The sequence below is a fragment of the Ambystoma mexicanum genome, chromosome 11 (assembly GCF_040938575.1).
Source record: "Ambystoma mexicanum isolate Mex_15411 chromosome 11, UKY_AmexF1_1, whole genome shotgun sequence".
In the NCBI taxonomy this organism is placed as follows: Eukaryota; Metazoa; Chordata; class Amphibia; order Caudata; family Ambystomatidae; genus Ambystoma; species Ambystoma mexicanum.
In genome coordinates, this window is record NC_090934.1 from 283,930,314 (window position 1) to 284,074,492 (window position 144,179).

The following is a 144,179-nucleotide window of genomic DNA, read 5'->3' on the forward strand; positions in this document are numbered from 1 at the left end:
CCATTTCACGCTCTATTTACAAAGCTTGTCCTTATAGCATGGAAGGGTCTTACACAAGTGCTGTAGGGGCATGCCCCCCACAATACATTGTTTTTATACTTACTTGACCTCAAGTCAAGGCTTTCAACAATCAAAACTTTTAAGATGTAACTGTCATTTTAAAGCTAAGAACCTAAGCTTTCCAACAAACCCAATACGACATTCTAACTCCTTATATTTTTTCCGTAATCGCGATCAACGCACTCGGAAAAAGTGCCGAGAATTGCAAACTAGCTCAATTTCACCACTTGTAAAAATAGCTGCTTCTTGCTTTCCACTGCTGAAATTCGTTTTCATCCTGATAATCACTCCTGAATCATTGCTAGTGTTGACCTGAACTAATTTAAAGTAGCTGTCACCTACCCTAAATCTCCTATAGGGAATTAAAATCACTTTTAGCATATTTTTCACTTCATTGCAAATCACAATTAAAAGTATTTTTGCCTTTGTAAATCATCCCTGTTTTCTCTAAGCGTGCTGGGGGGAACTGGAACTGAACTGCTTCTGATTGTATTCCTGAAAACCTGTGTGCCCTTATTTCCATCTCATCATATTGCATAGGGGGGAGTGAGTTGTCACAAGGGAAAAAGTGATCATACTATCTCTTGTTGAAACCATATCGAGTGTTATTTCTGTGCTGCATTCTTTCTCATCTTTCATTTCCTTGAACCGTAAAAGTATTCTCTGCTACCTTATCCTTTCTAAACCAACTCCTAAGTAATTAAAGAATTGTGCTACTGTAATATTATCCGCTGTTGATCACTGTCATATTCATAAGCGTGCTATCAAATATTAATTTATTCATAAAAGTGTGACATATATATTGTTAAATTTTTCCAATAAATCTTTTAATTTGCAAAACAAACCTACTTCTTGGCTCAGTGAGGTCAGGGGGATTCAAAGAGAGGGGCGTTATATAAGGGTTCATCATCCAGATTTAAGAACTTGACATAACAATATATAAATAAGGGCTTCCATTGGGCATCCCAGACTAGGCATTGGCTTAGTTGGATTGCTGAATTGAAGTCACTTACAAAGTGGGGTCTCGGAGCCAGGGATTCTGGATTACAACTACCATTTGTGAAGCTTAATACAGTTTGCTAACTGACAGGATACATAAACCCTGTTAGATCACCATGCTGTGTTACGCTGTAAAAGCACTCCTCAAAGGAACGCTCTAAGGAAACGGTCTGTTTTGCAAAATAAAATACTAACTTCTGTAAGTCAGGAAGGAAATCAATTTCCAGAATGACAACACTGGTAGACATCAAAATAGCGAGAGAGCACCTTTACATAAGCTATATGTGAGAGGTGAGTGGACTCAGCAGGACCAGACGGTGTACTTGCAGGCAATCGCACCCCTGATCACTGCAACAGGGTCAGATATATGGAGAGATCAGGGTCCTTTACATGTGGCCCTGAGTGAACTATATATGCCTCCTAAAGCCAAAGATGAGCACAACAAGATTGCCAGGATAGCGGCATATTTATATTTATATATGTGAGCCATACAGGACAAATGTACTGAAGGCCAAGATCTGGCAAGTAGGCATCTGATGGCATTAGAGAAGGCCCAATCTGACCTGGACTCTTCTGAGCAGAGGCTGCACAGGAGCCAGGAGTCAGAAAATGATAGTAGACAGTATATCATTAAAATAAAAGAGGATATAGATATCCTGCAACATGAAAGGGCAGACCAGGATACCAGAATTCTGGCCTTGCAGAAGGAGCATCAAGAAGGTTTGGACTCCCTACTGCAGAGCCAGAAAAAGCTGGAGCAACAGATAGATTTCAACAGGGCATGCACAAAGCAGGTAGCCACCCTGCAAAGCCAATTGGATAGAGAAAAAGAGGAGAGCAATACATTGATTTTGAAAGACCTGGATACCCAGGCAGAGTTTGAGGAAGAGCGCCAGAAAGCTGGTGCCCTTTTAAGGCAGAGGGACGACCTGGCAGCACATATGCAGGCTCTTACTCAGGAAAGGGACACCTTAGGCCAGGAAGTCTGCCACTTAAAAAGGAAAATGCAAGAAAATCACCTGGCCCTCCAGGGACTGGGTGACCTCCAAAAAGAGCATCAGAACTTGTTAGAGCACACCAAGAGGGTGGAAGATACTCTGGCAAGAAAGGAGCAGGCCAGTAGGGACGGTACCCAGGAGGTAACCCTCCTGCAGCAAAGACTGACCCAATACTCCAGGACCAACCAGGAAGCACAGAGGGAAAATGAGGCTCTCTGTCAGCACAATGATAGGCTCCAGCAACAGATAGCCATGCAGGAGAGACTGATAGAGTCTAGGAAGGCCTTGATTGAGGAACTGAAAGCACAGGCTCTTGCATGGCAACAGGGAGCAGGGGCTGACAGAGATGAGGTTCGCTGGGAAAGGGAAACACCTGAGCATAACCTCAGGAGCCCTAGTACCAGAGGCCCTCATCTCTCCCAGTCCTTGCACTCTGCCACCCCCGTGTCCCACGGCGCACATGAGCCCAGGGCCACGGGGATGGCAGATTACTCTCCAGCCATAGGGGCTCATAGGCCAGTACCTCCCAGGAATGGATGGGCGGGCATCCGTGTATGGGCACCCAAGTACAGTGCAATTTAATGGGGAACCCCAAGAGAGTAGGCCCTCTAAGGGCATTCTGAAAACCTCTGCCCAGTTAGGTCAGTGGGGGGCGTACCCATCAAACCCTGTCAGCAAGGAGGAATCTGAAGACTCCTCTGAACATCGCAGGACACAGGAGACCAGTTCCCCACATTCTGCCAGCCATTCCCAGGCTCGCAGAATCCGGGAAAACCTGGAAGATCAGACGGTCACCTTTGGGAGCAGTGCTTCTGAGTCAGAGGATGAATGGACCAGGGTTACCCGAAACAAGAAGGCCAATAAGGCAAAAAGGGCCTTGCTTAAAAACCCCTTAAAACATATATTCAGGCAATCAGGAGTGTCATCACGCCTTATCACAGGAACGCCAAGTATTCTGTGTGGGAACACTTGGAGCTCTTTGAGCAAATGATGGAGAATTTCCATTTGAAAGACAGCAGTAGCTGCATGCAGTACGTCAAATGGACATTCTCCCCAGAATACTCCAGTTTCTTTGCAAATCATGCAAGATGGTCCACCTACAGGGCGGCCATCTTCAAGCACTTTTCTGTTCACAGAAATCCCCAAGAGGCTCACAAGGCAGCCTACAATTTGCAATGTGCGGAGGATCAGGCTCCACAAGAATTTGTGCAGGAATTGAAGTGTGCCTTTGCGCAGACTACCAAAAGGGTGCGCACGGACAGCAAATAATTTGTTAACACTTTTTTTCATGCCTTTCCCAAATACATCATGACCCAGATAGTGAGAGGTTGTCATGAGAAAAGGTCACTAGACTGGGTCATTGAACATGCCACCCGAATCTATGAGGTGCAGAAGCCCATAGGAAATAAAAGTAATGCACAGAAAAGCCCCAAACCGGCCAGCACCCCTGCTGCTGCCAAGGTGGAAGAGGAAAAGGTTGCCCCCATTTTAGATTTGGATATGGGGGGCCTAAAAACTTGCCTGCACAGAATAATTCCAAGCCAAGAAGGCCCTCGGGCCAGTCACAGACATGGAGTCAAGGAGGTAGTCCCACAAATGGGATCCCTCACTCCCCTGATTATGTAAGTCCCCGCTACAAGGGAAACCGACCCATCCTGGGTTATGTGTGGACTCCTCCAGCCCAAGCAGGGGATCCAGCCAAGCACCTAACCCAGGGAACTTCCCTCCTAACTTCCCACAGGAGGGCAGAAATTCCCCAAATCCTTGGCAGAACTTTTTCCCCAGGTATCCACTCAACTTCCAGCCCCAAAATCATCCATCCTTCTTTCCCCACTTCCCTGAGCCCAGACAACCTAATCCGGGAGAGGGGAGGCCAAGGGTGGAGGGGTACCCAAATCTTCCCAACCCGGGGTACTACCAGAGAAGGGATAGCTACCCTTCCCGGGATAGGCCCAGGGGAGAAAACAGAACCCTTTATCAGCCTGAGCGGGTTTCACAGTTAGAGCGCCAGGTCCAAAATATGGCACAGGATCTGGGTCACATGCTGAGGGCTCAGCAGAACCCCCCGATGAGCATGCTGGCGCAGAATGCCCCAAACTCTGGGCCTAGTGCTCCAGAACAATGACGGGGGCAGCACCTCAATAACCCACCGGTTCCCAGGGAGGAGGCACAATGGGAATGGGTGTGTAAAGCCTCGGAGGAAGCTTCCATCCCCACTTGTGAACAGCCCCTGGAAACCCAGGAACCGGAAACAAAATCTCCTACCCCTGAAAGTCTGCCACCCAAGGAGCAGAGAGGAGGAAGGAGAAACAAAGGACCCAAACAGACTCACTTTGAGGAGAAGGTACAGATCTTCCAATTTGAGGGAGAGGGATCCTCAGAGGATCCAGGGAAAAGGATCTTCTCTTTCAGAGATGGGGAAACTCCTCTCAAAGAAAAATGTGTCCCAAGGGATTCACAGACAGACTGGGTAGATGTGGGGACTGAGCTAGCACCGCCCATCATCTCATCCCAGAACCAATAGCATCAAAATCCCCTGGTTCAAACCCATTCTGGTGACTGCCTCCAAAAAGGGGGGGGCGGCCCAGAACCGGAACCAGGGGAACCCAAAATATCTCCCATTTCTAGTTGCCAACTTTTTCTTTCAGATTCCCAAGACTCTCCACAGAATTCTGACCAAATCTCTTCTCTTTGCATGTCCAAAACCAGAAAACTGGCCCACCAGTTGTCCAAAAATGTGCATTATCTGTGCCCCCATGAGGAGAAGGAGGGAAGATACTATGCCCCGGTATAAGTACAGGGACAGGGTACAATTTTGGCACTGGTGGACACTGGATCCCAAGCTACCCTTCTGTCCAAAAGAGCCTTTGACGGACTAAATGCAGGGAGGGGGGAGAATTACCAAATTCCTCTCACCTCGCTTCCTGGACAACTTCAGAACTTTGATGGGAAGGAAATTCCTGTCAAGGGGACTGCGGATTTGGACATTAAAATTGGGTGACACAAGGTGAAACACCCAGTCATAGTAGTGACTCCAGAGTGCACCCCTTGTTTACTAGGGAATGACATCCTGAGAAGGTTGTCACCCCAAATAGATTGCGTAAACAAGGTCCTCTGGACCCAGACTAGCCGACCAATAAAATTAAAACAGAGTGTCAACCATGTTAGTTTAAACGACACATGCCACATGGTTGAACAAAAATCTGACCAAGTAGAATTTCACTTCCAGAACAACCAAATTACAAACGTGACAGAAATAGCAGCAGGACAACAGACTGGTGATGGGGGGGTCCTCTCTATTTCTGAAAGTCAACCTTCCTTCCAGTTTAAGGTGGTATTCCACACTGGAAGGAAACACTCTGAAATTCTTTACTAATCCACAATCAGACATTCCCACTCCAATAGGCCAGAAAGATGTGAAATCAGCTCAGACCCTGGCTGATATTCAGCAAATTGGAGAGCAGTTGTTCATCCCTGTTCTGTTAAATGATGGGAAGGACTCTGTTCTCGCCCAAGTGTGTGTGAACAACGGTAAGAGCTTCATCAGCGAAGCCATGTTCCGCCAACTCCCAAAAGATCCAGCCATTCCCACATTCAAACTGATAGACAAATGGGAAATGGATCTGGAAACACCCAATTCCAAACATCTCCTGCCAAGCAGGTATATGCTCAAAATCTCCATTGGCAACAAGAGCATAGTCCATAATTGTTGGGTCGTGCGAGACGTCACTGTTGCCTTTTACTCAGGGAGTGACATTCTCAATCGCTTTGCCATTAGTTTGGACCTAATAAACTTCAAAGCTTGGTCCTGGTTAGCGGATAATCCCATGGGCTTTGATGATCCAGAAAAAGCATTAAGGTCAGCTCAATTGCTACCTTATGCAGTTGAAATTCCGATTAAAGAGGAAGTCACCATCCCAGAAAGGACCCGACAATTCTCCCTAGAAGTGAAAGTTAAAAGAGGACAAAAACCCTGATGCTTATATTCATCTAAATGCTTCTCTCCAACAGCAAGGGTTGGGGGTAAACACAACACCGTTAGTCAATCTAGAACATGACACCATTCCAATAGAGGTGGATAACAGCGACTTAAAGAGTATTACTCTACCCGCAGGCACCATTATTGGACTGGCGGTTGATGACCGACATTTTTCCATTGATTTAGGAAATGAACTCTTAGGACCAATCCCCAAGGACTGTTTTGACAGTGACAGTGATGACAATACAACACCAGACAGGATCGGTACCCGGCATGGGGGGAACTTCCTGGTGTACACTTCCTGCCCTTATGGTAAGGAAGATGTGACTTGTGACTTCAGGAGGGATGAGGTGATTTTCCAGGTCCATGAGGGCTGCCTTTCCCAATTGAAGCCTCCAGTCCAAATCAGGACTCTGACCAGGGACTTCTCCACCCAGTTGGAAGAGGCTGCTGAGATAGCAAAACCAGAAGTCTTTCCAGGCATCAGGCAGATGGTTGAAGAGAGAGTCAACCTAGCTGATGCTTATGTGACTCTGGAGCAGAAGCAAAAGTTGAAACAAGTTTTCTTGGATTTCCAAGATCTCTTTGCGGTAGACTCATATGACTGTGGTCCCACAGACATCCACACCACAACAATTCCCACGGACCCTGGCATGACTCCAGTGTTTGTGAAGCAATATCGCTTGCCTCTCGCATCCATGGAGTCCCTTACTGAAATAATTAAGAACCTTGAGTCCCGGGGGATAATCTGTCCAGTACACAGCACCTTCAATAATCCGGTGCTGGGAATATTGAAGCCAAACGGCCAGTGGAGACTCTGTGCCGACCTTAGGGAGCTCAACAAACGGGTCCATACTTCCTGATGGCCTCTGCCCTACATTGACCAAGGGCTGGCCCAGATCCAGGGGTCACAGGTATTCACTGCAATAGACCTGACCAATGGATACTGGACTGTGCCTGCCAGTAGGGAGGACCACTACAAACTGGCTTTTACCTTTGGGGGCTTGCAGTACACATGGACCCGGACTCCCTTCGGATATCTCAACTCCTGCAATGAATTCAACATTTTTCTACATAAGGCCATGCCCGACCTGGGTGCGAGGGGTAACCTGGCTTATGTAGATGTCCTCATCAAAAGCTCAACTGTGGAGGAACACATAGCAGAGATCATTATTATGTTCTGACCCAGTTGAGGGCCGCCGGAGCAAAACTTTCCTTTCAGAAAGCACAGTGGTGTAGAACCTGTGTTCATTTCTTGGGGCATGAGATTATTCCTCAGGGTCTCTGTCCCCAGGAAAAGAAAGTAGAAGCACTTCAGAAACTGAAAGACCCCACAACTCTGCAGGAACTAAGGAGCCTCCTTGGACTGACTAATTACAGTAGAAAGTTCATTGAGGGCTACACATAGATCACTAGATCCCTGATTCAACTCTTGAAGGGGGGGTCAAGTGGGAATGGGTTCCAGAACAATCCGAGGCAGTAAGACAGCTCAAAAGAAGCCTCTCACAAGCGCACTGCCTAGCTTACCCTGTCAGAAACAAGGAGTTTTTCTTGGAGACAGGGTTCTCTAATGCATGCTTGACTGCAGTATTATATCAAAAGCATGACAAGGTCAATAAAGTAATCTCCTACGCGAGTAAAACTTTATCCTCTGTGGAGGAAAAATTCAACGATTGTGAGAAGGCACTCCTGGCAAAGGTATGGGGATTGAAGAATTAATGCCTGTTTATCCAGGGGGAACACATCATAGTGGAGACTCCACACCAGTCTCTGCAATATCTCCAAAGTGACAAAATCCGGGCCGGAAATGTGAGTAATTCCCGAATTACTTCCTGGATTCTGTCAATGCAAGTCTTTCCTGTGGAGGTCAGATATGGCCAAAATAAGAAGAGTCCCCTCGCGCAAGGTCTGGCTGACTTGCATGATTGTGCCAGAGAAAACTGTCTCGAGGACGAAAGTCTAAAAATCAAGGACAACATGGAGGCATACATTAATTCCCCACACAAAGTATTTGAAGACGACAAGTGTGAGGGAATGCCCACTGTCTTTGTGGATGGATGCTCTTACCATGTTGACAACAACGGGGAATAAGAACTTGTGGCCGGCGTAGGGAATGCATGGGTTAATGAGTCCCCAGAACCCTCTGTTGGGTATAAAATTGGTCCCCGAAGTAGTCAGGTGGCAGATTTGATGGATGTGCATCAAGCCATCCTCAATGCTGTCCAACATCAACTCCACGAACTGCTCATAATCACAGATTCGGAGTATGTACGGAGCGGGTTCGTGGAGCACATGGTTAATAGGAAAACCAGAGGCATGTTATGTGCTAATAACAAACCCTTGAAACATGGGAAGTTAATCCCAAATATTGATGATCTGGTCACCTTGAATGGGGTGACCATCTACTGGAAAAAGAGCAAGGGTCATTCCAAATTAGAGGGAAAACACAAAACTGGAAATGGCTTAGCTGATCAGCTGGCCAAAACCGGGGCCACCCAAGGGAATCTAATAGAGATTGAGTCCCTGTTGGGGGAAATCCAGGTCACTGCTATCACTAGGTCCCAGACAAATGCTCACAATGATCTTTCAACTGCACAATGGAGTAAGGAGACCCCAGATGCTGATTTGATTACGGCTCAGAAGGGGGATTCAATAATTGGTAAGTTCTACCAACACATTGAGGACTCTGAGAACTTTCCCCTGACGGATACCGATTACATTGGTAAAGAGGACCTCAGAGTGTTGATGAAATGTCCAAAAATGTTCTGAATCCAAGACGGTTTGTTGGAAAGTAAATCCCAAGCTGGTCATGATCAGTGGTTGATTCCTACCTCATTCTGAAGCCTGATGTTAAGTCACACCAATGATGCGGCCACAGCCGTTCATAGGGGTTTTCAGACAACACTTGAGATCTTAAGAGAGGTTGCATACTGGCCACACATGGGGCAGGACCTCGACCAATACTTGAATGGGTGTCTTGTGTGTGCACAATTTCAGCCAACATCCCTCACACACGTGCGCCTCTACAAAAGAGGGGGATGACACTGCCATGGTCAGATTTGCAAGTCGACTACATAGGGCCCGTGATTCCCTCCTCTAGGGGAAATAAGTACATGTTGATTGTGACATGCTTATTTACTAAATGGGTGGAATGTCTCCAGCCCCAAACTGCAAGGCAGAAACAGCAGCTGCCCTGATGATCAACCACATCTATTCGCGTTTTGAACTACCCCAAAGGATTGAGTCAGACAGAGGTAGCCATTTCACCAGCGAAGTAATGACAAAGATGTGGGAGATACTGGGGGTTAAAAGGAAGCTGCACATTGCTTACCGGCCAGCCTCTTCTGGTGCAGTTGAACGTTACAACAAAACCATTGTGAGCATCTTAAAAAAGTTTGTGGCAGATTCTGGGCCAAGTTGAGATATCCGATTACCTCTTGTCCTAATGGATCTACCCCTTCATCTGCAACTAAAATGTCATTGTTTGAGCTGATGACTGGACGCAGGATGGTGCTTCCCCAGCATTTGCTTTACTGGACCCAAGAGCAAACATTGATCAATGCCTCCACAACTCATGAGTATGTTGAGAATTTAAGAAAACACCTTCAACATGCTTTTGCCTATGCTCAGCGAAATCTAGAAAGTTCCGCCGATATCATGAAGACCCACTATGACCTGAAGACCACCAGAAAGGAATACAATGTAGGAGACCGTGTTTATCTATACGATTTCCAAAGGGACCAGGCCAAACAGCGGAAAATTCTGCCTACCTGGAAGGGACCTTATGAAATTGTAGACAAGATCTCAACAGTCGCCTACAAGATCCGCATCCCCAAAGGCAGTGTGGCAGAAGGGGAAGACCAGTGGGTCCATATTAATCAGCTAAAGTGTTGCCATCACAGGCACACTCTGCGGCAACTGGAGGAGTACTCTGCAATCCCAGAGGGGGTCGCTCCAGATTAATACATTTCCAACCCTAAAATATCCTGCATATAGTCTATAAAATACATGATAAGAATGCAAATGTCTCCTGATCTAAAAAAATGTATATGTTCACCCCGCTACATTAATAGTGGTGGGGAAATGTCTACGAATATGTTTCTGCCGCTTTTTGCTTTGTTATCCTAGGAGAGATGAAACCATGGAGACTGACCAAGGAGGACGACCCGGGGACCGGGAGCAAAGATCCGAGAGGCCGGGGTACCGTCCAATACTCCCATTAGGACCGGCGAGGAGAACCGATCGATCCACCCCTGATGGAGGAGAAAATACTGAACTTTGCCATCTGCAGAATCAGAAGAAGAAGAGGTGAACATCCCAGTCTTGCAAGTTCCATCGATGAAAGTTCAGAATGGCCATCGCAAGAGGGGGGCTTGTGGGATGTTTCAACCCACACATCCACACATGACATGGGAAGCATCATAATGGCCTCCGGAAAGCATGCTGCTGGCCAGAAATCACCAGAAAGTGCACAGTGAGAACCTGACAGACAGGCTGCCATCTTCTTTGCCTCTGTCAGTGTTAATACAGGAGACCATTGCCAGCCCCATCCTTTGGCTGCCCACAGAACAAAAGCAGACAAAGGAATTGTCATGATCTCTGCTTCCAAAAGGTCAGGGTTTTCCCAACTCCCTTGGAAGCAGATCCATAACCCAGGTTCCGAGTGCCAACCAGTCCCAATTGGGACCTTTTGGACCCAGTCCTGGCGCCAGTGGCACCAGGCTCATAAATATGCCCAGTCCCAGCGCTGGAAGCGCCGGGCTCATAATGCTTGGGTGGACTTACCTGCAGCAGACCATGCTGCTTACTTGCCTGCCAGTTGAGCCTCTGATCCTCTTCTGTTTGGAACTACTTTTCCTGTTGGGTGGGGCAGGAGCCACTCCCTAGGTTCAGAACACTGGAACTCTTCTGGAAAGCAGGAACTCTTTTCTTACCTAGGCGTGGCTGTGGAAGGAGACACCTAAGCACTACAGGAGGCTATTTAAACCACACCCGATGGATGAATCTTGCTTTGCGTTATTCTGCATCCTCTGCAGCAGAACGCTCATCATGTCTTCTGCATCTGATCCTGGGCCTAAGGAAAAAGGCTTACCATCCTGAATCCAGTCTTCAGCAACACCTATAAAGACAAGAAAGAACAGGTTAGCATTACGGTCTTCAGTGACAGCTCTTCACTTACCTGGTCCATCGGCTGTCACCAACGCCTCGCGCTGCATTCCAGCATCTGAAAGACAAAGGCTTACCTACTCTTCGTGCGCTCCGGAGGTCTTCACACTGCATTCCGGCATCTGAAAGACAAAAGCTTACCAACTCTTTGCACGCTCCGGAGGCCTTCGGCGCTGCATCCCGCATCTGAAAGACAAAACAAGGTGCGTTTAAAGACATTGGGGAACTTTAATACTCACGTGCCATTACTCCTTTCCACATCTAACCCAGTGGGTATTCCGGCACCCTGCAGCCGCTCCGAACTTGCACCTGCAAAATAAAAAGACAGTTAGAGCGCATCGTGAAGCAGGCAACAAGCGCTTACTTACGTGCTTCCAGGCACTTCTATTCATCACACGGGCTCCATCTTCAACTCACTTCAGCCCGTCATCCGCCATCGCCGGAACCCTGCAAAACAAGAAACATCATTACTAAAGACTTTAAAGACATTAGAATTACTCGAAACTTACCGTTCGTGCAGTAAACGACGGACAGCAGTACTCTTTCAAGAGGCCTGCTCCCTTTATCCAGTGAAGAAGCTGGTTACAGCACCCTGCCCCGAGGCAGATGGAGAGCACGGCGTTCACTTTCCTAAGGTGAGAGCGTTAACCTTTGGGGTTCTACAGGAGAAGAGAAAGGGAAGAAGAGAGAGACATTCAATAACCCAGTTCCTTAATCCCATATTTTCTATCTGCAGACATCTTACCCTTCAAGTCAGACATACAGTGCACAGAGGTCCAGCCCAAAGAGCCAGCCGTGTGTTACACATCACCTTTGCAGATACGGTATACGCCCAGTCAAGACCGGCGCCTCTACGGGAATCAGGTGAGCGTTACAGGAATAGAGAGCTGTTCAACAATTCATTTTCTTGATTGTCAAAATTGCTAAAATCATGGGCATGAAACCACCAAAAAAATCCAACTTCTGGTTGGGTGTTCTACATTACTCTACTGCAGATTCCACTTCAATACAATGTTACCAAGGATCATATGCTATCAAGTAAAATCCCCTTTTTGAAATGTATTAATTTAAGGCAGCTGTCAAAAATGGGTGCAATAACAGTGCCCGCCACTGACCGGCGCTAGCAATCTAAATTCTAACAGGAGACTTGTATTTCAGGAGCTAAACAGTGAACCTGAGTTAGCTGGGACTTCAAAGTCTTGCTTGTCCATGACAAGTCTTCACACCTGGTCATCTCAGCAAGAAGGCAGGAAATCACAAGGTTCTGTTAATCAAATGGAGAGTGGCACCCTGGACTGGTGCCCTGCTAGCAGGAAAAACCAGACAAAGGATTCCTTCAGCTGAATGGGGTATGCTGATTTTGGGTGTGAACTGTCAACACTGCTCTGGGGGAAGGCAAGACATCTGATCTCTGAGTCAAGCCACGTTTCTAGGGGCGGGGACAAACCAATGGGTGCACTGCAGTGGGGGAAATGTATGTTTTATTAAATTGCTTATAAAATATTGTATCAAGTTGACAGAAATGTACAATTTGGGGATTCTTAATATGAAAAATTCACCCCCGATTTGAGACTAAGCTAGATGTTGTGGGATGTTCTGAGGCCAAATCCTGTAATTATTAATATTGTAATGTCTGTGTTTATGCTAGAGACCTCAAAACTTACTGTAATATGCCCAGAGAGGGTATGTACCTCCGTGTCAGATTTGATGAAAAACCAATATGGCAAAACCCACTAAAAGCACAAAATGTTGTCATTTCTGAACCCAAGCTCGTAGAAACATGTGAATTGAACCAAACTGTACCTTAAGCAATCTGTCATGCAATTTAGGTAATATTAACAAGTGGGGTATATTGTAATTATGTGTTTTATGAAAAAGAAGATATGTTGTACGGACACAAAGGGGAGTGTCCTTTCCTTGAGCCCTAAAGATGATACCTGATGACTCACAATTCCCTTCTCCAGTCAGGTCACAGTAAATCCTTTAACCTATCAGGATCCTCAGAGGGTTGGGCATAGAAAGTCAGCCTTCCCACCCACTTTCAAAAGACATAAAAAGAACCAATGAGACCCAGATAGGGACATTCATTTTCCACTCTTTAATGGATTTCTGCGCAGCACGCTGCCCGACCATATCCAGAACTTAGACTCCAGATAGACTCCAGAACTTGAAGCAGAGAGGCCTGAACCAAAAGTTGAATCCTTCTCAGCAGGCCTCAGAATCCAGCAACCTAACTCAACTATTCAAGTGAGTATCTAGAACTGTCCAGAACCCATCTCTTAGTTAAAAGTAATCTTATTCAAACCATTTCAACCTGTCCAGAACTGCATATGTAAAAATAGCTGCTTCTTTCTTTCCACTGCTGAAATTCGTTTTCAACCTGATAATCACTCCTGAATCATTGCTAGTGTTGACCTGAACTAATTCAAAGTAGCTGTCACCTACCCTAAATCTCCTACAGGGAATTAAAATAATGTTTAGCATATTTTTCACTTCATTGCAAAATACAATTATAAGTATTTTTGCCTGTGTAAATCATCCCTGTTTTCTCTAAGCGTGCTGGGGGAACTGGAACTGAACTGCTTCTGATTGTATTCCTGAAAACCTGTGTGCCCTCATTTCCATCTCTTCAAATTGCATAGGGGGGAGTGAGTTGTCACAAGATAAAAGTGATCATACTATCTCTTGTTGAAACCATATCGAGTGTTATTTCTGTGCTGCATTCCTTCTCATCTTGCATTTCCTTGAACCGTAAAGGTATTCTCTTCTACCTTATCCTTTCTATACCAACTCATAAGTAATTAAAGAATTGTGCTACTGTAATATTATCCACTGTTGATCACTGTCATATTCATAAGCGTGCTATCAAATATTAATTTATTCATAAAAGTGTGATATATATATATATTGTTTAATTTTCCAATAAATCTTTTAATTTGCAAAACAAACCTACTTCTTGGCTCAGTGAGGTCAGGGGGATTCAAAGAGAGGGGCGTTATATAAGGGTTCATCGTCCAGATTTAAGAACTTGACATACAAATATATAAATAAGGGCTTCCATTTGGTATCCCAGACTAGGCATTGGCTTAGTTGGATTGCTGAATTGAAGTCACTTACATACCACCCTTGCGCCCCCGTTACAAGGTCTGGTATGCCAGAGGCCTGGGGGGTTAATACAAGCACACCCATACAGCTCCCAATGGCCCAACAACCCTGTCCCCAGGAAAAGTGGAGGACTCAGCCAGGGCAAGTTAGAACTGTTGTTTATTACAAAAATTGACAGGGATCATACAGGACATTCAAAAATATTTGTAGTCACCATTCACAAAATTAAGTCAACCTTTTTTTATACAGAATTGCGTCACAATCTGGGCCCTCCCCAAAAACCTATCACATGTACTCATTGGTTGCTCGGAGTGGTATACACTATAGATTGCCCTTATGGATCTTACTATGGATCTTACTCAATTGGCCCTTCCATGTTTGGTGGCTGGCCTGCCCCTTCCCCATGAAACTATCTATCAAATTGTTGCAGGGTCACAGGATTACCATTGGCCCTTGCTCCCTGACATCCACCTCTGGATTACTGTTCCCTGATAGGTCGGAACTGGTTTTCTCAGGCATGGGGCCCAGTTTGGTTCTCAGCACTCTATGCACCTCTTCAAGGTCATGTGAAAAACTATGTGTGCCCAATGTATATGTTAGCCATACCACGTTTGCCTGTGAGAGTGTTCTCCATGTTGTAATGTTGTTAACTTGTTAATGTTTCACTTCATGTCTGCAGTGCTGAGAACTGCTTGTCTTCCCATCACGGGTAAGTAAGCATTGTCTAGCTCAGCCATACATGGTTGAGAACCACAACTTCAAGCTCTTCAGGGCTGCAATCATTAGGATTTATTCTGTTTTTCTGCAGATGGCCTTTTATCATCTTAGGTTTGAAATGTTTTCCTTGCCTCTGACCTTGAATATGATCCCTGGCCTCCCTGCTTGGTTCTGCTTTCCCCTCATCTTTTGTCCTGCAGCTTGAGGCCTTATGTGATTTTCATTATACTTATACGATAATTTCTACACACTTTATTGTGATAGATTTCCTATAGGTTAGTCATACTTGGTCCTGCCTGGCTCCTTATGTCATTTTGTATTTCCATAGGGTTAGTTGCCATAAGCATCTGAAAGCTTGCTTTGCATCTCTTTGTTGCCTTGCATTCAGTATTTCTGCATTTGGCTAATGAGAAAAGTAATAAAAGCTTTGACGGTATGTATATGTATCTGTCCTCTATCTACAGAACTGTGTAAGCATGTTCTTTGTGTACATTACTTCAATGTATTGCATCACCAGCAGTACATTTAATGTAACCATCAGTAAATTTCATATCAGCAACAAGTCAATTACAAAGAAAACATATCATTAAAAAAGACACACATTATATATCATCAGGTTTCCCAAGCGGACTACTCAAATATAAAATAGTGAGTTTAAAACAGTATAATAAACACAGGTGCAAAATCAATCACCAAGCAACCACCCTCTACTCCAGTATTTAATCTTCCAATTTCAGGGATTTAATAAAACCCATTACAGCAACTACTGTTGATGTTGTTTGTCCAGCAAGACAACAAGACTATGGTTGGTTATCTTTGTACCCTGTGTTAACATTTCTGAACTTTCTAAGATAGAGAGACCTCACATTAACCAATTCTTTACAGATAGACATATCCGGAACCCAAGAAACAATTGTCAAGGAAATTCAAATCAGAATTGATCCAGGGAGGGAAGCCAATCACTACCTTCTTGGAGTAATAACCAAGATGGTTACCCTCCACATTCCTCTAGGTTCCAGGATACGAGACCTCAGTACCAGCGTAAGCGGAGATTAAACAATACATACACTAATAATTCCCAGAAAAATCAAATCTACTCACTTAGAAAAGACAGTAACACTTAAAGAGAAGCACATATATAGGACTAGAGAAGACCATGTAGTCCGGAAATTGGAGAGGGATTCTCAGAATTGGAGCAACGGGTTAAGCAACTGACAGAGAGCATTGGTCAATTCATGAGATCCCAACAGGGAAATTCTGATTCTACATCTCATAGAAACGCCGGGCAGAATTAAGTGACAGGTCAGGGTGGATAATGACAAGAGGCAGTACTTTAAATTCAAAACCCTCAAGGAGACGAGGAAAGTGGGAAGGCAACGGGAAAGATATACCAACAAAAATACCCCTGAGTTTGCTGAAAATATGGCAAAGGCTAATAGTGAACCCTTTTTATTCCTTTAAATAAAACCAGAGAAAAAATAGAAAAATGAAATTCCATCAGGAGAAATATGCATTTATTACATTTGAAAAAGAAGAGAATTCTGACAGGGGGCGCTGTTGAGCAGCCTGAAAATGGCTGCCCAGTCTCTGAGCTCCGTGAGTTCGAAGACAACAATCCAGCCATATCAGCAGATTGCGTTAACATCACCACACCTAACTCGCCCAGATTGCTCCCGACACCCTGCTGCCTGCCCTATATTAATTTCAACTTGCTCTGGGCTGCGGAAGACCTGCTGTGCTTGCCGAACTTCTGGGCCCTGTGGCGTGGGCTGACCCCGGCGTTGCCTGGAACCTGGCTGGGGCTACCTCGGTTGCTGTGGCGGGAAGCCGTGCTTGCTCCTGGCAGCACGCTCGACCCGGCCTGCCCGCACTTTGCATCGGAGCCATGTGTGTGAGTATGGGTGAGACCCCTCCCCCCGAGTGCCGCGGCGTCCTTACCATCTCGCCGTGTTGCACCGGGGGCTGTGAGCCGTGTTTGGCGCACCATTGTCGGCCGCCCCTCCTGCTGCCTAGTGGCACCGCAGCCCGCCCTTTGCCTGCTTGACAGCATCCGCCCATGGATTGGGGGCAGCTCCTGGGGCCCACGCGCCTGGTGGCTCGTGGCGATGCTGGACCCCCACCCCCTGGATATCATCTACGTTTCATGGCGGAGGCTACTGGACCTGGCAACTCCACCGCGCGCTGGGATACGCGCCCGAAGGGCAGGTGAGGAGCTGGGGGGCACTGGCCGACGTGAGAGACGGACATATTGGATTTGCACACACGGGTGCTCTCTCACTGGTGCTGTCGGGGTGTGAAGGCAGCTGTACTGCCCAGAGGTGTGTGGGCTGCCCGGGGGGCCTTCCCATACTGTTGACTTCCCCCATACTACCCAGACTAGGTCTTGGGGACTGGCTGAAGCTGTTTTCATAGGCCTTGGCGGCACGTAAGACCTGACTGATCTTACAGGGCCTCGATCCCCATCTACCTCCTTTGATTGCTTGGGATACCACGAGGTTGCTTGCTCACTGGCACCAAACTGTTGGCCCGCGGACACCCTACCCTTGCCATCATACCTACCACTGCTCCAATGGTGTGACAACATAACTCATCATCACATCACTGCTTTGGCATCTTTACTACCGGGAAGTTGAGGGAGACATCGGCCCCATTGTGCCCTCACTGCAGCCATAACATTGTATTAGTTCCCCGTGAGGCAGCTGCTGCTACGGGCCGCCCCTCCTGTTGCCCCCCTGTTGAGACCTGGGCCTGCTGAGCACCACCAAGCCATGTTACCTCCTTGCTTGCTAAGCTATGCCAGGCCTGAACTGCTGGGAAACCCCGGCACCCCTACATCTGAAATGTCTAATAGAGCCAGAGGAACCAATAAGGTGGGTGCCATGGACAAGTTTGCGAAGTCGGCCCCACGTGCGGAGCTGAAGTCTACAACTTCTGCCCAGGCGGAACCTGAGCCTGAGCCCGAGCCCCAACCCGGTGCGCTGGCTCCCGACCTCATGGCAATGATGGAGTCAATGGCCAAGAACTTTGCCTCATTCCATGAGAAGTTGGACGATATCAATGCCAACGTTGCATCACTCAAATCACGGGTTGATCAGGCTGGGTCGAGGATCACTGAGGCAGAAAATAGAATTAGTGCAAATGAGGATGGGCTGCACACTCTGCAGGACACCGTAGCCCCTCTGACTCGAGACATGAAAACCGTGAAGGAGTCCCAGAGAATGCCCTGAAGGGGCGCGTGGAGCTGGCAGTCGAGAACCTACTTAAGGATCTACTGGGTAACCCTACCTTGTCCCCATACTTCACAGTTGATTGGGCTCACCGGGCCCTATCACCACGCCCCAAACCAGGAGATTTCCCCAGGCCTATCATCGCCAGAATTCTTAACTACAAAGATAGGGATCTTATCCTTCGCCTGTCACGCGAGAACGGTGACCTCCTCCTTGACTCACAAACCATCCGTAAATTCCCTGACTTCTCTGTTGGCGTGCAACAGGAGAGACGCCAGATCCTAGGAGTCAAAAAACTGCAAAGAGAACACAATGTCCCCTACGCAATTCTGTTCCCGGCCCGACTCAAGATCACCTTCAAGGAAAAACTGTACTTTTTTACCATCCCGGAGGAAGCGGTGAAGTTTATAGAGTCCCAGATACCACTTCATAATCCAACAGAAGACCCCATGGCCGATGATTGACCCTTACTCACCTAGTGGATATATAATTTGGTCACCACTGTTTGCTCCCTAATGTGCTGATGGTAACAACTGCTTACTGATTCAACTATGGATACGCATTTAACACTCGAGGTAGTCGCACCTGCGTGGCCCCCTACCGGAGGCCATTGGCTGCCCTCACTACATGTGGACCATTATCTGATACTGGCTAATATCTGCTTTTGGAGTTTAACCGATTGATCTCATTTTCCTGAGTGCAGACTGATTATAGTTGGGTTGATTAACTCCCTGAACAAATTGTCCTATTACATTCAATGGTGTTTTGAAAAATGCGATCATTATGCGTTCCGCTGTACGACGTACCGTTTGGTACTTCACGTTTTCTATATTGCTTAAGTGTCTGCCACAAGGCAACAGTGCACCCCGCTGCAATTGCAATGTTCACTCTTCTATGGTTTTTGTTGGGTTTTGGCCCCGGTTGGGCCAGGAATGTGGTGGGTCCATGTTGGGACTCGCCCGCTAGCCCCTGTTCCTCAGGGAGTTCTAGTTGTACGGGGGGCGGGAGGCTCGGAAAACTGCACACCAGGAAGGTGTTGTGGGGGAGAGGGGTGGGTATGGGTTGAGAAGTTCTTTTGGAAATGGCGGAGGCAGACTGGCAGATCGCACTACATCGGGGCACCCGCAGTGTACCGGGCCCTGTGATGAACATATTCCATGACAACGGAACTGAGATGTACCATAAACACTCAGAATACCTACTACGATGATGCCCTGGAACGTCCTAAGCTTGAGTAATTACACAAAGGCCCGCAAAATCATGGCTTATGCCCATAGACACAAGTGCAAAATATTATTTTTACAGGAAACACACTCTATAAGGCCTCTGACAAGAGGTATGGGACCATCATGGGGCCCCAATAGCTACTTTACCTCCTACTCCACTCGGGCCAGAGGTGTGCTGACAATGATTCACAAATCAGTCAAATGTGTACTCCATAAGAGCTAGATTGACCCTGAGGGTAGATACATTATATTGCATTGTGCAATTGCTAACAGAATATCTCTCAGTAAACACTTATGTTCCTAATGTCGACTCCCCGAATTTTGTGGACTCTGTGGCATCTATACTGCTGGGATATGTGGGAGTACAGATCATCTGGAGAGGGGATATGAACTTCATATTAGACACTGAGATGGATAGAACAGGAACGGCTCCCAGACTACTGTCTGGCGCAGCACGTAGGTTGCTGGCACATAGCGCAGCGCTTGACAACCGAGATGTATGGAGTACACTACATCCGCAAACACAAGAATATACCCACTACTCCTCTGTCCATGATAGTTCCTCCAGAATAGACTTATTCCTTTTGTCAAGCGGAATGCTGGGCAAGGTAGAGGGAGCACAGATACTCACTCGTACTCTATCAGACCATGCCCCAATCACTCTTTCCCTGGAACTGTGGGTGCCCGCCCCGACCATTAACACATGTCGATTTGTCGATTCAAGTCCTCCGCCTTGCGGGATGTTGTGTTTAGGGCAGACATCCTAGCGGACATCCAGTCCTACTTTGAGCATAATACACCCCAGTCCACTACCATAGGAGTCCCGTGGGATACCTTCAAAGTCTACATCAGGGAAATGTCCATATTCCGGGAGGTGGGAGTACTAAAGGCAATAAGAGCAGCCCCCGGTCGATTGAGTCCAGGTTGCATGAACTCGAGCGGGAACATCCCACATCAATGGATCTAGCTACCCTGCCCTAATCAGCAAGGAACTCCAACTATTCAATGAACACGCCACTAGGGAGGTCCAATATTTTAGCCGTCCACAAGCCGCACGGAAGTATGGAGAGGGTGATAGACCTGGCAGAACATTGGCAGCCCTGACTAGGGGAGAGTGGGGCCAGACCCAGATTACCTGTGTCAAAGATGGTTGTGGCGCTGTACAGTGGTCCGATCAATAGATATTGGAAGTCTTTGTGGACTTCTACACAGAGCTCTATTCCCAACCTCCTGAACACAGTGACCGACACATGAGGGATCTCCTCGAACAGATACCTACGACATGCATCTCTCCTGCAGCCAGAGACCAGCTAGATTCCCCAGTACTATTAGAGGCCATATCCAGTCTCCCCAAAGGCAAAGCGCCGGGCCCTGACGGGCTCACGGCAGAGTTCTACCAGGAACACATAGCCATATTGGCCCCTCAACTCTTTGAGGTATGGGATGAGTCACTCTGGTTTGCTACCCTCCCCCCAACACTATGTGAGGCCGTCATCACAGTGTTACTTAAACCTGGTAAACCCAGTGATGAGTGCGGCTCTTACTTTCCCCTCTCGCTAATGAACCTGGACACAAAAATTTTCACCAAAGTAATAGCAAACCGCTTCCTTCCAGTCATGACTTACATGGTCCACGAGGATCAGTCTAGATTTGTTCCCGGGAGATCCACCTCCCACAATATCAGGAGGTTGCTCAACGTCATGGTGCAGATCGACCAGGACACGAAGGCGATGGCGGTCACACTTGATGCTCAAAAAGCATTTGATATGGTATCCTGGAAGTATATGTGGCTGGTGTTGGAAACTATGGGCATTGGCCGTAACATGATTAGATACATTCAGCACTTCTATACCTCCCCAGTGGCTAGGGTCCGAGTTAATTCCCTGACCTCGACACTAATCCCACTCTTTAGAGGCACTCGGCAGGGATGTCCATTCTTCCCAATTCTATTTGCCCTGGCGATAGAGCCAATGGCCGATCATGTCAGAGCACATCCCTCAAACAAGGGGATACGGCTGCAAGAAACTCCTGAGATTATTTCCCTCTATGCGGCGGATGTGTTATTGTTCATTTGAGATTCCACCACCCACCTTGACCCAGCTTTACGCGACATCACCCGCATAGGCACCCACTCCGGATTCACTATCAATTACTTCAAGTCTGAAATCTTTCCCCTCACTAGTTCCACCCAACAGCCTACTACCGAATATCCACTCCGCTGGTCACCAGACGGGATTAAATACCTGGGGGTCCATGTCTCCCTGTCCAAGGACACACTGCTGGCGGACAACTACCTGGCAGTGGCACAGCAGGCTGAGGCCAAAATGATGCAATGGCGCTCCCTCCCACTGTCACTTGCCAGGAAGCTGTCACTTGTCAAAATGGTACTGCTCCCCAAGCTATTGTATATATTTAGTAATGTGCCCGTCTGGCCAGGGGGGGATACTTTACTAGACTGCACAAACTGTGTGCGCAGTTCCTATGGCACTCTGACGCTGTATGCAAAATCCCCAACGATAGAGGAGGCTTCACCGCCCCCGATTTGATGCTGTACTGGCTAGCGGCACAAGCTCAATTCGCCTCCTACAGGCACAAATGTAATGTCACTAATTCTCCACCAGCAGTATGTGCCAGATTCGGCCATCGACCCAGTCGGAACTACTTTGCATGCCTGGGATCGAATTTTTGGGGTCAGGGTGGAACAGCATCCCTACTACAAATGGCTCCCGAGCTGGAGATTCCCCGGGTTGGAACCCACGAATGATATAGCCCTGGCACGACACTGGTAAATCTTGGGGTACCTCGCACTAACGGACTTCTATCCTGATGAGCAGTTCATAACTCCACAGACATGGAGGCCGGGCCATTGAGAGTCGGCATTGGAATATTTGCAATTCTACAGGCTCTGCGCGGCCTTCCAGACTGCATGGCAATGCTTCCCTAACGAACCCCAGACTCCCCAGGGATTGCATACATTGCTAACTCGCGTGGCGCTCGCGGGGTGGTCTCTTCATTATATAGGCTATTGCTGATGGGTGCCCCGCCTCGACCCTCCAGGGCCCGCGATGAAGGGGCAAACTAGCTGGGCGTGGAGCTCTCTGACCAATTATGGGGGAAAATGTGTTCACATACTGACAGGGTCTCCCTCAACTTTCGCTATCGCGCCATACAATACTAACTGCTGAACAGCTGTACTATACCCCGCTAAGGATTTATAGGTTTGCTCAAACCACGCCACAGTCCTGCCCTCGCTGTGGAGCAGAGGACGGTGATCACTTACATATGTTCTGGTAATGCTCAAGACTGGTGGAGTTCTGGGGTAAGATCCTAGAAACACTATCTGAAATAAGTGACATTGGTATTGACCCGGACCCGATGGGAGTTCTGTTTGGGGTGTGGCAGGCTGAGGGGGGCAGGCACATGGCCAAATTCGTGAATGTGGCCTGTATAGTGGCCAAGAAGTGCGTCCTTCTGAGCTGGAAGAACCCCTCTCCTCCCACGGTCCAGAAACGGCTAAATCTACTCATCCCAGCTCGATCTCGCCCCAAAAACATTTGGACTGCTTTTAGCAGCTACCTACACAGTCTCGAGGAGAGCTCCTCTGAGAGTGGTGCCTCCCAGGCCTCTGGTAGGCATGCTGTCGCCCCATAATGCATCGTGATGTATTGTTCCCCACCTAATGTTAAATTGTTGTCCTTTATTTTTGAACTACTGTACTCATTTATGCATGTACTGTACTCACTGGTCACTCTTTTGTGTGTGTTTGCTATATGCATCTGCAAATATTTTTTTTTTTTTTTTTAAAAAGAAAAAGAAGAGAATTCAGAGGAGATAAAACCCAGCACTGCTTCTTTCCCAGATCTAATACCTCCTTGAAAAGAACAGAGAATCTAAGAGAAAAGAAGTCCAACAAAGAACCTGAAGGAAAAGAAGAGATTAACAAAGAAACCCCTAGACACGAGACCCAAGATGAGCAGAACCCCATAAATTAGACAGACACCCAAAAAGAAATGGAGATGCTCGCTCTACAGGTGTCTCTAGGCCTCACAATCCAAACAATAACAGTGACCTGGAACCCACATAAATTGGTAGGTCTGCATTCCTCAGATAATAATCAAAATGTTGTGTTACTCCTACAGAGTCCTTGACCAATTTACATAAACTTGACCCTGAGGAGAATGCCTTGGGGGACTACTCCAGGTCAAGCTTATGAAATTTCAAATATTCAACAAATGAAATCCAAATTATCTGCTAACTCACACTTTCTCTGTAAATTTCAGATGAACAATTAAAGGTTTTTTGCACCTGCCCAAGTTCAGGGACAGTGTGATGGCTCTCATAGATACAGGATGTCAAGCGACTTTGATATCTAGAAAATGACTTGAAACTTTGAACCAAGAAAGAAGGGAAAGTCACTGTGTTTCTCTCAAATCTCTCCTTGGTGAGCTTCACAATTTAGATGGGAACCATATACAGTAGATGGAGTTACTGAAATCAAAATCAAAGTAGTGCAACAACCAAAATAGGACTATAATCTATCCAGTGATAGTCATGGCTCCCCAGGGTACACTTGTTTTAATAGGAAACAATTTGCTCCAGAGGCTCTCACCTCTGCTAGATTGAGTGAACCAAGTCTTCTGGACCCAAACTCGGCGTCCGATTCATTTAAAAAGAAGTGGCAATCAGTTTGAATGGTACATGCCATTTGATTTAAATACATCCTGATCGGGAGATTAATTTCCAAAATGCCCATGTCCCACACATCACTCTCATGTCTGTGAAAGAACAAGATGAAAGTAAAGGGACTTCTAGTAAACCATTACAAATAGACCTACCTCCAAACAGTGAGTGCTTCTCCACCCTAGAGAGAAATACCCTGAAATTCTATGAACGACAGACCTATGTTCAGACAAAGGTCAACCAGAAGATAACTCACAAAACAGAATTAGTAATTTAGTTTGACTACAAAGAAAAGGAGAACTCATATTTAACTGAATGAAGGTAAGGAAATAGTTCTCTCCAAAGTTTGCTTAACTGAAGAAGGAAGCTTTATCAGTGAAATATTGCTCAGGACACTAATAAGGATCAGATATTCCCACGTTTAGTCTGAATGATAAATGGGAGTCAGGATTTGATGCAATATATTAAAAACATATGGTTACCAGCAGGTGCATGCTGGATATCCAAATTGGGAATACAAAAGTAAACCTTAATTGTTGGGTCGTGAGAGATGTCATATCCAAGTTTTATGTTGGCAACAACATACTACATTGATTTACAATTCCTTTGATTTTATTAACAACATACTGTGCTCCCACAATGAGGGAAACCAGATGGACTTCAATGATCTAGAAAGGGCATTTTGGTCAGTCCAATTGCTGCCATTCGCTTCTGAAGTTCAAATCAAAGAAGACATGACTATTTCTCGACATACAGACAATACGCACTATCAGTAAAACTCAGAAAAGGACAGAGCATGTTTAATGAAGAGGTTTTTATTAACTTAAATAATATTCTTCATCAACAAGGACTGTCTCTGCATCCACTCCATTAGTAGATCATAAAACTGACACTATCAGAATTCTGGTGGATTATTACTAAGGCTTCCGGTTTATTTTATTTATTTTTCCACCATTTACGATTGTATTTATCCATATTTATTTTTGGGCCTGTTTTTATGTATTTATCTGCATCTATGTTTTGTCATATAAAACGATAGTTCGCAACCAGTATTTTTCTGAATTTATTCTCATTAAAAATGCATTTATTTAAGCACACATGAAGCCATATAGGAAAGAAATGCTAGCTCCATTTTTTCCAGAACAACAAACGGTTGCTACTGTGACTGCTGCTGCCTTAAGATATATGCTGTCAGCTATTTGAAGAACTTTAAGGCTATTTTTATACAACTTTTACATTCTCCACGCTGCCAACTGCAGGCCAATCACATTGTAGATGTATGATGACATCATAGAGAACCAGACAGAAAGACCAGTTATTTCGTTTTTTTTTTCTCAATTTTAATAAATAAATACAGACAGAAAGCAGATTGATTTCCCTCTGTATGTATGTGTAAAAGTCAGTAAACACGGAAAACCGGAAGCCTTAATTATAATACATGGCATTGCATCCCCAGATATCACCATTGGAATGGCTATTGATTCTAAATACTAAATTACTTATTGTCATGACTGTACTGATGGTCACAGGTCAGCATTAATCCATACTCAAGGGATGAATTGTATGTTGTACTCCCTGTGCTCATATTAAAAATAACCTATTATTTAAAAAAATAATAATCTGGATGAGAGCCCTACCACACCTCCTTGGTTGGTTTGTGCTCCCTTGCTAAGCTTGGTCGTGCTTTCAAATGTGTGGCAAACATGTGCACCCCAGCAACTAAAGAATTCAGCAGCTGCCACTGACCTTGACCACATTTCTGGAGCTAAATCATGCATTTGCAGGTACACTCGGAAATCAAAGGTGTGTTAAAACTGAGGTTCATTCCATTACCACCCAACAAGTGATGGTAACAGAATAACTGTAAAAATGTAGCCACTGGAAACGACCCCCAACATGTTGGAAAATACTCTGATTAGCCACATTATTGCAAACGATTGCTTGGGGAGACACCGCTCTAATTGCACAGGCTCACTTTCTCACTCTTTGCACTGAGCGATTGCTCGGTGCTATGTGGGGGCTGGTTTGCAGAACTATTTCAAGGTTTCATTTGGTTTTCCAGTCCAAACCTAGCCTTGTGTAAAAGTTTCCTGCTTGTACACTTTATATGAGTTTATCTTCCTGGCGCCACGACACACCTAATGGAGATAAATGTGCAGCAGGATCAGCTGCACGCATTCACGAATGCACCTGTCCACTACCATCAGCGCCACGGAGGGGTAGGCCGTACACCTTATCGCAGGGAGAGGCAATGCTGCAGTGCCCGGAATAAGCCATATACATGTCGGTGTGTGCAGTAATGAAGCATTCAGGGCTCTAGGCCACTGCTGGGAAAGCGTGGATGCCGCCCCTCGGGTGCTGTTATTATCCTCCTAATGGCATGTTAATGCGGCCAGAGTCTGTATGGAAAAGCACTGGCCTGGCGGCTGGCTGCAGGAGCCCAGTCTCAGCTGGTCCCTTCCCGCCGCCTCAAGCGCTGATTACCAATACGCCACCTGTTATCTAAAGCCCCCTGGCGACGTTGTAGGTTTGTTTGGCCGCATTTCGTTGGATTAACAATCCTGCAGTGATGGCAGGGCAGAAATATTAGCCCCCCCCCTGCCCACCGCCCTAATAAAGAGCGACTGCCTCCTTAGTTATTTTTATCACCTGGTGGCAAATTATGATGAGCCTCGCATGGTCTGTCCCAGACCCCTCCCAGCACCAGGATAGAAGAGAAGCGATAGATTTGTCTTGAGAACCATATTGTTTGTATTTGGGAAAAGCGTCATTTGGGCTGAATCTTTGTCATTTGGCAGACCAAATTACCAAAACTGGAGCAATCCAGGGGGGAGTACATTGACACGGAATGTCTCCATGGAAAAGTACAAATAACAGCAGTGACTTCATCACAAACACCGGAATTCCTAACATTTATAGAGCACCATTGTATTTGAAGTAACCTTAACTCCTTTAAAAAATATATATATGTTTTACCCACTATCCACGGTTTTGTAATGTGTGTTTCTTCCATGTATTTGTATGAGTCTGTTCCTGAAAGTGTGCGTTTGTGCCTATGCTCTTTGCCACATATGTCCATACATGATGCACATTTTGCATGTGCCCACTGCCAATTGTTTCTGCGGGTGTGCACCTTTGGTGTGTATTGGCTGCGCAGGCAGGGTTATGTTCTATGCTTATTGCACAATTAATATCATTTCTCCCAATAGGCACATCTGGGTAATGGGCATGGAGAGTGAGTGAACGCAAGCAGGCCATAAGGAATTTGCCAGCACACAGCCAACATGCAAAACACACATACACAATAAGAAAGAAATATGAGAGGGAACAATACTTACATACACTACTCACAGCATATGAGTGAGCACAGACAATATGTTCGGAAACCGAATTTGCCACAGCATTGCACCATAGGCACACACAGTATGCTTGGAATGTGTAGAAGCCTGGGAAATGCACCTGAAATATACACGTGCACAAACAATATGCACTGAATCAATACACACCTCTGCCACAAACACACCTTCTCCAATCCACTGTAAAAAGACCCGCACACACACACACCATCACCAACATCCCACATACCCTAGACACACTACTCATAATAATGGGAAGCATGCACTCACACACACCAACACCAATATCCCACATACCCTAGAAACACTACTCATAATAATGGGAAGCATGCACACACACACACCAACACCAACATCCCACATACCCTAGACACACTACTCATAATAATGGGAAGCATGCACTCACACACACCAACACTAATATCCCACATACCCTAGAAACACTACTCATAATAATGGGAAGCATGCACACACACACACCAACACCAACATCCCACAAAACCTAGAAACACTACTCATAATAATGGGAAGCATGCACACACACACACCAACACCAACATCCCACAAAACCTAGAAACACTACTCATAATAATGGGAAGCATGCACACATACACACTAAAGCTAACTAGAGGAATGCTAGTGTGAAGATAGGTACACAAGGGGCCTCATTACACGGACGGCGGTAAGGGTTAACGGTCACCGTTAATGGCAACGGTGACCGTTAACCCTTACCGCCGTACTACGAGGTCCCTTAGCGGGTTGGAGTTTTAACGCCTGCTTTTTGCAGGCGTTAAATACCAACCCGCTAAGGGACCTCGGAGCTAATTACGGCACCGCAAAATTGCGGTGCCGTAATTAGCGCCTTCCCCAGTCCCATAGAGCCCTATGGGGCAGAAATGGGAATGGGGAAGGGCAATGGCGGAAAGGGGATTTACCGCCCCTCCAACCTTGGAATGGGGCGGTAAATCCCCTTTCCGCCAAGGCGGTGCCGGTATTTTACCGGCATGGTCCAGGGTGCTAATAGCACCCTGGACTACCGCCTTCCGTGTAATGAGGCCCAATGTCTGCAATGTTTGTGAATGATGACTTTAAAGTACCTAAACAAAGTTGGTCACATTATCAAGTATACCTTAACTCACACTATACCAATACTTTACAATACATGTGGTGGCTAAACTCAATGCCATAGTGGGTGAGTCTTGTGAAGTAGTGCGGTGCAGAACTGCCATTCTACTGTATTGTAAATGTACAGCACGCTGTATCCTTTGTAGGGTGATGGTACATAAGTAATGTTGATTAATACGTGCTTCTAGGGTAAACATGAGACGTACTTCATGCAAATGTATTGGGCATTAAAGAAATAAATGCTCTTTATCTACAAGATGTAACGCAGGCTCTTCTTACAGTGGATGTCTGTTTATGTATTTTCATCAGCACTATTAACTCTCCTGGTGGGAACAATGCCTTATTAGTGGTAAATTACTACAGTATATATTCTGACGACATTAGACTCCATCAAAAAGAAACATTTTGCTATGATTACATGGGTGTTGCATGATGTGACTTGACACGTAATTTGCATCAAAACAGATGCTTGTGGATAAGGCATTTTTTTAAAACATGGAAAGAGTTGGTCCTATTTTGCGTGACAATTACCACCAGAGCTTTAAGTGGGCCAGGGCTATACGGGACAGAGCCCCAGCAGTTTCTGAAAAATGTTTCTGTGATGGGGTACTGCCAGGACTCCCTAAAGTCTCTTGATAGCCCAAGCCTATGAGGCCGATAGAAGCCAAGTTCTTTTTTTTCTAAAGCCAGAATCTGTCGCTCATGTTAGAGAGTGTCAGGCTGTATATAAGAAAATACATTTTAAAAAAAAGGTGTTGGCTTAGAGCTGCCTCTCACCTTTTCATCTTTAATGGTGACATTGGTCCTCACCAGGTATCCTTTTCACTAAGAGATGCAGCGATCACTCAAGGGTGATCTCTGCTTCTCTTAGTTAAAGAGATGCCTGGTGAGGGTCCTCACCACCAAAAATGAAGAAAAGGTGTGGTGCCAAACCCCCGCCAAGTTGCCTTTAGCTAAGAATTGCAGGAATCATCACTCTCACACGCAGGGTGTGAGGGTGACTATCCCTGCAACTTTTAGTTAAAGTGATGCCTGTTCGGGGTCAGCACCATAATTAAGGATTAAAAGGTGTTGTGCCGACCCCCAACAACATCCCTTTAGCAAAGAGAGTCAGGGATCATCACTCTTGAATGCGGGAGGCGAGGGTGATGGTCCCTGCATCTCTTAGTTAAAGGGGATGCCTGGTGGGGGTTAGCACTTAACTAAGCTGCCTGCCACCTTTTTAAACCATACTCCCTCCAACAGACCCCCGCCCCCTCAATTTGCAAAGACACTTAAAACAGTGATTGCCACAATGTAATACCTCATATATGTATGTGATGGAAATTCGTGGTGGTAATCCAAACACCAATACTTTCAAGAAGCATTATTTTAAGGTTAGCATCATCGTGCCCTTCTTCAATTGTTGGTATCCTTCCACCTGTAGTATTTATTACGTATAATCAGCATTACTGCAGTTTCTAAAGTAAGGTCATAGAGGTCATATAAGGTCAAAGTGGTAGGGGGAAGTATGTTCAATAATAAAACACATATCGAAATATATAGTGAAACACATTTGTTGGAAGCGCCGGGCATGCGGGACAAATAATGTAATTATGGCAGATCAGGTGTAGATCCTGGTCTTGAATCTTTTCTTGTTTTTTTTTTTTTTTTTGCAAACTCGTCAGGCATATTCACTTGGCCACTGTTAAGGGAATCACACATTTTGGTGCGGTATAAAGGGCAGTTTGGGGGACCGGAGTTAGCTCCCAAAACCTGGCACATCTGAACATGTCACACGATCGTGAGCAACGATAACAGTTTCATAGGACAATGGTACTAGGATTCACAAATACATGCTATGCTGGTGTTCTGGTCAGAACAACCCCTGGGGTGCCCACCTCGGACAGTTGCCACAAAGCAAAGGATTCTGGGATGATGGAATATAAAAGGTTGGACTCGCAAGTAGACTGACGGAATAGAGTGCAAAGTGCCGAAATGAAGGCTGGGTCTCTTTCGTTTGAAAAGAAAACATCCTGCCTACGGTTTTAGACGGATACGTGATGCATACGTGATGCCAGCCCAGGCTGAGCAGGAATCACTGCCTGGCAGATGTGTTTCATTTTGGCATGGAGCACACTTTCCCGGGAGGATAGTGAAGTGGGAGAATGGAAGACCAGGCTCCCGTCCTTCACCTCTCGCGCTTGGCCTAAAGGGTCATGACCCAGACACCCGCCACGAGAAGAGTTTGCCCATCTACCAGACGACCAAATACCCTGGTACAGGAACATACGGATGTGTCCATCTGCCTGCCCAGCAGCCCGCACTGGCCATGCCGACACCTGCGGCACGGACCAACTAGACTAAAACCTACACGTCGTTAGAGATGCCATGACGACCTAGCCAACGGTCAGCACACCTGTACAAATATACACACTGGACACTCCCGCACCAATCTACACGAAGAATATACTCAGTGCTATGACGTAGGCGACAGACATACTCACGGACGTGCATCTTTATTATTTTCCACATAGGCTTTCAAAATGCAGAAACGCAAGACGCATCATGAACTCATCTAAAAGAGCTTGCTCACGCTTCTCCTAAAACCAGTTGCCACAATGAGAAATATAATGAAGACACGATACTGGTCATAAGACAATATGGTACTGTAACCTAAAGCGCCTGTGCACCAAACGGCTCCACTTATACACCAGGCCTAAGTAGGCCGCAAGCAAGAGCTTCCATGGACGTTAAAAGAACAAGAGTCAGGTTGCTGATCCTGCAGAATGAGCCCGGCGAAGCAACCAGCCAAGGTCGCAATGTTGCCAACCCACATTCCGAGAGCAAACCATCAAAGGCACGCTGTTACAACCTCGCACGCCGCACACCAACGTTAAAGTCACACCTGCAAATTAAACCAGGCACACAGTGGAAAAACAATATTAATTGTGCAGAATTATGCCTCAAACACGGTCCCACCTCACGTGACCAAACCGAACCTGACAGGATGCCAAGCCCAGGAGGAAGAAAGCGTCTGGATCCCTCGTTACAAGACATAGGCGGATACAATTAAAAGGCTCAATGGACATCTGCGACAGTGGGAGTAGTCGGCCTTCCAGCTATGAATAAGTCCTCACATTGTCTGCACGTACCCATAGTGAAACATTGTTGCAAATGACAGGTACACCGAGAGCTGGGAACAGCGATGGTCCCAGGCTGGGAAGCTCGCGGGCGCACCAATCAGAACATGGGGCTCCTATCACTGACGCCATTAACTTTAACCAATCATCAGGGGTCTTCATGTAACAATTCTCATGTATCTAATTGTAGGGACAACCCAGATATATCACCTGACTAACCCTTGTCCACTAATATTGTTCTCTATACGTGTGCTATACTAACCCTACCACTCGAGCAACCAATTAAGAGTGGCGATAGGTTTTTTGCTAACTTTCCAAGGTGACGCAAGTAGCGCGTCATAATAAGGTAAAAAGGGCCTGCGAGCCCTACGATTGTGTGTCAGGACGGACGCGTACGCTCCTTGACCCATACCTGCCGTTTTTGTCTAATAAACAGCAGAGTCACCTTGCTTCTTGCGTGTGTCTCATACTCTATCTCATCTGGGATATACGGGAGGAGTTGGGGCCTCCCTGCCCGGAGGTCTGCGGACGGCCCGGCCGACTACGGCAGAATTTCCCCCCGACAATAGCGCAGTGGCAATGTCCTCGCCTTGGAAGCAAGACGACATGAAGCAACACAGGTTAGATCCCCGGGTCCCCGCTTAGAAACCTCTGGGTATTTAAGCACGTTGTAAATATGCAACTAAGACAACAACAGCAAAAAACAAAAACATGCTTTCCCCTGCAAATGGTAGCGGGCGATATCTTTACTTTTACAAAGACAATATGGCTTTTATTCTTCCCAATTGGACGAATAAACCACCTTCATTCCTTGTATATTGGTGAACGGAAAGGCAGCACGTATGTTTTCCGTTTTTGTGTAATGTGTACTTTATTTTTTCTTCAAAAAGGACAAGTTCTCAATCCAATATTATTAGAACAATGGAATGTTGGCACTTTCTTTGCAGGCAATGCAGTGACAGAGGGCCATACGGGCTGGTAGAATTCTTCTCTGGCAGCATTCCAATTGTTGTCTTTTATTTTTCTTTGTTTGAAACGCAACATTGTACCATCATTGGGTGGAATATTCTACTATCAATAATGGTCCCCTCCATGGGCCATTAACAGGTGGTAAGGTCCCTCGGTCTTTGTTAAAAGCCCACGCAAATAAATTGGGCAAAGAGACATTACAACATGAAATTACAACATGAAATTTTAGGTTTTAATGAGCTCCCGGGGAAGGACAATATAGTACGCATCTTGAAAAATCTCAAAGAAAAAGCATGTATTTGGGATTTGTGTGAAAATCAGTCCTATTTATATAATATCCCCCGATACACAATGTATGCTCTTCAAGGTCTTAAACCAGCCACTCCGAAACAATATTTGTTAAATACGGGAAATAGGACTCTGAGGAGATTTATTTTACAGCTACGTATGAATACTCTCCCATGTAATGAAGTTACTGGGGCTTCGGCAAATATACCCCGTGCTGAAAGACTGTGCAGGCATTGTAAATTAGAGGTGGAGACAGTAAGACACATTTTAACTATGTGTACTAAATTAAAAGAATGGTATTGTAAAGGATACTCAAATTTAGTCGGTGACCTCCAAATGATTGAATCTAATCAATTTTGGTCAGTAATTTATGACGGTGAAATTAAGGTTTTTATTGGGGCAGCCTTTTATATTTGGAAGCGAGCAATTTCTTTTTAAAACCTGTAATATCTTATTTTAAAATGTGATATCCTGCTTGTATGATTTACATGATTTGATGTGCGATATTCCCTTCTTATGTATGGGTAATATGAAATTAATGTATGTTCTCTGTTTTCGATGTAATTAATTTTGTTAGTGTATAAGGTTTTAATTAACCAATATGCACTTTAAATAAATTAAAAAAAAACAAAGACAATGTGGCTTTTATTCTTCCCAATTGGACTAATAAACCACCTTCATTCCTTGTATATTGGTGAACGGAAAGGCAGCACGTATGTTTTCCGTTTTTGTGTAATGTGTACTTTATTTTTTCTTCAAAAAGGACAAGTTCTCAATCCAATATTATTAGAACAATGGAATGTTGCCACTTTCTTTGCAGGCAATGCAGTGACAGAGGGCAATACGGGCTGGTAGAATTCTTCTCTGGCAGCATTCCAAATTGTTGTCTTTTATTTTTCCTTGTTTGAAACGCAACATTGTACCATCATTGGGTGGAATATTCTACTATCAATAATGGTCCCCTCCATGGGCCATTAACAGGTGGTAAGGTCCCTCGGTCTTTGTTAAAAGCCCACGCAAATAAATTGGGCAAAGAGACATTACAACATGTGATGATCCTTGGAATGTTCCGTTATTAGTTAACTGTTTAACACTTGCGTTATAGTCACTCTGTTTGTCTACACGTCTTTTGTGCCTTGGCGACTCCCTCGGTGCACACACGAAGGGGCCTCATGATGACTTTGGTATCTGGAGCATCAACTGGGCACTAGGGCTGAAGAAAATAGGACCTGCCTTAACTTTAGGTGCCAGCACCCTCAGCAAATTACAATTTTGTCACCATGACGTGGTGTAGTCATGAAATGCTTGTAGTCAACTGGACTAACTGTGACTTAACTTCTTGATAAAACAATAAAACACACTTATAACACAGGAAGACAATCTCGGATTGAAATCTTGAATTATTTGAAACAACGGGATATTACACAAAAAAAGAACAATTTGAAGAGGCGCCCTTTCTCCAGAATCCAGTTAGCTGACTACCGGAGAGGAGATCGTGCCCAAGGACAACCCATACAGCCCAGCCATTCCCCAAAAATACGCAATCTAAAATTTTGGGAGCAGAGGCTCACTCTCTCTGGCCTGCAACATTCTGACTCTAATTCTACACTTTTGTCAGAAATGTGCGGCAGTCATTTGCATGTCGTAGGTCCTCACTATAGAAATAGCTTTAATAAATAAACAAATAATTACATTGACTTCAAAGCTATTCTGTAACAGCAGGTTTCGAGAAAGCGCAGAGGATCAATTGGCCAGTGCCCCAGAGCCAGGCATACTATATTCTCCACTTGCCCAAGACTCAGACACGGTGTGACGCAACGCCTTCTGTGCGCAGGGAAATGGCGGGGCGATGGTGTGACCTGCGCAAGAAATGCAGGAACTTCCAAGGGAGACTCCCCTCTGTTTACCAATTAAATCTCGAGCAGATCTTTTGCAGAATGCCTTAAGCTGAGAACAGAGGGGATTACAGATAATTTTGAGCCCGCGGGGATGCCATGTACAAAGTCATCTGTCACATCGAAGGCAATCTTGGCTTGATTCAACGTGCAGGCAGCAGCCTATTGAGACTTCACTTTAATTGGATACCTTGAGCGCTTAAATTGGAACCGAAGCCTGGTGCGGAAGTAACAGCCATGGCAGAATCTTATATTAGACTCACTTGGAATCACTCGGGAGTTAAAACTCAACTAGAATTGTGTTGCTGTGTGTGCGCGCGCGTGTTTGCGCGTGTTGTGTGTTCTGTGCTTTTATCTCGATGTAGAGGTTAGAAGCTGGAGGTTGGGGTGTGGGCATTTTTGAGGCAGTGTGAAAGGGTCACCACCTTGCGGAGCAATACGAATCCACCAACAACAGGACCAGTTTTGCTTCCTGTTTAGCCAGCAAACTCGCGAGAGTTGAACGTAATTTTGTTTAGTTGCTGACAATTAGGGCCTGAACACCTAGGTCCCAGTACAAGAGGTGGCACTTCACCAGTCTGTTCTGGGCAAAGCACTGTGTCTCCGTAAATATGTGTGATGCAAATATGTAAAGAGCATGGCCCAGATATATGAACCCATGTTCTCAATCAGACTCCACACCCCGCATTGTAGTATGAAACCACCTCAGATTTGGGATGTTCTGGCAGAAAATAAACATCATCCATGGCTCCTTGGAGTTCGGCTTGTTCTATATCCATTGTCCCACCCCACCTCCCTCAATAAAGTTCTGCAGGCTCCTTCAATCACCACTCTCCAAGTCTTATCCAAACCACTAGCACCTCCAGTTTTCCTAGTGGAGCCCTATTATCTGACCAGCCTATCAAACGCTCTCCACTCTACAGAAGCAAGCTGCTCTACAGGTTGTTCCTGCGATTACCCAAAAGACTGGGCCTTATGAAATTCTAGAAGGCCTGAGGGACATTATGGCACATCAATTGCTGACTTGTGATTGGCTCATCCTTTGGCTAGCCTGAGGTACGGGTGGCCTGAGCGGCGGCCCAGGGCGCAGAGCGCTGTGAAAACCTTTCCCCCTCCAATTAGTTTGTTAACTTTTTTTTTCTTTTCTCAGCATATAGCTTTTTGCTTGTCGCTGCGTCCATGGTTGTTTCCCGGAGCAGCTCATGCATTCACACACCTGCCATTTGTTTGCTGATTTTAAATTCCTTTTTGCTGGGCTCCTCTGCCCAGTAGTCACACCTCGTGATAGGGGTTTAATTGTATGGAATGGAGCTGTGTGCAATGTAAGGGTGTCGAGGAAGGAAGCTGAGACAAAGGTGGCATGGTTTTGGTTAGAGACATTTATTTATGGAAAAAAGAAGACCCTCACTGTCTCTATCATCTCAGAGGGGTCTCACTGCCTCACACTAATACTAAAGGATCCATCAGAATGTCCGTCAAAAGTCCACTTTCCTGTGTCACAGCCTACTTCTATCCCTTAAACTACAACTAAAGACTGATATAATCCAAAAGAAAGTTCCTTCCCCAGTAGAATGACTCCCTACTCCTGGTTTTGGAATGGTATTCAAAAAGATATTCTCTTTCAAAAAGGTTACCAGGGAGTCCCTTCCCTGGTTTATGGATTCAACACAATCTTGGTACAACTCCACGATCTCGACTGGCATAATGACTACCTTGTCATGGTGTGTGTGATGCTGGAAATGCATTGAAGGGACAGGATCTCCCAGTCCTTGTCCTGTAGTCCTTTTTCATTTGTGTTCTGTATTGTTTTCTGCACAGGAGTCCATATGGGACTCCTGGCAGTGCATCTCTTCCTGTTTTTGGTTTGGTGTACAGACCCATGGGATACCCTTATGACACCCATGGGTGGGGGTGCAACCCTGTGCCCCTATTGCATGTTTTTGGGCACCTGTGTGTGGCCCACAGAGCAGGGTATGGGCTGGTGGCAGCTCCATGCTGAATTTGACAGGTGCTCTGAGTATCCTCCATTTTGTGATACCCAGTCCCTGCCCTTGAAATCAGTTGATTCCTGATAGGAAACAAGATGGCCCCTGTGGCCTCTTGCTTTCTATTGCCCGCTACCTTGTTTTCCCAAAGTCCTGGGATGCCCTGACTCTGTCCCTTCCCCCTGACTGGCTGTTGGGTGGAAGTTCCATATATGGGGTTGTTGTGAAGTCCAGGCCAGACTGGCTGGAGCCTTCCCGGTGACTGTATGTTGTGGGTACACACTGTGGGTGGGACCTGGGTGAATGGAGTGTGTGACCAATATGCACTTCTTGTTGTGGATGTCTGGTTTCTGGTGTTTGACACAATGACTGAGACAGCCCTGCCCAAAACTGGTATGAATGCAATGTGTAGTGTTGAATGGCTGGGCACTTGTCCCAATACACATTCCTTGTTGTAAGTGTCTGAGAGGGAGGAGAATGGCCTGAATGCACTGTATGCCTGATTGGCTGACTGACTGCATGAATGCCCTTCTGTATGATTGGCTGCTGAGTGTGACCATGCAGTGTGGATGAGAGACAGAAAAGTATATCTGGGGACCTATCACCACTGGAAAGTGTTCAGAAGCTGAAGAGAAACTGGAGTTGAAACTGAAGCTTAACCTTGAAGCCCTGCTGGGAGAGAAGTCTTGATGCTGCTCTACTTCATCAATCTGAAAGCTGCTGTGTCTCCAAGGACTGACCTAGCGAGGACCTGGTAAGGCACCCTCTTCCCGACCTACGAGGGACCATCGTGCACCAGTTGATCTTTGCCAAAGCTTCCTGGTAGACAGACCTACGACAGGCTGCTGACCGGAGACGGGGACCGCCCCGGAATCACAAGGAGAAGTGCCTGGACACTGTTGTCCATCATCGTTGATGACTAACGTCACCGACTAGAGATGCCGTGCTCCCTTTGCCTAAGTAACATTTGATCCAAGGACGCTCTCGCCTGATCCGTCAGCTGCTTTGTCCCACCGGAGAAAGTCGAGGCCGCCGATGTGCCGAGAAGCATGCGCCGGTGGGTTTCCCGCCACCTGACGACTGCAGAGACGCCGGACGACTCAACGCCCTTGCTGGGACACAGTTCTTCACAATCTCTTTGTGGTCCTGAACTATCGTCATCGAGGTGCCCCGCACGCCTCTTCTTTGCAGGACGCCAATGTTCCGTCGTCGCCGAGCACCGCTAGGAACGAAGCTGTCGCCGAGCACCGCTAGGAACGAAGCTGCCGCCTCGCCGTCATCGTTCACCCCTTTTTCCTCATGGGATCTCGGCGATCCGTGGCTGCTGCCTTAAAGGGAGCCACTCAAGAAGGATCCGTCGACGACCCGATGACAAACTCTGCTATTCCAGGTACTTTGGGGTTGTAGAACTATTTTAGAAGGAAATTAGACTCTTTTGAACAATATATGGACTGGGCTTGTACGATATATCTTTATTTACAGGTTGCCCAGGTGGGGGCATCTCCACTTAGAATTGTGCCTAGTTGGTAGGGGTCAATATTCTGCCAATTGTTCTAACCAACTGGTTTTCTCCTATATCTATTGTTGGTTACTTTTATTCCTTGATCTGTGTGACATTTGACCAGAGTATAGTTGATGCCTTTTAATGAGATCTGATAATAATTGTGGTACCACTTTAGAACTGTATATGTTTGACATTGCAGATTTTCTGAGCACAAAGTGAGTTATTGTGATAGTGTACATAACCTTGAATATTAATGATATAAAGGCTGTGTTTTAACTAATACAGTGTGTGGACATTCCTTTGTGGGGCTTGGGGACTACACTGTACTTAAGAACCAGCCTTCATCACCTCCTGAGAAGCTGGGCCTTGATTGCTTGTCCATTGTTACCTTATAGAGAATCTTGGCTGGGGTCCTCCGTGCCTCTCCTCTGCCATATAGAGAGCAGGAGTACAGATACCCCCCTCCCGTCTTTACACTGGTTGCAGCGGTGGGATGCTTATGGTTTTAAGAATCAGTATATAACCGTGCTACTTACACAATATCTGCACTTTGTTATTTTGAGGTTTAGCTGTGTACAAGATAACTGCATTACAAGCAATGGAGTCTATTGCAAATGGTAAATTGACTAGGATGAGCTAAGAGGCTTCCCCGAGTGCTTGTGAAGCCAGGGAGTTAGACTTTGTGGTTAATTCTAGGGCTGAGCTTATAGCTGCCCTGGTGGACTACCAGACTGATGGTGGAACTCTTGAAGGGGGACATGCAACCAATGAGGGATCTGTCCCTGTTTTTTTTTGCTGAATCTGATTCTGGTAATGCCACCATTCCTGCTGCCTCTGTTCCAAACCCCAGCACTGCTCTTCAGGGGGAAGCCCTGCAGATTGAACTTTTAAAATTGGAGCTACAATGGGAACTGAATTTTGAATTCAGAAAGTTGCCTACAGAAGTTGAGTTGAAGAAAGAGGAGTTGGCACAGCAAGTGATACTCAAAGATAGGGACACTGAGCACCAAATGATCCAGCTAGAGAAAGCTAGAGTGGAGACTTCAGCTAAACCAGTTGTGAGTGGCAGGTCCCCAGCCCCCAATTTTATGAAAGATTTGGTTGACGTGTTTGTGGAGGGTTCAGATATCCTCCTATGGATTAAAGTGTTTGAAATGGCTTGTGCAATTCATGATGTTGATAAGAGATTGGGCTAAGTGTTTGTTAAACAGAGTGTTGAAGAAAGGGGTCAGTATGAGTGCATGAAGTCTGCTTTGATTGCCAAGCTTGGCAAGACACCTACCCAATACCTTAAAAAGTTCAGGGATTTTAAGAAAAGAGAGAATGTGTCTTGGATTGACTGGGTGAGTGCTGTGCACATAAACATGATGGGGTGGGTTGATGGTTACAAGTGAAAACATTTGTTGAATTGTCTCACCTTTTGTTTTTTGAGCATTTTTCTGAAACCTGTTCACCAGAGCTGCATAAGTATGTTGCTGACCAGAAAACCTTTGATCCCTTTAAGCTGGCCAGGCTAGCTGACAAGTGGGTCTCACACCGGGTGTCCCCTTAGGACTCCAGTGGGAAGGACAAGGACAAAGAAAAGGGGACCTCTCAGAAAGCTGAGGAAGCCCAAAAGCAATCACAGTCGGGTAAACCAAAACCTTCTTCTCCCAAGACCCAAACATCTAGTGGGGATAAGTCATCTGTTGGTGGGAATAAGAGTAGTGGTCCACCTGCTGCAAAGCAGGCTCCCAGTGGTTCCAGTACCGTACCCCGCATTCCTGGTACTTGTTGGGAATGTGGGGCTCTGGATAACAAGAAGTGTGACTCCAAGTGTAAAGCTAAGGAACTTGGAGTACAGGCTGTCAGCCTGAGCTACCCTTACCCCATGTCTGAGGTGGAGGCCACTGTCCTCCCCTCCTCTACAGGGATCACCTTCAGTGCTCCTGTAGAGATTTCCTTAGTGTCCCTTGGGGCCTGGGACCAGTACGCAGAAGTACTGGCGACTATCCCACAGAACACTCGTAGGTTTTTGAGAAGTGTCCTCTTGAATGGCCAGCCTTCTGCTGGCTTGAGAGACACTGGGGAAAGCATGACAGTGGTGGACAGGACCCTGCTCAAGCCAGAGGACTATGTAGATGCTCCTCTGAGAACCACCAGGTTAGCTGGTGGGCCTCCCAAATTATCGCCTGTAGCCTTAGTCACACTCATGATTGGAGACAAGACAGCAAAGCTTCCAGTCCTGGTTCAGTACAATGTGCCTGCTAACATTATTTTAGGTAATGATCTAGTGGAGTTGGGGTTGATCTCGGATGGTCTCCCCATGTTTGCTGCTGCAGTCACTAGGTCACAGGTAACACCAGGTCTGGCTGTGAGTAAGATACTCGAGATAAAGGCGAGGCCTAAGGCAAGAAGACGGAAGAACAAGGAGGCCACCTCTGTGAAGGGGGCTCCTTCTCTTCCTGTTGTTCCTACAGCACCCATTGGGATCCATGCTCTGGACGGGCTGGGTCCAGAGGAAAACTGAAATTCAACTCCTGAGGGAGAAGAGGCAGAAAGCTCTCCTGCAGGAGAGGTTCTCAACCCGGAGGACCACCCCAACCTTCAATGCCTGTTGGCTGACGGGGACCCTCCCGGGCAGATTTCTGTAAGGGGCAGAGAGAGTGCCACTCTCTCGAGGGTCTGATGAAACAGGCTCTGTCCCAGGCACAAGGAGAAGTGTCTAGGACATTCCGGATCTATTGGGAGGGCAAGCTCCTTGTTAGTGAGCCCACTAAGCCTGAACCTGGTGACCTCAAGAGGTTGGTGGTACCCCAGGTTTACAGGCCCGCTGTCATGATGCCTACCCCCGGAGCACCAGGCAAGGCCCAGCACCCCCGGAAGCAGGCATCATGCCCTCAGGTAAAAGCCCAGCGGCCCCTTATAGGGGCTCTTTGGACTCAGTCCTGGCGACTTTGGCGCCAGGCTCATGTTGGACATCAGTCCTGGCGCCATAGGCGCCAGGCTCATAAAGGGAGGTGTTTTGTGCACTTACCTGATGCAGACCATGCTGCACGCTTCAGACCTCCCTGAGACCTGAAAGGGACTATTTTTTCATAGGGACTATTTTTTCACTCGGGCGTGGCCAGGGAAGGATACATACCTAGTTGGGGAAGGATACATACCTGGGACTTCTTTGGAGGCTATTTAAGCCACGCCCAGACAGCAGCTCATGCTTCGCGTTGTTCTGCTTCCTGCAGCTTAACGCTCACCGTGTCTGCTCCTGCTCCTGGACTCCAGCCACGCCCGGCTCGAACCTGGAAGACCTGCAAGGAAGGAAGAGAAGAGAAAGGTGAAAACCAAGGACTATTTCAAACTTCTTACCTGCATCCGGAATCTTCTCGCCAGCATCCCTGAAGAAAGACTTCCATTTAAAAGCATTGCGTTGCTCGCTGCAGCGCCACGCTTCACTCACCTGTCCTCGAGACATCTCCCGGCTCCATCGCGGCTGTCAGCATCGGACGCCACATCTCTGCACCTAGGGGAGAGAGGAAGAAACAAAAGGTGAGCAGAAGGAACACAGAAGGAAAGCCTGATTAACAGCCATAATACTTACCGGCTTTTCTTCCACATTTCGGGTCGGCGCCGCCCCGTTGGCAGGTACCGTACCCCGGCCCCTATGGAGAAAGGACAAGAGACATTTCTGGGGAATGATAAGGACATTTAGAGGGATCGCCCTCATCACTACTCACCTCGGCAGTTTAACCCCTCAACGCATCGCCTTCATTCTGCACCTGAAATAAAGGACAGATCACAGGTTAGAAAGACAACATAAAGGGGGCCTCACTTGAACTTAACTTTGAACTTTCATACTTACGGCGCATCGCTCAGGAAAGTCAAGTGGATTTTGCCAGCGCCATTCTGAAAACCAGTGAAGTAACTGGACGAACGCGCGCCCCTGCACTAGAAGCAGGATGGAGAGTTCATCCTTCCAAACCATAAGAAGGATATTCCTACGGGCCAGGCAAGCATGATTTGGAGGTCCTGTCCAATCGGTGTTCCGGGTCCTGCGCATCACGCTAGAAGAGACCACAGCAATCCAGACTAGACCAGCGCACCCGTGGGAACCAGGTGAGCATTACAGAACGCGAAGCCTTCCTACAAATTCCCACCCAGGCGCTATGGAAACTTCCGAAACTGACCAGTTGGCCCAATTACTGGGGGAATTACGGGCCGAAGTACACGCCGCTCGTCAAGAGACTAGTGCCCTCAGGAGGGAAGTGATTGTAATAAAGGATAGAGCTGATGACCTGGCTAGATAGCTTTTGCAAGGTCAAGCTGGACAAACTCCTTTACCCGGTTCCGGGGGGAACCCCGCTCCTGTGGTTTCCAGTAACCCGGTGCAGATTAATCTACCTGGGAACATGCCGCTGGCCCCACCTGAACGCTTTGCTGGGGACCCCAAACGATTCGCCGTATTCATGAATCAGTGTCGTTTGCACTTCCTATGCAGACCTGGGGCCTTCCCTAATGATCAGACCAAGGTAGCCTTTGTGTTGTCATATCTCAGCGGTTGTGCTGCCGATTGGTCAGTCCCACTGGTAACTCAAGATGACCCGATTCTTCGTGATTTTCAAGGATTTCAAACAAGCATGGAAAGGTTATTTGCTCGACACTCCCAGGGACAGGCTCTGGATGACGAACTTCTGTCTCTGCGACAGGGCAATCAAGACCTTCTATCCTACATTGCAACCTTCAATAGACTAATTGTGGAAACTGGTTGGCCAGAGGATAAAAGAATCACGTTATTCTATCGAGGTCTACGCGGAGAACTTAAAGATGTCCTGGCACAAGTTGTAAATCCGCCCCAAGAATGCACTGAATATATAGACTTAGTGGTCCAATTGGATCACAGGCTGCAAAACAGAAAAGCAGATCGGTCCAAGTTTGAAACCCGGGTGTTGGCCAAGACCCACGCTAACCCCAACGGGGCTGATGGCTTGGAGCCTATGCAAATCGGAGGGGTTAAAGGACCCCTAACTCAAAAAGAACGGGAAAGAAGACGACAGATGCAATTATGCCTTTATTGTGGGTCCTCTGGACACTTTCTACGAGATTGCCCGGTTAAGCCGCCCAAGAAGGTGGTAGGAGCCGCTGATAAAATCCATGGAAACTCTGTATCGGGAAACGACCACGCCCGGCAAGCGTAGGGGTCCGCTTGCCGAGCTTGAAAACTAACTCTCAGACCTCGCATTTCATTGTGCCAATGGTCCTCGTAGATCCGGAACAGCCTAAACGGTTGCATGCTATAAAGGCATACATCGATAGCGGGGCTATAGGAAACTATGTGGATCGAGAATTGGTCTCTAGGATAAACCTCCCTCTGCGTCCTAAAACCAACAAAGATGTCATCACCACAGTAGATGGAACCAAAATTGCCTCTGGACCGGTAACACATTCCACAGCTGAGGTGACACTTGTAGGTCCGGATGGCCATCGGGAGGCAGTTGTGTTTGATGTAATCAAGGCTCCACAGTTTCAGCTTATTCTCGGAATCCCTTGGTTAGAGACACATAATCCTCGAATTGATTGGCGAGCGAAGAGAATAACCTTCCCGGATTGTGCACAAACCTGCTACCCAGAAAATCCAAAGATTAATCTAGCATCAGTAACCTCTGTCCCCGTGCAAATACCTCCAGAGTACCAAAACTTTCAGGACGTCTTCCAAAAGGAATAGGCCAAAACGTTACCTCCCCACAGATCGTACGATTGCCAAATCGATCTGGTGCCCGGTGCACAACCCCCTTGTAGCAGGATTTACGCCCTTACTGAACCAGAGAATCTGCATTTGAGACAATATTTAGATCAATACCTCGCCAATGGTTTCATTCGCCCGTCAAAGTCCCCGGCATCCTCAGCTTTGTTCTTCGTGCCTAAAAAAGAAGGCGACCTTAGAACTTGTATCGATTACCGCGCATTGAACCAGATAACTGTTAAAAATCGTTACCCTCTGCCTCTGATCCCTGAACTCCTTGACCAGGTGAAGGACGCTTGCGTATACACCAAGTTAGATCTCCGGGGGCTTATCATCTGGTACTAGTAAAAGAAGGCGACGAATGGAAAACGGCCTTCCTTACAAAATATGGACTATTCGAATACCAAGTGATGCCTTTCGGGTTGTGCAACGCGCCTGCAGCCTTCCAATTCTTCATGAACGATGTCCTTCGGGAACTCATCGATGTCTGTGTTGTCGTGTATATCGATGACATTCTTGTGTACTCCTCTTCGGAATCTGATCACAGAAAGCATGTCAGGGCCGTCCTAGAGAAACTGCGCCAGCACAAACTGTTTGCCAAGCTGGAAAAATGTGTTTTCCATACCACCAAGGTTGAGTTTCTCGGATTCATCCTGACACCTAAAGGGGTCCGAATGGATTCACGGAAAGTGGATGCCATCCTCAAATGGCCATCACCTAATTCGGTGAAAGGTGTCCAAAGCATGCTTGGTTTTGCCAACTTTTATCGCAGGTTTATCCCGGAGTTTTCACGTGTGGTGCAACCCATCACTGTACTCTTGCGAAAAAATAAACGTTTTGAATGGACCGAGGAAGCCGAACAGGCCTTTCAGGAGTTGAAAGCTAAGTTCACGTCCGCACCTATTTTGAAGCACCCGCGTCCCGATCTCCCATATATAGTCGAAACCGACGCGTCCAGCTTAGCCATGGGAGCTGTCCTGTCTCAGAAAGACCCTGAAACCAACCAACTGCACCCCGTAGCATTTTGGTCCAGAAAGTTCTCGCCGCCGGAGATAAATTATGCGATCACCGATAAGGAACTATTAGCCATTAAGTCCGCCTTTAAGGCTTGGAGGCATTATCTCCTCGGCGCCCGGCATACCATCACCGTGATCACTGATCACCGAAATTTACAATATTTAAAAACTGCCAAGGCTCAATCGTCTCGACAGCTCCGATGGGCTTTGTTCTTTGCTGAGTTCGATTTTGTAATCACCTACCGCCCCGGCTATAAGAATGGTAAGGCGGACGCTCTATCCCGAATTGGAATGGAAGAAATAGAAACAAACTCTGAGCCTGTGCCGATAATTCTCGAACAAAGAATTTTGGGGATAACCACTTTACAAACCCTTGAAGACATTCAAGCACGAGTGAAACAATTCCTGGACTCTTCAGCCTTGCAGGATTGGATCAAAAGGGGGTCTAACTTTTCAGTCAAGGATGGCTTACCTTACTTCCAAGGATGCTTATTTTTGCCAGAAAAGGAATTGCAAGAACTGGTTATTTCCCGTCATCATGATACCCTGATGGAAGGACATCCTGGCATTGCCAAAACAGAGGAAAAGGTTAAATGACAATTCTGGTGGCCTTCCTGGCGAAAGGATATTAAATCTTTCGTGATGTCCTGTGGAGTTTGTGCCCAAAACAAAGGTCAAAAGACAAGACCCGCCGGTCTTCTTCAGCCCTTAGACATTCCACCAGCACCTTGGCACACCCTGTCACTAGATTTTATCACGGACCTGCCCTCTTGTAATGGTTACAATACTATTCTGGTCGTGGTGGATTTATTTTCCAAAATGGCCCACTTTATTCCGTTGAAAGGATTACCTTCAGCCTTTGTTCTTGCCAAGGAGTTCCTCAAAAATATCATCCGTTTGCATGGATTCCCGTCCATACTAGTCTCCGATCGGGGAAGCCAGTTTATTTCTCATTTTTGGAAAAAGTGTTGTCAACTGGCACAAATCGACGTAAGACTCTCGACCAGCCACCACCCACAGACCGATGGTCAGACGGAGAGAACAAACCAGACCCTTGAACAATATCTACGATGTATGTTGCACCAATCGGAGGGTAATTGGAAGGACATTTTATGGGTGGCTGAATATGCATACAATAACTCGATACACTCTGTAACTGGTCAGAGCCCCTTTTATACCCTATATGGACATCACCCTCGTACTTCAGACTTGGACTCACCTCTGAGCCTTGAAATGCCCGCAGTGGACCATTTGCATTCTACGATTACTCAAGCTTTCAAGGATGCAACTGCACATTTGCAACATGCGAAAGGGAAATACAAAAAGAATGCGGATCTGCATCGAAGAGAGGCGCCTCCATACCAAATAGGGGATCAAGTATGGTTGGCTACCAAACACCTATCACTCAAGGGGCCTCGAACTTTTAATCCAAGGTATTTAGGCCCTTACTCGATCAAAGCTATAATCAACCCAGTGGCAGTCAAGCTCGATCTACCAGCTAACATGAGGATCCACCCCGTTTTTCATGTGTCACTTTTGAAACCAGTGCACCCAGGAACCAGATTAACAAAGCCACCAGAACCGATTCAGATAGATGGGGAGCCTGAATTCGAGGTGAAGAACATTTTGGATTCTAAGATCTCAAAATCAAAACTTTTCTATCTAATTGATTGGAAAGGGTACGGGCCTCAGGAAAGTTCTTGGGAACCCAGTGATCACGTACATGCACCTCGGCTGGTAAAAAGGTTCCATCGGAATTTCCCAAACAAACCAAAACCTCCAGAAGGAACGACCTTGGGAGGGGCCTTGGGGGGGAGTGCTGTCATGATGCCTACCCCCGGAGCACCAGGCCAGGCCCAGCACCCCCGGAAGCAGGCATCATGCCCTCGGGTAAAAGCCCAGCGGCCCCTTATAGGGGCTCTTTGGACTCAGTCCTGGCGACTTTGGCGCCAGGCTCATGTTGGACATCAGTCCTGGCGCCATAGGCGCCAGGCTCATAAAGGGAGGTGTTTTGTGCACTTACCTGATGCAGACCATGCTGCACGCTTCAGGCCTCCCTGAGACCTGAAAGGGACTATTTTTTCATAGGGACTATTTTTTCACTCGGGCGTGGCCAGGGAAGGATACATACCTAGTTGGGGAAGGATACATACCTGGGACTTCTTTGGAGGCTATTTAAGCCACGCCCAGACAGCAGCTCATGCTTCGCGTTGTTCTGCTTCCTGCAGCTTAACGCTCACCGTGTCTGCTCCTGCTCCTGGACTCCAGCCACGCCCGCCTCGAACCTGGAAGACCTGCAAGGAAGGAAGAGAAGAGAAAGGTGAAAACCAAGGACTATTTCAAACTTCTTACCTGCATCCGGAATCTTCTCGCCAGCATCCCTGAAGAAAGACTTCCATTTAAAAGCAACGCGTTGCTCGCTGCAGCGCCACGCTTCACTCTCCTGTCCTCGAGACATCTCCCGGCTCCATCACGGCTGTCAGCATCGGACGCCACATCTCTGCACCTAGGGGAGAGAGGAAGAAACAAAAGGTGAGCAGAAGGAACACAGAAGGAAAGCCTGATTAACAGCCATAATACTTACCCTTCTTTTCTTCCACATTTCGGGTCGGCGCCGCCCCGTTGGCAGGTACCGTACCCCGGCCCCTATGGAGAAAGGACAAGAGACATTTCTGGGGTATGATAAGGACATTTAGAGGGATTGCCCTTATCACTACTCACCTCAGCAGTTTAACCCCTCGACGCATCGCCTTCATTCTGCACCTGAAATAAAGGACAGATCACAGGTTAGAAAGACAACATAAAGGGAGCCTCACTTGAACTTAACTTTGAACTTTCATATTTACGGCGCATCGCTCAGGAAAGTCAAGTGGATTTTGCCAGCGCCATTCTGAAAACCAGTGAAGTAACTGGACGAACGCGCGCCCCTGCACCAGAAGCAGGATGGAGAGTTCATCCTTCCAAACCATAAGAAGGATATTCCTACTGGCCAGGCAAGCACGATTTGGAGGTCCTGTCCAATCGGTGTTCCGGGTCCTGCGCATCACGCTAGAAGAGGCCACAGCAATCCAGACTAGACCAGCGCCCCCGTGGGAACCAGGTGAGCGTTACACCCTTCCTGCTGCAGCTGGCACATGAGGTGCCCTTAGCTGGTCATCTTGGTAACAAGAAGACTAAGCAGAGGCTCTCTGCCCATTTCTACCATTTCTACCGGCCTCAGATGGGAGTAGAAGTGGAGTCCCACTGCAGGACCTGCCCAACTTGTCAGTTGTCTGGCAAGACTGGAGGCAGTGTCATTGCCCTACTGCAGCCATTGCCAGTGGTTGGCACACCGTTTGAGAGGGTGTGCATCAACATTGTTGGTCCCCTTGACCCTCCCACTTCAGGTGTACATCGGTTCATCCTGGTCTTGGTTGATCATGCCACCAGGTACCCTGAGGCTATACCCCTTCAGACTGTTACTGCCAAAGTGGTTGCCAGGGCTCTCCTGGGCATTTTCACCCATGTTGGATTCCCTAAGGAGGTTGTCTCTGACAGAGGATCCAACTTCATGTCTAGTTACATGAAAACCATGTGGAAAGAGTGCGGGGTAACCAATAAGTTCTCCACCTCTTACCATCCCCAGACCAATGGTCTGGTTGAGAGATTTAATAAAACTCTCAAGGGCATGTTGTGCACTTTGGAAGAGCCCCTAAGGAGAAAATGGGATCTCCTCCTACCATGCCTGCTGTTTGCTTACAGAGAGGTACCTCAAGAGTGTTGGTTTCAGCCCCTTTGAGTTACTCTTTGGACATCCCGTGAGGGGGCCCCTTGGCTTGATCAGAGAAGGTTTGGAAGCCACCCCTACAGGTCACGCCAAGCAAGTGGGGGACTATGTGTTAGACCTCAGACGGAGGATGACACAATTGATGGGTCAGGCAACAGCGAATCTCAAGGCCAGCCAGGAATTGAATAAGTACTGGCATGACCTTAAAGCCTCACAAGTGGATTGGACTCCGGGACAGGACATCCTTGTGATGGAGCCTACCAAGCCTAGAGCTTTGGCAGACAAGTGGACTGGACCCTTCAGGATCATCTCCAAGATGGGCAAAGTCAATTATCTGGTTGACATGGAAGTCCCTGCGGTAGCCCCTGAGGCATTCCGTGTTAACAGGCTCAAGCCTTTCCACAGGCGAGCAGAAGTCTCATGTCTCTTGCTAGCTTCAGAGCAAGAAGAGGAGGAGAGTGAGCCCCTTCCTGACTTGCTGCATAGCAACCCTCAGGATGGCTCAGTGGAGGGAGTACATCTCTCTCCAGATCTGATGACAGAGCAGCAGAGGGCCTGCAGAGCTTTGCTCCGGCAGTATGCCTCTCTGTTTTCACTGACACCAGGCCTTACACCGTGGTGTAGGCATGAAATCGACACTTGTGACAATGTGCCTGTCAAAAGCAGGTGCTACCGTATGTCAGATACAGTTAAGAACCACATCCAGGCAGGGAGGTCGCCAATATGTTGGATCTGGGTGTTATTGAACCCTCAACCAGTCCCTGGTCCAGTCCAGTGGTCCTTGTCCCCAAGGCAAGTTCCCAGACAGGTACCAAGAATTGGAGGTTCTGTGTGGACTACCGAGGAGTCAATACCATCACCAAAATGATGCACACCCATTACTCAGGGCTGATGAGCTCGTGGACACTATAGGTGCTGCCAAATTTGTGAGCACCTTTGACCTTACCTCAGGCTATTGGCAAATAGCTCTGACGGACCATGCCAAGGAAAATACGGCATTCTCAACACCTGAGAGACTCTACCAGTTAAGGGTCATGCCTTTTAGGTTGAAGAATGCCTCTGTCACCTTCCAGAGATTGGTCAATCATGCACTCAGTGGGATGGAGGCCTTTTGTGTGGCCTACTTAGACGACATTGCTGTCTACAGTTCCACCTGGGGAGAGCATTTGACACATCTGGATAAGGCATGGGTGCACAACATAAGGCCCGCGGGCCAGTTGCGGTTCGCCATGCTGTTTTTTCCGGCCCGCGAGGCACAAACACTTTCCTAATGGAGGGCGGCCCGCAAGCGGCATCGGCCGCCCTTCATTAGGAAAGTCTTTGTTGTCTTCCTGGCCAGACAAAACACTGGCCGTCATTGGCTCAGCACACACGCACCACGTCGCTCCTATGAGCCACATAGTGCGTGTGTGCTGCACCAATGGAGATGCCGGAAGGCATTTCAGCCTTGCTTGCCACGCCAGCTGTAGTACGATTCCACTTACCTCGCCAGCGTTCCAGCTTACCTGCCTTCCAGCATGTCTCCGGTAAGTGGTCTGTGTGTTTGTGTTGTGTATGTTGAGATGGGGGGTTAGGGGGTGTGTTGGATGTGTATGAAAGTTTGTTTTCGAGTGTTTGTGTTGTGTATGTTGAGATGGGGGTGGGGAGGCGTGTCGGATATGTATGAATGTTTGTTTTTGAGTGTTTGTGTTGTGTATGTTGAGATGGGGGGTGGGGGGCGTGTCGGATGTGTATGAATGTTTGTTTTTGAGTGTTTGTGTTGTGTATGTTGAGATGGGGGGTGGGGTGGCATGTCGGATGTGTATGAATGTTTGTTTTGAGTGTTTGTGTTGTGTATGTTGAGATGGGGGGGCATGTCAGATGTGTATGAATGTTTGTTTTTGAGTGTTTGTGTTGTGTATGTTGAGATGGGGGGGTGGGGGGAGTGTCGGATGTGTATGAATGTTTGTTTTTGAGTGTTTGTGTTGTGTATGTTGAGATGGGGGTGGGGGCATGTCGTATGTGTATGAATGTTTGTTTTTGAGTGTTTGTATTGTGTATGTTGAGATGGGGGTGGGGGTGTGTGTCGGATGTGTATGAATTTTCGTTTTGGAGTGTTTGTGTTGTGAATGTTGAGGTGGGGGTGGGGGGGTGTCGGATGTGCATGAATGTTTGTTTTTGAATGTTCGTGTTGTGTATGTTGAGATGCATGTATGGGTGCATGCTTCAGAGTTTGTGTGCTGAGTTGGGGGGTTTGGGTCTGTATGGGTGCATGCTTGAGAGTGTGTGTGCTGAGTTGGGGGGTGGGGGGTTCTGGTCTGTATGGGTTCATGGTGTATGCTTGAGAGTGTGTGCTGAGTTGGGGGTGGGGGGTTCGGGTCTGTATGGGTGCATGTTTGAGAGTGTGTGTGCTGAGTTGGGGGGTGGGGGGTTTGGGTCTGTATGGGTGCATGTTTGAGAGTGTGCTGATTTGGGGGGTGGGGGGTTCAGGTCTGTATGGGTGCATGTTTGAGAGTGTGCTGATTTGGGGGGTGGGGTGTTCAGGTCTGTATGGGTGCATGTTTGAGAGTGTGTGTGCTGAGTTGGGGGATGGGGGGTTCGGGTCTGTATGGGTGCATGTTTGAGAGTGTGCTGATTTGGGTGGTGGGGGGTTCGTGTCTGTATGGGTGCATGTTTGAGTGTGTGTGTGTGCTGAGTTGGGGGGTGGGGCGTTCGGGTCTGTATGGGTGCATGTTTGAGAGTGTGTGTGCTGAGTTGGGGGGGTGGGGGGTTCGGGTCTGTATGGGTGCATGGTGTATGCGTGATAGTGTGTGTGCTGAGTTGGGGGTGGGGGGTTCGGGTGTGCATGAATGTTTGTTTTTGTATGTTTGTGTTGTGTATGTTGAGGTGCATGTATGGGTGCATGCTTCAGTTTGTGTGCTGAGTTGGGGGGTTTGGGTCTGTATGGGTGCATGTTTGAGAGTGTGTGCGCTGAGTTGGGGGGTGGGGGGATCGGGTCTGTATGGGTTCATGGTGTATGCTTGAGAGTGTGTGCTGAGTTGGTTCTGTATGGGTGCATGTTTGAGAGTGTGTGTGCTGAGTTGGTGGTGGGGGGTTCGAGTCTGTATGGGTGCGTGTTTGAGAGTGTGCTGATTTGGGGGGTGGGGGGTTCGGGTCTGTATGGGTGCATGTTTGAGGGTGTGTGTGCTGAGTTGGGGGGTGGGGGGTTCGGGTCTGTATGGGTGCATGTTTGAGAGTGTGCTGATTTGGGGGGTGGGGGGTTCGGGTCTGTATGGGTGCATGTTTGAGAGTGTGTGTGCTGAGTTGGGGGGTGGGGGGTTCGGGTCTGTATGGGTGCATGGTGTATGCTTGAGAGTGTTTGCTGAGTTGGGGGGTGGGGGGTTCTGGTCTTTATGGGTGCATGTTTGAGAGTGTGTGTGCTGAGTTGGGGGGTGGGGGGTTCGGGTCTGTATGGGTGCTTGTTTGAGAGTGTGCTGATTTGGGGGGTGGGGGGTTCGGGTCTGTATGGGTGCATGTATGAGAGTGTGTGTTCTGAGTTGGGGGGTGGGGGGTTCGGGTCTGTATGGGTGCATGTTTGAGAGTGTGCTGATTTGGGGAGTGGGGGGTTCGGGTCTGTATGGGTGCATTTTTGAGAGTGTGTGTGCTGAGTTGGGGGGTGGGGGCTTCGGGTCTGTATGGGTGCATGGTGTATGCGTGAGAGTGTGTGTGCTGAGTTGGGGGGTCGGGGGTTCGGGTGTGCATGAATGTTTGTTTTTGTGTGTTTGTGTTGTGTATGTTGAGATGCATGTATGGGTGCATGCTTCAGAGTTTGTGTGCTGAGTTCGGGGGTTTGGGTCTGAATGGGTGCATGTTTGAGAGTGTGTGCGCTGAGTTGTGGGGTGGGGGGTTCGGGTCTGTATGGGTGCATGATTGAGAGTGTGTTGATTTGGGGGGTTCGGGTCTGTATGGGTGCATGCTTGAGTGTGTTCGGGGCATAGTGTTTGGTTGGGGATTAGGGGGCCATGGGGCATAGTGTTTGGTTGGGGGTGAGGGGGCCATGGGGCATAGTGTTTGGTTGGGGGTGAGGGACAGGAGGCATAGTGTTTGGTTGGGGGTGGGAGCCATGGGGCATAGTGTTTGGTTGGGGGTGAGGGGTCCATGGGGCATAGTGTTTGGTTGGGGGTGAGGGACAGGAGGCATAGTGTTTGCTTGGGGGGTGAGGGACAGGGGGCATAGTGTTTGGTTGGGGGTGGGAGCCATGGGGCATAGTGTTTGGTTGGGGGTGACGGCGCCATGGGGCATAGTGTTTGGTTGGGGGTGAGGGACAGGGAGCATCGTGTTTGCTTGGGGGGTGAGGGACAGGGGGCATAGTGTTTGGTTGGGGGTGGGAGCCATGGGGCATAGTGTTAGCTTGGGGGTGGGAGCCATGGGGCATAGTGTTTGGTTGGGGGTGAGGGACAGGCGGCATAGTGTTTGCTTGGGGGGTGAGGGACAGGGGGCATAGTGTTTCCTTGAGGCGTGGGGACCATGGGGCATAGTGTTTGGTTGGGGGTGGGAGCCATGGGGCATAGTGTTTGGTTGGGGGTGAGGGGGCCATGGGGCATAGTGTTTGGTTGGGGGTGAGGGGGCCATGGGGCATAGTGTTTGGTTGGGGGTGAGGGACAGGGGGAATAGTGTTTCCTTGAGGCGTGGGGGCCATGGGACATAGTGTTTGGTTGGAGGTGGGACGAAAGCCATGGGGCATAGTTTTTGGTTGGGGGTGAGGGGGCCATGGAGCATAGTGTTTGGTTGGGGGTGATGGACAGGGGGCATAGTGTTTGCTTGGGGGTGAGGGACAGGGGGCATAGTGTTTGGTTGGGGGTGAGGGACAGGGGGCATAATGTTTGCTTGGGGGCTGAGGGACAGGGGGCATAGTGTTTGGTTGGGGGTGGGAGCCATGGGCATAGTGTTTGGTTAGGGATGAGGGGGCCATGGGCATAGTGTTTGGTTGGGGGTGAGGGGGCCATGGGGCATAGTATTTGGTTGGGGGTGGGAGCCATGGGGCATAGTGTTTGGTTGGGGATGGGGGACATGGGCATGGGGCATAGTTTTTGGTTGGGGGTGAGGGACATGGGACATAGTGTTTGGTTGGGGGTGAGGGGACCATGGGGCATAGTGTTTGGTTGGGGGGGGCATGGGGCATAGTGTTTTGTTGGGGGTGAGGGGGCCATGGGGCATAGTGTTTGGTTGGGGGTGAGAGACAGGGGGCATAGTGTTTGGTTGGGGGTGGGAGCCATGGGGCACAGTGTTGCACTCCAAGAGTGAACTCAATAATAAAGCTATAACAGGCACAGTTAGGAGATGTACATCCTTTGCTTTTTTGAGGAAACCTGACTCAACGAAGGCCATACTCCTCTTGGGTAACCCAAACAGCAAACTATAGTAGTCCAAAATAACGGAATGTCCAATCAAGGGTCAATAAAATATATATAATTTAATTAAACAGACGATATACAATAACTAAATCGAAATAAATGATAACAATGGAAAATGTGTAGTACAAAATGTAAGTTTGAAATGCAATAACAATCGTTAACCCTCAAAAACATATTCTTTTTCCATGTGTTTAATACAAATTGGGGGTTGAAAAAGCCTCCTGACATGTCCCGCCTACCGCACCGCCCACTTTTACTTTCCGGCCCACTATAGCCCTCCTGTAAGGTACTTTCGGCCCTCTGTCAAAATCAGTTGTGCACCCCTGGGATAAAGTGTTGCAGTCCTTGAAAAGGGCTAACCTCACTATAAAGGCCACCAAGTGCCAGATAGCTCAGGGGAAAGACACATATCTTGGTCAAGAGGTAGGAGGGGGTCAAATCCAACCGCTCCCCAGTAAAGTACAGCATGTACATGACTGGGAGACTCCCACTACTCAAACCCAGATGAGACCCTTTCTGGGCCTCACTGGGTATTATCGCAACTTCATGGCGGAATATGGAACCATAGCTGCACCTCTGACAGCTCTGACTTCACCCAAACAGCCTAGGAAGGTTAATTGGACTGAAGACTGTCAGAATGCCTTTGATGGCTTGAAAGAAAGTCTGTGTAGGGCACCGGTGTTGTGTGCGCCTGACTACAGCAAACAATTTATTGTCCAGACTGATGCCTGTGACACTGGAATTGGAGCTGTCTTGTCCCAGTTAGATGACAAAGGGAGGGAACACCCAATCATATTCATCAGTAGACCACTCAAGGGTAGAGAACTTAGGTGGGCTACTGTTGAAAAGGAATGTTTCAGTATAGTTTGGAGCCTTGGGTGTTTTAGGCCCTAATTTACAGGGTCTACCTTCAAGGTCGAAACAGATCATAAGCCCCAGAAGTGGCTTATGCAGATGAACGGTGAGAACCCGAAACTGCTCAGGTGGTCCATTAGCCTGCAAGGGCTAGACTTCACCATAGAGCATAGACCAGGGAAGAATCACAATAATGCAGATGGCCTTTCCAGAAGGTATGTTGACCGTCTGGATGAGGGTATCTATCTCGTGGGAGATTAGGTACCCTAACCTCAGTCTGGGGGGGCGACTGTGATGCTGGAAATGCATGGAGGGACAGGGCCTCCCTGTCCTTGTCCTGTAGCCCTTTTTCATTTGTGTTCTGTAATGTTTTCTGCCCAGGAGTCCATATGAGACTCCTGGCAGTGCAGCTCTTCCTGTTTTTGGTTTGGTTTACAGACCCATGGGATACCCTTATGGCAACCATGGGTGGGGACGCAACCCTATGCCCCTATTGTATGTTTTTTGGCACCTATGTGGCCCACAGAGCAGGGTATGGACTGGTGGCAGCTCCATGCTGAATTTTACAGGTGCTTTGAGTATCCTCCATTTTGGGATACTGAGGCCTTGCCATTGGAATCAGTTGATTCCTGATAGGAAACAAGATGGCCCCTGTGGCCTCTTGCTTTCCATTGCATGTTACTTTGTTTTTCCAAAGTTCTGGGAAGCCCTGACTCTGTCCCTTCCCCCTGACTGGCTGTTGGGTGGAAGTTCCATGCATGGTGTTGCTGTGAAGTCCAGGCCAGACTGGCTGGAGCCTTCCCAGTGACTGGATGTCATGGGTACACCATGTGGGTGGGACCTGGGTGAATGGAGTATGTGACCAATATGCACTTCTTGTTGTGGATGTCTGGTTTCTGGTTTTGACACAATGACTGAGACAGCCCTGCCCGAAACTGGTATGAATGCAGTGTGTACTGGGTACTTGTCCCAATACGCATTCCTTGTTGTGAGTGTCTGAAAGGGAGGAGAATGGCCTGAATGCACTGTATTCCTGATTGGCTGACTGACTGCATGAATACCCTACTGTATGATTGACTGCTGAGTGTGATCCAGCAGTGTGGATGAGAGACAGAATAGTATATCTGGGGACCTCTCACCGCTGGAAAGTGTTCAGAAGCTGAAGAGAAAATGGAGTTGAAACTGAAGCTTAACCTTGAAGCCCTGCTGGAAGAGAAGTCTTGATGCTGCTCTACTTCATCAATCTGAAAGCTGCTGTGTCTCCAAGGACTGACTCAGAGAGGAACTGGTAAGGCACCCTCTTCCTGAGCTATGAGGGACCATCGTGCACCAGCTGATCTTTGCCAAAGCTCCCTGGTAGATAGACCTACGACAGGCTGCCAACCGGAGACCGGTATCACCGCGGAATAACAAGGAGAAGCGCCCGGACACTGTTATCCATCATCGTCGACGACCGCCATCACCAACCGGAGCCGCCGTACTCCCTTTGCCAGAGTAACATTTGATCCAAGGACACTCTAGCTTGCACCGTCTACCGCTTTGTCCCGATGGAGAAAGTCGAGGCCGCCGATGCGCCGAGGAGCATCCGCCAGTGGGTTTCCCGCCATTTGACGACTGCTGAGACACCGGTCGACATGACGCCCTTGCTGGGCCACAGTTCTTCACAATCTCTTTGCGGTCCTGAACTATCGTCATCGAGGTTCCCCGGACACCTCTTCCTTTTAGGACACCAATGCTCCGTCGTTGCCGAGCACAGCTAGGAACGAATCTGCTGCCTCACCGTCGTCATTCACCCCTTTTTCCTCGTGGCATCTCGATGATATGTGGCTCTTGCCTTAAAGGGAGCCGCTCAAGTAGGATCCGTCAACGACCCGACGATGAACTCTGCTATTCCAGGTACATTGGGGTTGTAGGAACTATTTTAGAAGGAAATAAGACTCTTTTTAACAATATATGGACTGGGCTTGTACGATATATCTTTATTTACAGGTTGCCCAGGTGGCGGGATCCCCACACAAAATTGTGCCTAGTTGGTAGGGGTCAATGTTCTGCCAATTGTTCTAACCAACTGCTTTTCTCCTATATCTATTGTTGGTTACTTTTATTCCTTGATCTGTGTGACATTTGACCAGAGTATAGTTGATGCACTTTAATGAGATCTGATAATAATTGTGGTACCACTTTAGAACTGTTTATATTTGCCATTGTAGATTTTCTGAGCACAAAGTGAGTTATTGTGATAGTGTACATAACCCTGAATATTAATTATATAAAGACTGTGTTTTAACTAATACAGTGTGTGGACATTCCTTTGTGGGTGCTTGAGGAATACACTGTACTTAAGAACCAGCCTGCATCACCTCCTGAGAAGCTAGGCCTTGATTGATCGTACATTGCTACCTTATAGAGAATCTTGGCTTGCGTCCTATGTGACTCTCCTCTGCCATATAGAGGGCAGGAGTACAGACACCCCACTCCCGTCTTTACAGTGTGTACATTTCACAATAAAACCATGGGTAATGACTCCTTTCCTCTTCCTTGCGGGTTCCATACAATCTTTGTACTACTTCACATTCTGGACCAGGAGAATGACTTACCTCTCCTGATACTGGTGTGTACAGTTCACAATAAGACAGAGCAGAGGGAATGACTACCTTCCCCTGGCTTGCAGGTTTGACACAATCCTTGCACAATTCCATGTTCTAGTCAGGAGAATGACTCCATTCTCCTGGTACTGGTCTGTACAGTTCACAATAAGACCAGGGGAAATGACTCCCTTTCCCTTGCATCTTATCTTTGGAATATGGTCCAAGGGTGTTTGTGTCTTTCCCAGGAGAATGACTCTCTTCTCCTGGTATTTGAAAAGTTCTTTTTCGTGGCTTTCAACTTGCTGTATGTTTTGACACTCTCTATCGGTACCAGCATAATCCCAAACCCTTCTCTGATGGTTCATTGTCTATCCTTGCCACACCACCAAAGAAGTTATCCTCAGGTTCTCAAATCCCTTGTACTGTGGTCCCAGACCTCTCTCCGGTAGTCAGTGGGCTTATGATTGCCACTGTGATGAGAAAGTTCTCCTTAGAGGCTTCCTTCACTGTTGTTAGGGTTGCAGACGCTTCTCTGGTGGTCATTTGGGCTTATTGTTGCCACTGCATTGAGGAAGTTCTCCTTGGATGCTTGCTTCACTGTTGTTAGGTTCCCAGACCTTTATCTGGGGGCAAGTGGTCTTATTTCTGCAACTGTGATAAGGAATTTCTTATCGGATGCTTGGTTCACTCTTCCAGTGTCCAGTAGCTACTTTATTACTACAGTTCTGTCCCCAATAGCCCTATAGTTTCTAAAAGGTTGAGGAACATTACATTGCATCCCTCTCCATACCTCCCCCATATCCTTACAGGGTCTCCCATGTGTTCCTTTACCTTTCTGGGATGGGGTTGTTTGTTGGTGAATTCCTATGCTCTTCTCGTCCGCTTCAACACTCCTGGTAACCTTCACGGTCCTATACTCCTTACTGCTTTGGCTTCGCTCTGGGACCTGTCAATCCATGTTGTTGCGATCACGCCACTGCTTCTTCCATTTGGCCTCGCAGTTGGGTCTGCTCTCCTCAGACACACAATGGACTCTTGCAGCCTGCCACCGGCATCCTCTGCATAGCCTTCCTTCCAGCCCTCAGTCAGAGTATGTATCTTACAGACTGTTAAGAAGGATTTCTGAACTCTGACCTGGAGGGCAGAGGTTCAGAAGGCCAGCCTAGTTTCTTGGAACAGGGTAACCTGTGGACAAGCCAGACCAATCAGGGTAGCTATGGCAGGCAGTCAAGACTAAGTCTCAAGAGGGGTGAGGGTGACTGAAAGACCTCAATGAGCATACAAAACAAGAACACTTACAAATTTCTCCAGACAGGTGTAATATTAAAAATATATACACATTTATTACAAGGCCTTTGTAAAATAGACCATAGCAAAGAATCACAGTATCACTAGAGTAAACCAATACATCAATATCAATACAATATGTATACAAGACCGTTGGGGTATAAGGGGTTAAGAGCACGAAATATGTAGATCACCTAGATGGGGAGGAAAACAGGCAGTGCAAATAATCTTTAGACCCAGTTCCACATCGAGGATACACCTAACTTGAGAGGCAGTCCAAGCCCTACGAAGAGAGGAGCCTTATGCTCAATAGTTCATGCACGCGCTTGTGCCAATGGACAAAATAGGGTCTCTTCAAGGGTCTGTAGCAGCTCAGGAAGGTGGATGAGGTGATGAAGAACAAGTTCCTACTATTCAAACAGGACCTCCACTTGAGGGCAGAGGCAGTTGAAGAGTTCGGGATGGAGTCACTATTTTTCAATAGCGGTGGAAAGGAAAGGGGCCCTCAGGGGCCACTTCGTGCGTAAAAATGGGCTCCTGCGCTAGGGGCCACCGGTTGGGGTAAGGATTACTCACCGGTCCCCGATGCAGGCAGACCCAAACTTTGCCAGTATAGTCCACTTCGCTGGCAAGTTCAAATGTGACAATCAGGACGTCTCGACACCGTGTAGTTCCCGAGATGCAGCGAGGATTCCCAAACGGGACAGTGGCGATTTCTCTGCTCAGGGTGGAAGAATCGTCCCAATTCCACTGCAGCAGGCTTCAGGGGCAAGGGGGTCACAAATGCAGCGAACTTGCACAGTTCATTGCCACAGCAGGGCAACCACGTTTACTCCGCTCCAGATACACTCGTCTCATTTCAGACCTGGGAATGCCAAGTGTACGAAATTCGGTGTGAGGGTGCCATGGACACAGAGTTAGCAGGATGCCACGTTTTGAGGGCCTCCTCAAAACAGCAGTGGTGACAGAGCAAACATCCCGCGTAAGCTGGTCAGCCCAGTGGTTGGCCCAGGGACACCTCCGAAGAGGCTTACTTGCAGGGTTTGGTGAAGGTGCCGAGAATAGTTGGTCCCACTATTCCAATGGGTCGAAGCGCCTTTGCAGACCTTCTAGGATGACCAGATGCAGAGGGGTCTCACGGGACGACAGCGGGCTCAGGGTGCCAAACCTTCCAGCGGGTCCCCAGCGATTCCTTGACTCGGCTTCTGTTACAGGATACTTGGCTCCTTATCCCTTGTTCGGTGTGAACTCGGGAGATCAACCTGGTAGTGGTGTTTCCAGCCTCCCAGCGCGCCAAATCGGAGAGGACCCAATGGGAGATCTGCTCACAAACACTCACTCCATACGTGGACCAATCACGGACCACGATGGTCCCAGGCATTCAGGATACTCTAGACTCTCTGGCACTCAGGCTGTGTTTGGGAACAGTCATCTCAGCCCACATCCTGGAGGCACATACACAAGGCATGCAGAAGCCCGTGAAAGCTTTGGGTTTCACAGGAAAGTGCATGACCAAATAAGGACTGACCTGGGTCGGCTCGACCTGGGGAAGGTGAAGGGGCAAGAAGGCCAAAGGACAGGACAAAGAAACTCGTTGCATGGCTATTTTGTAGCCAGGCCACCTATTCGTGCCAATTGCAGTTAACGTGGTTTAACATGGCAAGAAAGGGTTAAAAATATATGTAAACAAAAGCTGCCACCAGTCCTGTCTGTGACACATCTGCACAGTTCATAAAAAGTCCAGGGAGAGTTTCTAGGGCCTTTGAAAAGACTAAAGACCCAAGTGTACTGTAAGGTACGTTACATTGTACACTTGTTACATGTTGCACAAAAGTTGCAACATGAGGAAAGGACTAAGGGAAACAAAGTCTCCCAGTACTGTCTTAAGGGCATGTCAGTTTCTCCATAAAAAGTGAGCAAAAGCCCAGAGGAGTGCAGCAGAGGGCTGTGCTTCTCTGGCATAGTTTAGTTACAGGTGTTTAAACAGCAGCAAAAAGTTTGGGGGTTGACACATGGAGGGAAAATTACATTCAAATATGAAATCTTTCCTAACACGTGCCCTCCCCAGACTAAGGACAGGGGGAACTAATCCATCCCTGGATGAGTTTCTTGTTCAGGTCGGTTAAACATTCTGGACAACCCATCAGCATTGCTATGTTGGACACCTGGCCTATGCTCACTAGTGAAGTCAAAGCCTTGCAGACTTATGGACCACCTAAGCAACTTTGGATTCTCTCCCTTCATGTTCATTAGGCACTTTAAGGACTTATGGTCAGTTTGCACAGTGAAGTGGGCCCCATGGAGGTAGGGCCTCAACTTCCTAAGGGCCCACACAACAGAGACACATTATTTCTCTACTGTCGACCATCTGTGCTCTCTGTCCTTAAGATGGCGACTAATAAATCCAGTAGGGTGTTCCTTACCCTTCTCATCCACTTGTGATAGTACAGCTCCTATCCCAGTGTCAGAGGCATCTGTCTGCATAATAAAAGGTCTTTGGTAATCAGGGGCCCTGAGAACAGGGGCCTGGCACAAGGAGTCTTTTAAGCCATTGAAGGCCTTTTCACACTCTTCAGTCCAAGTTACCTTCTTGGGTTTCTTTGGAGTAGTGAGAGCAGTCAGAGGGGCAGCTCTGGTTCCATAGTCTGCCATGAAATTTCTGTAGTAGCCAGTGAGTCCTAAGAAGGCTCTCACTTGGGTCTGTGTAGTGGGGGTCGGCCAGTCTTGTACTGCTTGTACTTTACTGGGTAAAGGCTGTATTCTCGCTCCACCTACTTCATGTCCAAGGTAGACCACTGATCCTTGTCCAATCTGGCACTTACTGGCCTTTATGGTCAAGTGGGCCTTCTGAAGAGCCTGTAACACAATCCCAAGGTGTTTCACATGGTCTCCCATGTGGCACTGACAACTGCTATATCATCCAGATATGCTAGACAGAATTCATCCAACCCATTCAACACATGATTCACAAACCTCTGGAAAGTGGCAGGTGCATTCTTCAACCCAAAGGGCATTCCCTGAACTTGTAAAGACCCTCTGGAGTTGAGAAATCTGTCTTCTCCTAGGCGTGTTCTGCAAGGGCTATTTGCCAATAGCCTGCAGTGAGGTCAAACGTGCTGAGGTACTTGGAGGCACCCAGGGTATCCACCAGCTCATCTGTTCTAGGCAAGGGGGGTGCATCTGTCTTGGTGACAGCATTCAGAGCCCTGTAATCCACACAGAACCTCAATTCAGAAGTACCTGCTTTTAGAACCAAAACCACAGGGCTGGACCAAGGACTACTGGAGGGTTCAATCACCCCAAGATCCAACATTTTGTTGACCTCTCTCTTAATGTAAGACCTTACTTTGTCTGACATCCTGTATCCCCTACTTTTAGTAGGTACACTGTCTCCTGTGTCTATGTTATGTTTGCACCACGGTGTCAAACCAGGGGACTGTGAAAACGGGGGGGGGGGGAATTGCCTAAGCAAACTTTTCACCTCAGCCTGCTGATCAGAAGTCAGGTGTGGGGCCACTTGGACACCCTAAAAAGGAGCTATCTGAAGGACTGCTTTGAAAAAGGTCAGGGAGAGGTTCAGACTCCTCTTCCTCAACATATGAAGCCAATAGCAGTGCTGTGATTTCAACTCTTGGGATGAAAGCCATTAGCCTATTTACATGGAACACTTTTGGAGCCTGTCCAGGCCTTCCAGGTCCACTAAATAGTTGACCTCACCCAGTGACTCCACCACTGTGTAATGGCCTGACCATTTGTCCTGTAAAGCTCTAGGCCTTATGGGATTCATGATCAGGACTTTCTGACCAGGTGTAAAGTTGATGAGGGAAGCCTTCTTGTCATACCAATGTTTCACCAGAGCTTGTCCTGCCTTCAACTTGTCACTAGCCAGACCCATCAGGAGTACCATCCTTTTTCTGATCCCTAGCACATAGTCTACTATGTTGGTAGTAATGGGGGGAGTGGGCATCTCCCATCCCTCCTTGACTATGGCTCTGGGTCCCCGTACAAGGTGACCAAACAGAAGTTCAAAGGGGCTGAAGTCAACACCCTCTTGTGGTCCTCTCTGTAGGCAAACAGTAAGCATGGTAAAAGAAGATCACATTTTCTTCTTTGAGGTTCTTCCAGAGCCCCAATCATACTTTTCAAGGCCCTGTTAAACCTTTCCACCAGACCATTGGGGTGGTATGCGGAAGAAAACCTATAGGTGACCCCACATTCCTTCCACATAGCCTGCATATACTTGGACATAAAGTTGCTGCCTCTGTCAGACACAACTTCTTTAGGGAAGCCAACCCTAGTAAAGATGCCAAGTAAAGCTTTTGCAACTGACTTGGCAGTCACAGTTTTAAATGGGATGGCCTCAGGATACCTGGTGGCATGGTCGACCAGCACCAGGATAAACCTATTGCCTGAGGATGTCTTGGGGTCAAGGGGACCAACAACGTCGATCCCTACCCTCTCAAATGGTACTCCCACAACTGGGAGTGGTACCAATGGAGCTTAGATTGTTGAGCCACTCTTACCAGATAACTGGAAGGAGGCACAACTCCTACAGTGACTTTCTACTTGCACCCCCATCTTGGGCCAGTAGAAATGCATGGATAACCTTTGCTTGGTCCTCTTAATGCCAAGGTGACCAGCAAGGGGCACTTCATGCGCCAGCTGCAGGAGGAAGGGTCTTACAGCAAGGGGAACCACCAACCTCCTATGGTCTTCTTCTGTAGACTCTGTGGGCTCACTGTACAGGAGTCCACCTTCCCAATAAATCTGATGCTTCCCAGGAGGTTCACCCTCAAGCTGGGAGCAGGCCTGTCTCCTTAGGCCTTCCAGAGATGGGCACTCACGTTGGCCTTTACTGAATTCTTCCCTGTCAGGACCACCTTCTACTAATAAATCTATTAGTTCAGGATGGTCAGTGGGGTCAAACACTTCAGGCATCACCACCTCCTCGTCAGGTCCGGGTGATTTACCAACTACCTCCACCTCAGTGGTAGGTGAGTTTGGGGGAATATTCTCTTTCCCTCTTTTTGATTTTCTTACTCCTTTAGCATTGGGTTTCCTCTTTGGCTGGTGCAGGGCATTGGTCTTGGCCAGTGCTGCCCTTGTTTGAGACCTTGTGCCGGGTCTGTCAGCAGTATCTCCCACAAGCCTTAAAGCTCTGAGATCAATGCCTAACAAGACCTTTCCTGGGACACTCCTCTTTATGCTCACTGGAATCCTGACATCTGTACCATTGATAGTAAGAGTTATAGGTATTACTGGGAACATGAGAGGTGGGCCATCAGCCAACTTAGTGGGCATCAGAGTAGCTCTGGCAACTTCCTCTGGGTCTACCAAGGTAGAATCCACTACAGTTCGACTGCACCCACTATCCCTACGAGTAGAGTATCTACTCCATTGATCAGCACATTGTCTTTAAAGTAGTGCTTGGTGTTATCTGGAATCCTAGCATAAGCCTCTGAGACTTTAGGCTCCCAGGAACCCAGAGAAACTAAAAATACCTCAGCTTCTATCCCACTGGGGAAGGAGTCTGAGGAGAAGGATGCTCCAGTAATCTCTTCTTCTTCATAGGAGAAGGCCAGATTAGCAGAGTGGACCCCCAAGGTTTTGACCTTACATCTGGGATCCCCCTTCACATGGTCAGTTGCTCCACAAGCAAAACAAGATCCATTGAGTCTGTTTACATAGGGAGGCTTACTATAACCAGAGTTATGTTTTGGAGGCTGACCTCCACTACCCTGTGAGTTATCTTGTGTCTTACCCTTATTTTTCTTTTTGTGGCCCTTATGGGAGGAAGATTTATCAGTTTCCTCACCCTCCTTATCTTTGGACTTTTTCCCTTCCTCCTGCTTACCAGGATGAGTCTTGTCCTTATGGGACACTCTATGTGACACCCACAAATCTGCTGCAATGGCAAGCTTCTTAGGTTCTCCTTTGAATCTGCCAAGTGCTGCTTAAGCTCAGGGGTAGAAGATGCAAAAATATGTCCCAGCATGACAAGATTTATCATACCTTCAAAGGTAGAAACCTTATAACCTTCAACCCAGCCAGTCAAGTTTTTTAAGGATTCGGTTACATAAGATACCCAAGTACCACCTTCTTTCTTTTTGGACTCTCTGAATCTTTTTAAGTATTGGGCAGGAGTCTTTCCAAACTTTAAGATGAGAGTCTGCTTCAACATTGCAAAATCTGCTCTCTCAGCTTTTGACATTTCCATAATGGCACTGCAGCCAGAATGGGGCAGTCTGCTAAGTAACCAGGCAATTCTATCAGCATTGTCAACTTGTTGAACTTCACATGCATACTCAAATGTATTCAGCCAGTCCATAATGTCATTCTTTTCCTCATACACACTGAGCAGATCCTTTGGAAACCTTGGATGAGAGGAGGCCCCAGACCCATGTCCAGGACCCTTGGATCCATTGGCAACTTGAAGCTTGGCCATTTCCAACTGGTGATCCTTGTCTTTCTGTTTTTCTGCCTGCTCTATCTTTAGTTTGGCCATATTGAACTAAAACTCCTTCTGCCTAAACAGCAGTTCTTGTTTCTTGAATTCAAGTATAGCCTCCCCATCAGCACTGGCAGAGGAAACATTAGACATTACATCTTCCATGTCCTCATGGTTGCTGTGGATCAGTGCAACGGCAGAACCATCAGTTCTACCAGTGAGAGCATCCCCACCTCCTTCAGCACTGTCCTCAGAAGCTATAGCTCTAAGCTGAGCTTCTTGCCAGTCCATGATTCTTTGGATCATTTCCACTTTTGTGCCTTGAGAGGAGACGAGACACCTCTCCCAGCACACATTTTTTTCAATGTTTCAGATTTAGAAGCATTTAAAGTTAACAAGGTACTTGTTTCCATACTGTTAGATAGGAGTATGGCCTTTAAAAAGTTATACTACAACAATTCACTATGTGTCCTATTAGAAATAACTTGAAATGCCTTCACTAGTATGCAACACTGGATACCTTCAGTCCTATCCCACCACTGTTCACCAATTTGTTAAGAAGGATTTCTGAACTCTAACCTGGAGGGGCAGAGGTTCAGAAGGCCAGCCTAGTTTCTTGGAACAGGGTAACTTCTGGACAAGTCAGACCAATCATGGTAGCTATGGCAGGAGGTCGAGACTAAGTCTCAAGAGGGGTGAGGGTGACTGAAAGACCTCAATGAGCATACAAAGCAAGGACACCTACAAATTACTCCAGACAGGTGTTATATTAAAAATATATACACATTTATTACAAGGCCTTTGTAAAATAGACCATAGCAAAGAATCACAGTATCACTAGAGTAAACCAACACATCAATATCAATACAATATATATACAAGACCAATGGGGTCTAAGGGGTTAAGAGCACGAAATATGTAGACCACCTAGATGGGGAGGAAAACAGGCAGTGCAAATAATCTTTAGACCCAGTTCCACATCGAGGATACACCTAACTTGAGAGGCAGTCCAAGCCCTACGAAGAGAGGAGCCTTAGGCTCAATAGTACATGCACGTGCTTGTGCCAATGGACAAAATAGGGTCTCTTCAAGGGTCTCTAGCAGCTCAGGAAGGTGGATGAGGCGATGAAGAACAAGTTCCCACTATTCAAACAGGACCTCCACTTGAGGGCAGAGGCAGGTGGAGAGTTTGGGATGGATTCACTATTTTTCAATAGCGGTGGAAAGGAAAGGGGCCCTCAGGGGCCACTACATGCGTGAAAATCAGCTCCTGCACTAGGGGCCACCGGTTGGGGTAAGAATTACTCACCGGTTCCCGATGCAGGCAGACCTAAACTTCGCCAGTACAGTCCACTTCGCTGGCAGGTTCGAATGCGACAATCAGGACGTCTCAACACCGTGTAGTTCCCGAGATGCAGCGAGGATTCCCAAACGGGCAGTGGCGATTTCTCTGCTCAGGGTGGAAGAATCGGCCCATTTCCACTGCAGCAGGCTTCAGGGGCAAGGGGGTCACAAATGCAGCAAACTTGCACAGGTCGTTGCCACAGAAGGGCAACACGTCAACTGTGTTTACTCCGGTCAGGATACACTCGTCTCACTTCAGACTCGGGAATGCCAAGTGTACGGAATTCGGTGTGAGGGTGCCGTGGACACAGAGTTAGCAGTATGCCAAGCTTCGAGGGCCTCCTCAAAACAGCGGCGGTGACAGAGCAAACGTCCTGCGTGAGCTGATCAGCCCACTGGTTGGCCCAGGGACACCTCCGAAGAGGCTTACTTGCAGGGTTTGGTGAAGGTGCCGAGAATAGTTGATCCCACTATTCCAATGGGTCAAAGCACCTTTGCAGACCTTCTAGGACGACCAGATTCATAGGGGTCTCACGGGACGACAGCGGCCTCAGGGTGCCAAACCTTCCAGCGGGTCCCCTGCGATTCCTTGACTCAGCTTCTGTTGCAAGATACTTGGCTCCTTATCCCCTGTTCGGTGTGAACTCGGGAGATCGACCTGGTAGTGGTGTTTCCAGCCTCCTCTTATCCAAAGTTGACCTTTGCGCAAAAATGTAGAGGACCCAATGGGAGATCTGTTCACAAACACTCACTCCATACGTGGACCAGTCACGGACCACGGTGGTCCCAGGCATTCAGGACATTCTAGACTCTCTGGCACACAGGATGTGTATTGGGAACAGACATCCCAGCCTACATCCTGGAGGCACACACACAAGGCATGCAGAAGCCCGCGAAAGCTTTGGGTTTTGCGGGAAAGTGCATGACCAAATAAGGACTGACCCGGGTCGGCTGGATCTGGGGAAGGTGAAGAGGCATGATGGCCAAAGGACAGGACAAAGAACCTCGTGGCATGGCCATTTTGGAGCCAGGCCACCTATTGTTGCCAATCGCGGTTAACGCAGTTTAACATGGCAAGAAAGGGTTAAAAATATATGTAAACGAAAGCTGCCACCAGTCCTGTCCGTAACACATCTGCACAGTTCATTAAGAGTCCAGGGAGAGTTTCTAGGGCCTTTGAAAATACTAGAGACCCAAATGTACTGTAAGGTAAGTTACATTGTACACTTGTTACATGTTGCACAAAAGTTGCAACATGAGGAAAGGACTAAGGGAAACAAAGGGCCTCATTACGAGTCTGGCGGTAACCGGCCAGTTTTTCCGGCTCGGTTACCGCAGGACTCGTCTTATCCCGTAATTACCAGGGCATTACGACCCCGCTGTCCCAGGAATTCCGGAGGCGGAATTCGGTAAATCCCCATTCCCATTGAGTACCAGAGGACTCAATGGGAATGGGGAAGTGGAAAACCAGCACCATCTCGTGATGGTGCTGGTGTTTCCATGTCTACCTGCAGGTGTGTGGTGTTAAACCCGCCAGGTCAGACCTGGCGGGCACGCCACCTCCCGCCTGCAGGACTTGAGATCGGGCGGTCCGGAAATAACAGTGGCGGCGGGTTTACCGCCACTGTTATTTCTGGACCGCCCGACCCGTAATGAGGCCCAAAGTCTCCCAGTACTGACTGTCTTAAGGGCATGCCAGTTTCCCCATAAAAAGTGAGTGAAAGCCCAGAGGAGTGCAGCAGAGGGCTGTGCTTCTCTGGCAAAGTTTAGTTACAGGTGTTTAAACAGCAGCAAAAAATTTGGGGGTTGACACATGGAGGGAAAATTACATTCACGTATGAAATCTTTCCTAACACAGACTCCTGCGGGCTTCTGGCTTCCCCGTGATCTGACTCTCTTTAATGCCTCTTCTCTTTCCTTTTTATCTCTGGGACTCCACCCTGGCGCAGCTTCAACACCTGCAGATAATGTTCCTCATTCCGAGTTGGGCGGTAAGGGTTAACAGTCACCGCCCTAGCCTCATGGGAAAGGGCTCCCCCTGGGGGGAGTGACAACAATGTGTGAATCATCACAGCAGCCACAGAAGTTGAGAGCAGGATTTTTCAATAGTTGTCTCCTTTTATTGTCAAATGTTGTGGTTTCTCACCTCTATTGAAATCTAGAAGTATGTATGTTTCATTTCTAATGTTTTATTCCAACTGTTTTACTAAACTGCCTTTTGAAGATGTGCCACCATTTCTCCTCTAAAGGTGTACCACGCTTGATTTGCCTCAGATGTTTCCATGATAATGATGATGTTTTATCAGGTTCTTTTATGAGCCATGGTTCTTTGATTAAAAGACAAACAAATGATAAGACTAGAGTTTTTGATGGGTGGGGAGATTTCCTGTGTGATGGTGACGGGTCTCTGAAAGATAACAAATCAGATGACAGATATGTTTCATTCCAAAGGTTAAACAATCAAAGATTTGCTACTCATGTCTACCATATGTATAATACAAATTTGGGATGAGGCCTGGTACTTGATACCATTTTATGAAAATGTATATTTGTGTCAAATTGTTGAAGGAGCATGTGTCTATCTTTTAACCTGGAGAACAGGGTTCTCCATTTACCTAAATGGTGTGATACTGAGCATAGCACGTCAGTCCACTTAAATATCAAAATTGAGTGTGTATAAACCAGTGACCACCATATGAAGTGCTATATAAAAAATAAATAAGCAATGGCATAGCCAATAGTTTTTGCTTCTATATGTGCATTGCAAATATGGTCTGGTGAGGAGTGGGGCAATGAGGGGGAAAGAGGGGCAGTGAGGAAAAGAGGTTTGCCGATTAGTGAGGGAAAACGAGGGGTGACTTTCAAGCAAACTAGTTGAGCTTGTATGGCACTGTTTGCAGATGTATGGACAGGGAGCTACTGGTGAAAGGAACAGGGTTGGACAACAATCACTAAATGTTTCCTGATAGGTCTTCAGGAGATGTATAACACCCACATATGTAAGCAACCAGATCTAGTAGAAACAATGTGTAAAGAGTTGAATGGAATATCGACGGGGACACCTTACATTAATGTGAAAACACAGAGACCACAAATACTGGTTGTTTCAGTGGAAATGCCAGCTATGATAGCTCCTGCTAGTGAAACGTCTAATTCACATTTAAGACATTGGCCTCATTACGAGTAAACCTGTCCAGAGAAAATGCTGGTAAAACGCTGGTACTACCCGCTTTGGCATTTCTTTCTGGACCTGTTTACTCTGAGTCTGCCAGTAGGAGCAGTGAAAAACAGGCAGGCCTGACCAAACCTCTATCTGCAGATAAATCACCGAAACACCGGCACCATTAACAATGGTGCCAGTGCTTCATTGTTCCCATTCCCCTGGAGTCCTACGAGACTGAATTGGAATGGGAATTTACTTTCCCGCAGCCGCCCGTGATATCCCTATAACATCGGGATATCGGGTGGCAGAAACGGTAAGCCAAGATTGCTGGTATGCCACCGGAAGCACCGGGGGCCTACGGGCAATCTCGTAATAAGGCCCATAGATCCATTTGTGAGATATGGGTTTTAAAAATGCACTCACCTAAAGAAATACAATCATTCCTGGACCTTTCTTGATAGAAAATCAGCAGGGGTGCAAATACTCATCTGTAAGCCACTTGATCCAGTAGAAACAATTTTGAAATAATGAACTAAAATGTAAATATACCAGGGCACAGTGCCTTTAGGTGAAAAGCATGAGATATCAGTGGGTTATTACAGCAAGGGTGGTATATCTCATTTGTCTCCTGCTGGATCCTTTTGCTAACATGTACTTTATTTGACAATTAGGTACCCCAACAAATGACAGAATATACACAGAAAACCTTTTTTCTGTGCAGTCACAAAAACATGTCTGCAATACAAAACCATTACACTGTTTACTAAACAAGGATGACACATGTTGTCATACATTTTCTTTGTATGCGCCTTCAAATGGCATTTTATAAAATACATTGTGGCTCATTTTCGACAGCCGTCATATTTCGACAGCAGGGACCTTTACGTTTACACTTTTGTGTGAACGGGTCACTGCTACATAACTTTCCTCATTTGCACAGCAGAGTGCAAGGGGGGGTGTAAAAAGGTGGCATCACCCTTGTTTGATGCTTCTTTTTCAAATTGAATAAACGTGCACAAGGCAGGCAGCGTTTACAATGTATTCTGGGGTAGTCGCCTGCTTTTTGCTGGGTGCAAAAAGTTGACGGACTCCATAGGTCTCCCCACCATTTGTGCCAGCATGAAAATCCATGGCACAGAGAGACGAGGTGTCACAAACATAATTTACGTTGCACCCCCCTCTTCGTCACACAAATCAAGGGAAGTTTGCAATAGCGTAAATGTTTAAAAGTCTTACGCAGATTCCGGAATGTTGGCCAAGGTGACAGCAGCTTGAACCTGCAGCTCCTGATCCCCTCCCTGAAGCTATTTCAAGATTGATAATGAACTCAAAGAAGAAAATTCAAGAACCAGAAAATCCTACTTCTAAGAAGCAGAAGCAACTGATGGACGTGGAAGAGGATAATCCTAGCAGCCAGGACATATATAAGCTTTTGAAACAGGTGTCCCTGGATATGGTAGAAGTTAAAACTACCTTGGCAGAACTGAATTCTAAGGTGTGTCATTTGGATGGCAGAGTGGAAGAGTTGGAAAGAAAATCACATTCAATGACTTCTGAGATGGCGGGAAGTTACAGGGCCTATAATAATTTGAAAAGGGATCTCCATGATGAGAAGGACCGGAGGCTGGAGATGGACTTCAAACTGCGGGAAAGAAATGTCAGGCTGGTGGGAGTGGAGGAAGACCCTGGAGTTGACAAGCTGCTTTCAACAGTTATTGGGATCTTCAAGGAATGTTATGGTCTAATATCAATTAAGGAAGAGGATATTGACCATGTTTATAGGATTGGTAAGCAGCCTGGCTCTAGACCCAGGCACATCATGGTAATCTTTGTTTTGGCCAGGAAGAAAGAAGGTCTGCTACTTGCTGCTAGGTCTAAAGGATCTACCTCTTACAAGGGAAAAGATATATATGTGTTTCCAGACTACCCTAAAGAAGTCATGATGGCTAGGAGGAGCTTTAAGGGTGTGAAAGATTTGGCAAAAACCCTGAAGGTGAAGTTCCTTTTGAACAAATATAATTCATTGACCTTGATGCTGCCAGAGGGGGAGAGAATAACTAAGGATCCAAAAGAAGCTTTAATTTGGCTGGAGGCGCTTCGGGATACACCTGGCACTATTGCTGATTGATTGACATTTTTTTTTTTGTTTTGGCCTCCCCTCTTTTTCTCACGTGTATTTTCCTTTTTTTTTAAATACCTTTTTTTTTTTTTTTTTTTTTTAACATTTAACGTGGTAAAATGGCGCCGGATGGTAGTTACAGTTATACATTCAAATTCACCTACATTCGATGCTGTGATACTGCTTGTGGAATCTTTAGCGGCGACGCTCTGATGGGAGAGAGTAAAGGACCTTGTTATCCGACGTGAGGACACGTGACGCGTTTCTCTGTGGTACGTCGATATTATGGCTGGTGTGGATGTTCCGTGTTGTGGCGCTCCCTCCTCGTGTAATGGATATATGGTGGCTCGAACGCCGGGAATGGAGACCGGGATTGGTTTACTGTAAGGTCAGAGGTAGGTAGGAGGTAGCGATCTTGCTGCGGGGCCTAAACTCGACGAACTACGAGTGAATTTCAGCTGCCCGTACTGTTTTGGTCTGAGGGAGGATATTAACGGGGGTATGCGCAACACGGAGCGCAGGGCTGCAGCAGTTGTGCCCCCGATCCTTCTGGTATATACGGAGCAGCTGACTTTTAACACTCTCTGGACATACAGGGTGCGACCCAGTGCCCTATACCCTCTTCCAATCTATTTGGAATGTGCTGTGCTGGTGTGTATAACATACCCTGGTTTATTAGAAATAAAGTGAACTGCTGGTGTTTTCCAACGCACGGTCACACGTACTCTATTGGATACGTCAAGTGGTACAGTAACCATCATTCTACCCTGTGCCCATGTGTCTCCCTGACCTGGCAGCTCTCATAATACTACTGTGGAACTGATGACAACACATTTGGCATGCTTTCCCATTTTATGCATGTTTTATTTTATAGCACTTGTGTGGTGGCACTTGCTAAATGATTCCTTCTACTGGCTGCCTTGTGACATGCTGCCCTGTAGTGCTATCTACTGATACTGACATTGGTTAATCCGGGGCGGTCAAAGGGTGTGGATTCATTTTTAAAGTCTGATTTGCTGCATTTGTGACATTATTCAAGGTCTGTGACTGGAGCTGAAGTGGCAAGATGACTTTTTCATGTGCTACGAATTGTCTATGTTTGGAATATGAATGACTCAGGCACTGGCATGTGGTGGAGTCGGGATGGGCACGCAGCTGCTGGGGTCCTGCTTCATTCTTTACACTGGCTCCTTGTGACATTGCTTTCCGGGAGTTGCGGAGTGGTCATCTTCACTGCTCCGGTATCTGTTTTTGGATCCAAATGACAAATGCATGTTACTTGACAAAACATACAGCATTTTATTTTCGGAATATTTTTATTCTTGAGGGAGACCAGTGTGTGGAAGCGGGGCGGAAGTGAACTGCAGTGTTGGTTCAATTTTAAAAGCATGTTGGAAGTGAGATTCCAGAAGGCTGTCTCCACTGTTTTGTGCCTGTCATTGGTTACAGGTCAGGAGAAGAAAGAAGACATGAGGAGCTCATTTTCCCAGTTCATAACAATATGATATAACTGCAGAAATGGGGCAATGCGGTGGCATCTTGACTTTTTAACTTGGTGGGATGTAACTCCTCATGGTCTCATACTGGGTGTTTTTTGATTCTGAGGCGCAGTCTCCGTATCGTAGTCACACTAGCTACGTCCATGACATTATTCAGGTACTATGATTAGTGGTACGCAATGTGCACTAAAGCGACAGAATGGCAGTTTAACAAGTTATTAGTAAATCTGCTTGTGATTTACAGCTGGACTTGGACAGAAATGGGGATTTGCTTCATGTTTGCCTAATATATGTTGCTACATTGTTATTGCTTTGCTATCTTAATATGTTGTTGTGTTTTTTTATTTTTTTTTTTTTTTTTTTTTTTTATTTTTATTTAATTTTTTTTAAAATTTATTTATTTATTTTTTAAAGAGGGGTTGGGCATCTCCATCTTTTGACTCACGGGTCGGGGATGTTTTGATAGGTGGTCCAATGGGTGTATTTATTTAGTTTTAGATATATTTGTTGCATCCTTTTCACCTGTTGCTTCAATGACTGGGATGCTGTTGAAGTGATTCAGGTTATGTTATGGGTTGCTTATGGCCTGTATGGGCTCTATTTGATTTTGGTGTTTTCTGGTTGGGATATCTCCATGTGATTGGGAGGGGTATCGGGGGTGGCTTGGGGTTTGTTAGTTCTTGTTGACGTTGGATTCATACTTCTGCAGGTGGGGGTGGGGGAGGGTTTTTGATTCTTATAGGTACAGATTTTTTTATTTGGTTTTTTGTTGTCTTCTTTTTTCCCTTGCAATGCCTTCTGGGAGGGGTGACCAGTTGTCTGTTTCCTCATGGAATATAAATGGTCTAAATAATCCACTCAAAAGGCAAATGATTTTTAATTGTTTAAAGGATATGCACAGTGATGTTTATTTTCTTCAAGAGACCCATTTATTGATGGACGAAGTCAACGTGTTGCGCAAGGGGTGGATTGGGGAACTTTTTGTCTCGTGTTATTCGTCCAGGAGTAGAGGGGTTGCTATTCTGATTCGGAAGAATTCACCAGTTAAGGTTTTAAACTCATGTTCTGATAAGGAGGGTAGGGTGATTGCACTCTTAGTGGAAGTTCAGGGAGTTCAAACTATTCTTTGCAATGTTTACGCTCCGTCGGTGGATGATGGTTCTTTCTTTGGAAAAGTGGCTCAAACATTACAGGATTTTGCTTGCCGGAATGTTATTCTGGGGGGAGATTTTAATTTGGTTATTGATAATGTCAAGGACCGAAGTGGATCCAGTACTGCTTGCAGGCGGGATCCAACATTTTGTTCTTTTAACTCACTTGTTTCGGAATTTGCCTTAGAAGACTGTTGGAGATTACTTCATGCTGATTTGAGAGAATACACGTTTTATTCTAACTCTCATGGCTCACATTCTCGCATAGATATGTTTCTCACGGCTGGTTCAGCAACCTTGAATCTGGCAAGCTGTGAGATTGGCTGTGTCGCTGTCACTGACCATGCACCTGTGTTTATGAATATGAGTTTGCATTTTGATACTTCTAGATCATTTTGTTGGAGAATGAACACCTCAATTCTTCAGGATGAGGAGATAGTGGAAAAAATCAGATCAGAGGCTGATCATTTTGTTGTAGAAAATAGGACAGAGGGAATTAGTGTTGGGACAGTCTGGGAGGCATTTAAATGTACGATGCGGGGATTGATCCTGGGTTTATCCAGTAGCAAGAGGAAATGTATAGAGAGGGAAAATTTGGATTTGGAACAAAATATTAAGCAGCTTTCAATGGATTTGGTGAATGACTCAATGAATCTGGAGAAAAGGAGAAAACTTAGGGAACTACAGAGGAAGCTGAATGAGACTTTGAAAGCTAGATCTGAAAAGGAGTTGTTTAGATTGAAATGTTCGTATTTTGATTATGGTGAAAAGTGTGATCGCTGGCTTGCCTATAGATTGAGACAACAGCAGTCAGAACGGTCTATCACTTCTATCATTAGAGAGAATGGTCAGGTGACTTGTGACCCGAAATTGATTAATGAGACTTTCAAGGAATATTATATGAAACTTTACCAACGGGAGTTGGATGTCAATGGATTGAATGGTTCCTTTTTTGATGGATTGGAGATACCTAGAGTGAATGATTTGGAGAATGCAATGCTGGGTGAGGCTTTGACTGTGGATGACTTGAAAACCGCGATTGGGAAGCTGAATTCGGGCAAGTCTCCGGGCCCGGATGGTCTGCCTGCTGAATTTTATAAAATCTTACCTGATTCAGTGGTAGAACTTATGCGGGATATGTTCGTAGAATCCAGGGTGGGAGGTTTGCTTCCTGCTTCTACTAGTCAGGCCATTATATCGGTTTTTTTAAAAAAGGGTAAAGATGGTTGTTTGACTTCAAATTACCGCCCGATCAGTTTGATTAATACTGATAATAAGATCCTTGCAAAACTGTTGGCCCTTCGTTTGCAGACTCTTCTTGTGAAGTTAGTGCACACTGACCAGTCAGGCTTTGTTCATGGCCGGAGGACATCTAGTAATATTAGGAACTTATTGTTGTTGATGACACATGCACAGGATATAGATGATGATGTTGCGGTGCTTTCCTTAGACGCGGAAAAAGCGTTTGATCGTGTTGACTGGGACTATCTTTTTTCAGTATTGCGTGCCATGAATTTGGGAGAGGAATTTATTTCTTGGATCGCCTTGCTTTATGCTAGCCCGACTGCCGCTGTCAGGACTAATGGGCAATTGTCAGACACTTTCGTGCTACGGAGGGGTACGAGACAGGGATGTCCTTTATCCCCCCTGATATTTGTTTTGGCCATGGAACCATTGGCGATTGCCTTAAGGAGTGACGCGGGGATACAGGGTCTGAGTTTTCATGGTGCTGACCAAAAGTTGTGGTTTTATGCGGATGACCTACTTTTGATGTTACGGAATTTAACGGTGTCCCTTCCGGCCTTGCTGAATGTTTTGGATAGATTTCATACAGTGTCTGGATTTAAGGTTAACTGGTCTAAATCTGAGGTGTTACCAATTTCAGGATATTGTGACAAGAACTTGATTACTGGGATAGGGTTTCAATGGTGTGAAAGGAAACTAAGGTACCTGGGTATATGGCTAACCCCACTGGTGGATGAGATGGTTGTGGTAAACATGAACGAGGTTTGTACTGATTTAAAAATGAGCATCTTGAGATGGTCTTTACTTCATTTGTCCCTATGGGGCAAGGTGAACGCTATCAAAATGAATGCAGCCCCAAAGATTAATTATGTTCTAGGTATGCTTCCGATGAAAATTGGTCAGCATTACTGGAAAAAAATTGATGGTTTCTTACAGTCTTTCCTGTGGGATAATAAGCCGCCTAGGCTTAAATTGTGGAAACTTCAGTTGCCAGTAGAAAAAGGTGGTCTAGGAGTACCAAACTTCAGGGCATATCATTTAGCCTTTTCAAGTCATTTTATTGTGCCTTTTTTGATAGATTTGCCTGATCAATGGGTAATTGCAGAGGCTAGTATGTTGGGTCCGCTCCCTCCAAGGGCAATTCTCACAGCGACCAACAAGTCATGTAATAAATCACCTTTGACGGTTTTTCTGAGAGAGACGTGGAGACAGGTTCATGAATTGTTAGGCTCGGTTGCTTCAAGGACCATTCACTCATCCATCTGGTTGAATCCATTGATTGCTATTGGGGGCAGGTCTCTATTTTGGCCGGATTGGTTTCTAGGCGGAGTGCTCTGGATTGATGATGTTCTGGTGGATGGGGGGTGGATTGGGGAATGTGAGTTACGAGCAAAGTTTCACATTGATAATTTCAGAACTGAAGACTACAGGAAATTGAAAAGATCTATTGGAGATGTGACGGAACTAGGAAGTTCAATGGTGAATCTCTATCTTATGGAAAGGGAGCCAGGTGGTTGTTCCATTGCTAGCAGGATATATAATTGTATTGTGTCTGCTTATAAGGAAAATTCTGATTTGAGAGATGAATGGGGAAGGAGGTTGGGGTGTGAGATTTCGTCTGAGGTGTGGTTGGATATGTGTGCGAATGTTAAACTCTGTGCAATTGATTTGGTGGAGCGGTCAAGACAGATAAAGATCCTCAATAGAGTGTTTTGGAGTCCGGAGCGAATGTTTAAGAGAGGGCTGTTAGACTCGGATGAATGCTGGTGTTGTGGGAATGGACAGGGAAGTATGGAACATCTGTTGTGGGAATGTGTGCGTGTACGGGGCTTTTGGCACGAGGTTTGTGGTGCCTGTTTGCGTGTTTTGGATTTGGATGTTGAATTGGATTTTATGACAATGATTTTGGGAGGTGGTGAATTGCTGGATGATCTATCTATGTCACGGAAAAAATTTTTACTCCGTGGAGCTGGTATGGGCAAAAAGTTGGTCCTCAGGGGCTGGAAGTCACGGAAGGCACCTTCTCTTGATGATTGGGTTGAGGGGATGTCTGCCCTTGCATCCATGGAAAGGGTGGTTTACAAGCGGCAAGGGAAGTTGAGGTTGTACGGAAAGGTGTGGGATGACTTTCTGAGTATTTACTGATTTATTGCAAGTTATGTATATATAATATTCATTTATTCTGTGTATTCTGGCTGAGTATTTTTGTTCTGATTGCTCTGATTGTTTGATTATTTATGTGTAAACTTTATAAATAAACAAATAAAAAAAAAAATAAAAGTCTTACGCAATCCTTTTCACGCATGTCATTTCCATTATAGCAAGTTCAAAATGAGCGCCAATGAGCCACTTTGGAAGGTCAGCATTGCATTAAAAGTGGCATTAATTCCGCTACTTCCACTTTTTCTACACTGACAAGCTATACTCTTGGCCTTGAACTGATGGATATAGCTCCAGCAAGATGCTTGAACACTGTAAAGCTCAAAATCAGTGGATTTGCTGTGGCTGAATTACTGATCACAGTGAATCCACCACAATCTCCATGAGTCCTATGTACTACAAGAAAGAGGGCTAATACTGAGTTAGCAGCACTGGTAATCCCACGGTGTATCCAGCAGACTGAGGGGCAATAACGGTAAATGAGTTGTGGAGTCATTCCGACGAAATTGCAGCCAAACTTTTAATAAAGCCTATTATATTTTATCAACATGTTGTTTGTGAACATCTTTGCAGCTCCTTATCATTTTAAGACCTGTTCCTTGCTTTTGGTTTTGAAAATAAGTTGAATCTTGCAGGTCTTTTAATAATAATAATAATAATTTGGCGGTTGTATAGCGCTACGAACCCTCAGGTATCTGAGCGCTGCTTATTATTACCCACGGTGTGTGGTGCTCATTTATCGACCTCGGAAGGATGAAAGGCTGAGTTTGGCCCCGCCGGGATCCGAACCTGCGTTAGCAAGCTCTGCACGGATGTCACAGGAGCACTCTACTCTTTTGATATGAATTACTTCGCAGGCAGACAAAAGCAGATAAAACCTGCGGTGTTATGTTGCCATCGAATGTGACATATAGATGTGTATGGGTGTTAGCAGTATTTTTTTGATTTTGCAAAGGCACCAAATATTATTTCGAGCAGTATGCTGTTTTAGGAAAGGCCGGCTCTGCCCCGTCCCCAGTACCAATCACATTTTGACAGGCTAGTACATGGTCTGCACATTTACCAATAGCTCAGTCACATGCAACTGTGTTGCTGTGCTTGTGAGAGTCTAATAGCAATGTGCATAAAACGACCTAATAACACCATATCGCAGCAACACTTTATTTTCCAGTCATGAGGTTTCTTTTTACCATTCATTAGTATCAGGTGTCACGTGTAGTCCAAGGTACGTAGGGCTGCAACACCCAGGATGCACTCGCTTAGTAAATAAACAGGCAGGAGTGTACGAGAGATGCCTGGAAGCACTGTTTTTGTTACCGCTTTCCTGATTCCTGCAGTTCCACAGGCATGATAATGAGGTCCAGATTGGAAACTCAGGCCAAGATTCTAAAGTTGCAATTTTCTTCTAAAATATTCCAAGAATGAATAGAGGAAACATGTACTTTATATCCAAACATTTACAAAGAAGTCCTGTTAAGTAGCTTGTTGGTAATGTAATAAAGAAACACTGCCAGACAAGCAACAACTAATTATCTCAACCAAGTTAGCCACCAGTTGTAAAAGGTTGACAACCCTTTCTGTCTGACTCACTTGGTGGCTTAATGCTTAGAATGCACTCTCTTTGTTTGCCCTCATGCTGCTCTGCCAAAAAACAGACTAACAGCAACTTGCAAAACAGTGTTAGCCATATTGGAATGGAGGTTTTTGTCACTTCTACCATGGTTTTGAACAATGTACTTGAAACTAATACTGCCAATTCTTGAAAAAACAAGCAGGTGTCATTGCCTACCTGCAGCTCATCACTCTGGTTGATTAATCAGCAATAACTACACACATATTCCAACTAACACAAACACATTCCCTCTCCTCCAATCTAGGTGTACCGAATAGTAGTTTTAAGAATTCGGCTGGATACAAATAGACAAGTATTCTGCTGGAGCTGAATACGGAGCCAAATAGTTTTGTAGAGAAGATAAACACCTTGTCAATTAAAAGCACATATATATATATATATATATATATATATATATATATATATATATATATATATATATATATACATTTTTCATTGGATTTATTTTCTTTGGTGTCTACAGCAGATGTTTGTGTAAAGCATACAAGGAATCAAGGAATACATTATCAGAAAATAATATCACAGTTTGTATTTTTGTACAATCATAGGTGTTGGTTGATTGGCAGGGCTCAAGTAACTAAGACTAACCCAAACATATAGTATGAATGTATGCAATCAATGAGGTGGGAGGCTGGGATATGTCTACTCATACTTTCCTTTTGGGCCTGCCCATATTTTAGCCTTATGGCTACAGTAAGGCACTGAAACACAAAAGGAGTGATTTCATCAATTAGCACCTTGCTGACTGCTAAAGTGCTACTGAATACAAACATTTGGGGTGCTAAGGCCATGATTTCTACCTGCAGTACTGAGAGTAGATGATGTATTTGAAAAATGTCTTTGCATTAATAGATAGTATTTTGCTTTGTATTTCTGGTGGGGGTATGCTTGTGGCGTTTGAGGAATGGTAAAAGACACGTGACAGAAATATATGGTGAATGCTGAGTCCTCCATGGTTCTTGGCTGACTCTATAGGGAAGGGACAGTGCTGATTTGGAGGTCTTCAATTGGCCTGTGCAAGTTTATTTTACTTAACTGTTTTACTTCTAGATCCATTTGGTCCAATGTTACTAAACTGTAAACATGTTTCTCCTCGTCTTTATTACACAACAATCAATCTGTTTTAACTCTGTTGGTAGGAATATATCTGGAATCACAGGCATGTGCATTTTGGTTAAACATTTAATTTATAAAAAAAAAATACTTTCAATCTATTGGATAACCATGCTCTTTAGTAACATCTGTCACTTTTACCCAATTCCAAGAGACTCATGTTGGCAACATGAGAATGTTGCAGGGCAGGAATCGTAAACTGTGTTTCGATTTTAAAAGCTCATCTCTGTCGCAGACACAGAAACAGTTCGCAGTGGAGATCGGGAGTCCCTGGATTCATTTTTGTGATGTAAAGATTATTCCTACTTCACATGGTTTAGAAACCACATCAAAGCATCTTGCTTTTACATATCTAACATTATTATTTTTGTAATGTGATATTTTGTGGCTTGGTCAGAATAGTAACTCGTTCTTCATGCACTGCTACTTAAGGCCCTGATCCTGATGATTTAATGTCCTTACATAGCGTGAGTGGCAACAGGTATGATTTAGACATTGTAAATATGTCTTGGGCATGGGGTTATGTGGTGCTTGGTTTCATTATATGTCCTTATTTTACAATTTCATTGCAGCATATTCTTTTATATATAATGTATCTGCCATCATTATTTACATTTGCTGTTTTTCTCGCGTTTTCATTTTCTGAGTAGATTGAGCCCTGATGACGGACTCACATCCAGAATGCATTGGTATTGCAACTGTGATGGCTTTCTTCGTCTGTCACTTTGACATGAAATCCCTTTGAATCATCCTTGTTGTCAACACTGTTATTATCTATGCTGTGCATATGATAGGTTAAATATCCATGTGACCATCTATTACTATGAATGCTTTGAACGGTCATTTTGACCTTATGAACTGCCAGTTGACATTGCCACTAGAGTTTCTCTACCAGACAGACCCTCTCAGGTTCATAAACCTTATTTGGAAAGTCTTTACTGTTGCATAGGCCAGCAGACATCAGCTGCAATGGCAAGGCGTGATCAGGCAGAGAAGACAGAACTCCATTTCAAGGCAATGTTTCCCTGTTGGAGTAACTTAAATATGAATTGACAAACCAACCTCTACGCATGCCCAAAACCTGGCATGCAGACAGAAAGGAGGGGCAGAGGGGAGGGATCCTAGGGAAATGTTTAACTATCCACTAACATTACAATGGCAGCAGATTATTATTTTATCAAAAGGGACAAAGCAATGTGAAACAAACAATTTACTAAGAATATAAAATAAGTATCAAATAAAACATGATATCAATGCGAAGGGTCAATATGCACCAACATGCGATTAGAATAAGGTTCATAATTATGCACAATTGTAGGTTCAAAATCACATTACACATCATGTAAAAGTAAAACATTCTTTGTATTCATTATTAAAGTCTATATTCCTTACACACTTAGGACAACAATGAGGAAGTACCAAATTCATTCTTGATTCCATACTGTTTGTGTAAACATATCAACCTTCCAAATATCTTCCTTCCCGAGCCCTTCGCTCATCCGCCTCCAACTCCCTCAGGGTTAGCCGCTTCTCGAAGCAACGAGCTGGGGGTAGATCTCTCTCCGCGGCAGGGGCCTCCCTCTGGAACAGCCTTCCTGCCTCCCTGAAACTTGAGGAGAACCATCTCCGGTTCCGGAAGCACCTCAAAACCTTCCTCTTTGCTTCTGCTTTCCCTCTCCCTCTCCCCTGCTGAACTGCTAATTAATTTTCACTGAAACTGCACTGATCCTGCAACTGGACCACTCTAAACGGCCTCGGTCCTGGGCCCTGCCACTCTCCACTTGCACTGATGCCCTGGAACCCCTTTGCACTGCGGGACTGTCTCTGTATCCCTACAGCCCCCCCCCTCCCCCAGCACTTGTTCTGCACTTACCTCACACTTGCCACCAGCTGGCCCTATTTATTTATTTATTACGTACGCCACTTACCTTGTACTGCACTTTTCCCCCTCCCCTTCCCCTTGCACTTTTTCCCCCTCCCCTACCCCTGCACTTGCGCGATCTGAATGACACCTGGCCTAGTAGGATCGTTGTCTGTCTCCCCTTGTCCCCCCCTCCCTGCCTCGTCGCGCCTTGAAACACTTGTGTATAGGCGCGTTACAAATACCATATCATATCATATCATAACCTCATCAAATAACAATTTACACAGAGGGATTTGCGCAATAATGGCCCTCATTCCGAGGTTGGTGCTAGTCATGGCACCTTTAGCGCCATGATTAGCACCATTACCGGTACTGTGTCCACCCTCGTTCAATGGGGACTTACTGGTCTAGTCGACCTTTGCGGGTCCGGTAGGTCCCCATTGAAAATGTCAATCCCCATTCCCATTTCTGCCCCCATAGGGCTCAATGGGAATGAGGAGGGTGCTAATAACGGTACTGTAAATTATGGTACCGTTATTAGCTCTGAAAGTCCCTTCGCGGATCCCGTCCATAACTCCTGGTAAAAGCAGGCATTAAGGACGGGGCCGCAAACGGAACTTGTAGTAGGGCGCAAAGGGTTTACCGGCACCGATGTCCTTAACGGTGCCCGGTATCCCTTTGCGCCGTACTCGGAATGACCCCCAATGTCTGCTTATGTTATGTTTCAACAAAATCAGAAATATGTCATCTGCTGCATCTCTTTGTCTTCGACAGGATGACATTTATTCAAACCAATAACCAGACACAGCAGAAACCCTGTATAAAACATATAAAATACATGTTAATGCAAAACTGTTGTTTCGTGATATGCATTTTTCATTTTTCTGTATGTAGCCACTTGCTGGTAGCCCTACATTATTTAATCTTCCACTTGCATCCAAGCACTCATTGATGTGCAATTTCGGTTTGGTGTCTGAAAGCTGTGAACAAAAGTCAGACTTTGCAGATTGCAGGCTGAGAAGACCACGTTCATAAGGTCGGCATTTTGTTCACAGCACTCTTGTGGTCCCTTTCTAGAGGGTCCTCCCACCCACGGCATCCTCCTCCATGGCCTGGGACCCCTCATCCTTCCTCCATCTGCTGACCTCCTACATGTACCTGCTGCAGGCTCCGGCCCCTGACTGCCTCTGTATGGCAATCTGGACATTGTGACCCCGGAAGCCGCCGGAGCGCACTTTGCACTTTCATGTGCAACATTTTGTGTTTTGGGTTTCCGGGTTGTGCTATCTAGACCACACACGGCAATTTCACTAAATAACAAACTTATCTGGAACTGAAAAACACCAAGGTATTTTGCTAAATCTTCTGCTGATGAACACTATATAAACCACTTGAGCAATAAGTCTTGGTTACACTCACCTGTATGCAAACAGATTGCTTGACTCAAAAACCACACAGACTAAGTTCCTTAAATGTGAAGCTATTATCATGAACTGCTCCCAAGTGTCTTAAAAAACTAAAATAATAATCCATTCTGATAAGTCCGAAAAAGAGCACCCAACCGGACTGCGGTAGCGGCCCTGTAGTTATGGTTAAGTTGTTCAACTCATAGGAAGAACACTTTTTGGGTGGCTTATAACTTTGCTCTCCCTGGACAAACCCTCACCAAACTTTGCAAAATAAGTATATTGCCCGCCCTGAATTATTTTGACAAGTTTAGTGAGGTTTCATCAAGGGTGGGGCAAAGTTATAGAGCGTGGGACCCAATTTTATTTTTACCACAGACTGAATGGAAAAAGTCTATGCTCACGTCTGTCCATATCAAATCCATACCAAACCGCTGGTATGGATTTTCACCAAATTTGCGGTAGGAGTGGCGGCTTGGTCCCGAAAGTGTGCTTTTGTGAATTTGGTGAAAATCCATCCTGCAGTTCTTTTAAAAACTGGTGAAATGTAGGTCCAAAAAAAAAAAAAGTGATATCTGGCTCCACTCCGCGGACCCATTTCCCTGTTCGGTCCGTGGACAGTGATCTGATTGGCCCATCGTGTGATGTGAAGTCCGTGGACATCGGGCTTGCCCATTGACTGGATCGGGAAAAGCATGAAATGCGTTAGTTTTCTTGAAATGTCCACCATGTTGGATTCGCAGACTTTTGTTGGTGTCCACGGACACCGCAGTAGAAAAAAATAAAAAACACAACATTGCACTTGTCAAACTCAACAAACAATCTCTGGGGAGGTGGGGGTGATGAAGATGGGATGGGATATGGCCATAAGAAGCCAACAAAACCTGGTGTTCTTTGCAGTAAAATTCAGCAAACTATCCGGATGTTCGCAAACAGTCCTGTGAAGTTCGGGGACACTTCAGGTGTTCAGGAGCAGTTCTTGGATGTCTCATAACTTTGTCACCACTTATTGAAACTACTGGAATTCTCTTTGGTAGGATTATGTAAAGTGGGGCAAAATTAGAGGGGTGTCCCAAAATAATGCAAAGGCTTATAAATGTGGTGCCATTTGATGAATCAACACAAAAGTTTTCAAGATGATTTAAAATTTAGATATTCATGTTCTTGCAAAGTTTGGTGGGATTCTGTCAAAAGGGGGCAAAATTAGAGGGGGTCTCAACTTTTTTAGATGGCTCATAACTTTGATGCCGTTTGACGAATGTGGACAAAAGTTTTCAGAAATCTTATAGACCCAACCTTGAATGTTTGTGTAAAGTCTGAATGGATTTTGTCAAGTTGGGGGCTAAGTTACATGACTATTGTATGTACATACATTTTCACACTTTTGAAAAAAGTTATGTCATCTTTGATGTCCTGCGTGTTAGTGTTAGCAGTGCACGGTGCTGGCGCGAATTATGGTTGCTTAGCTTACCATAACTGGAAAATAGCTGAGGTTTTTCGGTTTCACATGCAACCATAACGTCCCTGTAACAACTTTTTTCCATTGAATTTCATAGGTTTTTATAAGTGCAACTTAACCATAACGTCCCCTTAACTAAGTTTATTCATTGAACTCCATAGGTTTTTATTAGCGCAACTTGACCATAATGTCCCTTTAACAAAGTTTTTTCATTGAATATAAATATATATCTATATATATAGATATATATTTAACGTATTTGTATTGGCATTCCAAAGAATGTTATGCAGAAGGCACTCTCAGTTTAATGTAAACAACACTGTGGCAATATTGGGATTGCACACAGCCATTGTGTCTGATGCCGTTCAGTGATCACCGAAAATGACGAGGGATGATGGCTCAATACTAGGTCTGCAGCAATAACATTTGCTTTCTCTAATGGGAAATCTGGTGCTAGGGCCTTCAGCCCTGTCACATTTCATGGTCTCCAACAGCATATCCCTATTCTTTTGAAATAACCACTTTAGTACTGCCTGTTTGTGACACCTTCTTAGAGCTGAGAAACATGCCCCCCCCACACCTCTTGATGGCCACCACCTGACTGCCCAGGTCTGGATTACATTGCATTGTTTTCAGCTGCCATGTCTTGCCTTCAGGCAAACTGAAGTATGACAATATTCAAAGGAAATGCTGGGAGTCACTTCCAGGAATCAGTGTTTATAAACTCATCTGCACTCTTGGATTGTTTTAGAAAAAGTAGGGAAACAAAACCATATCCCGCCCGATAGATGAAATCCATTCAGGTCACATCCACTTCTGCTTTGATCCTGTTAGAAACTACTCTCGGACATTGTTAAAGATTCAGAGGCCGATTCATGGAATAATTAGCGCGGCGCAAGTGGGCAAAAACGTGCGAATCGCAGTGGAATAGCGAAAATCGCAGTGCAAGTGCGAAAATCGCACGAAAAGCAGCGCACGTCGATTCATGGAAGGCCGTGCGCGAGAAAACCAGCGGATGTGCGATAAAAAAGTGCGCGGCGCACGTTGGCGCACAGGCCATCTAACAGCGTGCGCCAGGTCACAGCGAAAATCGCACAGGCCACAGCGAAATTCGCACATAGCGTGGCGCACGCAACAAAAGTAGGCGGAACACGGGCGTAACATTCGGAATGGGGAACAACTTGCCAAAACGTGGGCGTCACGGGGGAAGTACAGGGCACAAGTGCGCGGAACGCCCACACGCTCGCCTACAACACGTATTCATGGAATAGAATAGGGGAAAAAAGCGCACGCTCAAACCAGCGCACAGGCACAAACAGGACCGCCACAAGAAAGCAGGCGGTAGCGTCTCTGCGGCTGTAAGAAATGTGCGCCAAAAGGTGCGCCAACAAATAGCACCTATATACTGCCATGATGAATGTCCCATACTGTGGCCCTCCAGGAAAAATGACGTGCAAAGGGGTACCCACAAACACGGACACCCGCTGACAAAAAATACGTGTGCGTGTATACCGGGGTGCGCGGGAAGTCTAACACGCGATTTCAGCAGGGTACGTGCATCACAGGGGTTCGCGTGAAGTTATTCACGCGATCGGGCCTGGGGGAGCGGGCTACGTGTATTTCAGGGGTTTGCGTGAAGTTTCTCACGCGATCGGGCCTGGGGGAGCGTGCTATGTGTATTTCAGGGGTTCGCGTGAAGTTTCACATGCAATCGGGTCTGGGGGAGCGGGCTACGTGTATTACAGGGGTTTGCGTGAAGTTCCTCACGCGATCGGGCCTGGGGCAGCGTGCTACGTGTATTTCAGGGGTTCGCGTGAAGTTCCTCACGCGATCGGGCCTGGGGGAGCGGGCTACGTGTATTCCAGGGGTGCGCGGGAAGTTCCACACGCGAATAGCCTGGGCGCGTGTATTTCAGGGGTGCGCGGGGAGTTCCACACGCGAATAGCCTGGCCGCGTGTATTTCAGGGGTGCGCGGGGAGTTCCACACGCGAATAGCCTGGACGCGTGTATTTCAGGGGTGCGCGGGGAGTTCCACACGCGAATAGCCTGGGCGCGTGTATTTCAGGGGTGCGCGGGAAGTTCCACACGCGAATAGCCTGGGCGCGTGTATTTCAGGGGTGCGCGGGAAGTTCCAATCGCGAATAGCCTGGGCGCGTGTATTTCAGGGGTGCGCGGGAAGTTCCACACGCGAATAGCCTGGGCGCGTGTATTTCAGGGGTGCGCGGGAAGTTTTACACGCGAATAGCCTGGGCGCGTGTATTTCAGGGGTGCGCAGGGAGTTCCACACGCGAATAGCCTGGGCGCGTGTATTTCAGGGGTGCGTGGGAAGTTCCACACGCGAATAGCCTGGACGCGTGTATTTCAGGGGTGCGCGGGGAGTTCCACACGCGAATAGCCTGGGCGCGTGTATTTCAGGGGTGCGCGGGAAGTTTTACACGCGAATAGCCTGGGCGCGTGTATTTCAGGGGTGCGCGGGAAGTTCCACACGCGAATAGCCTGGGCGCGTGTATTTCAGGGGTGCGCGACACGCGAATAGCCTGGGCGCGTGTATTTCAGGGGTGCGCGGGAAGTTTTACACGCGATTTCTGCACGGTACGTGTATTTCAGGGGTGCCGGGGAGTCCCACATGTGATTTGACAGTGTGGGTCCTCCCAGGTGTACCCTGTACACCCTCCACGGCCCCTGCAGGCAGCCCACTACCCTGCATCCCTGGTCATGTCCCACAGGCAGCCCACCCAACATGGGCATGCCCCCCAGCAAAGGCACATGTCTCCTTGAACTAATGAACACCAACTCATGTCCCCTTGCACCCCCACCCCCCAGCACTGTGGGGCACCTGCCAGCAGGCCACCACCCATGTCCAAATCATGTCCCCCACCACCCCCACCCCCCAGCACTGTGGGGCACCTGCCAGCAGGCCCCCACCCATGTCTCCCACCACCCCCACCCCCCAGCCACCAGGGGCACCCCCACCAGGCCCCCACTCATGTCTCCCACCACCCCCACCCCCCAGCCACCCTCCACCAGGCCCCCACTCATGTCTCCCACCACCCCCACCCCCCAGCAGTGCAGGGGCACCCTCCACCAGGCCCCCACTCATGTCTCCCACCACCCCCACCCCCCAGCCACCAGGGGCACCCTCCACCAGGCCCCCACTCATGTCACCCACCACCCCCACCCCCCAGCAGTGCAGGGGCACCCTCCACCAGACCCCACTCATGTCTCCCACCACCCCCACCCCCCAGCAGTGCAGGGGCACCCTCCACCAGGCCCCCACTCATGTCTCCCACCACCCCCACCCCCCAGCCACCAGGGGCACCCTCCACCAGGCCCCCACTCATGTCTCCCACCACCCCCACACCCCAGCAGTGCAGGGGCACCCTCCACCAGTCCCCCACTCATGTCTCCCACCACCCCCACACCACAGCAGTGCAGGGGCAGCCTCCACCAGGCCCCCACTCATGTCACCCACCACCCCCACCCCCCAGCCACCAGGGGCAACCTCCACCAGGCCCCTACTCATGTCTCCCACCACCCCCACCCCCCAGCCACCAGGGGCACCCTCCACCAGGCCCCCACTCATGTCTACCACCACCCCCACACCCCAGCAGTGCAGGGGCACCCTCCACCAGGCCCCCACCCATGTCTCCCACCACCCCCACACCCCAGCAGTGCAGGGGCACCCTCCACCAGGCCCCCACTCATGTCTCCCACCACCCCCACACCCCAGCAGTGCAGGGGCACCCTCCACCAGGCCCCCACTCATGTCACCCACCACCCCCACCCCCCAGCCACCAGGGGCACCCTCCACCAGGCCCCCACTCATGTCTCCCACCACCCCCACACCCCAGCCACCAGGGGCACCCTCCACCAGGCCCCCACTCATGTCTCCCACCACCCCCACCCCCCAGCCACCAGGGGCACCCTCCACCAGGCCCCCACTCATGTCTCCCACCACCCCCACACCCCAGCCACCAGGGGCACCCTCCACCAGGCCCCCACTCATGTCTCCCACCACCCCCACCCCCCAGCCACCAGGGGCACCCTCCACCAGGCCCCCACTCATGTCTCCCACCACCCCCACACCCCAGCCACCAGGGGCACCCTCCACCAGGCCCCCACTCATGTCTCCGACCACCCCCACCCCCCAGCCACCAGGGGCACCCTCCACCAGGCCCCCACTCATGTCTCCCACCACCCCCACACCCCAGCCACCAGGGGCACCCTCCACCAGGCCCCCACTCATGTCTACCACCACCCCCACACCCCAGCAGTGCAGGGGCACCCTCCACCAGGCCCCCACCCATGTCTACCACCACCCCCACACCCCAGCAGTGCAGGGGCACCCTCCACCAGGCCCCCACTCATGTCTCCCACCACCCCCACCCCCCTGCAGTGCAGGGGCACCCTCCACCAGGCCCCCACTCATGTCTCCCACCACCCCCACCCCCCAGCCACCAGGGGCACCCTCCACCAGGCCCCCACTCATGTCTCCCACCACCCCCACCCCCCAGCCACCCTCCACCAGGCCCCCACTCATGTCTCCCACCACCCCCACACCCCAGCAGTGCAGGGGCACCCTCCACCAGGCCCCCACTCATGTCTCCCACCACCCCCACCCCCCAGCCACCAGGGGCACCCTCCACCAGGCCCCCACTCATGTCACCCACCACCCCCACCCCCCAGCAGTGCAGGGGCACCCTCCACCAGGCCCCCACTCATGTCTCCCACCACCCCCACCCCCCAGCAGTGCAGGGGCACCCTCCACCAGGCCCCCACTCATGTCTCCCACCACCCCACCCCCTAGCCACCAGGGGCACCCTCCACCAGGCCCCCACTCATGTCTCCCACCACCCCCACACCCCAGCAGTGCAGGGGCACCCTCCACCAGGCCCCCACTCATGTCTCCCACCACCCCCACACCCCAGCAGTGCAGGGGCAGCCTCCACCAGGCCCCCACTCATGTCACCCACCACCCCCACCCCCCAGCCACCAGGGGCACCCTCCACCAGGCCCCTACTCATGTCTCCCACCACCCCCACCCCCCAGCCACCAGGGGCACCCTCCACCAGGCCCCCACTCATGTCTACCACCACCCCCACACCCCAGCAGTGCAGGGGCACCCTCCACCAGGCCCCCACCCATGTCTCCCACCACCCCCACACCCCAGCAGTGCAGGGGCACCCTCCACCAGGCCCCCACTCATGTCTCCCACCACCCCCACACCCCAGCAGTGCAGGGGCACCCTCCACCAGGCCCCCACTCATGTCACCCACCACCCCCACCCCCCAGCCACCAGGGGCACCCTCCACCAGGCCCCCACTCATGTCTCCCACCACCCCCACACCCCAGCCACCAGGGGCACCCTCCACCAGGCCCCCACTCATGTCTCCCACCACCCCCACCCCCCAGCCACCAGGGGCACCCTCCACCAGGCCCCCACTCATGTCTCCCACCACCCCCACCCCCCAGCCACCAGGGGCACCCTCCACCAGGCCCCCACTCATGTCTCCCACCACCCCCACACCCCAGCCACCAGGGGCACCCTCCACCAGGCCCCCACTCATGTCTCCCACCACCCCCACCCCCCAGCCACCAGGGGCACCCTCCACCAGGCCCCCACTCATGTCTCCCACCACCCCCACCCCCCAGCCACCAGGGGCACCCTCCACCAGGGCCCCACTCATGTCTCCCACCACCCCCACACCCCAGCCACCAGGGGCACCCTCCACCAGGCCCCCACTCATGTCTACCACCACCCCCACACCCCAGCAGTGCAGGGGCACCCTCCACCAAGCCCCCACCCATGTCTCCCACCACCCCCACACCCCAGCAGTGCAGGGGCACCCTCCACCAGGCCCCCACCCATGTCTCCCACCACCCCCACACCCCAGCAGTGCAGGGGCACCCTCCACCAGGCCCCCACTCATGTCTCCCACCACCCCCCAGCAGTGCAGGGGCACCCTCCACCAGGCCCCCACTCATGTCTCCCACCACCCCCACCCCCCAGCCACCAGGGGCACCCTCCACCAGGCCCCCACTCATGTCTACCACCACCCCCACACCCCAGCAGTGCAGGGGCACCCTCCACCAGGCCCCCACCCATGTCTCCCACCACCCCCACACCCCAGCAGTGCAGGGGCACCCTCCACCAGGCCCCCACCCATGTCTCCCACCACCCCCACACCCCAGCAGTGCAGGGGCACCCTCCACCAGGCCCCCACTCATGTCTCCCACCACCCCCACCCCCCAGCAGTGCAGGGGCACCCTCCACCAGGCCCCCACTCATGTCTCCCACCACCCCCACCCCCCAGCCACCAGGGGCACCCTCCACCAGGCCCCCACTCATGTCTCCCACCACCCCCACACCCCAGCAGTGCAGGGGCACCCTCCACCAGGCCCCCACCCATGTCTCCCACCACCCCCACCCCCCAGCCACCAGGGGCACCCTCCACCAGGCCCCCACTCATGTCACCCACCACCCCCACCCCCCAGCCACCAGGGGCACCCTCCACCAGGCCCCCACTCATGTCACCCACCACCCCCACCCCCCAGCAGTGCAGGGGCACCCTCCACCAGGCCCCCACTCATGTCTCCCACCACCCCCACCCCCCAGCCACCAGGGGCACCCTCCACCAGGCCCCCACTCATGTCTCCCACCACCCCCACCCCCCAGCCACCAGGGGCACCCTCCACCAGGCCCCCACTCATGTCTCCCACCACCCCCACCCCCCAGCCACCAGGGGCACCCTCCACCAGGCCCCCACTCATGTCTCCCACCACCCCCACACCCCAGCCACCAGGGGCACCCTCCACCAGGCCCCCACTCATGTCTTCCACCACCCCCACCCCCCAGCCACCAGGGGCACCCTCCACCAGGCCCCCACTCATGTCTCCCACCACCCCCACCCCCCAGCCACCAGGGGCACCCCCACCAGGCCCCCACTCATGTCTCCCACCACCCCCACACCCCAGCCACCAGGGGCACCCTCCACCAGGCCCCCACTCATGTCTACCACCACCCCCACACCCCAGCAGTGCAGGGGCACCCTCCACCAAGCCCCCACCCATGTCTCCCACCACCCCCACACCCCAGCAGTGCAGGGGCACCCTCCACCAGGCCCCCACCCATGTCTCCCACCACCCCCACACCCCAGCAGTGCAGGGGCACCCTCCACCAGGCCCCCACTCATGTCTCCCACCACCCCCCAGCAGTGCAGGGGCACCCTCCACCAGGCCCCCACTCATGTCTCCCACCACCCCCACCCCCCAGCCACCAGGGGCACCCTCCACCAGGCCCCCACTCATGTCTACCACCACCCCCACACCCCAGCAGTGCAGGGGCACCCTCCACCAGGCCCCCACCCATGTCTCCCACCACCCCCACACCCCAGCAGTGCAGGGGCACCCTCCACCAGGCCCCCACCCATGTCTCCCACCACCCCCACACCCCAGCAGTGCAGGGGCACCCTCCACCAGGCCCCCACTCATGTCTCCCACCACCCCCACCCCCCAGCAGTGCAGGGGCACCCTCCACCAGGCCCCCACTCATGTCTCCCACCACCCCCACCCCCCAGCCACCAGGGGCACCCTCCACCAGGCCCCCACTCATGTCTCCCACCACCCCCACACCCCAGCAGTGCAGGGGCACCCTCCACCAGGCCCCCACCCATGTCTCCCACCACCCCCACCCCCCAGCCACCAGGGGCACCCTCCACCAGGCCCCCACTCATGTCACCCACCACCCCCACCCCCCAGCCACCAGGGGCACCCTCCACTAGGCCCCCACTCATGTCACCCACCACCCCCACCCCCCAGCCACCAGGTGCACCCTCCACCAGGCCCCCACTAATGTCTCCCACCACCCCCACACCCCAGCAGTGCAGGGGCACCCTCCACCAGGCCCCCACTCATGGCTCCCACCACCCCCACCCCCCAGCCACCAGGGGCACCCTCCACCAGGCCCCCACTCATGTCTCCCACCACCCCCACACCCCAGCCACCAGGGGCACCCTCCACCAGGCCCCCACTCATGTCTCCCACCACCCCCACCCCCCAGCCACCAGGGGCACCCTCCACCAGGCCCCCACTCATGTCACCCACCACCCCCACCCCCCAGCAGTGCAGGGGCACCCTCCACCAGGCCCCCACTCATGTCTCCCACCTCCCCCACCCCCCAGCCACCAGGGGCACCCTCCACCAGGCCCCCACTCATGTCTCCCACCACCCACACACCCCAGCAGTGCAGGGGCACCCTCCACCAGGCCCCCACTCATGTCTCCCACCACCCCCACCCCCCAGCCACCAGGGGCACCCTCCACCAGGCCCCCACTCATGTCTCCCACCACCCCCACACCCCAGCCACCAGGGGCACCCTCCACCAGGCCCCCACTCATGTCTCCCACCACCCCCACCCCCCAGCGACCAGAGGCACCCTCCACCAGGCCCCCACTCATGTCTCCCACCACCCCCACCCCCCAGCCACCAGGGGCACCCTCCACCAGGCCCCCACTAATGTCTCCCACCACCCCCACACCCCAGCAGTGCAGGGGCACCCTCCACCAGGCCCCCACTCATGGCTCCCACCACCCCCACCCCCCAGCCACCAGGGGCACCCTCCACCAGGCCCCCACTCATGTCTCCCACCACCCCCACACCCCAGCCACCAGGGGCACCCTCCACCAGGCCCCCACTCATGTCTCCCACCACCCCCACCCCCCAGCCACCAGGGGCACCCTCCACCAGGCCCCCACTCATGTCACCCACCACCCCCACCCCCCAGCAGTGCAGGGGCACCCTCCACCAGGCCCCCACTCATGTCTCCCACCTCCCCCACCCCCCAGCCACCAGGGGCACCCTCCACCAGGCCCCCACTCATGTCTCCCACCACCCACACACCCCAGCAGTGCAGGGGCACCCTCCACCAGGCCCCCACTCATGTCTCCCACCACCCCCACCCCCCAGCCACCAGGGGCACCCTCCACCAGGCCCCCACTCATGTCTCCCACCACCCCCACACCCCAGCCACCAGGGGCACCCTCCACCAGGCCCCCACTCATGTCTCCCACCACCCCCAGCGACCAGAGGCACCCTCCACCAGGCCCCCACTCATGTCACCCACCACCCCACCCCCCAGCAGTGCAGGGGCACCCTCCACCAGGCCCCCACTCATGTCTCCCACCACCCCCACCCCCCAGCCACCAGGGGCACCCTCCACCAGGCCCCCACTCATGTCTCCCACCACCCCCACACCCCAGCAGTGCAGGGGCACCCTCCACCAGGCCCCCACCCATGTCTCCCACCACCCCCACACCCCAGCAGTGCAGGGGCACCCTCCACCAGGCCCCCACTCATGTCTCCCACCACCCCCACACCCCAGCAGTGCAGGGGTACCCTCCACCAGGCCCCCACACATGTCACCCACCACCCCCACCCCCCAGCCACCAGGGGCACCCTCCACCAGGCCCCCACTCATGTCTCCCACCACCCCCACACCCCAGCCACCAGGGGCACCCTCCACCAGGCCCCCACTCATGTCTACCACCACCCCCACACCCCAGCAGTGCAGGGGCACCCTCCACCAGGCCCCCACTCATGTCTCCCACCACCCCCACCCCCCAGCCACCAGGGGCACCCTCCACCAGGCCCCCACTCATGTCTCCCACCACCCCCAAACCCCAGCAGTGCAGGGTCACCCTCCACCAGGCCCCCACTCATGTCTCCCACCACCCCCACACCCCAGCAGTGCAGGGCAGCCTCCACCAGGCCCCCACTCATGTCTCCCACCACCCCCACACCCCAGCCACCAGGGGCACCCTCCACCAGGCCCCCACTCATGTCTCCCACCACCCCCACCCCCCAGCCACCAGGGGCACCCTCCACCAGGCCCCCACTCATGTCACCCACCACCCCCACCCCCCAGCAGTGCAGGGGCACCCTCCACCAGGCCCCCACTCATGTCTCCCACCACCCCCACCCCCCAGCCACCAGGGGAACCCTCCACCAGGCCCCCACTCATGTCTCCCACCACCCCCACACCCCAGCAGTGCAGGGGCACCCTCCACCAGGCCCCCACCCATGTCTCCCACCACCCCCACACCCCAGCAGTGCAGGGGCACCCTCCACCAGGCCCCCACCCATGTCTCCCACCACCCCCACACCCCAGCAGTGCAGGGGCACCCTCCACCAGGCCCCCACTCATGTCTCCCACCACCCCCACCCCCCAGCAGTGCAGGGGCACCCTCCACCAGGCCCCCACTCAGGTCCTGACGATACTCAATCATGGCAGTAATGGGCAGCATACCCAGCACAAACACCCAGGCAAGGATTGCATCCACCCACATAGTTAATGCAATTACATGATACAACCCCAATGGCAAGTCTGTAAATGAACACATGTCCGTCACACACACATACACAATGGGTGCAAGTCAATGTCAAAACCCATATCATGACATGTATGAAACCAATGAGAAAATACCACAAGTGAAAGTTAAAAAGAACATGTATTAAAGATGAAAAATAAGTAAAAAAATCAAACATACAACAATGGGGATAACAAAATAAATGGTCCATGTCCGAGAACAAATGCAAAAATAAAAAAAACAAAGTAATCCAAAAACAAATGTTGTCCAAAGCAAAATCATGTGGAAGTAAAATAATGAAAAACCATTTCCTCATGGTGAACACAATAATTAATAAAAAAAATGTTTCTTCAAAAAGCAAACTATATACACGAAAATTCCAGGGTCCATGAGCTCAACACCATAAATGAAACCTACTACTACCTAATGAAAATAATATATACAAAAAAGTGGCCATTGTCCGAGCGGTCCAAAAAAACAAAAATAAATAAAGGAAACCTAACACTAACTAACTAAATAACTATATACAAAGGCAGCGGGCAAGTCCTGCGGCTCACTCGGTGATGTTGCTGGGCAGGGCATCATCGAACTCCATGTCGATGTCCTGGAGGCGGGACTCTGTCCTGGCCCCGAGGTCTCGCAGGGATAACCCCATGTCCAGCTCAAACTCCCTGCGAGCCTCCTCGAGGCACTCAGCCCGCCTCAACGCCCGACGCATGGAGAACTCCGCCCTGACCATGGTGAGCCGCTCCTCTTCCGCCCGCTGCCGCTCCGCACCTATCCGCTGGACCAACTGCTCCCACACGGAAGACACCACCAACCCAGGGTTGCCCTGCCCTCCGGCCGATGCCTGCCCCTCTGATCTTGATGGCCCGAGCCATGATGCCTCCCACGTCGAGCCCGCTGCTGCCTCCGACGCCACTGCCTCTGCCAGCACGACGGCATCCAGGCTGATGGAAACCACCGACGCCGTCGTGCACGTGCCCTGCCTGATGATGCTGTCACATCTTCCATCTGCTGGGGTCCAGTTGCTGTGTTGTCCACCCCTGCTGGACCTCCGACTCCCAACTTTGGCAGGGATGGGATCCCCTCCGAGCTGGCTGCATTCATCGGGGCAGGTCCACAGGGGGCCCTGGTGGCATCTGGGCTGGAAGACGGCAAGGAGAACGACTGGTGGATAGCCTGCACAGAGGAGGAGAGGGCCGCCACATTGGCCAACACATGCAGGAAACCCCCGAACATGGCCGATCCCAATTGGGCCACATCGGCACGGTGCACTTCGTGATGACGTGCGTGCTCCTCCCGGGAAGCACGCACGGCATCACGAATCACAGCCGTGCGCATCGCGACCCCAATCAGGACCTTCTCCGCACGGCCAGGGGTTCCCACGTCCGCAGGTGGAGGGGAGTCAGGTGACATGGACATCCCCTCTACCTGCGGACGGGCCTGGGACGGGGCATCCCTGCTGGTGCATGGTGGTGCACTCACAGGGTCAGGGACAGCGACATGCACAGGCCCCTCCACGGTGACCTGTGCTGCCTCCTGCCCCTGGCCCTGGACTGCACCACTTGCACCAGCAGGGATGCCCCCACCAGGCCCCATGTGTGCCCCAGTGGCGGCCTCCTCCTCCTCTGTGCAAACCACCAACCTGGATGGCTCCTCACCGTCTCCCACCGTAGCAGGCCCCTGTGGGGGCTCACCCACCCCTTCCGCTGCAGCCGTGGGGGCATCCCCGCCGCCTTGCTCCACAGCGCCGTCTCCGCCCTCTTCTTCACTAGCCGCTGCGTAGAGGGAGACAAAGAACACAAGCATCAGGGCACTGTACAATGGTCCCCTAGACAGGAAGCAATAGCAGATGAGCACCACTGTCAAAGTACACTTCCATCATGTCCCTCCACAACACATGGGTCAGTCCAGGCAAAACACACACAGTAACAGGCATGGTGCATGCCATGGACATTTCCATGCATGTCCAATGGACTCTTGAAACATTCAATGATATGTAACTCACATGCATCATGGCTCATGCCTATCACATGCACACACTTCACCTCAGTCACATCCATCTGGCCCCAAACACACCAAACACAGCGGATACAAGGGTAATTTGGCTGCTTCACTGAATCTGTGCATTGTCACACACATGTGTCATGCATCCATGGCATGCACAAGTCACAGACACGCAGGTCAGGCACACAGACATGGCTACCATATATGTACCTGGCATCAGCACCCATCCCTCACCCCCACCCATGTCCAGGTACAGAGACTGGCATGCTCTCATGTTCAAAATCTGCATAGGGCTCCCCATGCGGCATTTCAACACATGCAACAACCATGTGGATCACACATCACTGGTCGCACATGCATTACCATGATGTCCCTGCACACATACATGCATACATGGCCTATGGCACACATACAGGCAAGTATCATAGAACCAGCACACCGCAACATGCCCTGTCTCACACAGTAATGCTTGGACACTTACCGCTCAACTCCAGACGGGCCTCCCTCTCAAGGATCTGGGCGTGGAGCGCTGGGCGTACGCGTTCCAGGACCCTCATCTGGATGGAACTCATGCGGCCCCGGCCCCCCTCCACGAGGCGCCGGGCCTTCACAAGGGTCCTGGACCTCAAGTCCTCCCAGCGCTTCTTGATCTTCAGGACGTCGCGGGTTGCCACCCCCTCCGCGTTGATGGCAACCACACAGTCGGCCCAGATCCTCTGCCGTCCTTCCTTGCTGGCGCGGGACGATCCAAAGAGGGCATCATACTGCCCCAGGACATGCTCCACCAGGACACCAACTTCGGTGACAGTGAAGCTGGTGCCCCTCTGCCCCTCTGGCCTGGGGTTGCCACTGGTGCCAGATGTGGAAGTGCCCGACATGGCAACCCCAGAGGCAGTGTGGGTGGGCAACTGGGTCCTGGGGCTGGGCTGTGGAGCGATGTAATCCCAGTCGGGAGTCTTCAGTTCCAGCAGGGGTGGACACAGCAACTGGACCCCTGCAGATGGCTGATGTGCAGGCACCAAATGGCAGGGCACGGTGGCAGCAGGCAGGCAGGCAGGCAGGCAGCAGCAGATGGCACGTGGGAGGCTGCTCGGGGCACTGGGGGGCAGTAACTCGGCCTTCTGGGCAGGAGCATGGTCTTCCGTGTGTTTTCGCGTGGCCAGCTTGATACGGAGTGATTTGGCACGTGAAAATCCTGCACGTCAGCGTGAAATCCGAGGAAAGGCCCTTAGCGCGTAAGCGTGTCAGCACGCATACGCGATTCTATTGGACCAGAGTCCCTCAGCGCGTAAGCGTGTCTGTGACGTGACCCGCACGGCAGTTCCCCACTCAGCACGTGATGACGGGGCACACGTGGAAATACTGCACGTCAGAGTGTCATCGCGTGTAATTGGACAAAAGTGCGCGTACACGCGATTGGCCTATGTACGTGTATTTAATGGGTGCGTGGGCACTTACACACGCAAGTACGTCAGCGAACCTGTATCCCGTGGTGCGTGTGAATTTCCACACGCTATTGGACTGGGAACTGGATTCCAGGGGTGCGCGGGTCACACGCTGTATCCCGTGGTGCGTGTGAATTTCCACATGCTATTGGACTGGGAACTGGATTCCAGGGGTGCGCGGGTCACACGCTGTATCCCGTGGTGCGTGTGAATTTCCACACGCTATTGGACTGGGAACTGGATTCCAGGGGTGCACGGGTCACACGCTCGCCTAGAACACGCGCAAAGCATAAATTTGCGCACTTTAACAATAACAAGCTCAGACGCCAGGATGAACATACCGTTCCTAGCAGCAGTGGCAGTGGGCTACCAAAGGAGGAGGAGGAGGATAGTCAGGGCCAGAATATTCACACCCAGAACCAGCCTTTTCGGGATGCCTGATGAGCAGGTGTATGGGAGGTACAGGTTTCCACCACACATTATACTGGACCTGGTGAGTGAGTGGGAGGATGACCTCACATCACCCACCCTGTGCTCCCAAGCACTCAGCCCCCTGGAGAAGGTCCTCAATGTACTGCACTTCTTAGCCACTGGATCATTTCAGCGGACAAGTGCCATAGTGGGTGGGGTGTCACAGGCCACCCAGTCACGCTGCCTACACCAGGTCTTGAACATCATGACTGCACGGCCATCAGTCCGCAGGCACATATACCTGCCCAGAACACCTGCAGAAAGGCATGCTGCCGCCCTGGATTTTTACGGTGTGGCATGATTCCCCAAAGTGCTAGGTGCCATCGACTGCACCCATGTGGCTCTACGTCCCCCCAGGGCATCTGAGCACATCTATAGGAACCGCAAGCACTGGCATTCCATCAACGTGCAGGTAGCATGTAATGCCAAGGGAATCATCACCTCAGTATATGCCAACTATCCCGGCTCCACCCACGACAGCTTCATTTACCGAATGTCCACCCTAAGCCGGGACCTAGAAGCTGGGCAGCATGGCGATACATGGCTGCTTGGTGAGTATGTATGCCACTGCTCATGCATGCATGTTGGATACTGAGCAAGGTCACAACCCCACCAATGATACCAATCACCACCTCCACAGGGGACAGTGCCTACCCTCTCAGCCCCCACATGATGACGCCAATTCGGAACCCCACCACGCCACCCGAGGTAAGATATAACACAGCCCACATTACGACCCGGGGCATAGTGGAGCACACATTCGGAGTGCTAAAGTCACGCTTTCGCTCCCTTGACCGTTCTGGCGGCCAGCTGTTATACGCTCCCCCAGTAGTGTGCAGGATCATAGTGGCAGCATGTGTCCTACACAACGTTGCAACACGCCGGGGCCTGGCCGTGGACATGGTGGTGGCCCCACATCCCCAACCACATGCACAGCCGCTGCGCATGGGAGGGGAAAGGGCACGGGGGGAGGCAGCCCGTACACAGCTAGTGGCTAATTACTTCACATAGAAATCACACCCCTGTGGAGTGCACACTGCCCTGGCACATTCCATCTGACAATAAATGATGACTCAACCTGACACTGATCCTGAATGTCTGGAGAATGAACCGTGAATACCATATCAGCCTGAGATTGTTCACCTGGAAGTGTCACAATGTGTGCATCCCTACCCACACAGACACCACCAATGCAGTTTTGTGAAGTTACACATTCAAGCAGCTAAAATGATTACCCACTTGCAAAATGCAACAAGAGGACAGTGCCATGTCAGCCAACCCAACCCCAGCACCGCCACACGACACACCGTGCCATGTCATGCTAATTGCAGGTAAACAAAGTAATCCCCACAACATGACACTAGTCTCACTATGTACAGTGTCCCTATTAGAAACCTGCAACACCTGAAATGCTCACAGCAATGCCGGACCAACTACATACTTGAGCACGTAGTACCATTAACATGACATCACAATTGTTACATTTTTGTAGTCTCACCACCTGGAAATGCCTGCACTCCCACCACTACCAACTGTGCAGGGTTGGCGCCATGTAGAGTTGTAGGTGCACTGCTGCCAACATGGACCCCATATCCAGACTAGAGGTCCTTGTGTAGACATGAGGAAGGGACCTGCAAATTGGGAGGTAGACACAGAAGATGAGTTACACATCAATGCAACATGCAGTGTACAACACAACAGCAATATGCACTAGGAATGTATACACAGTATTGACTACAGACTGCCCACACAGCTCATGGGAGTCCAACGTCACTGTGTAATTCACTGTCACTTGGGCACACCCTTTGCAAGCCCATGGAAACGGGAAGCAGGAGGGGTGTGTGTGACTCAAACCCAAGCATCTGAACCAAATACATTACAAGCCTGCATGCGCCCAGCCACAATGCAGCGTATGCCCACAGGAACCACGGAAGCCAACAAATTGTCCCAAAAAAATAGGGAATAAAAGAAATAACAATAAAAATAAAAATAAGAAACAATCAAAAATGGCCATTGATGGGCCCGGGGGGGTTGGGGAGGCCACCCAGGAGGTCTGAGGACAGGATGCACACCAGAACCCACCTGCGTGGATCCTGGGAAAATAAAACACCTCCATGGGCTCATGGCCCACACGGCTACCCTGTTGTGGGAGTATCACTGCTGTCGCTATTATCACCCTGTGCAGCTGCATCCGGAGGTGGTTGCACTATGGGAGGCAGCCCACGCAAGGCCCTAGTCTGCTCCTCCATGGCTGCAAGCATGCGGGTGTGGTAGGTCTGGTTCTGGAGGATGAGTGTGCGGAGGTCCCCATGCAACAACTCACGGGATGCCCGGACCTCCGCCCTCGTTGCCTGCATCTCAGCTGAGAGCGTACGGGTGAGACGCTCCAGCTGCTGTTCTGTCCTTTGGTGTGTTGAAGCCTCAAGCTCAACAAGAGTCGTCCTGAGGTGAAGGAGCTCCTGCCTCAGGGCTTCCCTGTGGCCCTGGGATTCAATGGAGATGGCCTCCTGCAGAGTCGCCAGTGCCACCCGCCTGTCCCTGTTGGACCCCAACATGTCCTCCCTGTGTGACTGGCAGATGGAGTCGGTTGCCTGCTCTAGTCGCTCCATCAGCCTTTCTGGGGGGACAATGGAAGTGGCCACCCTATCCATGGCCTGAGCCATCATCTCGGATGATGCAGCCTGTTGGGTTGCCATACCGTAAATGGATTGCTCCCATGCGGTATTGCCGGGTGGCGTACGGCCACCACGTCGACGGGCACCACACCTGTCTGGGGCAAGGCGAACTGCACCTTGCTGTGCCGGCACTGCCTGAGGCTGCAGGACTGCATTCCCCCTCTGATCTGCTGGCCCAGGAACAGGATCAGATGTCGCGGAGTGTGACCCTGCATCCGTAACCACCGAAGGCGTAGCTGCCAACACTGACATCCCCATGGAGGGTTCTGACCCTGGTGCAGTGCTGCAGGTCATGCTCTCAAGGGGTGTCTCTGGCTGCACCTCCCCCGAGCTGTACTCAGGTGTTGATTCGGATGAGACCTACGTGCCGTCGCAGGTGAGTGTTCCAGGGAGGGATTCTGACAGAACAGAATCCCTCCCTGGAACACTCACCTGCGAGGGCACGTAGGTCTCATCCGAATCAACACCTGAGTACAGCTCGGGGAGGTGCAGCCAGAGACACCCCTTGAGAGCATGACCTGCAGCACTTGTGGGTTCTCCCCCACCACCACACCACGTCCCTCACTGGTGGTTGGTCGGCCCTCGGACCCCTCCTGGGTCTGCACCATCTCCACAACCCCAGCAGTATCAGGTGCGTCTTCCCCTGCAAAGACATGAAAACAAAGAAATGGAAACATGCATTAGCACCATGGCACACAATGAGGGCTGAGAAGCAAGAGAACCAGTACTTGATTGACACATGTCCCACATGACTAAAACCCTCCCATGCATGCACCCTCACTGCGTATGAAGTGCAGGCAAATGGCACACACTGATGACACCAAGATGGAAAATGAACACATTTTCTGCATGCTGCCTGGCAGTGGCATCACACATTGGCCTGTGATTGCCAGGTGAAACACACATGCCATCACACAGATGGCATGTACCATTGCTATTTAGTGAAGATGGAGAGGAGGGCAGCACCTATTCAGTCAGTCCAGTTCCCGCATGTAATTGCTTTTCTAATTCTAACAGGTCAGATTTTTCACCTGGAGCTGCCAGTCTGAAATGGTCCAATTGCACAGGGACATGTGTGTACAAATGATATCCAGGTAACAAAGTCACTCCACTTCACTATTGCCATGTCAGACATGTGACTAGTGGACAGCGACATGGCTAGTAAAAGTGGGGGAATGCAAACAATCTGACTGAATGAACAGTGAAAAATAAGCAACAATGTTGTGGCAAGGTGACACTTCAAGGGCAACTGGCGTGCAGTTGGGCTAGATGTCTACTGTTGGCAGAAGGGATACTGCTATGGCCAAATGCAGCTGCGCAGGAAGTATTGCATGAAGCACATGGCTGACCCATACAACTCAGGCGCACACACTCTCACCTGGCACACAAACAGAAGCCCTCACACACACACCATGCACATGGATGACACACACGTGCATGTGCACTCACCGGACAATGCCTCGTAATCAGCAAGATCTCCCACGCCTTGGATCTGTTCCTCCGTGACGTAGGTCCCAGCGACTGACTCATGTGGAGTGAGTTCCATGTCTACTACTGGAGACCCACCTCCAGTCACTAGAGTTGCGGCATGACTTGAGGCCAGCTTACTCTTTGCCCTGCGCTTTAGGTCATTCCAGCGCTTATAGCAATCATTGGCTGTGCGCCTCACGATTCCAAGGGCACTTACGATGTCCGCAACGGTCTGCCAGTGTGCCTGGCGTTGTGCAGGTGTGGTCTTGGATCCTGCAACAATGACCATCTCGTTGTCATGTCCGGACACATACTCGACAAGTGCATTCAGTTCGTCATCCGTGAAGCTGGGCTTCCTGGACGGGCCGGACTGTGTAGCCGTGTCTGGGGCATCAGCCTGTGCCGGACGAGCACTCTTCCTCTTCCGCTTGGAAGGTGGTGGTGATCCTGAGTGTCCTGCGCCGCTCTGGACACTAGGGGCAGGAGCCCTGGTGGACTCTGTATCAGGAGTGTGGGATTGCACACTCAGCATGGGAGTTGGTGCAGGCATTGGCTCTAGTGTGATGGTGTCAGGGGGAATGTCAGCAGCATGGACTAGGACCGACACTGTCCTGGCTGGGTGTGTGAGGGCTGGGGTGGATGGAGCCGCAGCTGCCCCTGCAGCCTCTACGCCCTGCCTCCTTGGTGCAGCAGATGACCTTGCTGCCCCAGATCCACGTGGCATGATGGCATCAACGTGCACCAGCGCACGTGTCGTAGCCCTGCTGACCTGGAAGTCAGCCATGGAGTCAGCCAGGTCTGGTGCCACAATGGGCTGGTCCAACAAGGGCTGAGCATGGATGGTGTCAGCCACATCAGCCTCAACGGGAGGGGGGGGGATTATGGGTGCCCGTGACTGGTCCTCCACACATGGGGGGACAGGCTCACCCTGCAAGTTACGACCACGTCCCCTACCGGACCCACCACGGCCACCACTTGTGGCTCTTCCACCTTTGCCACCCTTACGGAATCCTCGCCTCCCAGCCATGGCACTGATGTTAATGTGCGTATGGGAGTGGATGTAGACTATTGTCCTGGGCAATTGGGGGTCAAAGGGGTTGGGTACCAGATGGTAATTGTACCCTAGTGCTCTAGCAAGGCTGATTGTAACCCCTGGGGAAAGATGACGGGTCACGCAACGCACAGGAGGCCCAAAAAAGGGAGATGACGTGCACGCAACCCCTCCTAGACCACGTGTGCAGAAAGAAAAACCTGCACTGCGCTGTGGCACCCAGTAACACAAGAATGAACGTATGCGTGTCACACGCAGCCTAGAAAGACCTCTGAAGGGGTAGGCTACACACGGGGCAAGCACAGATGTTAGATACGTGCGTGACTCACCGTCTGCCTGGTAAACGAGCGTGTAAAAGGAGCACGTTTGGTTGGCAACACCCCCGCCAAAAGAAGATTTGTACGCTGTCTGAGGAGACAGGACAACAGTAGAAGGGAACACTGTTTGAGGGAACAGGCCCAGGTAAACCAGTAAAAGAGAAAAAGAGAAAAAGCTGTCAGAGGTAACAGGGAATACGAACTTGAAACGCCGTGAAGTAAATCGCGTGTGAAACGACAAGAAGTACAGAATTCACCCACTCGCTCTCCACGAAAAGCACGTACATGGAAAACGTGTTCTACACGTACCTTTTATACAGGCCCACACGTTCAGCGTCACTTACGCGGCGTGTACGCGCTAGGGCCATTTCCACCAATTACATGCTTTGTCACTTCTGCGTGTAGGGCCATTTCCACCAATTACACGCTTTGTCTTACATGCTTTGTCACTTCTGCGTGTAGGGCCATTTCCACCAATTACACGCTTTGTCACTTCTGCGTGTAGGGCCATTTCCACCAATCACACGCTTTGTCACTTCTGCGTGTAGGGCCATTTCCACCAATCACACGCGATTACACTCTGACGTGCAGTCTTTCCACGTGTGCTCTGTCATCACGTGCTGTGTGGGAAACACCTGTGCGGGTCACGTCACAGACGCGCTTACGCGCTGAGGGCCTTTCCTCAGTTTTCACACTGACGTGCAGGATTTTCACGTGCCAAATCACTCCGTACCAAGCTGGCCACGCGTACGCACACGGAATACCACGCTCCTGCCCGGAAGGCCGAACTACTGCCCCCCAGAGCCCGAGCACGCTCCCACCTGCTGCTGCCTGACTGCCTGCTGCCCCTGCACTGCTGGGGGATGGGGGTGGTGGGTGACATGAGTCGGGCATGAGTGGGGGCCTGGTGGAGGGTGCCCCTGGTGGCGGGGGGGTGGGGGTGATAGGGGACATGAGTGTGGGCCTGGTGGAGGCTGCCCCTGCACTGCTGGGGGGTTGGGGTGGTAGGAGACATGGGTGGGGGCCTGGTGGAGGCTGCCCCTGCACTGCTGGGGGGTGGGGGTGGTAGGAGACATGGGTGGGGGCCTGGTGGTGGGTGCCCCTGGTGGCTGGGGGGTGGGGGTGCAGGGGGACATGAGCAGGTGTGCAGGGTAGTCCCCTGTTTTGTGGGCTGCCTGCAGGGGCCGTGGAGGGTGTAAGGGAACACCTGTGAGGACCCACCCAGCCTAATCGCGTGTGTAACTTCCCACGCACCCCTGTAATACACGTACCAAGCCAAATCGCGTGTGAGAATTTCCGCGCACCCCTGAAATACACGTACCCTGCTGAAATCGCGTGTTAAACTTCCCGCGCACCCCTGAAATGCATGCGCCCAGGCTATTCGCGTGTGGAACTTCCCGCGCACCCCTGAAATACACGCGCCCAGGCTATTCGCGAGTGGAACTTCCCGCACACCCCTGAAATACACGTAGCACGCTGGGAGACATGAGTGGGGGCCTGGTGGGGGGGTGCCCCTGGTGGCGGGGGGTGGGGGTGATAGGGGATATGAGTGTGGGCCTGGTGGAGGATGCCCCTGCACTGCTGGGGGGTGGGGGTGGTGGGTGACATGGGTTGGGGCCTGCTGGCAGGTGCCCCACAGTGCTGGGGGGTGGGGGTGGTGGGAAACATGAGTCGGGCATGAGTGGGGGCCTGGTGGAGGCTGCCCCTGGGGGGTGGGGGGCGGGGGTGGTGGGAGACATGAGTGGGTGCCTGGTGGAGGCTGCCCCTGCACTGCTGGGGGGTGGGGGTGGTGGGAGACATGGGTGGGGGCCTGGTGGAGGCTGCCCCTGCACTGCTGGGGGGTGGGGGTGGTAGGAGACATGGGTGGGGGCCTGGTGGTGGGTGCCCCTGGTGGCTGGGGGGTGGGGGTGCAGGGGGACATGAGCAGGTGTGCAGGGTAGTCCCCTGTTTTGTGGGCTGCCTGCAGGGGCCGTGGAGGGTGTACAGGGAACACCTGTGAGGACCCACCCAGCCTAATCGCGTGTGTAACTTCCCACGCACCCCTGTAATACACGTACCAAGCCAAATCGCGTGTGAGAATTCCCGCGCACCCCTGAAATACACGTACCCTGCTGAAATCGCGTGTAAAACTTCCCGCGCACCCCTGAAATGCATGCGCCCAGGCTATTCGCGTGTGGAACTTCCCGCGCACCCCTGAAATACACGCGCCCAGCCTATTCGCGAGTGGAACTTCCCGCGCACCCCTGAAATACACGTAGCACGCTGGGAGACATGAGTGGGGGCCTGGTGGGGGGTCCCCCTGGTGGCGGGGGGGGTGGGGGTGATAGGAGACATGAGTGTGGGCCTGGTGGAGGATGCCCCTGCACTGCTGGGGGGTGGGGGTGGTGGGTGACATGGGTTGGGGCCTGCTGGCAGGTGCCCCACAGTGCTGGGGGGTGGGGGTGGTGGGAAACATGAGTCGGGCATGAGTGGGGGCCTGGTGGAGGCTGCCCCTGGTGGCTGGGGGGTGGGGGTGGTGGGAGACATGAATGGGGGCCTGGTGGAGGCTGCCCCTGCACTGCTGGGGGGTGGGGGTGGTGGGAGACATGGGTGGGGGCCTGGTGGAGGATGCCCCTGCACTGCTGGGGGGTGGGGGTCGTGGGAGACATGAGTGGGGGCCTGGTGGAGGCTTCCCCTGCACTGCTGGGGGGTGGGGGTGGTAGGAGACATGGGCGGGGGCCTGGTGGTGGGTGCCCCTGGTGGCTGGGGGGTGGGGGTGCAGGGGGACATGAGCAGGTGTGCAGGGTAGTCCCCTGTTTTGTGGGCTGCCTGCAGGGGCCGTGGAGGGTGTACAGGGAACACCTGTGAGGACCCACCCAGCCTAATCGCGTGTGATAATTCCCACGCACCCCTGTAATACACGTACCCAGCAAAATGGCGTGTGATAATTCCCACGCACCCCTGTAATTCACGTACTCTGCCAAATCGCGTGTGATGATTCCCACGTACCCCTGTATTACACGTGCCCTGGCTAATCGCATGTAAGACTTCCCGCGTACCCCTGTAATACACGTTCCCTGGACAATCGCGTGTTGAAATTCCCGCGTACCCCTGTAATACACATTCCCTGGACAATCGCGTGTTGAACTTCCCGCGTACCCCTGTAATACACGTTCCCTGGACTATCGCGTGATGTACTTCCCGCGCACCCCTGAAACACGTACCCTGGCACCGTGGCTAATCGCGTGTATGACTTCACGCGTACCCCTGATATGCACGTTACCCGCTTTGCGTTCCTTGTTTGGCAGCCCTGTAAACTGGTCCAGGGTTAGCGCAGCCCTTTGCGATGATTTTGCGATTTTGATGGCTTTTCCTTGCGCGAGGGCGTTCTTGGGGGCGTTACTGGCGCTGCTGCAGGGTCGCTGCGATACTCTGCGCCACGGCTGGTTTGGGAGCCTAAAATCCATGAATACGCTGTGCGCGGAAATCGGTTTTAGCGCACGTGCCTAGCGCAGACAATCGCACGCCGACACTCTGCGCCAGCCGCTTGCGACACTTTTCTGCGAAATTCTATGAATTACCCTGTCAATATCTTGAATTATAAATCAGTGACTGAATTGGATGAAGCCTGATTCAGTGTTAAAGGGTTGTTAAATAAAGGACTAATGACACCATTTGATTGCCAGAGGGGCCGTACGGTGGTGCTGAGGGGGTTATAATGTTTGACTCTTAGCTCTGATCGCAAAATTGTCAGATCTGTCATTTCATGATGATAAAAGACGCTTTGAAATTGCCTCTCCAAGCAGCTACTCGCCCAGCTCTAGTGGTAAAAATGCGTTATTTCCGTTGATTAGAATCCTATCCAATCCAATATGAGAAGAGTTTGTGTCGAATTGCTCAAATATCCTTTTGATTGGTTTGCACTTTTGTATTTTGTTGATGCGGTTGGAGACCGCACAACCCACCCCGACATCACCCAAAGTTGTTTTAAATCCTAACCCAACCCCTGTCTATTCTGTAAAAAGGTGCAAAAAATCTAAAAATGGGATAAAATAAATGCACCATTTTCATACTCGTTGTTTGTGTATCCGATTTTTGGGGGGATTACTGTGTGGGTGCTGCTGCCATGCAAATATCAGAATGACCCTATAAAGTAAGTACCTCTTCTAATTTCAGTGATATTTCTGATGCAAATGACTGCAAATGTGAACATGAAACTTCCCAAGCCCATAGGCACTAGGTATTATTATTTGATGGTGTAATGGCAATTCCCATTTACAAACTCATCCATATCATTCGGAAAAACAACATGATTATTATTCTGCTCACTACCTCGTCCCGTATGAATTAGCAAAGCCAATTGAAATTGGGCAAATGACTTCTCAGTAAACCATAATTAATAACAGGTCAATCAGTCAATCGCCTGTCATGCCGTGGACATATATGAATTAATTCTTTATTATACGTCAACGGTCAAAACAATCTATTGCTAATAACTTTTGACTATTGTAATGGATTTGGAAATGTTGCAGACAATGTTCTACACCTGGGCCCCACAAACTGGAAAACTTGAGAAAGATGAGTCACAAAAAATAAAAAATGTATTAAGGAAAAGTAAAAGACACTTTCTGCTGAGTCCCCATTCGTTTTTCCATAGAGAGGAGGACAATCATTGGTCTCGTGAACAGTCCAAACCATTGGATGGATTTAGATCGGGTCTGAAACAACTGGGGGACGAAGCATTGACTCACAATCCTTTTGTGGTTTTGGGTTATTTGGTCCAGTATTTTGTTTTTAAATAATTGACAGAGAAGGTGGTGCCCCCTTCTCCTAAAATTATAGCTACAGACCCAATGCAGGGATTGCAGCAGAGAGGCTTGAAAATGCCACGATATTTGTGTTTCCCGATGCAAGTGATAGCCACGACTATGCCGGCGAATAACGGAAAATTAAAAGCACAAAAGTGACATTTGAGGCAGAAAAATAGTGAAATGGTATCGGGTAGAGGTGTAGGGGGGCAGAGAGGGCACCATGTGAAATGTGGAAGTTGGAGGTGGGCTGGGGACCGAGTTTTTAGAATGACCTTTTGCCATAGCTGTAGTTATTCAGTCAGATAATCACGGCTACCGGAGGAAACGAGATCGGGAAATGAAAGTGTGTCATATGGAAGAGTATTAGAGTAAGTGTTTGAGGGGGAATGGGAGAGGGCTAGGGAGGCAAATGGGAGTTGGTGGGAGGGGAGGACCTTGCCATGATGATAGGGGCACTTGGTGAGTTGGTGGGGGCACAGAGGGGCATTTGGTTTTCCACTGTGTTTTCTGATGATTGCGGCTATCTGAAAACTACAAATAAACGTGGTTATACATAGAACACTGTAATTGTAGTCATAGGTATGGGGGAAAAGTAAAACAAAACAGAAATAGATATTTGTACAGGTACAATGAAATTGGGGGTGAAAAAGCATGACCACGGCCAGTGGATTGGCAGCATTTTAAAAAGCTGAAAGCCTGGAAATTTTGTAAAATGTACAATGGGCACTGCGGAAGGATGTAGGCATGGCTAGTGGCTTGTTACTGATTTAAAATATACGGTGGTCACGGCCGAAGGCGATGGCCATGGCCGAAGCCCATAGATAGTGGTGCTGAAAAATATACAGTGGGCATGACTGAAGGCCATGGCCAGTTGCACCGAAAAAAAAAAATACAGTGGTGCTGAGAAATATAATATGGGCTCAGCTGATGACCCTGGCCACTAGCCATTGCCAAAGGCCATAGCTAGTGGCCCATTACCCATTTAAAATATACAGTAGGCATAGCGAAAGGCTGTAGCCGCTAGCCATGGCCCGTGGCTAGTGGCCTGTTACTGATTTCAAATATACAGTAAGCACAGCCGAACAAACCCCTTAAAATTCAAGGAAAAATCTTTAGTTGAAGCACAAAATAAGGTGAGTAAACTTTATGCAACAAAACCCTTGAAATTCAGCACATTGGGAAACTTGGTACCAGCTTAACTCAGCACGTTCCCGTTACAAAGCCCAAGAGCACATATATAGGTGACCAAGCGACTAGGAAGTTGAGAAACGCCTCCTTTTTTTGCCTCTGCCTCCCGTCGCTGGTTTGGAGCTAAACTGAAGAATTTAAATATAGATTTTTTTATTTTTCGAATGAAGAGGATAGTTTAACCCTACGCTGTGGATGCTGGTGTTCTTTTGGGATTAAGAACTGTGAAGCTATATATATATATATATCTCAAATAGGCATGCTCACCTCAGGGTGCTTTTATTGGTGGTTTAAAAAACAGAAACAAGCGAGTGAAAACGAAATTACGAGAGTATTTGGTCTAAGTAAGGTGCATGATAACTTTAACGTCAACTTGTCATAAGAACCAAATATAAAATACGTAATTTAAAAGAACCAACATGTCTTACTGAACAGCTTCTTAGGGTCCTGCCAGAAAGAGGGGTGGAACGTGTGGCGCAATTTAACACGGCAGGACTCTGAGAAGCTGTTCAGTAAAAACATGTTGGTTCTTTTAAATTATGTCTTTTTTATGCAGTTTTTTATGACAAGTTGACATTAAATTTATTATGCACCTTACTTAGACCGACTGCTCTCGTACATTTCGTGTTCACTCACTTGTTTCGGTTTAAACCACCAATAAACAGCAGCATGAGGTGAGAACGCCTGTTCGATAATTAATTTTGGCTAGTCTACAGCCTATCGAGAGCAACCGCTAATAGCAGGCTTGAGCACTGAGTTAGCAAGAAGATTTTATATATATATATATATATATATATATATATATATATATATATATATATATATATATATATATATATATATTTATATTCAGTGAAAAAACTTTGTTAAAAGGGATGTTATGGTTATGTTGCGCTACTAAAAACCTATCAAATTCAGTAAAAAAACTTTGTTAAAGGGACGTTATGGTTCAAAGTAAAACCGAAAAAAACCCTGAAATTTGGCAGTTATGGTAAGATAAGCAAAAATAACTCGCGCCACTGTGCACTGCTAACACTCACACCCAGGACATCAAAGATGACATCACAAATGTCATTGATGACATCACTGATGACATCACATGTGCATTTACTTTTCATGAAAACTCTGTAGGAGGGATTCTTACAATGTTGACCAAAAAGTGTCAAGGATCATTTGAATAAATATCATGAGCTAATTAGTGCATCAAGCAATGCATTGATATAAATAGCATTCTATTATGAAGTTGTATCCAGTATACTAAGCAACTCATGCATAAACTTAGGCAGTGTGTGCAGTATACATGATGAAGGTGCAATATTCATAACCTTGCAATGTAGAATAATGAAATGATAACTGCTTTCTTATTAGACTTTTGCGTACTGTGAAACATGTGATAAGTAGCTAATTAAACCCACTTAATACATAATTACACTTAATACAGACAAAACACAAAGAGACAACAACACATACAAATATGAGTTTATAAAGGGACAGAGAAGTAAGCAAAAAAGCAGTAGTAGCAGAAAGAGGTCATAACCTAACTCATTATCTTTATGCAGAGAAATGATTGCTCTGTTTCAAAGCTGCTACTTACTGTATGTATGTGTATCAAATGATGTCAGTGAACCCTAAGGAAAAGAATCTGAGTACAATGTATACAAATATGAGCATATACAGGGAAGGTATAGTAATAAAAATAAAACTATGAGAAAATGATGATAACTCTAATGATTATCTTCATGCACAGAAAGGATTGCTCTCTTTCAAGCCTGTGTCTTCCGCTATATATATGTTTCATATGATATGACTTGACCCTAAGTCTACAAATATAGTATCTTTTCAATTTTTACTTCCTGACTGTTACTGAAGAAAACTATGTGCCTTAGATATGTCAGTAAAGGAAAAAAAGGGAGAGCCAGCCATGTGATGTCATCAGTGATGTCATCAATGACATTTGTGATGTCATCTTTGATGTCCTGGGTTTTAGTGTTAGCAATGCACGGTGGCGCGAGTTATGGTTGCTTATCTTACCATAACTGCCGAATTTCAGGGGTTTTTCGGTTTTACTTTGAACCATAATGTCCCTTTAACAAAGTTTATTTACTGAATTTGATAGGTTTTTAGTAGCGCAACTTAACTATAACGTCCCTTTTAACAAAGTTTTTTTTACTGAATTTCATATGTTTTTAGTAGCACAGCTTAACCATAATATCCCTGACTTTATATACATGTAACATAGAACATACTGAACCCCTAGCTAGTGATTTCGATATTCGTGGACTACCGCCATGTCCGCGGACATATCCAAAATCTGAGCGTGGTGAATGTAAATTTAAATAGTGTGCCCCATTTCCCCTTTGAGGTGGGCTCTGAAAAGAGCCGTTTTTTTTTTTTTTTTGCAGATGCTTGACAGACACCTGTTATTTTGTATTTTTTTTTCTTACTTTACTCCTAAAATCTTCTCATAACCTTCTCCAAAGCAACCCTTACATTCCAAAACAGAATGGCATTTCCCATAAAAGATAAGGAAATGTCATCTTCTTTAAAATAAACAGCATTACTGGAATCAATATTCTCATTATTACAGAAGAACATACCAGCTATAAGCATGAAGGCACACATGCCTCGGTTGATTACACACCTAGCTTTGTTTTGCTGAGGAAAAAAAAAACGGAACTATTGTCCCATATTGCCCTAGGTACTAATCCATAAAAAATTACTTTGGCATTTGGAAGGATGTTCATTACTGCTTGAACCAAGTGTTCCAAATCTGCCAACAAAGTAGGAGCACTGACATAGCCTAAATGGAAAGCACCATAGTGCAAAACTACCACATGGACACTGTTGATCCTGCCCATATCTTCACAAACTTGTACAATTCCCTGTACATTGCAATCAGGCACAGTGCTCCACACCACCTCCACTCCTTTAACATCAAAATGCTTTGCAACATGCCTGCATTGAGCATACTGTTGTAAACCATGCACAAACGTATGTCCATGCACCAACACCCTGGGCCTCATTACGACCCTGGCGGTCCGGAAATAAACCCGCCGCCACCGTTGTTTCCGGACCACCTGATCCCGACCCCTGCAGGCGGGAGGTGAAGTTCCCGCCAGGTCTGACCTGGCGGGTTTAACACCGCCCGCCTGCAGGCGGTCGAGGAAACACCGGCAGCATTACGAGATGCTGCCGGTGTTTCCATGATCCCGATTCCCATTGAGTCCCATAGTCCCATAGGACCCAATGGGAATGGGGATTTACACCATTCCGCCTCCGTGATTCCCGGAAAACCGGGGTTGTAATGCCCCGGTAATTCCGGGAATCACGGAGGCGGAATGGTAATACGAGTCCGGCGGTAACCAGGCGGTTTTACCGCCGCGGTTACCGCCGGACTCGTAATGAGGCCCCCTGACTTTCTCCACTTCTGCCATCTTCACTACACACAGTCTCTTTGAACACAAATCCACAACCTCAACATCTGATTGGCTGATCCCTACAGTCTTCTTTCCATGCTGGATTTGCTGGAAAACCCGGATGTAGCACGCCCTGTCCGCAGACCGCATAACTCTTAGACAGCCCTTCTACCATTTCCCTCATTGGATACAGCTAAGCAGGTACACAATACAGAGAACGTCCTCAGAACACCCCCATTTTGTTTATTTTCGAACATTTAAGGACACCGCGAGTGTTCTTAGAACACATTCAACTTGCCAGAGAACAATACGGACAACGTCCTCAGAACACCCCCATTTTCTTTATGTACGAACATTTCAGGGCACCGCAAGTGTTCTTAGAACACTTTCAGCTTGACACCGAACAATACAGACAACGTCTTCAGGACACCCCCTGCGAACATTCCAGGACCCCACAAGTCTTCTTAGAACACTTTCAAATTGACACCAAATCCATTCTGTTTATTTACGAACATTTCAGAACAGCCGTGTTGTCCGCAGAAAAATCGACCACAACAAAAGTGTCTAACACATAAAAAAAACAGAACATTGAACCTATCTCATACTCCCCCACCCTCCCCAAACTCTCTTACACACCAACACACTCCACTAAATACAATTTTGAATCCAAGTTTCACCGCGCTGTCCACGGTCGTCCGCGAATGCAAGATGGCAGGCGCCAGAGAAAATCTGACATGCTTCACGCACCACGCCGTCCAATCAGCAAACATGTTGCATGTCCGCGGACATCACGCAAGCCACTCGGCCAATCAGGGCACTGTCCACGGAGCGAACCGGGAAGTACGTCCGCGGAGCGAACAGAGATATCACTAATTTTTTTGCTTTACATTTTGGTCATTTTAAAAATAAACTACTGGATGGATTTACACCACATTTGCAAAAGCACGCTTTCGGGACCAAGCCCCCGCTCCTGCCGCAAATTTGGTGCAAATCCATCCAGCGGTTTGGGCTGTAGGCGTGTGCACATTTTTTTCCGATTATGTCTATGGGAAAAAACTAAAGTTTTTGGACCCCCCCTATAACTTTGCCCCCCTGGACCAAACCTCTCCAAACTTTGCAAAAAAAATCAGAGTGGGCCATATGCTTTTTTTACAATGTTTGGTGAGGATTCGTCCAGAGGGAACGAAGTTATAAGCCACCAAAAAATGCTCTTCCTATGGAAACACCAACTTAACCATAACTACATGGACGCTAGTGCGTCCATGTAATATATATATATATATATTATAAGAGAAGGGATTCACAGTACCATACAAAAAGGCATAATGGAACATATGGCATTATGGGGGAGATCAACGGGAACGCCCTGAGTTAAGCTGGTCCTGAGTTTATCAATGCACTTAATTTCAAGGGTTTTATTTACTCACCTTAACTGCACTTCAACTAAGTGTTTTCTTGAATAATAATATAGATATAGATTTTTAGCCATTACCAACGCCTAGCTGATGGACCATTCATGCCCTTACACGTCTACAGCCCTCCCTGAGGTTTACAACATGTTTACCATTAGTGGAATAGGGTCTAGGGTGTTGTTTCAAGCTTATTGTCCAAAATGTATCTAATGCACAAATACTTTTCTGCATTGATACCCCATGGGTGTCAATATTACCATCTCACGGGAATATGTCTTGCAGTTGCTCATTGTTTTTTTCTCCCCTTTGCGATTTCCACTTTTCTAAAGCCTATTCACCCCCCAATATGCCTCCTATTTATGCTCCTTATCCCAAAGCGTCTCATAAGATTCCCTTCTCTTTCAGCAATAAACCATTGCTCTCAGCCGATTTTCCCAATCCACTGCTTCTCAACATTGATCCAGTTTTAGAGATGTGTCCCTCTGTGGGCCATACTCTATGTAAGTACAATTCGTTTTTGACTCAAATATTTAATGAGGCTGCACCTTTTACAACCCATTCAGTTAAACCTATGTGGTCCACAGCCAAGCTTGCATCTTTGTACACCACTTTCAGAAAAAAAGAGAGTGGAAGTGGAGGAGGAGGGAGCCAACCACGGGTAGCGACGTTGCTCTAACAAGCCCGCTGCAGTTATTAATCAGCTAAGAGGGCCAAAGGTCCACTCCGGTGGTGATAGTGCACAGTATAAATATCTTTTAACATTACATACTTCAGAGGCTTAAACAGGGGAGTTGCTAGGTCTGGAAAAGACCAGAGGCTACGCTGATGTCGGAACTGTTGGGACTGGGGGATAGCTAGTCTTTTGGCTGGAGCTCCTGAGATTCTATACGGGGCTACAACCAAAAGATCAGGGGCTTTAGCCCCCTTAGCGCCCACTAGCAACGCCCCTGGGCTTAACATGCGTTTTACATCCAACAAATGCGTGCTGCCACCAACTCCACTAAGGAACTGTTTACAATTTTAAGTATCTTAAAGAAGTCTCGCATTTCCATTCTAAAAATACAGCCATCCACCACTTGGTGTAACAGAATATAGTGTTTATTTGTGAAAAGATCAACATCAGTAGATCCTGTATTGAGCCTTCTTTTCAGGACATTAAAACTCACCCTAGGCATTGATAACATTCCTGGATGAGCGGATGTGCTTGCCCTTTATTCTCTTTCCATATATGTTGATTTGTTTCAATTCACAACATCTCCGTTCAGGAAACCAGTGCCATCAGTTTGAGTCTCAATCCCACCTGCAGTCCAGGCGACCATTGCTCATCCAGAGCCATCAAGGAATGTGCAACTATCCTCAGCCCTATGATTACTGAATTCATAAACACTTCATGTAAAGACCCCACCATCACAGATACCATTAAACAACCCTTGGTCGTTCCGCTTCTTAAGATGTTTACTCTTGATCTGGAAGGCTGTCCCAATTACAATCCTCTAACTCATTTACTTTTGCTCTTAAACGTTTCAGTCAAGGTAGCCACCAAACAGTTATACAATTTTGTTAAGGATCATCAATTGTTGGGATGCAGGGGAATCAGGACTCTGCCCATATATAGAAACAGAGCTCACCCTGTTAAATGTCAATCCTACAGATATAATCCGCCCTGGCAACATAGGCTTCGTCATGCTTGTAGATCTCTCAGCCACTTTCCTTTTTGAGTTTGGTGTAAATAATTTTTATTTGTGAAATATGAGCATACAGTCATGAGCCTAGGAAGCAAATAGGAATTAGATCACACAGTATTCCGTATATGAATACATTACATTAACTAGAGCAGAGGATGCTGGAATTAATTTACACTAGGAAGTAAATCACTCCAAGTAAAGCAAATGGGCTATAAATCCAAAGCATGCACTTTTTCTGCAACACAAACAGAAATATATCGTATTTGCATGAAATTCGCAATTACCTGAAAAGTAAAAATGCCGTTTAGATTATTGTAAACTTCAGATATCAGCAAGTTTAATGCACATCAAGACTTCAATTTTTAAGAGTAGGAAGAAATTATACATAACATGAATGTATGAAGTCCAAAGATAATCTTTACAAAATAGAGCATTTATATAAAAAAGAAAGAGAAAAAAAGAAAAAAAAGAAAGGGTGAAGGGGTAAAGAAAACTTCCCATAGAATGGACATACATTTGCTAATGTGAATATAAATAATCCGTGATAAGTATGAATCTACCTTCAGCAGTGTATTAAAGATATGTAAAATGCTGAGCTGCTTCAATTAAGGGAGTTCAGAAGTGGGGCACAAATATTTTTAAATATGGGTTCCAAATCGTTCACTCGATAGACAGGTCAATCATGACTTGCAAGGACAGCCATATTGTTAAGATGGATTTCTGAACTCTGACCTGGTGGGTAGAGGTTCAGAAGGCCTGCCTAATTTCTTGGAACAGGGCAACCTTCTGGATAAGCCAGCACAATCAAGGTAGCATTAGTGGTGGTCAAGACTAGGTCTCAGGAGGGATGAGGGTGTTCGAAAGCCCACAATGAGCACACACAGTAAACGACACCAAAAATTACTCTCAGTCAGACGTATATATTAAAAATACATATACATTTATTAAAGGCATTTTAACTCAAACACAAAGTAAATCTCAGCAATATTAACAAAATTAACAAAACACTAACTAGGAAACATATATACAGTAACTAGTGACCTAAAGGAATATTACACAAGTAGAGATCCACAACCTGTAAAGAAAGGGGTCACACAGTGCGAATATACTTTAGGCAGTCTGTCAACAAATCAAACCCTAACTAATAGGCAGTCCGCTCCCTAAGAAGTGTGGAGCCATACGCTCAAAAGTATATTCAGTGCTGGAGCCCTCGATTGTGCAGTTAAGTTAAAAAAACGTGTCTTCTTCAGGGGGATTTACTGGCTCAGGAAGGTGGGTTAGGTGATGAAGAATAAGGTCCCACTATTCAAGGAGGGTCTCCACAAGATGGCAGAGCGAATTCCATGAATCGGGAATAGCTTGGTAGCAGAGGATACCTTAACAAAGGAGAGTGGTTCTCAGGGGACACGTGTGCATAAAAGTCTATGTACACACCAGGGTCCACAGGTCGGTATGGGATGCAAGTACTTACCAACCCTAGGTGCACTCCGGACCAAACTTCACCAGTCAAGTCCAGTTCGTTTGCAGGTTCAGATCAAGCACTTTTGCGTCTCTGCGGCTTTCAGGAGCTGTATTCAGGGATCTCAGTCTGTCGTGGGACAGTGGCGATTTCTCCACTTCTGGTGAAGGTATCATGCCAGTGCTACTGCATCTTGTTTTAGGGCACAAGGGGGCACAGCAGCAAGGCACCATGAAGATCATCACCACGGCAGGGTGACATGGGAACCCCATATGCTTGGGTTCAGGCGGGCTCTCCTAATTCCAGACCTAGGAATGCTAGGTATATGAAACTCGGTGAGAGAGTGCCTTATTTAAAAAAAAAATACTTTATTAAGTTTTGTTCATTGCTAGTCACATCATTTGAGAACAATAAAACCTTGAGGTTACAGAATAGTGTCAGAACGTTTCAATACTATTTTGTCATACATTTTGTACGTACATTCGTCTTTGAGCTGCAACATTTCAACATGACTTTCCCTACACCTCCCCCCACACCCTGTGGATCGAGCAGACATCTTGGGGAATATATCTTTATGTGTCTTTACATGGTCAGCATTTGTTAGTGATGGAATTACTCATTGGATGATTTTTTTTCTGTTGTCTTTTGCTCACAACCCCTTCGATCACTTCCTTTACATTTCAACCCATAGCATCAGTCATGTAGACATTTTGAGTTCCCTGACAAGTATTTATTCACAAGGTCCGTCCATAGAGCCTCACATGTGAAGATCTCCCGTGGAGTGATGCTGTTATCTTCTCCAATATGCATATGTTTGATGCTACATTGATGCATTCACTCTTGCTCTGGACCAACCTGGACTTCCAATTAGTTACAAGTATGGCGCGAGCCGCTAGAAGAAGCTGGGGGGCCAAACTTTTAATCCTACTCCATTCCTCCTCACTTTTCTCCAGGTCAAATAGTATAAAATGGGGGTTAGGAATTCTTTGGATATCATCTATCTCTTTGATCCAACCCAAGACCTCGTCCGAAAATACTCTTATTCGGGGGCCCCACCACATATGCCAATATTCAGCAACCTCCCCACATTCTCTCCAGCATCTTGGTTTGGTCGTTTGGAGCATTTTAGAAATTCTGAGGGGGTTGTATTGCCATCTCTGTAGCAGTTTAATAGCATGTAATTTATATTGACTTGATAGAGACGTTTTCGCCGCCGCCCTGCACATCCTTCCACACATGTCTGGGCTAATATTGTCACCTAGGTCTCTCTCCCATCTACATTTCAGTGGATGTGTGTCCATTCGCCAGCTTCAACCATTTCCTTGTACAACACAGATATCAGTCCCTTCTTCTCTGTTCTAGAGTCTAATAGATTCTCAAAGGGGGTAAGGGCTCGCATCAGCTTGTCTTTCGATGGTGGGTTTGTTAGAATGTCCATAATTTGCATGTATTGAAAGGTGGACAGTGTGCCTATTCCCAGGGCTTCAGTCAATTCTGGGAGTGTGACAAAAGAGTTTTTCTTCTGTAGCTGTCCCACCCTCTCAAGGCCAGCTTCGTACCATGTTTGGAATCTTTCTACATTGGGATATGATCATTTATTCCCGGAGATCACAAGTGACTCAGCGGGGAGGGCCATGTAGAGATTTTTTGCATCCTTGGACCTTTCCTACAGATTCCCCATATGGTGCTCAGGATTGGGTGACCTTTCAGTCTATTATCAAGTTTTTTTCTTGGGGACCAGAGTCACTCCGAGACCGTGGCCGGTGATAAGTAGTGATTGTCCATGTGTATCCATTGGGGCTCTTTGTAATTGCATAGTGGGGAATTAGAACGCGTAATTGGGCTGCTTCATAATATTTTCTCAGATCAGAGAGTCCCACCCCGCCTTTGTCTTTTGGAAGTGTTAGGGTGTCGTATGCGATCCTTGCCTTCTTTCCCTTCCAGAGGAATTTCACCATGGCTTTCTTGGCCTCGAGAAATAATTTATTGGGTATCTCTATGGGTAGCATCTGGAATGGGTACAAAAACCGGGGGAGGCAGACCATTTTGATAGCGATAAGGCGCCCTAGCCAAGAGATCGTCAGCTTGCCCCATTTACTTAGATCGGCATGGAATTGTTGGAGGAGAAGGGGGAAGTTGGCTTCGTATAAATCGGCCAGTTCTTTTTTGATCTGAATTCCCAAATACTTTAGCTTAGCATGTTCGATCTTGAGTCCAAGCAGGGAATACCTGGTTTCATTTGTCTCTGTCGATCCCTGTAGTGGGAACAGAATGCATTTAGTTTTATTCACCTTAAACCTGGAGAGACAACCATATTCTTCTAGTAGGTGGAGAGCCCGGGGAATGGACATAATAGTGCTGGTCATATGCAGGGGTATATCATCAGCGTAGAGGGCCACTTTATATTCTATTGATCCCAGTGGAATACCCTCCACTTGGGGGTCAGTCCTCATTGTTTGGGCCAGAGGTTCAAGGGAGAGTGCAAAAAGGATTCCGGAGATTCCCTGTCAGGTGCCACGTCCTAGTTCGATACATCTAGAGTATTCCCCATTCACAGATATCAATCCTTTGGGGGCTGTGTACACCGCTTGCATTCCCCTTCTGAATCTTGGGCCGATTCCCACCTTCCTCAGGACTGCTCTCAGGAAACACCACTCCACCCTATCAAAGGCCTTCTCTGCGTCAATGGAAAGGAGGATGGGTTTGTTGGGTGTGTTTTGGGATGCATGAATAAGATGGAGGGTTTTGCGCATTGTATCCATGCCTTTTCTTCCCAGTATGAATCCGACCTGGTCAGAGTGTATGAATTGTGGCATTAGTGTCTCTAGTCTAGCAGCAAGAACCCTCGTGTAAATGTTCACTTCTAAGTTGAGTAGGGAGATGGGGCAGTAGGATCCACATTTTTGGGGGTCTCTACCATCTTTAGGGATAACCATTATCAGGGCACAAATGAAGGAGTCTGGGGGTTCCCCTGTGTCAAGTATTTTGTTAAAGAGGTCCGTCAAGAAGGGTGTCAGTTGTGTACTAATTGATTTATAAAATCCTGCCGTGTAGCTATCTTCGCCTGGAGATTTTCCTAATGTTAGCCTTTTTATTGTGTCTTGTACTTTCTGCTGCTCAGATATGGGGGATTCTAGCAAGTCACAGTCAGGGTCTGATATCTTGGGCATATTGATGGAGGAAAGGTAAGTCTCGGTGTCAGGCTGGTCAGGGTTTGTTTCCGAGGTGTATAAGGTCTCATAGAAAGTGGCAAAGCATTCGGGGATGGTAGGGGCAGAGTCTGCTGGGGAGGGGTTATCCTCGGTTATTTCTAGTACTTTCCGCTCAGCTCTCTGGTCCCTGAGTCTCGAAGCTAATAGTGTGTCTGCGTTGTCCACCTTTTCCTAAAATTTCTGTTTCAAGAGTCGAAGCTTGCACACTATCTGCTTGTGTTCTAGCAGTCTCAGTTCCTCTCTTTTCTTTTTTATTTCATTAATTTTATTAGGATTGTTTCTATCATCTCTCAAACAATCTCCCTCCAGCTGACAGATTTCTGTTCTAAGCCTTTGTTCAATGATCTTTCTCTCCCCCTTCTTGCATGCCCCTTCTTTTATTAAAACACCTGACCAAGTGGCTTTCCCTGCTTCCCAGACTACCTGCTTCGATACCTCCCCTGTATCGTTTAGTTTGAGGTATTCGCTAATCTCTGTATCCAATGTTGCCCTGAAGACAGAGTCCTTCCATAAACTTTCGTTACATCGCCATTTTCCTCCCATCACCGGCAGATTCTCCCATTGAATGTCTGCTACCACCATGTTGTGATCTGAACATGAAACTGGGATTATCGCTGCGATGGTTGTGATGTCGGAGAGGTCTTTGGATAGATATATATAGTCTATTCGGGTACATTTATTATGTGTATTGTAATAGAAGGTGTAGGCTTGTTCATTTGGGTGATTGTCTCTCCACATATAACCCATTCCATATGTGTCCATCATCCCCGTAAATTCTGTACGGTCATCCCTAATTTCACCTCTTGTGTTGGAATTACCAGGTTTCCAATCTTTGGTTGGATCTGCCCATTGATTAAAGTCCCCCCCTAGAATAATATGTCCCAAGGCCTCCAGCATGATTTTAGGGATTGTTTTGACCAGGAACATGGTCTGTCCAGAGTTGAGGGAGTAAATTGTGGCAATCGTGACTTTCACTTTTGCAAGGATTCCCTTAACCAATAGAGACCGCCCTTCTACATCAGACCAGATCTTGGTTGCCTCGAAATCTATACTCTTTCTGATGAGGATCCCCACTCCTCCCTTTTTTAGGGGTCCACATCCCCAGAATTCCATCCTGACCCGTCTCCCTAGGATTTGCTGCTCTTCCCTCTTGGCGCACTTTGTCTCTTGTATTAGGAGAACATCCATTTTAGCCTTGCGGAATTCTATGGATCCCAGTAATCTTTTATTGGGTGAGTTGAGCCCTTTTACATTGAGTGTCCCGATTCTAAGGGAATCCCCCTTCCTTGTTTCAAGAGTCAGTGCCATTGGATATTTTCGTGGGGAGATATCTTACAGTCTGTGGCCAGTATATTAGTTGCTCAACGGAATTCCCACTATATCAATCGTTTTGGACCATAAAAGCTGCTACTTCAATCCCATCCCTTGTCTGCTCTTTCTCCCTCCCCTCCCTACCTTTTCCCAATTGGTGGTATCCAATCGAGCCCGGTTGATAGCACCGGTCTTGCATCGAACCACCTATGGGGGCTGTGACTTCCCGCCCCTTAACCTAACATGATACCTCAATCTTGATTGAGCCCCCTTTGTGTCCTCCCCAAGTTTCTTTGTCACAACCATACTAGAATTCAAAAAGTGGACACCTAATTAAGTCACTTCCTGAACAATAGAGTAGTTACATGTTACCAAGTTTGAGAATGTTCAGTTAACCCCCTACGGGGAGGCATTGCCCCTCTGGTACATTCTTGAGCCTTTCACCCGCTTCCTCCTGGGGCCCTGGATACGCCAGCCTCGGTCTTCACGTCCTGACTCTCCTTGATTGCCTTCGTCTTCTCTGGGTCCTATTAGTTCAGAGATGCATGCCTTAATTTCTTTTTCAGATCTCACTCTCAGCTTGGTTCCTTCATATTCAAATGAAAGGGAGAAGGGGTAGTCCCATCTGTATCGAACGTTCTTCTCCTTCAGCCATTTTGTGAGAGGTCCACACATGCGCCTGAAGGCCAATGTTATCGAGGATAGGTCTTGGTATATTGGTATTTGGGCGCCACCGACAGAATGCCTTATATCATATGTAAGAAGGATTCTCGAGAATGTGCTAATTTCCCTTACCTTTTGAGACCTCCAGCAACTTTGCTGGGTTTCTAGGATTTTAATTTTCACCTGGAAAGAGTGTGAGCCTTTTTTCCCACTCTTTCATGTATTTTGATGTGTGTTTTACTTTTGTGTTCTTTGAAAATGGTGTTTTAAAATAACTCATTAGGCATCATTTTTTTCTTGTGTGTCACACAGCACCTTCAGTGCAGTGGCACAGGGGTGTCTTTCAGACTCCCCAAGGTTTAAATACCATCTCTGGGACTGACTACTGCCTCCCAGAGCATGTAAAGTTACATTGACTTTGCTAGTCTTTTTAAATTCATAGACCCAGCACACACTAACTTCCTATAGAGTGCTGGAGGGGTTGCCTAGCATCCCCTGTGTCTAAACACTCAAGTAACAGTCAAATGTTACCCTTTACTCTCGAAATGGCTGGTGGCAGTGGTTTTAGAATGAACTACCATGATTTTTCACGACTGCGAACACTGGTAACTAAACATCGGGTCAGCCATGTTTTTCAATATGGCGCCCAAGACCTCTCTGTAAAAACAGACTCCGGTCATCTTTTTTCACCATTTCTTTTAGGAAAGGTCATTCTTGTGTTTAAATCTGCGCGCCAAACCAGGTTTGGTCCCTTTGTTCATTGCCCTTTGGCTGGATTTAGTGCTAAGCCCTCATGTGGCGCATGAGTGCCTGGGATGGACAGGATGTGAGGGAGGTACCAGAAACTCCCTGTGCTTAGTCTCCTAGGAGACCGAAATGCTCTCTGGTATGATTGGCTGGCTGACTGTCCAGAGAATGTTAGGGAGAATTCTCCAGAATGACTAATTTCCCTGACCTGTTGAGGTCCTCAGCAGCTTTGCTGGATTTCTAGGATTTAAATGTATCACCTGGTAAGAGTGTGAGCCTTTTGTCCCTCTCTTACATGTGTTTTTGCTGTGTGTTGTACATTTTTGCACATGGACTATGGAGTCTTACCCACTCCATAGGCATCATCTTTTTACTGTGTGCCAAACAGCACATTTGGTGCAGTGAGACAGGGTTGTCTTTTTAGACTTCCCACTTTAAACTCAATTTTCTGGGACTGACTACTGTCTGCCAGAACATGTAAATTTGCCATTGACTTTACTAGCCTTTTATTAGTTATTACATTGAGAGTTCTGCTCTTACCTTTGTTCAAATAACCCTCACAAGGCTAAGCACCCCTAGAGAAGCAAATGTTTTATCATGCCTGATATGGATAGATACAAACAGGAGACCCTAGTCATTTTAACAGTCGATCAGCTGAGAGAAATGTGTAAAGCTAGGAACCTCACTGTTAAAGGCAAAAAGAATGAGTTAATAGAAAAGTTGTTGGAATGTCAAAGTCAAAGAAGTAGGTCTGCTGTACCTAATTCTGATGAAAATGTGGAAAATGATGATGAGGATGATAATGTTTCGGAGTCTAACTCAAATGTTATTGAAGTAGTTCTCTCTTGAGAAAATGAGACTTGAGTTAGAATTCAAAAGAATCCAAGCCCAAATTTAAAGTAAACATCAAAAACTTAAAATAAGGGAAACAGAATTACAACATGCTCTTGAAATGAATATATTGGTCTCCTGAGAATGGTTTTCTCCCAGAGGCCTCGAATGCCCAAAGATGCAGTAAGTTTGTATAATATTTAGCTTGATATTTCAGATTAGTTGGCAACTTTTGAATATAACCATGGGAATCAGGAAATTACAGGGAATCAGCTGATTCCTGGGCTTTTGTCTAGGCTACCCCCGGTAGCATCTGATGTTGTAATGGAGATGGGAGAAGTAGACAGAATTGAGTATGAAAGTGTGAAACTAGCTTTGATAGCTAGGTTTAGGAAAACTCCTTTGCAGTATCTTAAGAGGTTTAGAACCCTCAAGAAGCACGATGGTTCCCCTTGGGCTACCTGGATGTATGAATGTTTGAAAGACTTAGATGGTTGGGTTAAGGGTTACAGAGTTAACACTTATGAAGGTATGAGAATTCTGTTTATGTTGGAGTCTATCTATGATGCCTGATCTCCTGAGCTGAGACAGCACTTGGCTGACTCTAAGGAAATTGATCCAAAGAAGTTAGCAAAGGCTGCTGACTTGTGGGTTGCCAACAGGGCTAGTAACATGGATTCTGGGGCAACTCAGACGAAGGATGAGGGAAAGCAGCAGAAGAAAGATACCAAAGATAAGTCCAATACCTCCAATACAAAAGAGGGCCACAAACATAACAAGGGTAAGCCCCAAGGGAAACTGAATCAGGCTAGGGTAACCCCTGGTGTTAAGCCAGAGGTGTGCCAGGCCATATCCCCATTCCTAATTACATTTGGAAAATATTATGCTTGTGGGGCAACTGACCATTTGAACGGGGATCCCAGATGTAAGGGTAAACCTTTAGGGGTCTACACTGTCTCCTTAGCCTTCTCCCCAGAGGAAGAAGTTCAAATGACAAGTAGAAACCTTCACCTACTGGCTGAGGTACCCAACAAAAGTCTCAGCCAGTGTTTCTTTAGTGTTCCTGGGTCTGTGGGAACAACATAACTTAGATGTCTACAATTCCATTCCAGACAATACTACAGAGTATTACAAAGACAGTATTCTTGTGAATGGCCAGGAGACCCCTGCCATCAGAGAGACTGGTTAAAGCATTATTGTTGAGGATGAATCATTTTTCAAGGTTGAGGATGTTGCTAAGGCACCCAAATACCTCACTAAGCTTGCTGGAGGCCCTGTCCAAATGCTTCCACAGTTACCAGCTCTCATCCATTGCATTGACATGACTGTCAAGATGCCTGTTAGTGTGCAGGCTGAATTACTTGGGAGAGTCCTTCTTTGGAATGACTTAAAAACTCTTGGAGTTGTATCAGCACCCCCAGGCCTCCCATCAAAATGAAACATGAGCAGACACGGAAGGACAGAGAGAGCACCTTAAGAGGCTTTCAAGGGGAAAGTATACAGGAAATTATAACCCCCAGTCCACAGGACTTACTAACTGCCATTTCTAAGAAAAATGAGGACAAATGGAAATCTAGAGCCTCAAGGAAGAAACCAGCCAGCACTACTGTACTACCTACAAGAAAACCCAGAGAGGACTGTCCAAAGTCACACCAGTGACTCCTCCACCAGCAGAGTGTGGTTGAATCAGCTGCTGAGGAATCAGAGCTGGAAGAGGACCTTGCTCCTGTTGGGGATCTGGATCCTGCAGACCATCCTGAGCTGCAGTCTTTACTGGCAGAAGGTGGACCCTGTAGGACAGACTTCAGCAGAGGTCAAAGAGAGTGTCCTGCTCTTGAAGGTCTTTGCCAACAGGCAGCTTCCCAGCTGGAAGGGCAAGAGCCAGGGAATAACAGGTTATACTGGGAGGATGGCCTCTTCTACAGTGAACCTACTGAGTCTATTCCGGGGGTCTACAGAAGACTTGTAATGCCTCTGGAAAGCAGACATCAGTTCCTACAGTTAGCCCATGAGATTCCATTGTCTGGTCACTTGAGTTTCAAGAAGACTAAGGAAAGGCTTTCTCTGTATTTCTACTGGCCTAAATTGGGGTCTGATGTAGATAAATTCTGTAGGAGCTGTCACACTTAGACATCTGGCAAGAGTGGAGCCAAGATTATGGCACCTTTGGTGCCTCTCCCAGTGATGGGAGTCCATTTTGAGATGGTAGGAATCAACATTGTTGGTACCTTAGACCCTCCAACTTCTTCAGGCAACAAGTTTATCCTGGTTGTAGTAGACCATGCTACTTGGTATCCTGAAGCAATACCTATGAGGACTGTTACAGATCTGACTGTTGCTAAGGCCCTACTTGGTATTTTTACCAGGGTAGGTTTTCCTAAGGAAGTCATCTCTGACAGGGGATCCAATGTTATGTCCCACTACACGCAGGCCATGTGGAAGAACTGTGGAGTGACTTACAAGTTCTCAACTGCCTACCATCTACAGACACATGGATTGGTAGAGAGGTTTAACCATACAATAAAGAGCATGATAGGTGCTTTCGAAGAACCCAGTTGGAAGAAAGTGGTATCTTCTACTGCCATGCCTTCTATTTGCTTATAGAGAAGTTCCTGAGGAGGGAAATTGATTTAGTCCCTTTGAGATTCTCTATGGCCATCCGGTTAGAAGTCTTTGGCCCTAATTAAGAAAGGGTTAGAGGGTGCTCCTTCCCCCAAGCCAGTGAGAGTCACTGACTATGTGATAGGTCTTTGGAGGAAAATGTCACACATGATGGCAGAAACATCAGATAACTTGAAAGCAGGTCAGGATCTGGTGAAGAATTGGCATGACGAGAAGGCCAACATGGCTGAGTTTCTCAATAGCAGCAGGTTCTGGTTATGGTACCTACACGGCAGAGGGCCTTACAGGAATAATGGATAGGACCCTTCAAGGTTTGGCAAACTTGGAGAGGTCAACTATCTGGTGGACTAAGGCAATCTTAAGGAGGCTCTCAGAGTCTTTTACACCAACGTCTAAAAGTTTATGTCTCAAGACCAGAAGTCGGATTTTTGCTTCTAGCTTCAGCAAAAGAGGAGGAGGAGTGTGAACCTCTACCTGACCTACCCAGAGGACAGCCTTTAGATGAGAAGATAGAAGGAGTCAATCTCTCTTCTAATCTGACACTGGACCAACAGGAGGAGTGCAAGTTTCTGTTAAATCAGTTTGCCTCACTGTTTTCACTATCACCAGGCTTGACTCCTTGGAGCCTGCATGATATTCTCACTGGTGACTGGTTACCTGTGAAAAGCAGAGGTTACAGGATGTCAGATCATGTCAGAACCCACATAAAGGAGGTCAACAAGATGCTTAATCTCGGGGTAATAGAGCCATCTACAAGTCCATGGTCTAGTCCAGTTGTACAATTGCCAAAGGCAGGATTCAAGGAGTTGATATTCTGTGTGGACTATAGAGTTCTCAATGCAGTCACAAAGACTGATGCCCATCCTTTACCAAGGACAGATGAACTAGTGGACAAGCTTGTTCAGCCAAGTACTTCAGTACATTTGATCTCACTTCAGCCTATTGGTAAATAGCACTGACAGACCATGCCAAGGAGAAAACTGCATTCTCCACCCCAGAAAGCCTCTACCAGTTTAAGGTAATGTCTTTTGGACTAAAGAATGCACTTAGAACATTCCAAAGGATGGTTAACCAAGTTCTGAATGGGATGGAGGACTTCTGCATGGCATACTTGGATGACATTGCAGTGTTCAGCCCTACTTGGAAAGAACATGTTGACCACTTAGGATATGTTTTGCAGGCTCCTGAGCAGGCCCATCTGACCATAAAGGCGAGTAAATGTAAAATAGGTCAGAGTAAAGTGGTCTACCTTGGACATGAGGTAGGAGGAGGTGAAATCAGGCCATTGGCTAGCAAAGTACAAGCTGTACAATACAGAGCCACCCATAAAACTCAAACTCAGGTGAGAGCCTTCCTGGGCCTCACTGGTTACTATAGGAACTTCATAGACAACTATGGGGCCATAGCCTCTCCCTTGAATGTAGTCTCCTCACCCAAATTTCCTAAAAAGGTCAGGTGGAATGAGGAGGGCACTCAAGCCTTTGAAGGCCTAAAGAAAGCCCATTAACAAACTCCAGTCCTCAGAGCTCCTGACTATAACCAAAACTTCATTGTGCAGACAGATGCTTCAAATACAGGTATAGGTGCAGTTTTGGGTCAACTGGATGAGAAAGGTAGGGAGCACACCATTTGCTTCATCAGCAGAAAGCTGAAGGAACCTGAAACAAGGTGGTCAACCATTGAAAGAGAATGTTTTGCTATTGTGCGGTCACCGAAGAAGTTTAGACCATACTTGTATCAATCTACTTTTGTGATTGTAACTGACCACCAAGCTTTGAGATGGTTGATGCACATGAAACAGGAAAACCCTAAACTACTGAGATGGTCAATCAGCCTGCAAGCCTTTGATTTTACCATTGAACACAGGTCTGGCTGTCACCACCAATATGCTGATGGTCTCTCCAGGATGTGTGACCGACTGGAGTGAGGAGATTCATCCAGGAGTGGATTAAATCCTGCTGTGCCTTAGTCTGGGGGGGCGGGGGCGAGTGTTAGGGAGAATTCTCAAGAATGTGCTCATTTCCCTTACCCTTTGAGACCCCCAGCAACGTTGCTGGATTTCTAGGATTTTAATTTTCACCTGGAAAGAGGGTGAGCCTTTTTTACCCACTCTTTCATGTATTTTTATGTGTGTTTTACTTTTGTGTTCTTTGGATATGGAGTTTTTAAACAACTCCATATGCATCATGTTTATCTTGTGTGTCACACAGCACCTTCAGTGCAGTGGAACAGGGATGTCTTTCAGACTTCCCAAGGTTTAAATACCTTCTCTGGGACTGACTACAGTCTCCCAGAGCAGGTAAAGGTAAATTAACTTTGCTAGTCTTTTTAAATTCATGGATCCAGCACACACTATCTTCCTATAGAGTGCTGGAGGGGTTTCCTAGCATCCACTGTGTCTAAACGCTCATGTAACAGTCAAATGTTACCCTTTCCTCTTGAAATGGCTGGTGGCAGTGGTTTTAGAACAAACTACCATGATTTTTCCCGACCGTGAACACCGGTAGCTAATAATCGGGTGAGCAATGTTTTTCAATGCGGCGCCCAAGACCTCTCTGTAAAAACAGACTCTGGTGATCTTATTTCGCTGTTTCCTTCAGGAAAGGTCCTTCTTGTGTTTAACTCTGTGTGCCAAACCAGGTTAGGCCCCTTTGTTCGATGCCCTTTGGCGGGGTTCAGTGCTGAACACTGAGGGATGTGAGGGAGGGGCCTGAAACCTTTTTTGCTTAGTGTCCTAGGAGACCTGAATGCACTCTGTGTAATTGGCTGGCTGATTGTCCGGCAAGCACAGCCCCCCTGCTGGGTGAGTGACAGCTAGGCTGGAATGAATGGGAGAAAACTGTTTAAAAGCAGGTCTCTGGGACTTGGAATGCAGAGTCGACCACTGGAACACAAGAAACGAAGACGAGCTGAAGGAAGATGACTGCTGCAAATCCTGGACCATTGGTTTGCCCGGTGAAGCCCTGCTGCACGTCCAAATTGCATGAAACTCCATCGTCAGAGAAGCTCTTTCAAGGACAACTTCTTCCCTTGAGCTGGTGGGAACAAACAACTTGTAAGCCACCTGGACACCGTCTCCATACTGGTTGAATGTTCATCAGAGTGCTGTTAAAAACCGGATAGCCAGTGAGAAGAATACCAGTTTGTGGACTTTAAGGCACTCACACCTTAAAACCAACGTTTTTCCATCACTTCCAAAACGGCTCACTAACAGGATAAGCAGGAGGAGCCGAGAGTAGTTAGTCCCACTACTCCAATGGGTCGAAGCACCCTTGCATGCCTTCTGTGATTGATCGGAAACAGGGGGTCAGGCGGGAAAACAGCGGGTTCAAGGTGCCAAACCTTCCAGCGGGTCACCAGCAGTTCTACGATCTGCTTCTTCGGTTCAAGATACTTGGCTCCTTTACTAATCTCAGTGTTAACTCAGAAGATTGACCTGGAATGGGTGTACCCTGCCTTCTCTTACCCAAAATCTCCTTTGCAGCAAAATAAAGAGAAACCAATAAGAGATATGCTCAGATTCAGCCATCCCAGACGTGGACCAATCAAGGACCACAGTTTTCCCAGTCATCCCAGCACAACTGACATCCTGGCACCCAGGATGTTCATTGGAACCAGGCAGCTCCAGCCCATCTCCTGGCGCACTCACACGAGGCATGCAGAAGTCAGCAAAACCTTTGTTTTTTGCACGGGGGTGTGCATGACTGAATAAGGAATTTCCTGGGTTTGCTCGACCAGGGGAAGGCAAAGGGACAAAATGGCCAAAGGACAGAACAACGGACCTTGTGGCATGGCCATTTTAGGCACTGGACACTGTCCTGGACCAACCGCTCTAAAAGCAGTTAGGACCGCAGAATAGAGTCAGAAATGCTCTAAAAGTAACTGCTGACACCAGCTCTGTGCTGGACACACTTGTAAATTCAGCAAACATCCTTCAAAGGTGTCCAAGACCTTAAAAATGAAAAATAAAACAACACACTGTACTGAAAGGTACATTGTGCACTGATAAAATGTTGCTAAGAAATAGCAACAAAGTGAAAGACTTAGGGAAACAAAGTCTCCCAGTACTGACAGTCTGAAGGGCATGTCAATTTCCTCATAACAAAATGAGCAAAAGACCAGCGGAGTACAGCAGAAAGCTGAACTGCACTGGTAAAAGTCAGGGTAGGATGGTCAGACAACAGCTAAATGTTGGGGGGTTCACTACTGGAGGGAAAATTACCCATAAATGGAAATTGTTTCTAACACATATCATCTAGCCATACCTTAAGAGTGGGGCTATTTGTTTTCTTCCATTCACTGAGCATAATTTTTTAGCTAACATCAATGCAGCGTCTAACCATCTACAAATGTGTTTATCCAATTTTCAACAACCACAGAAATCATACAGTTCAACAATATTATTATTTTGAGTCAGTAACCCACCCACTCAGCCACTTTAAAATAAATGACCACACCCTTCTATTACCACCTATTAGTGAGATGGTTAGGAAGTAGAAACACGCTTCCATCTGGTTAACATTTTTGGGTAATAGAGTTCTAAGGTCAAAGTTTATATCCCAACAGGGGATAGTAGATTGTGGTCTCCTTCAGGGGTCATGCATTTCTCCTCTCCTTAAAAATAACTCTGAGCCAACCCCTTCATGGCCTTCTCATAGAACTGGGAGCAGATTTTCAATACTATGCTGATGACAACCAGATAATCTTCAGTCTATATATTGGATGTCAGACTAATTTCTCTTGCATGCACTATCTTCTTGGCATGTCAAGAGATGGATGACTGATAATTAGCTCTAGCTGGACCAGGAGAAAACAGCATTTTACATATATTCAAAGATCTTTCTGTGAAGTATTCTATTAAGTGCCAACTAACAACAACATACAAAAAGCCCAAACCACACATAGAACAGGGGTCTCCAACCTTTATATTAGGAAGAGCTATTTGTAGTTAATGGACAATAGGCGAGAGCTACTGGGGTGCTGATGTCTATGAGCATGAGAATTTTTACCAAAATGTATTTGGACAGTGTATTTGCTCTTTATATAAAAAAAGAATAACTTATATATTTGCCATGATTTCAAAAGCATCTTTATTTCATTATTTTCTATTAGTAGCTGTCTTCTGAAAAATGTCAAGCATATCAGAATGCAAGATACGAATTGGGGCATTCAATTTCAATTGGACAGATTGGAATACCCTCTGGCGAATTGTCATGGGAGAACATGGGCCTTGACCCATGCTCCTCTTGTTGCCAAATAATTGGAGCATAAACTGTTGCTGTCACTAACGGTTTGGTCGCAGCACCAAGTATCAACAGTAGAAGCTTTTTCCTCAGTGGGTGCACAAACAGCAAATCTATACCGAGTTTCTGCTAGCCAATATTAAGCCTGTGCGATAAGTTTACTTTTCTGGACCATAGTGCAATGGCCCAAGACCACTATGCAGCGGCCCCAACTTTCAGAACAAGTAATCTAAATGCCAACCTCTCGGCCTCCCACACATTTTCAAGTATATATAATATACATTATTGACATTATTTTCCTTTTATGCAATCTCTCAACACTTCTCCCTCTTGCTTCTGCTGCTTCCAATGCTTCCACTGATTCTCTTTAATGGGCCACACCTAAAGGGCCTTTATATGATTAAAGGTTGAAATCAGGTGTGGGTCATTACAACTAGACTGCACATTACAGTTCTGCAACTCTAAGCCCCTCTTCATCGTCTCATTACCCATAGCCATGTCGTACTTGAAGTCCCTAATGTTCCTATTCATTTTAAGAATATTCAATTTACTCTGTTTTAGTGATTTATAGGATGTACAGTGAGAGAAAGTTTTCAAAGGATTAATGGTTGCTTCTTGACCTCACAATTCAAACATAATGTAGAATTATAACAATCAGAAGTAGTATTAACTCCTTGACTTTTACATATTTTGTTTCCATGTTTAGCATAATGATTTTCACGCTTTATGGTTAGGTGAAGTCTGGGAGAGGAAGATGTACGCTGAAAACAAGCCATCAGATATTTATGCATTAGGGAACCCTCACTTTCAGAAGATGATACATTTCATTCCTCCCCTGAAAGAGTTTTCACATTCCCTTTATGGCCTTATCCTCCAATGTGATCCACACGGCTAATACCACCCCAGGGTTAGGAGCAGGTAGCGGCTGCCATCCCCTTGCCTCATGGGAGGAGACGTTAGGCTGGGATTCTGTTAGGATTCCATAGGATTCATCACAAAAGCCATTGCTGAACCAGGGGGTCTGGGTTTGCTCTCGGAGTCAGACATGAGCTGGCATGGCGAAAGACCTAAACATGGTGTTCTGCCTCCTCAGCCCACAACACAAAACCCATATATATAAGCACCTTTTAAATGTCTAACAAAATAAAAATAAAATACCTGCATACTGTGTAACCACCCCTACAACATAAGACCCTCACTTGACTCCATGCCTAACATAAATTGTAAATGTTTTCAAGAGTAGCACTATAAAGTATTTATCCATATGAGTGAGACGTTCTCTACAGATAGTTAAGGGAAATATGGCACAGTGATGAAAAGTGGTTTGCTCAGGATCACATATCTTATGAAGTATGAAAGGTGAGGATTTGGGCCCTGTCTTCCTGGTTCCATAGTTTCCATTTCAGAAAACAGGGGTGACTTCATCTTCTCCTATACCATCTTCAATATTAAAAACAAAAACATGCTTTCTGCAAACGTTTTATTCCAGGGCTAACCTGTATGGTGTTCAATTAATCTGGTTTTCAAAACACCAATGTATCTACAAGGGGGAAGATTATTAATCATCTGCATCCTGATGCAAATACATCTGAGAAACAGACTAAGATTATAACTATAATGAAAATGTACTACAATTATAATCTTAGTCTGTACAATTGTGTGTACTTAAGCACCAAGTCACATGATAAAGCAACCTGAACAATATAAGAGAAGTAGTAATTGAAACACATGTTCTTGAAGGTGGAGGCAAACAATCCAACCTGGCCCTCAAAATGTAATTGTTTTTTTTTTTTACAGTACATAAAAGAAGCACAGGTGTTTCCCTTAAATAGAGTGAAAACAGTGTTTACAAATGGCCATGTTGAGGGGGCAAAAAGGGGGGCATCTCGAATTGCCTCCTCTTACCATCTTACCCATATAATACAAAAAGGGTCACAATTGACCCTTTTGTGCATAAAGAAAATCAACAGAAGTGATATGATCATCTACTATACATAACCAATTTCTCACTTCACATTGATGCTTAAAATGGCTTTAAAATGTTTATTAAAAAACTTTTTACATTACTACCATCGGAGGTGGTACTTCTGAAATTACACTGGAGGTATTCCAGAAATATGACTTTTGCTGGTGGTAAACTTTGATCAGGGTAGATTTCCAGAAATATCATGGTCAGAGCTGCTAACTTTCTTCAGAGGTATTAACATAGTTGCCCAACTCTGAATGACCCTCAACCCCTTAGTTTGTAGTATTTTAATAATTAATACCTGAATATTACATCTTTATGTGAGTCTTTTTCAACTGTGTCCAAAAGTAATTAACACACACGGGTTAACAGCCATTTTTGTAATCACTGTATAAGTAGCACACATGGGTGCTATGTGGGTGTTATTAAACTCTTTCCATATGAATGCATTGGTCATCAAGAAATTCACCAGAACATAGAGGGAAGCATTCGTACAGAATCAAACCAAGGAAACATTTTTATAATAAGCTGCTGTGGATTTTAATAGCCAGTGTTGGATGAGGAACAGTGGTGCGAACGTTACTATCCAGGGTCACAGAATCTGTTATTTAACATTGCCACTGGGTGGTGTGAACATGCCCCTTAAGTCTAGACTCTTCTTCCTCTCACTCACTGTGGAGGCCCATGTTTGGGGGCCATCCAGGCACATCTACAACATTTCTGAAATCAAGATGAATGCCTCGCCCCAGTTACACAGAATCTGAACAGGCTTTACGGCACTCAGTTCTTTTATGGTAGGCTAGATTCTGAAGGATTTAGTCTTTTTCAATATTTTCTTTTACATGTTGCAGCTCCACCCCTGAGGCAACAGCCCATTGAGTATGGGGGGCAATTGCCCCTTTGCACTCCTTGTGAGTCCCCCATTATGTATAACGCATCACCCCAGTGGGCAATGTCCGCAAACATGGCTACCCACGCACCTCAGGATACAGAAAGGACTATGACAAAATGTGGTTGTGTTCTTCACATAATTCTCTGCCTATTTACACCAGACTATGACTCAACAACTCTGACATCAGAATGCAGTGCAGACTTATGACAAATTCATGCATGCTGATCACATATCGAGTCTCTAGCACTCAAGCCATCTCCTGACAAAGCCTTATTTGGCCAAATGTACATACACACCATAATCATACTACTTGACCTTAAACACTCTGGAATTCGGATCTCCGAGCGCATTCTCACTAACAGCTCATTGAGAATATGAAATATTGGTAAAATGTGCTATATAAGTGACAAGTACAATAGAATACAATACAATACACTACTATGTTAGGGATAATCCTGGATTCCACATGATCTATGCACTCCCAAGTTAATAGTGTGCTTAGTTTCACCAACTTCCACCTGACGCTATTAGGGCAACTCAGGCTCCTACTTGTTTGTGGAAGCACACTGTGCCATGATTATTACAGCATTATATGTTCCAAACGTGAATAGCACACTGCGATCTATAGTGGAACCTTTGAATACATCATCCACTTACTTTAGGCATTGCAAGAATGCAGTAGCCTGCATAATAACCAACATGCACAGGTGGGCCCTCATCACTCTAATTCTCACAAAACTATATTGGGCTCCCAGCAAGTCCAGAGTTGTTATTAAGGGCCAGGAGGATAGCTCAAGGGCAACACATTTGTCTTGGAAGCAAGACAATACAAAGCAAGACAGGTTTGAAATTGGGTGGATAGGTGTTGTCAGGTTTGGCCCAGTGTTTCTGTGCACATATCAACAGTATAGAGTGTGTGAAGATTTCAAGAGGAAGAAGGAAGGAGCTTGGTTTTGAGGGCCTTTCTGAATGCCAATTGATTGTCAATGTTGAGGATGTTGTCAGGGGTTTTGGCCCATGTTCGAGTTATTATGCTGCAACGTTTGGTGCTGTGGGCTTAGGAAATCCAAGATGGCGGAAAAGCCCGCATTTATGCCAGGATCCAGGAAAACCGTGCAGTTTTTTCGCACACAAAAATGGTCACCTGACCTACCACCCACCAGTGCGAGCGTGATGGGCCAGGAGTGCCATGAGTGGAATGCGTGCCAAAGGAAAAACAGCAGTGCCTGTTAGCTCAAAAAGCGCTTTGAAATCACCTTTGATTCTCTGAAATGCAAGCTAAAAATGCCTATTTTAAGCATTGCAAGATATTCAAAAATCTCAATGAACACCAGCAGACATTTGGCAGAAGGTAGACTTGTGTGCATACAAAATCTGAAAAGAGAAAAAGCCTAAAATAATGTTCATAATGAAACTGGCTGAGCTGTGGATGTCAGCAGCCTAAGTTAAATTGGACTGAAAGACGCTAAAATATAAATGTTTAAAATAAATGAGTGACCTACTGTTGAGTGTCACATAGTTTGCAACTGTTAAATGTCATAGTTTTGAACTTACAATAAGCGTTCTAGCTGCATTTGTATAAATTGTAAGTTTGATTTGGATGAAGAAAACTGGGAACAAAAGTAACATTTAGCTGAAGCCTGGCTTGAAGAGAGTGAATTCTGCCCGGCAACTACCCCCGACAGGAGTTGAAACTTGCTCAGCCACTCTTCCCAGGCCTGGCTGCATTCTGCTGCCCCCAGCAAAAGGAGATGACACCTCCCTGATTGGATTAGGGGAGGAACAGCTGGGGACTGCAGGAAACTGAACAATGAACCTTCCTTGGCTAAGGCAAATGTTAAATTAGGGGGGGTCGTAAATGGCTTCCTCTTGAGAGAAACGGGGAGGGGCAGTGCCTCTGTGAGAAACTTGAGTTGGAGGAAGTGGACAAACCAGAAATTCCACCATGTGCTTTGGGAAACCACACCCCTCTGGGCCAGAGCATAATTTTAAAAAGATGGATAATTCATAGTACGGACTTGTCAAAATTATATAATTAATATCATTATTCTTGTGATTTTTCTGTGCACATTTTAAGAGGTGTTAGAACTCTGTACCATGTTCTGAGGCAAAACCCCATGAATAATGGAGTTTGCAGACACGGGGTCCACGCTAGAAAAATGAAAATTTACTGGAATATGTGTAGAAAGGCGGTGTACATCTGTGTCATTTTTGGTAAAAATCCAATATTGGTAAACCAACCAAAAAGCGCAAAATGTTTTAATTTCTTAATCCAAGCTCTTAGGAACATCAGAATTGGAACAGAAACTACCTTATGTGATATATGATGTGTATATGTAGTGTCAACCACTTGTGTATCTGGGAAATGTGTTTAGTTATGAACATGATTTTCTAAGGTAAAAGCAAAGGGGAGTGTTCTTTCTGTATGCCATAAAGATGACACCTGATGACTCACTGCTCCCTTCTCAAATCAGGTCAAAGAGAAATCCTTGACCTATCAAATCATGAGTGGGGTGTGCACAGAAAGTTAGCATCCACACCCATTTTCAAAAAACATAAAAAGAGCCACTGGAAGCCAGACAGGGACATTCATTTTCCAACCTTCAACTGAATTCATGCGTATCACACTGACGGAGAACTCCAGAATCCAGAACTCCAGAATCCAGAACTCCAGAGATCCAGACTAACTCCAGAACAAAAACCCCAAAGAACTGAACTCTTCAGCAGGCCTCAAAATCTTTTGCAAACTATTCAACCGCCAGGCTGTGCGGTTTGCTGCTTGCTAAGAGTCCTGTGTATCCAGAATAGAACCAGTACCCAGAAAGCAGTGCTGTATCCAGAGAGACCAGACCAGATTGTGGTATCCAGAACCGCAGACCAGACCGCTGTGAACAGAACCGGTGCCTGATTGACCCGCCGAGCAGAGAGAACCACAGCTAAATGTGTGGACCAGATCCGTGACGAGGCCATTCTTTTCAAATTTATAGTGTGAGTACCAAGCTAGAACTATGCAGAACCCATCTCTTAGCTTAAAATAATCTGATTCAAAACATTTGAACCTGTCTCCAGAACTGCATCATAGGAACCGTGTGTTCCCACTCCGATTTAAACCTGTAAAGTGTCATTTTGCCATTTTGAATCATTATTTCATTTCTGATAAATGAACTTCACGAAATTGTCCGTATCTCTTGAACCGTTTGTGCTAGGAACGAGATTTAACTTTCATTTGGAAGCTAAGATCCCAGCTTTCAAACAAGCTTTACATTTTCCATAATCGCGCTCAATGCACTCAGAAAAAGCTCCGCGATTTGCGATTTGGCTCAAATTTCTTCACTTGTCAAAATAGCAACTTCTTGTTTTCCTTTGCTGAAATTCGTTTGCAACCTGACAATCATTAATAGAGCATTGCTAAAGTGATCCTGAACTAATTTAAAGTAGCTATCACTCACCCTGAATCTCTTATAGGGAATTAAAAGCATTTTTAGCATATTTTTTCACTTCATTGCCACCACATTAAAGTATTTTGAGCATGTGTTTAAAAATCATCCCTGGTGCTCTCAGCTTGCTAGGGGGGAATTGGAACTTTGTATTGCATTTTTGTTGGTATTCTTGAAGACTGTGTGCTCTCCTTCCATTTCCTTATATTGCATCTTTTGCTGTTTATTTCTGTACTGCCTTTTATTCATCTTTGCATCTCCTTGAAACAATAAAGCATTCCCAGCTACCTTGTTCTTTCCATACCAACTCCTAAGTAATAAAATAAGTTTGCTAGTGTAAGATTATCCATTGTTGATCAACATCATACTCATAAGTGTGATATCAAATATTAATTTATTATAAAGTGTGATATATATATCTATTGTTTAATTTTTCAAATAAACCTTTTTAATTTGCAAAACAAAGCTACTTCTTGGCTCAGTGGGGTCAGGGGGATTCTAAGAGAGGGGCGTTATACAAGGGTTCATCATCCAGATTATAACTTGTCATAAAAATATATAAATAAGGGCTTCCCTTGAGCAATCCCAGACAAGGCACTGACTTAGTGGGAATGCTTGATTGGAGTCATTAACAGAGTGGGGGCTCGTAGCCAGGGATTCTGGATTAGATCTATCACTTGTGCAGAATAATACAGTGTGCTAACTGACAGGATATATAAATTCTGTTGGATCACCACCCCGTGTTACACTGTAAAAATACCCCTCAAAGGAACACTCTAAGGAAACGGTCTGTTTTGCAAAATAAAATACACATTTCTGCAAGTCAGGAAGGAAATAAAGTTCCAGAATGACGACCTTGGTAGATATCAAAATAGCCAGAGAACACCTCTTACATAAACTATTTGTGAGAGATGAGTGGGCTCATCAGGACTAGGCGGTCTGGTTGCAGGCAATCGCACCCCAGATCACTGAAACAGGGTCAGATATATGGAGGGATCAGGGTCCCTTACATGTGGCCCTGAGTGAACTATATATGGCCCCTAAGGCCAAGGATGTGCACAACAAGATTGCCACGGTAGCGGCATATTTATATTTACATATGGGAGCCATACAGGACAAATGTGCTGAAGGCCAACATCTGTCAAATAGGCAACTGATGGCATTATAGAAGGCCCAATCTGACCTAGTCTCTTCTGAGCAGAGGCTGCAGAGGAGCCAGGAGTCAGAAAATGATAGTAGGCAGTATATTATAAAAATAAAGGAGGATATGGATATCCTGCAACAGGAAAAGTCTGACCAGGATAACAGATTTCTGGCCTTCCAGAAGGAGTACTGTTAGGCAGAAACCTGTGCAGTTCCCTTGGGGACCACTGCAAAAGATTTAAGACTACAGGTATAGCAGTAAACCCACTTGGTAGCAGTCCGCACCACCCAGATTTACCTGGTAGCTGTGGCTGAGCAGTCAGACTTCCCTCAAGAAGAGTTAGGCAGTATGTAAAGTATACACGATAGGTACTCAAATACAATAGCACAAGCAAACACTGACCAGAGCTTGGTTTCAAAAGTATATAGTTATTTATTTTTAAGAACACATAAGTTGAAAACACTCTAGCAAAGTATAGTAAAAACACTTAAAACACAGTTATAATGAAAGCAGTTTCAACCCTTACTCCTATCTAGACAACTCTAAGTTAACCCCACATAATTAACACAGAGGTGAGCGCTTAACGTTAGATGACACTCTAGTAGGTTTAAGGAAGGGATAAAAAGAAACAGAAATGGGTTAAACACACCACTCTAAGGTCCAGAACACTTGCAATAGGCTCAAAGAAGCACAAAGTCACAGGTGAGCAAAAGTCACTAGGCAGGGCCCACTCTTAGAGTAGCCGGAGCGAAAATGTGCCCAAGATCACACTGTTATTAGGGATTCAAAGTCTTGCAAAGAGTTAGAAAGAGTTTAGAGTGGCTTAGAAGTTTAGCCAGGGTATTCCAGGCACTCCCAGGTTCGAAAGCCGGGGGCTAAATCTACCCCGTACAGTCGGTGGCAAGGGAAGCCAGGCGGAACACGGTACCTTAAGCGGAAAGGATCCTCCAGCGGTGGCAGTTGTTCCAGGCAGTGGCAGCAAGGCTCGACGTCGGTCAGGGGAGAAGAAGTTCTCGCAGAAGAGCAGAAGAAGAAGGTCGTTGCACTGCCCGGGAAGAAACCAGCCGCGGAGTCCTCCGGTCAAAGGGTTGTACCGACTTTCGTGGTTGGGGTAAAAGTGGTGGGGTTCCGGTTGCCGGGGTGCTTGGCACTGGCAAGGCGGCCACGAGATACCTCGAGAAGCGAAAAGAAGGCGAAAACTGGTTGTCCCCACCAGTCAAGGGAAGGAGCCACTCCGTTAAGAGTTCTCCTCGGTCGTCAGGAAAAGTGGTGAGACGGTTCAGCAGGGCTCCACCGGGTGGTGTCGTCGAAGCAGGTCGGCTCAGCTCTTCCCTCGTCGGATTCTTGGTCCTGTGGCGACTTCTAAAGTTCCAGTCCCCAAAGCCCTGCTTTTATGCAGCAAACCCCCATTCACCCAGCCTAGCTGTCACTCAAACATGCTAAGTGGTGAGCCGGCCGGCTCACCACTTGGGCCAATCAGGACGGAGTGCGACTTGAGTTACCAAGGTAACTCAGTCCAGGGTGCCTAAACCCCCCTCCACCCCTCCTAAGTACCCCAGACAGAGTGGCACCACTTTGGAGGGCTTCTGTGGAGAAGCCCGCCAAAAGTGGAACAAAGGGCTCCACTTTGGGTCAGAGTTACAGAGGCGAACGCCAACGCCATTTTAGAATCAAGTTTTGGCAAAAAGTCCCAACCGGAGTTATAATAATAAATATATAAACCGGCGGTATGTTTAAGGCTACCGTAAATAAATAATTAAATGTGTTAGCCTAAAACAATGGGAAATCCCATAGGAAAATATTCGCGGTTGAATATAAAACGTAGTTTCCACTGCCACCAGCCAAAACTCGATCAGGGGGGACGGAGACGTGCCCCCTCGACTAACAGACCCTGGGGCAATCGAATTGCCCCAGCCAGTACGTCCACAATATGATGGTTTGTACTGGTTCTGTTCAGGATTCAAGACTAGCAAAGTCTTTGGTGACTTTACATGCCCTGGGAGACAGTAGTCAGTCCCAGGGTATGGAGTCTATGTTGGGGAGTCCCTAGGACACCCCTGGGTCACGGCACAGAGGGTGCTGTGTAACCCACATCACAAAAATACATGAGGCCCTATGGAGTAAAAGACCCCATAGCCCATTCAACACAAGGTTTAACCAAGAAAACACACTTCAACATGTCCAAGAGTGAGGGTAAAAGAGTCTCACTCTTGGCAGGAGAAAAAAAGAAACCCCAGAAATCCAGCAAAGCTGCTGGGGGACTCACTAGGTAGGGAAATTCAGCCTAAACAGAGAATTCTCCCTAACACTCGCCCCCCCCCAGACTAAGGGACAGGAGGATTTAATCCACTCCTGGATGAACCTCATACCTCTAGTCGATGATATACATCCTAGAGAGTCCATCAGCATTTTGATGGTGACACCCTGACCTGTGCTCAATGGTGAAATCAAACCCTTGCAGGCAGATTGACCATCTCAATAGTTTTGGATTTTCCCCTTTCATTTGCATTAACCATCTCAAGGGTTGGTGGTCAGTCTGAATAACAAAAGTAGAACCATACAAGTATGGCCTAAACTTCTTCAGTGCCCACACAATAGCAAAGCATTCTCTTTCGATAGTTGCCCACCTTGTCTCAGGATCCTTCAGTTTTCTACTGATGAAGCAAATGGGGTGCTCCCTACCCTTCTCATCCAGTTGGCTTAGAACTGCACCTATACCTACATTGGAAGCATCAGTTTGTACAATGAAAGGT